The 126,960-nt window shown below is 39.2% G+C and overlaps 3 protein-coding genes across 6 annotated transcripts; 1 reads left to right on the forward strand and 2 right to left on the reverse strand.

Moving 5' to 3' along the window:
* Positions 1-22,064: 22,064 nt before the first annotated feature.
* Positions 22,065-93,216, reverse strand: dennd4c (DENN/MADD domain containing 4C). Of its 4 annotated transcripts, none has more exons than XM_079599708.1 (34): positions 93,005-93,216; positions 73,244-73,554; positions 69,323-69,575; positions 64,269-64,338; positions 62,812-62,981; positions 62,286-62,527; positions 58,781-58,847; positions 58,616-58,674; positions 56,263-56,407; positions 55,743-55,918; positions 55,530-55,630; positions 51,932-52,150; positions 51,313-51,458; positions 50,652-50,690; positions 49,894-50,024; positions 46,100-46,232; positions 44,718-44,924; positions 41,792-41,920; positions 40,992-41,139; positions 39,116-39,265; positions 38,871-38,999; positions 38,314-38,463; positions 37,018-38,117; positions 35,893-36,088; positions 34,022-34,128; positions 33,761-33,936; positions 32,902-33,090; positions 31,559-31,739; positions 31,351-31,461; positions 30,924-31,061; positions 29,684-29,801; positions 29,320-29,473; positions 22,951-23,015; positions 22,065-22,350 (listed from the first exon to the last, which is right to left on the reverse strand). In XM_079599708.1, exons 2-34 carry the CDS (start codon positions 73,540-73,542, stop codon positions 22,214-22,216), a joined length of 5,835 nt encoding a protein of 1,944 aa, XP_079455834.1. In that variant the 5' UTR covers positions 73,543-73,554; positions 93,005-93,216; the 3' UTR covers positions 22,065-22,213. The 4 variants fall into 4 exon arrangements, with proteins under 4 accessions (XP_079455834.1, XP_079455833.1, XP_079455832.1 ...); XM_079599707.1 differs by having other exon boundaries at positions 37,018-38,114; positions 93,039-93,214; XM_079599706.1 differs by having other exon boundaries at positions 93,039-93,214.
* Positions 93,217-93,322: 106 nt separating this feature from the next.
* haus6 (HAUS augmin-like complex, subunit 6) lies at positions 93,323-108,563 on the reverse strand. Its single transcript, XM_079599752.1, has 16 exons — positions 107,961-108,563; positions 104,474-104,569; positions 104,299-104,377; positions 103,957-104,089; positions 100,743-100,887; positions 98,341-98,403; positions 98,195-98,249; positions 97,912-98,085; positions 97,572-97,765; positions 97,035-97,164; positions 96,734-96,836; positions 96,544-96,637; positions 96,288-96,441; positions 95,681-95,776; positions 94,499-94,625; positions 93,323-94,368 (listed from the first exon to the last, which is right to left on the reverse strand). Exons 1-16 carry the CDS (start codon positions 108,068-108,070, stop codon positions 93,740-93,742), a joined length of 2,382 nt encoding a protein of 793 aa, XP_079455878.1. The 5' UTR covers positions 108,071-108,563; the 3' UTR covers positions 93,323-93,739.
* Positions 108,564-111,491: 2,928 nt separating this feature from the next.
* On the forward strand, positions 111,492-118,568 carry ostc (oligosaccharyltransferase complex subunit). The gene is made up of 4 exons (XM_079599760.1): positions 111,492-111,716; positions 112,193-112,286; positions 115,933-116,130; positions 117,916-118,568. The coding sequence occupies exons 1-4, from the start codon at positions 111,578-111,580 to the stop codon at positions 117,932-117,934; spliced, it is 450 nt and encodes a 149-aa protein (XP_079455886.1). The 5' UTR covers positions 111,492-111,577; the 3' UTR covers positions 117,935-118,568.
* The last annotated feature ends 8,392 nt before the right edge of the window (positions 118,569-126,960 follow it).

Genomic DNA, 126,960 nt, shown 5'->3' on the forward strand with positions numbered 1-126,960 from the left:
ACCTCCTCTTAAACCTGTCACCATTCCTCGTATGGAGCTGACTGCTGCGGTAGTGGCTAGCAGGATGGACAAGTTGTGGAGGAAGGAGCTGCAAATGGACCTTGAAGAGTCCGTCTTTTGGACAGACAGCACTTTTGTTTTGAAATGCATAAAAAATGAGACATCTAGATTTAAGATCTTCATAGCAAACAGAGTGTCTGAAATATTGAAAACGTCTAACGTATCGCAGTGGAGGTATGTGAATACATCAAACAACCCTGCGGATCTAGCTTCCAGAGGTGTTAAAGTTCAGTCATTTTTAAAGACTGATGCATGGCTCTGTGGTCCTGACTTTCTTCGTGAGCCTGAGTACAGGTGGCCCGAAAATCCTGAGACTTTGGAAAGCTCTCTCTTTGGAGACCCAGAGGTCAAGGCTGTGGCGGTGAACGCTGCTCAAGTTGAGCAGGTTAGTCCGATGGAGAAGCTCATTGGTTACTTTTCCTCCTGGTTCTGTCTTAAGAGGGCAGTTGGTTGGCTTCTCAAGTTGAAGACCTTGCTCCTATCCTTGGTGCGACATCGAAAGCTGCTGAGAGAAAACCTTTCTAGTTTAGATCTAAGTACTGATCAGCTGGAGAAAAAGCTACAGGTTCAGATGGAAGGTGTTAAGGCTCAAGTGCCAAAGGATGTTTTATCCTTGGATGATATGGTCATGGCGGAGTTGAGTATTATCCGTTTCTGTCAAAAAATAAGGTTTCCGGAGGAACTGTCCTATTTGAAGAAAGGAGAGTGTGTGAGAAGGACAAGTCATCTCTACAAGCTCAACCCGATCCTGGATGGTGATCTCATTAGGGTTGGAGGACGGCTCAGTAGAGCAGCAATGCCACTTGAAGCGAAACATCCAGTTATACTGGCTAAAGATCAACACATTTCTAATCTTATCCTTGCTCATGTACATCAGGAAACAGGCCATGGTGGACGAAACCACATGCTTTCTCACTTGCGTCAAAAGTATTGGATTCCTGGTGCATGTGTTGCCATCAGAAAGGTTCTGACTAAATGTGTTATCTGTCGTAAACTGTCTGCTTCACCTGGACATCAGAAAATGGCTGATCTTCCTCACAACAGAATAACTCCTGATGAGCCTCCTTTCAGTCGAGATGGTTTGGACTGTTTTGGACCATTTTAAGTTAAACGTGGAAGAACTGTGATCAAGAGGTATGGGCTCATTTTTACATGTTTGGCAATACGAGCTATACACCTTGAAGTTCTTTCATCTTTAGACACGGACTCCTTCATTAATGGTTTTAGAATGTTTATAGCGAGACGTGGTCAAGTCCTGGAAATTCGTTCAGACAACGGTACTAACTTCGTGGGCGCTGAACGTGAATTGAGGCAGGCTATTGAGAATCTAAATCATAACCTCGTAAATTATGTACTGTTGCAAAAGGGTGTTAAATGGGTTTTCAATCCCCCAGCAGCATCACACCATTGAGGCGCATGAACTCGGTCTTTAAGACTCAGACCATTGACGAAGAAAGCTTGGCAACAGTATTTTGTGAGGCTGAAGCGATTGTTAACAGTTGTCCGATAACGAAAGCATCTACAGATCCTCTAGATTTGGAGGCATTGACTCCTAATCATCTGCTTCTGCTTAAATCACGGCCGTTATTGCCCCCAGGATTGTTCAAGGAAGAGGATGTTTATTCTCGTCGTCGCTGGAGACAGGTTCAGTACATGTCGGATTTGTTCTGGAAGCGCTGGGTAAAGGAGTACCTTCCTGGACTTCAGGAGCGCCAGAAGTCACCAACATCACCAACGTCAATTAACGCACTGTCTGAGGTATCTTTGCACGGTTTATGAAGTACATCAATCAACGTAAGTGTTTATGTTTTCTAAGCTTGTGAAAGAGAGCAATAAAGACATTCCATCATGTGCAATGATTTAGCGTGATGCGTCTTCAGTGTAAACCCTCATGTCTCATCCTGCTGCGGCGTTTGTTTGGACTTTGATATATTATACGCCGCAATAATTAATTCATCTTTGTCATTAGGATACATACCAAAAACTCTTTAGCTGGCTATGATTAAACCGCTTGTTAAAAAAAACTTAACTTGATCCTACAGAATTTGTCAATTACAGGCAATTCTCAAATCTACCTTTTCTGTCAAAGATACTAGAAAAGGCAGTATCTCCACAACTATGTTCCTTTTTTAGCAATAAATTATATCTGCAAGGATTTTCAATCAGGATTTAGACCCATAGTACTGAGACAGCTCTCATTAGAGTCACAAATGCTTTTATCATCCGATCATGGTTGTATCTCTCTATTAGTATTACCAGAGCCCGTCTACGGAGAGCCTGTTCACTCCCTATTAAGTCCTATTGTACCGAATTTTGGTTGTAGTTCCACCAGAGTTCCACTGGGGGCGATCGCCCATGAGTGCAAAATGAATGGGAGTCTATGGGGCTAGACGGCTAAATTTGTCCCTTTCAGCCGATTGCCGTTGAGAAATCTCAGATTTGATTGTAGGTTTGGCAAGTTCAACATGGGTTATAGGTCGAAAATTGAATGAACGAGTACTTATGTCCTTTTGATTTCTTACAGGTTGAGTTGTTGTTGCCCATAACACGCTAGCATTCTGCTAATGAACGCTGATTGGTCAGTGAAGGACTGGTTACGACCAGAGATACCGCTTGATGGCATCGTGGTATCTGAAGCGGGAACAGAATGTATTCTAGCAGAAACTCTTCTAGCCCGTGCATTTACCTGTGTCAGCTGTGCTGGCGATGCCTCGAGAGAAAAGAAAGTGCAGAGCGCGAAAACACCAAAGTGACTGAAGGATTGCCGTAAAGCAGTATCTCTGGTCGTACGATGTGTATGATGTCATTGACATTTTGAAAGACTTTTTAAAGCAAATAAGTGACTCTAAAAAATCTAACACCCAGCAATGTGCAATTTCTTTGCATCTCCTTTCGAATACAACATTCAAATTACTAGACAAAAAATTATATCTTGAGAAAAGTGGATTTTGAGGGGTATAGCTCCATAGACCTCCATTCATTCTGCACTCGTCCTGTGAGCGCCCTCATATGGAATCAGAGTGGAACTGCAACCAGTCAGAAGCCGGAAGTGTAGCGAGAGTGAACCTTCTCCCCTTATTAGACATTCTCTGGTATTACTCGATCTTAGTGCTACATTTGACACTATCGACCACAACATCCTTTTAAATAGACTCGAAAATGATGTTGGCATTAGTGGAATTGCACTAGGATGGTTTAAATCATACTTATCTGACCGTTATCAGTTTGTAGCAGAAAATGAAGAGATGTCTTATAGATCAAAAGTTCAGTATGGAGTACCACAAGGCTCAGTACTAGGACCGTTGCTGTTCACTCTGTACATGCTACCCTTAGGAGATATCATTAGGAATCATGCCATCAGTCTTCACTGTTATACTGATGATACTCAGCTCTATATTTCTTCACGCCCTGACGAATCCTACCATTTCACAAAATTAACGGAATGCATAGCTGATATAAAAAACTGGAAAAAAAATTGAGATTCTAATTATTGGACAAAAAACTTCCACACGTAATAACCTAGATACTGTCTAACACTTACACTTGATGGCTGCTCTGTTAAGTCCTCGTTGTCGGTTAGGAACCTGGGTGTGATCTTTGATACCAATCTTTCAATTGAAAGTCGGGTGTTTAGTATCTGTAAAACCGAATATTTTCATCTTAAAAATATATCTAAACTACGTCATATGCTCTCAATGAAAAATGCAGAACAATTAGTTCATGCGTTCATGACATCAAGGCTAGATTATTGTAATGCTATTATGGGTGGTTGCCCTGCACGCTTAATAAACAAAGTACAGCTGGTCCAAAATGCAGCAGCTAGAGATCTTACCAGAACCCGGAAGTATGACCATATTAGCCCTGTTCTGTCAACACTGCATTGAATATTAAATATCAAATATATTAGAAATATAATAATTATATTAAATATCGAATACATTTTAAAATATTGCTGATTACTTACAAAGCACTAAATGGTTTAGCTCCGCAGTCCTGGAGCAAGCTCTTAGAGCATTATAGTCATTCACGTCTATTGCGATCTCAAAATTCCGGCCAGTTGATAATACCTAGAATATCAAAATCGACCACTGGCGGTAGATCCTTTTCCTATTTAGCACCAAAACTTTAGAACAGTCTTCCTACCATTGTCCGGGAAGCAGACACACTCTGTCAGTTCAAAGCTAGATTAAAGACACATCTCTTTGACCTAGCATTCACATAATGCATTTATAGACTTCTATAACTCAATGTTAGGCTGCATAGATTAGGTCAGCTGGAACTGGGAATACTTCCCATAAATCCTGATGTACTCGTTACATCAAAAGAAGAATGGCATCTACGCTAATTTAAGTGTCTTTGTTTATCCCAAGGTTTTCCCGCAGCCTGCCGGATCCAGGCCGTATCCAGATCTGACGAAGGACCTTCGCCTGGACCCGATGACAACGCAGTGCTGAAGTGCCAACTAGCCTCTCCCTATGGAGGATCTCTTTAACACTCTACAGATAAAGCGTTGTAGGGATCATTTCAGTTTCGTGTATCTACCCTGAAGTGATAAAATTCTGTCTAAAAATGTTTAAGGCCAGACAAGTAGTTTGTTAAGGCTTGGTTTGTAGTGTAGGAAACTTTTCCTTCTTCTAAGCAAATACCAGGAGACGTTTGGATCACGTTCAAGCAGAAGTTCTTCTTTATTGCGCGTGGCTGCAATTCTTTCAAACAGTCTAGACCTAACGGTCTTCCAACATCAGTCTAACTCTAATACAGTATTGCATTGTAGTTATATACATTCCCAGGGGGAGGAGTCTTCTTATCCAGCAAAAACCGGTATGGCAGGTTCTCTAGATTGCTCTAGAGAACCCGAGCCAATCAGCTATTGTATTGCTAATCCAATCATCCTGACTTGATTGCTCAAACCTTAACATTATCATAGAGACAAAGGCACCGCTGTACCTTGAGCAAATGGCTCTGAAAGTAATTTGCAGAACTAAAGGTGAGAGAATTCAATGATTTGACTCATTTACAAGTTTGGCCGGAATCTACTGCTGGAAACTCAATAATCATCAGTTAAACCTAAAATGAAATAGATTCTTAAAATTTGTTATCCTTCAGTCCCCCGTTTGAGAGTTCTTTAAAACTCTCACATAATATACAAATTTAAACACTTAAAAGTTCATTCTTGTAACTGGTGTAAATTACAGGCACATATAACTTATTCTGTGTAGTTCTTCTGTAATTACATGCGGACACAGAAACAAACATGCAATTAGGTTTCGTGAAACTTCCAGTCATCTGGTGGAATTTTGCTGAAAAATCAAGAATGTCTTGTTGGATTTTGTTCAAGTTCTCTGTTGGATCCATTAAACCTGTGAGATGGGATTAAAGCTCCAAAAGTTCTTTCACCACCATGGTTGTGCACAAGTGAGTCCTGGAAAGCAGCCATGTTCTTTGTTTGTGGCAGAAGCTGAAGGTGCGTGTGCCATGCAACGTTCTTTCCAGCAAACAAGGCGTTCTTGACATATTCATTAGCTCTAAGAATATGTTGTTTCTGGAATCTACACTTTGCGCGATGTCCATGATGGTTAGTAGTGTGACAATCTTGATCATGTTCGATGGATGACTGAAGGTTCCACTGTTGACATACGGAACGTATGTGATTCTCTGCGTTGTGTATTTTTTTCTTTTTCTTTGTGATAGTTGGCTCAGCAGTGGATCGAGTCGTTTTCTGGAAGGTTGTGGCTTCATACACAGGTGAGGAGGTCATTCCACATGGGTCTCGGGACAGTCATCCAGTGGTATCTGCACAGAGGAAGAAAGAAAACAAAAGAGAAAACGGCAACAGAGCAGTATTCGTTGTAAAGACTGGTTGTATCCTCTGTTCCATCTGAGTCTGCTATTTGTTGTTCCTTCTTTCCCTAATACATAATTCATGAGACACCTAACGAAACAGTGAGGTGATGATGGACTAGTGGAGGGGGAGGGCCTATAAGGTAGTTTCTTCACCGCAAGGGTTGGCCCCCGAAAGCCTGTTGCTTCCGGTTCTTCCCTGGGCTCCTCACTGATCCATGTGTCCTATCCTGTCCCTGTAGCTGGAGGAACAAATTTACATTGTGACACATGAGTCCAAGTTTTCCTTCCCTGACACAACACTGTAGCTGCTGTAATCAACATCACTCGATGTGGTCTGTACCACTTAGGTTCTAACGGCTTGTTTCTTGAGCTGAACCATCAACAAAACAACAAAACTATTTTCAAACTAAATTTTCTATGGGAGTTTTTTTTACTTCCCTCGTAGGTGTGTATGTAAGCGTAACACAATTGTGAGTCATTTCTCCTTCATCCTCTAACACAACTTCAGTCATTGCAGACATCATACATGAGGATGGGTTCGTAACTGGTGCACGCTGTAATACAATATTCGGAGCTGTGAGGGTCGTTAACCAATTTATTTTGCTTGATTCATTAGTACCTGCATGAGGGCTTTTTAAATTTACAGTCTGACCTAACACCATTACTGATGAAGCCTGTGCTGTAACATAACATTTTAGGCTGTGAGTTTACTTAATCAGTGTCCCCCAAAGGAAAACTGAGACAGTCACTTTCCTTTTGTGATATTAAACAAAAACAAGTCTTTCATCTTTGTTGTAAGTTACTGGGGAAATTAAGCACTCACAGCCCAAATGGCTAACATCTCAACAAGTTGCCCCACGAGTTTAATGACGAGGGGAGCGGCTGCTTCAGAGTAGCAAGCAGACTGAGTAAAAGCTGAGCAATATTGGTTACGTCTCTAAAATTCTTTTTGTTTTTTCTACACTCTCTTCCAAAATGTCCGTGCTTGCCACAGTAAGAACAAGTGGCTTCTCTAGGACTTTTACGTTTCTTTGGCTTCTCTGAGTTGAACTTAACAGTAACTGCTGCAATTCTTACTCTCTCTCTGACATCAGAGTCTCTTTCCCAAGTGACTAAACTGTCCAGGTTGTCTTCCAGGGTTCTACTGGACCATGTTAATTCTAAGTAAGGCAATGCATTTTTGTGTTCTGACAGAAGACCCTGAAACCATGTGCGAACTAGGGGACCATTATCACCTAGCACCTTCTCTGGCGTGTCTGCAATTCCACTGTACCCTGCAGCAGTCTGACAGAAGCGTTCTGTGTACTCACAAACAGATTCACCCTTCTTCTGTACACAATTAGTGAGCTTTGACCAGTCCATGTGTGGTCCAACAATGTTCTTTAGAATTTTCAAGACACCTTCTCTCAACTCATCTTTACTGGCATGTAGCAGTTCAGAAGTAACAGCAGATTCAAAACTGTTGAATTCAGATTCAGTTAAAATTTGTGACATCAACTGTGTGACTTCTGTTACCGCCATGTCATATAGACGCATTTTGCTGATCAATGCCCTTCTAAATTCAGAAAAATTTGTGCGTGCTGGAGGTAAGCTCTGAGATATTCTCTCTATATCTTTAGGAGCTAACGTTGAAATGACTGCTTGTGACTGCAGTACGGAGGTTGCAGATGGAACTGTGTCAACCCCTTTTACCTGAGGCTTTTGTCTAGCTACGCACACTTCAACTGCATTTACATCTGCATTGACATTGTCCTCTATACTATCAAAAGACTGTAGATCAGGATAGCTTTCATCTGACTGTTGGTCTTCTGAGTCACATTTGGTTGAGGCCGTGTTATGGCCCACCTTGTCTGTGAGACAGGACATTCGAGTATGCAATTGTTTGTTCTGTTCTTTTAACTTATCAATACAACGAGCTTGTTCTTGTACAATGGATAAGCTAAACTCTCTGTGACATAATATAATACCTTTCACATTTTTCTTCCTGATACATGCACCCAACACTTTCTTGCAATCTTCAATAGACCATACTTTGTCTGCATCAATGCCAAATTTCTTTGTTAAATTCAATCTGACTGGCTCAGTCACGATGGAGTCCATGTGCTCTGATAACAAAGACTTGAATTCACTATCTGTCCATAAAGGGGTAGTCAGTCTAGTACTTTTCCTAAACATTGTGAATTTCTATGTTACCACACAAACAAACACTAAACTTCTCTCTACTGTCTTACAAACAGAGGGTACAATCTTATTAGCACATGACGCTAATCTTCTCTAGCTTACAAAGGACAGGCCTTCTCTAGCAAGAGGATACACACAAATCTTAACACATAATGCTAACCTTCTCTGTGAAACAAAGGATAAACAAACTAACTAGCACGTAATGCTAATCTTCCCTGCCTAACAAGAAAGCAGAGGATAAACCAAAATAAAAGAAATGAATCGTCTCTAGCAAACGTAGAGGGTAACAAAATATTAGCACGTAATGCTATTCTTCCCTGCCTGAGAACAGAGGATACCAACAAAAACAAAATATTAGCACGTAATGCTATTCTTCCCTGCCTGAGAACAGAGGATACCAAAATATTAGCGTAATGCTAAACTTCCCTGCCTAAAAACAGAGGATAACTTTCATCTCTAAAAGAAAAACTTTAGAGGATAACTTAGTTAACAAAACTTGCAGCTGTTTGTTTAACGCTTCTCTGTCGGCGCAGAGGATTACACTTTTGTACTGGTATTGTAGGTTCTTTTGGATAGTCGCACTCACCAGACCTTGCTTTGTTCAGCTGGAAGTTTTGCTCTGGATTCCAAAAGATGCAGCCTGGAAAGCAGATCTTTGTTTGAGATTCAGTCTGGAACTCAGTCAGTTGAGATCTTTGTTGAGGATTCAGGTTGGAGGAAGCTGGAACTCAGTCAGATCTTTGTGAGTAGCTCTATCCGGGTCACGGCACCAAAACTGTAGGAAACTTTTCCTTCTTCTAAGCAAATACCAGGAGACGTTTGGATCACGTTCAAGCAGAAGTTCTTCTTTATTGCGCGTGGCTGCAATTCTTTCAAACAGTCTAGACCTAACGGTCTTCCAACATCAGTCTAACTCTAATACAGTATTGCATTGTAGTTATATACATTCCCAGGGGGAGGAGTCTTCTTATCCAGCAAAAACCGGTATGGCAGGTTCTCTAGATTGCTCTAGAGAACCCGAGCCAATCAGCTATTGTATTGCTAATCCAATCATCCTGACTTGATTGCTCAAACCTTAACATTATCATAGAGACAAAGGCACCGCTGTACCTTGAGCAAATGGCTCTGAAAGTAATTTGCAGAACTAAAGGTGAGAGAATTCAATGATTTGACTCATTTACAAGTTTGGCCGGAATCTACTGCTGGAAACTCAATAATCATCAGTTAAACCTAAAATGAAATAGATTCTTAAAATTTGTTATCCTTCAGTAGGGAATTACAAACCTGCGCACATATATTCAAATGCGCATAACTATAGAATTAATTCTTAATGCACACGCGAGCGCCATCAGCGTTTCTCACAGGTTCGCGTTTAAAGTCTGTGTAGAGAGAACGGTGTCGTCTTAGCGGTCTCTAATTTAATAACTAATGATCGTTGCGACGGAAGTGAATCAATCAAAACTAACTTTAGCTGGAAAATATATTTATTCAAGAACCGCTATAAAGCCAAAACAATATCTGTTACCTTAAATTATCAGTTTATCACTGTTAAGCTGCTTTGAAACAATCTACATTAAAAACGTTAAAAGCGCTATATAAATGAAGATGACTTGACTATTTGATGTGGGAAATGGGTAAGGTTAGGGACAGGTTTGGTGGTATTGGGAATGTTTAAGGGTGGTTTAAGATAAGGGTCAACAGTATAATTATATATGCAATTACAGAAATGAATAACAGTTGTAATTACATGCAGGTATTTTTTAAGTATAATTTAAAAACATGGAAGTACACAATAAGTGCATTGTGTCAAATTGTTAATTTAAATGTTTGTACATAGTAGTCAAGGACACCTAATATAAAGTTGGACCGTTGAAAGCTAATGCCGTGCTAATTAGATTTTATTCAAAAGAATGGTCGATAGTATCAAATGCAGCACTAAGAACCAGTAACACTAATAGTTTGTGTATCATAGAGATACAACCATGATCAGAGCAAATAATTTGTAACTAATAAGAGCAGTCTAAGTACCATGATACTAGATCATGTCTGGGACTGTCTAAGACTGACTGAAAAATATTCACAGCTACAATTTATTTCTAAAAAGGAACAGGATAATGCCTTTTCTAGTATCTTTGACAAAAAAGTTAGATTAGAATTCTGTATGATCAAGTTAAATGTTTTTAATAAGTGGTTATTAAACTTTTAAGCTGACTATTATTAAATAGTCAGCTTAAAAGTGTTTGGTATGTATCCTAACGACAAAGACGAATTAATAATAAGAAGAGGATCTATGACCTCTGAAGCATCTCTTTCAGTCGATATAGGGCAGGGGTATCCAATTAAAGTTCCAAGAGTCTCTATAATTTCTTCCCAGTGAAGGTCTGAACAATACGTTTTTGGAACAGGTATACATTTCCATCAAAGCAGCTGTAGTACTTTGTAAAAAAATAAAAAATAATACACTACATTTAGTCATCAAGATTAGAATATTGGGCCCAGAGAGCTAAAACAGTATTGTCTAAGATTTTTGTTACCAAAAATTTACCCAAAAAAGTACATGTTTCTACCAACTGGATATGAATATAAAAAGGTTTGATCAGATGTTTTAACAGGTTATTTATTTATTTGACATTTAGACACCTTTGTGTAAGGCACATAGAAGGCCTTCGGACTGCGACAACATACTGGGGGTGCAGGGTTTACTTAACACCCCAAATGTCCACTTTGTAACGTTGCTATGTGACCATATAATAACCAATATGGAATGTCCCCCTAAAGTCATATCGGGAATGTTATTATATGACCAACAGAGGACCATGTGGGAACGTTCTGTTAACGTCCCAAATGTCCTCTTTGTAAGTGACCATAAAATGTGACAATAGAATAACCAAAATGGAGCGTCCCCCTATAAAGTTATATCAGGAACATTATTATATGACAAACAGAGGACCATGTGGGAATGTTCTGTTAATGTCCCAAATGTCTTCTTTGTAACGTTCTTATGTGACCATAAAACAACCAAAATAGAAACTCATATAAGGAACCTTGAACTGTAGCACTTTCATAACTATAAGAGGGCATTTTAGGAAGGTCCCTAATGTTCTGTAAAGGTTTTGGATTTTCGTCACCTTTAGAGAACTTTTAGGGAACGTTGCGCAAGTTCGTAAGAACGTCCTGTCCTACATGGGATCATCCAGGTAATTCAGATTGCATACTTTGCTCAATTGCTGAGGGGAGAGTTTTGTGAATGTGCAAAGAGCAAAAGGAAGGCTGAATGGAAGAACCATCAGCTGATAAGTGGTAACCTATTCCTTCGAAGGCAAATCTCCGAAAACGGCTCTGTTGAGCCTCTGTCTGGCATTTAGGACAGCTTTCTCCAAGTCCTTCATGTCATTAAGGGTGAGCAGATGTCTGTCCAGTATACAACGAGACTCCCCATTGTACAGCCAATCGACTGGGCCAATCGACATCTTTATATCCAGGTCCGTGGTGCTGTGGAGCTCTTTAAACAGATATGGGTCAAGGCCATTCTCATCCATGTGTTTCAGCATTTTCGTGCCAGAGGTTGACGCAGAGATAGGCTGTGGGCATGAGCTGTTTCTGTTTCAGCGGGGTTTCTTCGCCTTCACATATGGCTGCGGTAAAGTGGACAAAGACATTGTAGTAGAGGTATTGCTCTAACAAAATCCAAATTTTCTGCACTTTTTATGTTACCATTGTTTTTTTATGAACTGTTGAATTTGGCATGTAAAACAACACACAATGTGCCGTATTGCACCATCAGCCCATTTTACACCATCATTTCTTGTTCGCCAAGGACAATACATACTGAGCTGTATTGAGCCTTCAGCCCATTTTGCACCATCCTTTCAAAGAGTGTGCATTAAAATGGACATAAGGGTAAAATCATAAAAGTGGTCTCGTTTGATTCAGGGCATCATGCGGAGTCGACTAATATCCAATTTTCCCAGATCAGCCATTTTGAATTATGTGCTAAAATGCTGTATTTTATGAACGCATGAACGTATTGTTACGAAACTGAGTATGGGTCTTCAGTACAAGGCCCTCAAAAGATTATGAGACAGCGCCACCTTTTGGTCAAAAGTTTTAATAAAATTTCCAAAAATGCTAATAACTTTTTAATAAATTTGCCTATAGTAATGACACTGATCTTAATAGATTCCTTGGGTTATGCTGAAAACATAGATACCAATTTGGCCATAGTCAGTCAAACTTCCTGTCCGCCATCTTTATTTTCTTTTAAAACCTACTTTTTCGAACTCCTCCTGGACCGAACGTCCAATTTTCACCAAAATCGGATCGTGTCATCTCCAGACCGTGCCGAGTAAAAGTTATGGTTCTCTTACGTAGAGTTCTCTCGTACTGCGTCGAAAGAACGCTACGGGAAAGATATTTCTTTGTCGAGATTGAAGCCTAAAAATTAATCCTTAATTTTGTAAATATTGTAAAACGCTTTTCTGTAGCATACAACCCTAGGCGGAGCAATATCGCTCACCCATTGGCTGCTCCGCCAGAAAAGCACAGCCTATGCGAGGCCAGAGACGCTGACCAATGAGGGTGCTTCGCGCCCTTCTGCGTCATCTCCCGCCGAAACAGGCGTGGCCTAGGCCTATAAATACGAGCATAGCTGTCTAACACACTGATTTTCTAAAATTCACGAAGCTGCACGCATCGTTGGATTGGATTCGAGCCGCCACAGCCGTTTGGAACAAGCACTTCAGCAGGACGAGCCCTTCTCTGAAGCCGCGGCCTTCGCCGCCTTCAGCCGCCGTTCCCTGCTGCGCTTCTCCGGCGTGGAATATCCTTTTCGCTTGTGTGTGTTTTGTGTGTGTGTTTGCCTACCGCGTCACACATTTTTTCTCACAGAAAGAGCAACGAGTGTCTTTTTTAAGATGTCTCGTGTTTCCTGCGGCTCCTGCCGAGCCGCGCTCATCGACGGGGACCACCACGAGCTGTGTGTTTCCTGCTTGGGCGAGGAACATGCAGCTATCGCTCTCGGTCATGGCGGCTGCCATCACTGCGACATGATGCCCATCGCGACTCTGCGGACTCGCCTTGCATCATTCGCCGAAGCTGCTCACCCACCCCCTGTAGAGCCGCGCCGTAAGAAGCGCCGCGCTCAGCGGGTCCCGGAACCTCCCTCCACGAGGAGCTCGCCACCGCCACCGCCGCTAGCTCCTCTCAACACTTCGTTTGAGTCGCTCACCGACGGACAACAGCCGCAGCCCGCCGCTTTGTCCGTTATGGAGGACGACCAGCAAGCTGTATCTGAGGGGGATGACGACTGCTGCTCGCTTCTCGCTTCGGGGAGCGAGGGATGGGCGAGCTCCGTGGACCTCCCCTCCCCCGCTGTTCCGGAACGCAGAGGAGGGAAGATCAGCATTGAGACAGAACTGATGCGTCTGCTCACACAGGCCGTGTCGAGCCTCGGCCTCGAGTGGTCGACGCCCGAACAACCTGCTTTCAACCGGCTGGATGGCTGCTTCCTTTCTGGAGACCGCGCTGCGCCGCCCTCCAGACACGCCCCATTTCTTCCTGAGCTTCATGAAGAAGTAGCGAAATCGTGGAAGGCGCCTTTTTCAGCCAGAGTGCGTACTTCTGCCTCGCCAGCATTCTTCGTAGTGGACGGTGCTCGAGACAGAGGCTACCATGCTCTCCCTCCGGTCGAGGAGGCTGTAGCGACTCACCTTTGCCCACCCTCTGCTGGACGGCGGGCTAAGGGAGTCCTACCATCCAAAGCTTGCCGCACGTCATCAGCTTTGAACGGCCGCGTGTACTCCGCCGCCGGACAAGCTGCATCGGCACTGCACACCATGGCGGTGCTTCAGATCCACCAGGCCAACCTCCTCCGCAAGCTAGACGAGGAAGGCCCGGGCGCGATCAGTGTTCCGGACTTACGTAGCGCCACAGACCTAGCTCTTCGTGCTACAAAGTCCGCCGCACACGCCATCGGCAGGATTATGGCCTCAGCTACTGTTTCCGAGAGACATTTGTGGCTGACTCTCTCTGAAATGGCGGAGTCGGAGCGCTCGGCGTTCCTCGACGCTCCCGTTTCAGCGACTGGCCTCTTCGGATCTTCCGTGAAGGACTTCGCGGACCGATTCGCCGAGGTACAGAAGACTTCGCAGGCCATGAGACATTTCCTGCCAAAGCGCTCCAGTTCCGCAACAGGCCGCCCTAAACAGCCGCCTGCCCGAACTCAGCAGCGCCCCGCGACATAATGTGCTTTACATGTAGTGAGCGTGCCCACTGTCCAGTGCCCACAACCACTACACACTGCACGTTCCGCGGTTTCTGTAAAAACGAAACCAACGAACGGTCAGTCAGTTCACAAACACAGTGTCCCCGGTGTTATAAATGTGCCCGCCACCAAGCGCCCACGTTTATTCACAAATATAACGAGCCCTACGGGGCTCGCCCCGCGCGCTCTCTCTCAACTCAGAGAGCCGAGCGCGCGCGGGATGCATACTGTGTTAAACATGCCCCCCGCCTCAGACGCCACGGCGTCTATGTTACAGCACACGGTTGCTCTCGTGTCGCCGCCATTTCGCGACCAGGGCCCAGATTACATTCAACCCCTAGTCACACGTGCAGATGCATGGGAAAGACTTCCCGGGGTCTCAGAATGGGTGCTAGAGACTATAAAAAGAGGCTATTCGCTACAGTTTCATCGACGCCCTCCCCGTTTCACGGAGAAAGTCGAAACCACGGTAAAAACAGAAGTAGCACATCTACTTCGAGCCGAAATAGCGAAGCTATTGAGCAAAGGGGCCATAGAGCCTTTATCTCAAGCTCAGAGCGAAGGGGGTCTGTACAGCAGATATTTCCTGGTACCGAAGAAAGACGGGGGTCTCAGACCCATTTTAGATCTAAGGCGTCTGAACAAAGCGCTAACAAAGCGAAAGTTCAGAATGCTCACGACCAGAAAAATCCTCGCGCAGATTCGCCGAGGAGACTGGTTTATGGCGATAGATCTGAAAGACGCGTATTTTCACATACAAATTGCGTCACGTCACAGGCGATTTTTGAGATTCGCCTTCGAGGGCCGGGCATATCAGTACACAGTCCTGCCATTCGGCCTGTCTCTAGCACCTCGTACATTTACAGTGTGCATGGACGCGGCGCTGGCACCCCTGAGACTCCGAGGCGTTCGAATTCTGAACTATTTGGACGATTGGCTGATTCTGGCTCAATCGCCTTCAGAACTCGCTCACCACAAGACACTAATACTCGATCACCTCGAGTGCTTAGGTCTGAGAGTCAATTGGGAGAAAAGTTCACTGTTTCCCAGTCAAAGGATCTCCTTTTTAGGACTGGATCTGAACTCGCTATCTATGACAGCACAGCTGTCATCACAGCGCAGGCAAAACACCCTGCAAATGGCGAAATCCTTCCGCAGCGGCCATATAGTGCCGCTCAAGAGATTTCAGAAAATGCTAGGCCTCATGGCCTCAGCCTCAACGGTACTGCAGTTGGGCCTGCTGCGCATGCGCCCACTGCAGTTCTGGTTGAAAGCGCGCGTTCCGCGCCGAGCATGGTTGCACGGTCGCTATCGCCTCAAGGTCACTCAGGAATGCATTTCAGCCCTGACACCATGGAGAGCGTCAGACTGGTACCGGTCAGGTGTAAGCCTGGGGACTTCCTCGAGCCTGAAGGTGGTGTCCACGGACGCGTCCACCTCAGGCTGGGGAGCACTGCTCGACGGCAGACCGTTCTTTGGCCAGTGGGCAGAACGAGCCAAACTACCGCACATAAACTGCCTGGAAATGATGGCGGTGGACTTTGCGCTGAGGCGTTTTTGTCCCCGGATAAAAGGGCACCACGCCCTGGTCCGTTCGGACAACATGTCGGCAGTAGCCTACATAAACCGCCAGGGTGGCGTGAGATCCCGAAACCTATTCAGGTTAGCGGAACGCATACTGGTATGGGCCCAGCACAACCTGCGCTCGCTGAGAGCAATGCATATGCCAGGCCACTTGAATGTAGGCCCAGACAGACTCTCACGGAACAACATTCCTACAGGAGAGTGATCCCTACACACGCAGACAGTGCGTCTGCTGTGGAAAACGTTTGGCAGAGCGGAAATAGACCTGTTTGCAAACCAGGAAAACGCTCACTGCCCAGAATTCTTTTCGAAGAGCACGAACGCGCTGGCCAGTGTCTGGCCCCGCCGTCCGCTCTATGCTTTTCCTCCTGTCTCACTCCTGCCTCAAGTGCTGGAGCGTATCGAGGAAAGCGGATGCTCGGTGCTACTAGTCGCTCCATACTGGACGAATCAACCCTGGTTCCCAGTTTTGATGCGACTGAAGAGTACTGCCCCGTGGCCGATTCCAGTGAGGAGAGACCTCCTCTCGCAGGCCAAGGGCTCGATTTTGCATCCTCGCCCGGAGCTCTGGTCCCTACACGTATGGGCCATAAACGGGTACCCGCTAACCTCCCAAAGGGAGTGTTAGACTCGATCGAACAGGCTAGGGCTCCGTCTACTAGACAGCTCTACGCTTCCAAATGGTCGGTGTTCTCTGGTTGGTGTTCAGACCAAGGTCTGTCACCACTTCAGTGCGGGGAAACGGAGATTCTCTCCTTCCTCCAAGAACTATTGGATAAGGGAAGAACCCCATCCACGCTCAAAGTCTATGTGGCTGCCATATCAGCGTTCGTTAATCCAACGCTTGGCCATTCACTGGGCAGAAACGACCTGGTGGTCCGTTTCCTTAGAGGAGCCAGGAGGTTAAACCCTCCAAGGCCTCCTTCAGTCCCCGTTTGGGACCTTTCTACAGTGTTGAACGCTATGAAAGGGGCCCCTTTCGAGCCTATTCACTCAGTTGACATGAAACACCTGTCTTTCAAGACTGTGTTTCTTTTGGCTCTCGCTTCAGTGAAGCGTGTGGGGGATTTGCAAGCGCTCTCAGTTAGAGCTTCTTGTATAGAGTTCGGGCCAAACGACTCTGTAGTCGTGTTGAAACCGAAGCATGGGTACGTACCTAAGTCCCTCAACACACCGTTCAGGGCTCAGGTCATCTCCCTGTCGGCCCTGCCGGCCTCGGAGGACGGAAATAGCTCCCTTTGCCCGGTCAGGGCATTAAGAGCTTATGTGTCCCGCTCCGCTGTTTTTCGACAGACGGAGCAGCTCTTTGTTTCGTTCAGTGGGCGCTCTAAAGGGCGAGCCGCGACGAAACAGAGTCTATCTCGATGGGTAGTGGATACCATTGCGCTAGCCTACGCATCTACAGGTTTGGAATGCCCCCTGGGCATCAGAGCACATTCTACGAGAGGCATGGCCTCTTCGTGGGCTTGGTATAGCGGAATCTCGTTACAAGATATCTGTATGGCGGCAGGCTGGGCCTCCCCGTCTACATTTATACGGTTCTATAACCTAGAGGTTCCTGCGTTGCAGGCTAAACTGCTCTCGGTCTAGAAGACTATGTTTAGTGTTCCTGCCCCGCGTTGCGGCCCAGGTCACTTCAATGTTTAAGCATCACTCACTGACAATGTGTCCCATGAGCATGCTATTACCCCTCATCAGTGTTGGTCAAGTTACTTGGAAATAGTAATTAGTTACTGATTACTGATTACTTCTCCAAGAAAGTAATCCAGTTACTTTACTGATTACTTATTTTCAAAAGTAATTAGTTACTTTACCAGTTACTTTACTAGTTACTTTACTTCAAAAACATGATGCACGACCTGAATACGCTATAAAAGCAGACCTTTCAGCCTAATTCTATTCTTTCTGCATATTCCATCATCTAAAATTGAATCAAATTAAACATTCTATTTTTTAAAACTTGTTTAATTAGTTTCAATATTTTAACTTTATGCACATTGCATCAACCAAAAAAATTGAATTAAATGCAACTGTCTCATACTTGAAGAAAAATGTTGAACTTTTAACCAATTTCTGCAGAGTCCACCATATTTTAACGAAATACACAAAGTCCTTCTTCTGTTAACTTATATTTCTGCATATTCCAGCATATAAAATGCAAATATTTTTTTGTAAAATCATCTATTCGAATAGATTCAAATAAAATACAGCAATAAAATAATTAAAATGAAAGTCTCTCAGACGTAGAAAGCCTTTCTTTAAAGTGAATTTCGTTTTGTATAAATTGTATGTTAATTTTAATAAATATTGCATCAACCAATTGCATGTATTTAATAAATAAAAAGCAAATATAGCAGACAATATAATAACCGTGACATTGAGGCGGTAGCGCGCCGCGTCCACTTGCATTGCATTGTTAAAAGCCTTTCTTTAAAGTGAATTTCGTTTTGAATAAAATCAATTCTTTTTGTATCTTATTTTAATAAATGTTTCATCAACCATTTGCATGTATTTAACAAATACAAGGCAAATATAGCAGACAATAACCGTGACATGGAGGAGCCGGCGCGCCGCGTTCACTTTCACTTTCATTGTTAACTAAAGCGCGCACCTCATAAATGAATGAAACTCAGCGTAGGCCGATGTCTCATACATTAGCATTAAATATCTTTGCTGCATCCTTTCTAGGACAGACAAGGGCTTTCTCGCGGCTCGCATCAGCATTTACGGATGATGAGTTTTGTGATGCGGTTGCGGATTAAATAAATAATACCCCATTCGCGCAGCTCTATCGATAACAACATTGAACACTAGGCTACACAAATAGTATTTTTTTATTTTATTTAGGCGATTAATTTTCCATAGTGACATAGGAGGTGCCGGATCCAATAAAAAAGGTTCCGTATCCAACGTTGGGCGTGTTCCGGCTCAAATTAAGCCACGACTCACGACTCACGAGACAGTCTAACGAAACAAAATCACAGTAACGCAGTAACGCAGCCTCCTTACGGGGAAGTAACAGTAATCTAATTACTGTTTTTGCAATTGTAATCCCTTACTTTACTCGTTACTTGAAAAAAGTAATGGGATTACAGTAACGCGTTACTTCTAACGCGTTACTGCCCATCACTGCCTCTCATATATATATAATATTTCATATATATGTTATTATGCCCTTAGAGGCACTACTATAAAGGGATGATGCTATTTTTAGCCGCTCTCCCTATACTTCTTGGGGTAGGCACTTGTATGCCAGGGCGCGCGCGCCCTTAGGTGTCTGTGTCGGTCCAAGAGCACGCACGGCGGGTTACATGGGGTTCCCGTAGCGTTCTTTCGACGCAGTACGAGAGAACTCTACGTAAGAGAACGTACTCGGTTACTAACGTAACCTCGGTTCTCTCTAGGAGAGGGAACGAGTACTGCGTCTCATGCCGTGCGTGCCCACGCTGCGTCGCTTTCGTGACGAAAATCAGTGTGTTAGACAGCTATGCTCGTATTTATAGGCCTAGGCCACGCCTGTTTCGGCGGGAGATGACGCAGAAGACTATTCAGGCTTTATATCTGCAATGCCTTGACATATTGACACCAAACTTTGTATGTGTCATTGTCACTTCACTCTGACCACATCACATACATTTTGTAACTACGCCACCTATTGGTCGAAAGTGATAATCCATTAAATCATATTTTTAGTTAATGTATGTGATTTTTTTTTAGCCATTTCGCCTAAATTCATCTTTTAAATGTCTTAAATTGCTTCTTGCTGCAGATGGTCTGACACTCCCAGCCATGTTGGCATGTCTTGTCGTCTTCTTTGCGCTTGGCCCCGGTGATTTCTGCTTGTATATTTTCCTATTATCACTGTAAATATGCTTTGAAACAATCTATATTGTTAAAAGCGCTATATAAACGAAGATAACTTGACTTTAAGTAGACTAAATTATTGGAGAAACCCTTTTTTTAACTGAACATATATGGATTCACAGCTGGTGTGTGGTGGGCATTCTGGCGCAATATGGCTGCCGTCACATCATCCAAGTGGATGCTGCACATTGGTGGTGGTTGAGGAGATTCCCCCTTCTATGTAAAGTGCTTTGAGGTCTCAGACAAAGCACTATATAAATGTAACAAATTATTTTTATTATTATAATTATTTAGAAAATAGATAGGGTGAAATTTCATTTAATGTCGACAATAAAGCTTGTCATAAGCTATGTTTCATTTACCCTATTTTTATGTGCATTTTGAAGTATCGCATCAGAAATGAGTGATGGAAATACAACATTTTGAGAGAAAAAAAAGCAAACTTTGAAAAGATTCGCTTCACGTTTGGATGGAAAACCAGCTATTGTTGTTTAATTTGGGATTTTCCGGGTGGCCAAATCAAGTCCATGCGTTAGTCTGTACATAACATAAGACTTGATGCAGAATCAGACTGCTCTTCTTGGAGAAACTTCAGCTGAGTAGATAAAATGATACAGTTACAGGTGATTATAATTCAGTAATTATTCAATAATTCATAAAACAGTTTGGTGCATCAGAGTTTTCCTTATTTTATGTGGCCATTCGAGGCAAGCATACAAGACTAATAATGAGATAATAAGCCTGCCCAATATATCCGCCTAGTAAAAAAACAACTCCTATATTATCATATGCCAAACTTTCTTTTCTCACAAAGAGAAGAGAACTTTCTCTTCTCTTCTCCATATACCGGTACTATTAATAGGGGTATTACTATTATGTTACTATTATGGATGTGTATGCTCTGTTGTTCTACGGGTCCCGTAAGAGTCCCGTTATGGATCACATACAATAACATTCCTTGACAATGATAAGGCAATAGTAATTTAACATACTTCGTTTGCACCTGGCTTGTTTCACAAACAACGGGATGATGTTTAATTTACACTTAAAAAATACATACATATTCAATGAAAGAAAAGAGTCAGGATATAAATTAAAATGATAAAGGCAGACCATTTGCTCATGTTAATTTATTAGTAGTAAATTAATCTTACATTTTTACAAATCCACAAGTCCTACTTTGACTTGATAACAAGGCACAATAACTATTTAGATTTCACTGAATAATTTGTTAATGGCAGTGACTTTTTACATCCTTTGGATTCGCTTGTACAATGGGACCAGAAAAAAAAGATTTCAATAAAATTAATGGATACTAATTTGCCATAACTAAAGTCATCTAGCAGATTAAAAAACAAGTTTCTTGGTGATTGAGCTGCTATGGACCTTTTCTATTCTGTGTTAAAGAATCATTTCCTAATACAGATGATGGAAATATCTTTTATGTCTTTTAATCAAAGCATGTGTATTAAACAAACCATGTGTATGTGTGAATGCATTAATAAAGAGTTACTTCATAAATCGTCTCCTCCATTCCGGATGTATTTCACGATATTTTCCACAATACATCATTATCCTACATTTAGGTCTAAAGTATGTATTTCTAAGAAACGAATCAACAGTTTATCACTTTTCCATCATTCATATTGATTCTAGGTTTTTAAGACATTAGAGATGCTTTCTGGAATGTTCTGGAATTCATCCGATTGTCCTCTCTCACATTATACCACTTTAAGATGTGGTCTATCTAATAAACATGCACATACACACTCTCACGCACACACAAACCTCTCACCTTGAACCGTGAACACTGAAAGCCTACATTAACGTTGAAGGGCTCTGTGTTTAAGACTCCACAGAAATCTAGACAAAGATCCCTCACTTTGAGAAAGACAACAGAGTTCAAATATCCCAATATAGAAATATATATATATATATATATATATATAAAAACACATGGCGACAATGGAGAATGATAAAGCAACTATCTCTGAAAGTGCACATCAAATAAGACAATTGTCACTGACACCTTTCCAGAATGCTCTCTCCATATCCACATAATCCTTCGGCAGGTCGGCTGAAGAGAAAAGCTAGAGTCAATGGCAGTGTAGAGACATCTTACAGTAAGAAGATTGCTCAGTCTTTCATTTACTTCCACTGCGGCTGGAAAAGGGCTCACACACAAGAGGCAGTTCAACATCTGAAGATCGACAGTAAAATGCAGTGTCTACCCGCTATACGGCTGGTGCCACGACACTCTCAGGAATTTCAGAGCAAAAAAGCCAAATTTGTTTTTATTCTGGTAGATGATAAAAAAAACTACCATTTCAGGTGATTTCAATGTTGCAAATGAAGGAAATGACTGTACAATCCTGTCCCTGACTTAGGGCTTTTACAGTCACTGTGGGTAGGAGCAGATCAGATGAACGGGGCTCCGAAGCACTTGAGGCACCACTGCACACCGGTGCTAGGTGGTCTGTCAATGGGGGATAGGACTTTAAGCTGTTCTTCGCTGAGCTCATTGTATGCAAGACGGTATTCACGATTAAAGGCTTCTGTGAGGGAAAAACAAAGATAAAGATAGTTCAGAAGTTAATCTCATATAATTCAAGGATACGAGTTCTATATGAAATTATATTTGCCAGAAGATTTGAAAAACATTAAGATTTTTGATTTTTTTTTAATTTTTTAATCTGACAGCTTTTTGACAATTAAGCACAATTCCCCTGAATATTCTCATTACTCTAATGCAGGAATAAATCTTATTTTCAGTAATGGAAATCAACTTGATTTAAAAAAAATCATAATCAGCTAAAATTTAATTTAGTCCAGTAACTAATAATAATGAGATATAAATACTAAATGCACTTTATAAAAAATATTTTATAAAAATATTTTTTTCACATTACATTAATGAGAATTAGATTTATTTGCAATGTCTTAAAAACAAATTCTGTTTCAATGTAAAATATTGCATATCATTGCATCTTAATGGTCCTAAACATATACTTAATTTTCGTTATGTAAATACAACTTTTATCTTTCTTTTGACATGTTCTTGACAGGTTTGTGAGATTCACCCTATAAGTACTTATTAAATTAATTTGATGACTAATGAAACTTTCATGTGAAATTAAAGAACAGCATTTACTTACCAATATCAATGTTCTCCTTTCCTAAGGCAACAAGTGACAGAAACACAATTTCCCTATAGATACTCCTGGACATGAAGAGAAGAATTCATTAGAACACAAGATACACGTATATATGACAAAATGGCTGCAAATGAGTTAGACCTTGGTGATCACAACAACAGGGTTCTTATTAAGCTGCACATTCAGCCGTGAAAACTCTTGGTATAGTTTTAGCATGTTATTGGATATGACAATGTTAATGTATTTGGTCTTGTTGGACTAGATCAACTATGCAAACTATTGCTGTTATTGCGGTTGCAGAAGAGTGATTATCAAAGAAATGCGTAAGACTTCCGCTCTTTGACTACTCTGACAACAAACTGATGGCAATGCTTGAAATGTGCTTACTTTTCACTGTACGTTGCTAGCCCGTTAATTAAGATTATGTATTCTTCATTGCATCAAGTCATACAGGGAACACAACACTGAACTCTATATGCAAATTTGCAATAATTAAGAAATATATCCTCAGCCTTCAATGAAAAACTTAAAATGTCTAATTTACACGGTAAAATGATACGAACGTACCATCTTTAAGTTAAATTGTGGCCACATTTTACTTTTTGATCCTTTGTTGTAGTCCTAGTTACATACATGAAATATTACAACATACTCAAAATTTAACTAAACAAATTGCCCCAGGATGAATAAAAAGTGCTCAATGACAGTATATATATATATATATTATTTTTGGCATGTCCTGTGCAGTTCCCTTTCGAGGGAACTCGAACTGCGTCGGTTGCGACACTAGGGGAACGCCCTTCAGCGTAGCGCGTCTGAATTTATGAATGAAACCGAATCCAATCCTATTGGCGTTGCGTGATGACGTAGAGTGTGACGGCATAAGCGGATGTACACAAAAGCACGCCGGCACACAGAAATGTCAGCTTTTTACTATTCAGCAAGCGCTCTGTGTGTGTGTTGAACTAGCGAATCCTTGAAAAGAGTATATATCCTATATTTCGTCTCATCATGGCAAGCGAACAGTTTTCTAAATGTGTGTTCCCATGCCCACGCTTTCTCACGAAATGTGTGTCTTGTCTGGGAAGGCAGCACGCTCAAGCAGCTCTCGAGGGGGCTGCTTGCGCTCACTGTGAGTTGATGTCAGTGAGAGTGCTGCGTTCTCGGTTGGCTTTGTTTTCCGAGGATGGCCAAATGCGTTCTCCCCGCGGTACGGGTCCCGCATCTGCCGAGGTAATGCGGCGCCTCGCATCGTGGGGATCGCAGAGAGATCTTTTAGACGACAGTGGGACTGCCGAGGCACTTTCCCACTCTTCGTCTGAGAGTTCAGGTTCCCCTATTCCCCGCTCGGGAGCCCGCCTCGCGGCTTCTCCCGCTCGGGATGATGCAGTTTTACACCTCTCTGATTCCGAGGAATTAGATGTGATTAATGTTGAGGAGGGGGATCTAAGTGAAAGACACAATACTGTTCAGCCTGCACCCAGCTATGGTGAGTTAGTGGAGGTTTTAACACGGGCTGTGGCCAAGCTTGATATTTCTTGGCCACAGGAAAGGCAGGAAGCGCGTCCTAAAAGCAAGCTTGATGAGCGCTTCCTGCAGCCCCGCACGCAACCTTCACGCCGGTCTCTCCCTTTCTTCCCGGATTTACACAATGAGTTGTGTAAATCTTGGAACAGGCCATTTTCTGCGCGCCTGTCTAACCAAGACAGGCGCGCAGAAAACCCTCCATTGGACGCAATCCATTGCGTCCAATTTTAGATCTGAGGCATCTGAATCGGTCTCTGAGGAGATTCAGGTTCAAGATGCTCACTATTCCCATCATCGTGAGTCAAATTCAATCCGAGGATTGGTTTGTCACGATAGATCTAAAGGACGCCTACTTCCACATCTCCATCCTTCCATCTCACAGGAAGTTCCTGAGGTTTGCTTTCGGGGGCGAAGCTTACCAATATCGGGTTCTTCCGTTCGGCCTAGCACTCTCCCCTCGCACATTTACCAAGTGTATGGATGCAGCTCTAGCCCCCCTAGGCTCGAGGGCATCAGGGTGCTCAATTACATCGACGACTGGTTGATATTGGCCCAGTCGCGAGAGCTGGCGATTCGGCATCGAGATGTCGTCCTCGCCCGCATCCAGAGCCTGGGGTTAAGACTCAACACGAAAAAGAGCGTGTTGACACCAGCCCAGAGAACAACGTTCCTGGGAGTGGTGTGGGACTCGGTCACGATGCGGGCTCAGTTGTCTCCTGCTCGGATCGAGTGTATCCTGACCACAGTGTCCAGGATAAAGCTAGGCCAGGCCGTCACTGTCAAACACTTTCAGAGAGTGTTGGGTCTCATGGCAGCAGCGTCCAGCGTGATACCTTCTGGCCTGCTACACATGAGAGCCTTACAGTGGTGGTTGAGAACCAAGGGGTTTTCCCCGAGGGGAAACCCATTCCGCTTGATAAGGGTTACGCGCAGATGCCTTCGTTCCCTGTCAATTTGGAAGAAGCCTTGGTTCCTGTCCCAGGGTCCCAAATTGGGAGCGTTATGTCGCCGAGTATCTATTTCGACAGACGCCTCCCTCACGGGCTGGGGCGCGGTCATGGACGGCCGTTTTACGAGAGGCCTCTGGCAGGACCATCATTCCTCTTGGCACATAAATTGCCTAGAAATGTTGGCGGTGTTCCGGGCTCTGAGGAGCTTCCTGCCAGACCTCCATGGTCGCCATGTCCTGGTGAGAACCGACAACACGTCGTTGGTGTCTTATTTGAACCGCCAGGGGGGTCTGAGGTCGCGCCCTCTGTGCAGATTGGCGCATCAGATCCTCCTGTGGTCCCAGCGGAGACTATCGTCTCTCAGGGCGATGTATGTCCCGGGGGACCAGAATCAGGGAGCAGACGTACTGTCGAGGCAGGGGCTGAGGCCCGGGGAATGGAGACTCCACCCCGAGACGGTGGAGTTGATATGCGAGAGGTTCGGCCCGGTGGAAGTGGACTTGTTTGCATCTCGAGAGACGACACACTGTCCACTGTGGTTCTCCTTCACGCACCCAGCCCCACTGGGGTTGGATGCCATGGTACAGACGTGGCCGAGGCTACGTCTGTATGCTTTTCCCCCGATCGCTCTGCTCCCAGCAGTTCTGGAAAGGGTCCGTCGAGACGGAGTCAGTCTACTCTTAGTAGCCCCGTTTTGGCCGGCCCGAGTATGGTTCTCGGACATCATTTCACTCCTGGCAGGCCCGCCATGGCAGATCCCTCTGAGGAGGGACTTGCTGTCCCAGGCGGAGGGCTTAGTTCTCCACCCTCGACCCGAGCTGTGGAAACTGTGGGTCTGGCCCCTGAGGGGGCACAGTACCTAGAAGCCGGCCTGTCAGCTGGAGTGGTCGAAACCATATTAACTTCCAGAGCTCCCTCCACGAGGAAGTTATACGGCCTTAAGTGGAATGTATTTTCCATTTGGTGCAGAGAGCGTGATTTGGACCCAGTTAACTGCCCAGTGGCTTCAGTACTGGAGTTTCTCCAAGACCGCTTTTCTGCCGGGCTTACCCCATCCACACTCAAGGTTTATGTGACTGCCATTGCGGCTTTCCACGCTCCTCTGAGTGATGGTCCTCTGGGGAGGCATCACCTGGTCGTACGCTTCCTCCGTGGAGCCTGGAGGATGAGACCTGCGACTCGCACCAGGGTTCCCTCTTGGGACCTGGCAGTGGTTCTCGAAGGGCTGGCCGAGGCCCCCTTCGAACCACTGGAGTCGGCTGAGGCCAAGAACCTTTCATTTAAGGTGGTCTTTTTGTTGGCCATTACTTCTCTGAGGAGGGTAGGAGATCTCCAGGCGCTCTCTATTTCCAATGGGTGCTTGGAGTTTGCTCCAGGCAACGTTAAGGCCATCTTACATCCCATCAGCAACTGGATCGTTCAGACTATTTCCCTGGCCATCAGGTGCGCAATTTGCCTTCACCTATGGCCGTGAGGGCTCACTCCACCAGAGGCATGGCGTCCTCTAGAGCCCTCCTTTCAGGGGTTTCTATCCATGACATATGTGAGGCGGCTGGCTGGGCCACTCCGCACACATTCATGAGGTTTTACAGTCTGGACCTTCCCTCTACACCCGGTGCACGAGTGCTTTCGTCCTAAGTTGTGCCTGAAGACAGCTTCACACTAGGATGAGCGGGGTTTGTTGTGGTATAGTGGGTATCTCGTTCCCCTAGTGTCGTAACCGACGCTGTTCGAGTTCCCTCGAAAGGGAACGTCTCGGGTTACGTATGTAACCCTTGTTCCCTGAGAAAGGGAACGAGACACTGCGTCGGTTCGCCACACCTCACCCCGCCTGGAGCACTTGCTTCATAGCAAAAGCTGACATTTCTGTGTGCCGGCGTGCTTTTGTATACATCCGCTTATGCCGTCACACTCTACGTCATCACGCAACGCCAATAGGATTGGATTCGGTTTCATTCATAAATTCAGACGCGCTACGCTGAAGGGCGTTCCCCTAGTGTCGTAACCGACGCAGTGTCTCGTTCCCTTTCTCAGGGAACAAGGGTTACATACGTAACCCGAGACGTTTTCAGTATAAGGCAGGGTTGTAACACACATAGGGTGCTTCTCAAAAGGAAGGCTGCATCCTAGTGAGGCTGCGTCTAGTCATTCGGAGGTTTATAGGCTAGAGCTTTCCTCCAAATTAAATACTATAGAACGAGGCACCCATGTTGTCACGGCACGAAAATACTATTACAATTATATTTTGAAAAAAACTTTGTATTAAAAAGCTTTATATTAACTGCCTTTCAATTAATAACCTGTGGTCTCTCAGTGGTTTGCATTATGCATAGTTTAGCATTATGTGATTCATTTACAACAAAACAAAAGAAAACATGCAAAACATTATCTCCAAAATATTTATTTGTTTTGCATTATGTAGTGAAATTGGACAAGCTCAGTGTCATATTTATTTTTTGTAAATTGGAATGTTTGGGTGATGGGAAGACAATTGATGCATCCTTCAAAATAAGCCAAATGATAATTCTTCAAATTGAGACATCCTTCGATGGAGCTTGATGGCGTGGACAGCTGAGATATACAGCCTTACCATCCTTACGATAGAGAAGCACCATTTTTTGAGGATTGGAGTCTTTACTAACGGGCTGTTGAGTTGAATCAGGTATGTTTGATAAGGAGACTTCTAAATTGTGCAGTGCTGGGGTTACTCCAGAACCAGGATTGGGAAACACTGGTGTAGGGGAATAGATGTGTTAAAAAGGAAACATAACAAATAAAATGTGTGTTACCTATTGAAATGAATAGCATTTGTGACAAATATGTTATGTGGGTCACAACAATATTGACGTAAATCACACTAATGCATGTATTAGAAAACTAGGGTACCACTCTTAATGCTCCTATGCAAAGTAATAACCTTTATAATTTTTATTTTATGGGAAGGGTAATAAATTCAATTATATAAATAATAATGCACACCTGTTTTAATGTGTAATAACCTAAAATACGTGCTAGTCCTGTATACAGTAAAAAGTAAGCACAGGTTCACATTCTTGACATTTAGTATATTATTTGAATTCATTCTAAACATCAAAAGCATACATTTAAGTACTAAATTTATTCTTGCGAATACTGTATTATTTATTTTTTACAGTGTTTTTCTTGCAACCAAAAAATATAGCCCATTGGCAGATACATTTAATAAGGAAGTCACATAAATTGCCCTTATTAAGGTAAACCGCCTCTGGAAATCAACTCAATGCAGGACCAGCTCACAGCAAACACTGAATAAGACTATTGACTAGCGGTGAAATTGTGTATGACTACCAACTGAATATTACTTTGTAGCCCCTCCCATTCCGAGGGCGTTTTAACTCCTACAGTGGGCGTATTATTTCAAATCTGCCGGCAGTCGCAAGTAATCTCCCCCCGCATTCGCCGCGGTGCCACTGAGTGTAAAAACGCGAAAGGCGAAGCTCGAATTTCCAGGTATGTCCCTATTTGGTTAATGTATTTTCAAGATGGAGGCGAAACATGGCTTCTGCCATTCGTTCGACTCACTCGTATGTATTATAAATGGCAGATTGTACACTTACGAGAATACTTGATTAGTTGGTAGAAGTAAATATACATTAATGAGCACATATAATTTTGAAAGAACAAAGTGTTTTTTGCTAAGAATCAACTTAAAAAATGACACAGTGTAGCTTTAAGCAAGCAAACTCCGGCTGCAGAAGCAACAGAGGTCAGTCAGTCTTGTGCCATGTAGTAAACAATGTGATTGCTAGGAGATTGTGTGTAAATGACATATCAGTCTGAGCTATCTACAGTTTCATGTCTGTTTCACGTAAAGTTTTAGTCATTTATACAAAATATAGCATGCATGTCCAACCTCTGGCGTTTCACTTCTGGGTGTTTCTTGATCTCCCTAAGGAGCATGTTGATGGGGCTATACACATCGTTCGTCTGAATGCTGCGGACAATGCTGTTCAGTAGAGTTCGAGACTCCTGGTGGTCAGTGGGGCTTAGAGTTCCCTTTCTTTGCACTGCACAACAAAGACACTCACAATTAGTGCCATACATGAAGTAGCTTAATAGCAATCCATTCATGAGGTTTCTCTACAATATGTATTACGTTTATTTAGATGTGCACATTAATGTAGTTGATCCTAAAAAAAAACGTGTCAATGAACATTAATGTGTTAATGCTAATACTAAACAAATAAATCGTCTCAAATAACCCCTGCTGTACTCACAGAAGGTCCTCCAAAGCTGATAGAGGGGCTCGGTGGGATCCTGATGTAAGTTGACATTGTCCCACAGCAGCTGCACATACACCTGCTTACTGTCCTGGGACAGAGATGTCTGCGGCAGCTACAGGAGGAAAACAGAGAGGGGAGCTTGATCATGTAGTTCAGTTCATCAAACAAGCAATTATGGGTTGAAATACACAAAATGATTCAACAAATATGAGGTATATTTTCATAAAGAGCTGGATGAGAAAGACATGGGGCCCTATTTTAACGATCTGAAATGCAAAGGCGAAACGTAAGTAACATTGTGGGCGGATCTCGGGCGCTGTTGCTATTATACCAGCGGGATAAATGACTCTTGCGCCCGATGCAAATCTAAAATGGGTTGGTCTGAAGTAGCTTCATTATTCATAGGTGTGGTTTGGGCATAACGTGAAATAAACCAATCAGAGCGTTCTCTCACATTCCTTTTAAGAGCAGGCGCGCTTGTTCCATGGCGGATTGCTATTATAACGGTGAATTTGCCAGCGCACGCCAGGAGCGGTTCACAGCCGAGGAGACCGACGTTCTCGTCAGGGCCGTAAAAGACAGAGAAGTGACAATGTATGGGTACAAGGGTAAATGTGTAAGCTAGATTTATGCCTATTTTTTCACATCTTCATGGACACAACAATGATTTCCCTCGTGTGTTAATATTTTTCCTTATAATGTATGATTTGCAAAAATGAAAACTGCTGTTTAGATTAGAGAATCAAAGTGTATGCGCGTTGTTCACACGCTACATAATGGCCAAGCATGCGGCCATTTTGGGATGCTCACAACTTGTGTGCTTTTTCTCGGCGAGTCGGAGTAAACTGCCGTGCTAATAGAGCCTCATGAATACCAATGGTCAAGGTCAGGAATTTTTTTTTACCAAACCCTATTGTATACCCCCAGAAAATATGAGATATGAAACGTGTACTGTGACACTTTTGCATATTTTTTTAAAGATTGATGCTGGTCACTATTCACTGCTATGTCTTAAATGTCTAATTTTTTGGTCCGAAAAAACAACAACGAACAGCATACTGCATTAGAACAACACCAGGGTGAGTAAATTATGACTTAATTTTTATATTGAGCATCAGGCATGCAACAATATAAAGTAATAATGAATAAGTAAATAAAAAAGATATAAAGAAGCAGGGCCACAGTATTTATTTTTGTCAGTAAGACGACGGCAATGTGAATGAAGGTCAAGTACCTGTACTCCATTGTTGCAGTGTTCAGAGGTGAGGATGAGTCCAGGCAGAATGCTGGGCAGGTCTAAACGCCGGAAATACCACACCAGGTTCCAGAAGATAATGGGGTGCTGACTGAGGAACTTATGGGTATAGATTACCTGAGAGATAATGGAAATGGATGAATCAAAGACAATACATACATCAAGCCAAGCACATTAAAAGACAGCAGGCTGTTATTTGAAGACTTGCTTTCTTGCTCTCTGTCTTGTTGGTACACACAACACAACTAGAGACTTACAGAGGGTTCAACAGTGTAAGTTTGCTACGATCTGGGGCTTCTTACCACAGACTTAAAATGACAACGGGAAACATTTTATGAATGTAACATCCACGGGGGACATGTTTACTGAACCATCAAAAGGTTGTTGTAAAGTCATGCTTGAATACCTGATCCCCCTCATTCTCTAACAGCGACTCCAACTCTTTGCGCAGGACCAGTGGACTGAGATATGGCACAGACACCGGTTTTGGGTTGGGCAACTTTTGACCCAAAGTGTCCTTGAACAACAAAATACAGAATTAATAAAACAACTGTTAGCAATAAATATGATTCTTGAAAAACTAAGAATATTGAAACTGGAAGATGCTCACTCACCGCCACTTCTTGAAGGCTATTGGGCAGACTTGTGGTGGATATGCCATGATTTGGTTTTTGGATCAAGTCCAGACTCTGCAGTGGGCCTCCCACACTGTTGCTCCGGGTTAAAGTGTTGCGTTTCTCAGCTTGTCTCTCAATGAGACCCAGGGGGTCTGAATGTACTGGCTCTGGTACAAAGCTACAGTGCAAAGTCATTAATCATAATGTGATCAGAGATTTATAAAAAAATAAATAAACATAATTTTAGCCAATAACATTACCATTTGACCTACTCATTGGAAAATAATTCTAAATTCCAGCAAAAAAATATTTAAGTTGTGGTTAAACAACACATTCATATCTCCAATATCTTTAATAATCTTTATGTTAACTATCAATATCTAAGGCATATTGTAGTTGTAAGTGTTTAAGTTTGAAAATAAATGACCTATTAAGTCTTTAAGTTTTTGGTGCTGTGATAAACAGCATTGCGAATACAAAAACCTGAATGGCTGTTTAAAACATTTCAATACTTTTCATTCAGCGCGTCTTCTCCACTCATTCCTGCATGCTGTACATGCGTATCAGGAGTGTGCGCGTCTCTTTGATGCAATACATGCAGTGTGGTACATTTTAACCGGTTGATGGACAAGTATTCCTAAAATGCATTTTTTTAAATCGGAATAATTCATAATAATTGACGGTATTTTAAAGTGCCCACGATAACAATACCGTGAACGTTCATTATCGTGACATATATTACCGTACAGTATATCAGCATGTCTACTCAACACAAATCTCACTTAGGTATGTTTACGTGCACTCATGTTCATCAATCGGAATAATTCCAATCCGATTTCAGATTCTGAAAGTTCTGTTCATATGAACCCTAAGTGTTGCAATCTGATTCACATTTGTTTACATGTGCATTACATATATTCTGAAGAGAATTTTAGCACATGCGCAGTGCTCAGTTGCCACGCTTAGAACTAGAGAAAGTCACTGGAGTAGTTGGAAGTTTTTTTGTTTTATAAAATATTTATTAAACATCCAGTCAGACTTAAATCAACATATGCATGTTCATATGAAGAAAAACATATGTAAACATACACATGGCACTGCACATATGTGCAAGCTATTTTTGAATCAGATTGTTGATTAAATTATTTCAGGTCTACACCGCCCCTTTTCAATCTGATCAATATTTCTTTAAGATGTATTTGGGTGCATGTAATGTAGCTACTGTGACTGGTGTTTGGCACTTTTGGTTTCAAAATCAAGTTTTCAATATTTACTCATGCACCAACAAACACAAAAATTAGTTATGGCCCATGTTACATTTCAGGATTGTGTTTACATACATCTTTGGGGTTCCACTTTGAACGTCGGGCATCTCGACAGGACCTTTGCTGTCCTCCGGAGATTCTGGGAAGCTCACGAGGTCTGAAGGCTCACTAGGACAACCCACTTTCACTTCAGAGGAGCTAGAGGTGGCCGGTTGCGTGCTGGAGCTGTGGATACTGTCTCCTGATGTGCTCGTCAAGTAGAAGCTGTAAACCAAAACCATACAGCAGTTAATATTACTTTATGTTAATCAAAATAGCATAGATGTTTATCTGTTATTAAGCACAACTGTCAAACATAAATCTAAAGACATGAATTGATCCCATAAACAGTAAAATGTGTTGTTGTACTTGTGGTGCAAAACACTGAACATATACAGTGAGACATGATGCAATGGTCTAACAATTATGTAAACTAGGGTTCAGCTAACTTTTTGCCCACAAAACATTATCAGCTGAAAACATTTTGTTTTAGGTTTTTAGAGTAAACAAATAAATAATTGTAAACAAGGTTAAAATGCATTATAATATTTGCAGTATTCCCCCGTTACATCTGAAATTGGTGGTTTTTCATGTGTTGTAATGCATTATACTTTTTTAATGGTGTGTTCAATGAATAGATAATTATTATAATGTATCAAAACTGTGGTTACAGATATTCATGACATGAGACCATACAATGTATTATAAGGTGCATTGCGAGGCTTTACGTAAATTGTTGCCAAAATATTTCTTTACATAAATTTATTTTTATTTTTGAATATAATTTTTTTTCTAATTTACAAATATTTTTCCACATTTGAACGGAGTAAAATCAAGTAAAATGTTTGTGCTGTATAGTTAAGCATTAAACTGACCTAAATCTTTAATAACTCACCCTGGTGTAGCACGCAAGTCATGGAACTCAACATGGAGCAGAGGGAGAAAGGAGACTTGACAGAAAGGACAGGTGCAGTTGAGATTGGAGTCGTCAGCCGTCCAGCCCACCATGATCTCCTCATCATACACCAGAGCCTCACAAGACCGACACTGAGAGCAGCTGGACATTAGAACCTGCGAAAAATAAACATGAAGTACTACTTCTACTAATTCTGAAGTGATCTTGTATTTGACCATCAGCAGAGGGTGCTGCTCTCACCTCTAAAGCACAATTCTGGTAAATGCTGGAGGTGCTGGCATGATGAGAGGAACTATGTTCAGACCTCTCCGAGTCTGCACCTCTCATTGAGCGACCTGGAGTCAAAGCTGTTGAAGAACAAATGCAAAGAGAGAATTACTTTCAAATACAACAACAGTGTGTACAGACTGTTAACCTGTTGTTTTTAAAGGGGCGGTTCAGTATGATTTCACTTTTCTATCTTTAGTTAGTGTGAAATGTTGCTGTTTGAGCATAAACAACATCTGCAAAGTCACAACGCTCAAAGTTCAAAGCAAAGGAAGATACAACAAACGGCTGGTATGGACTACACGACATTCCTCCCGGGTTAGTGACATCACCAAGCCTAAAATGTACATAAACTACTTTATAGCTCATCGATACACCAACATATGAATAGTCCATTTAATATTTGTAAAGATGGTTTGTAACAAAATTTGAGCCGTTAATGTATGTTTTTTCACCTTTACTAACCTTTAGCTAACGTTAGCCTTTAACCTTGGACTTTTTGTAGAAAAGCCATTGTAAAAATTTTATTAAAATTAGTTGACATTAAAGTAGACCATATATGCAATGTTTTATATATTTATTAATTTATTTATATTGACAGGCCATCTTTCATGGCCTATGTGAGATGCAGGCATTATCCTGGCAGGAGGCTGAGGAGGTGTTCCTCCGTGGCCCTACTTATCACCCTAGGTATGCTTGTAATTTGCATTTGCAAAAAAAATATTTTTTATTATTACACAATTTTTTTCTTGTGTATTCATCTTTTATTTTAGTGCGGTCGAAGAATTTGACAGAGCGATTGCAAAATGAAAGAAAAAATAAGGAGCATTCACCTACCAGAAAGTAATTATTTTACCTTATGCATTTACATTACATTTTTTATTTATTCATTTAGCAGACGCTTTTATCCAAAGCGACTTATGGAGCCGAGGAGTTTTTTTTTAATGCAATTGAAGACGAAAAGTAAAGTCACTAACAATTCTTTCTTCCTTTTTTCTTTGCTTTGTCCTGTTTACAGCAAGATGATGTTTAGGCGATCGTTAAATAAAGGACAGAATTGTTTATTATTGGTGTTTTGTCTATTCTTATTTGAGTTTTGCTTCGCATTCAAAATATCAAAAAACAGGTTTTGTAATGTTAGCATGGAATAATGTTAATTAGACCATTATAGGTTGAACTGAAAGAAAAATTGGAATTTGAATTTAAAAAAAAAACATTGTAGCAATATAATATCACATAATATTTTCTTTCAATTACAACCAGGCTCAAAAAATAACTACTGGGTAATTTGTTAGTCAGAAAACACAATGAGTTTTTTTGGCACATGCATTGAGCAGGGAACGCAAATATTTATTTGGATAACTTTAAATAAAACGAGACCGTAATATTGCATCCTATTGTTTTCAATGGCATTTGGATAAGGGTGTCTACGAGGGGTCTGAGAACGCGGACTCTGTGTGCGAATGTTATACGATCTTCCGAACAGCAGGAGGCGCTGTCTCAGAAAACGAGGGGTCTGATAATGCGGGACTCTGGGTGCGGGACTGTAGCTGCAGGCTCCGAGTCTGCAGCTTCATAATATTGAACACTTAAAAAGTGACAACTTTAACATGCTATATAAAAACATCTGTGGGGTATTTTGTGCTAAAACTTCACACACACACACTCTGGGGACATCAGAGATTTATTTTACATCTTGTAAAAAGGGCATTTTACCAGCCCTTTAAATTGGAAATAAAATGATTGATGATATGAATTTTATTTATGAAGCCTCATGCTGATATATGTTTTTTGGAGTGGACATACAGTATAGCATGATGTATGTGTACTGTGATGAGCCTTACGTGTCGACAGCTTTGCACGGCCGGTATCACTGCTATCACTGCTGCTGCCCAGGCTGGTATTGCTGTGCGTGAGCCCATTTGAGGCCAGGCTGGGCATCAGGCCTCTGGGTAAAGTGTTCTCTGTTGCTCCCTCTGCAGATAGCAACTGCTCTTCTAGCCTAGACGGGAAACTGTCTCGGGGCTGGGAGTTATCCTCCTGAATCACAGACATACAAAATATAGTACAGACTAAACGCATGTTTAACATTTACAATGAGGAAACACTGGGAAGCTTAAGAGTTCAGCTTTGGTACTAAAAACACACACACACACAGTGAGTTTTGATGCTGATGGCTACGTTAAATCCACACATATTGTTTATGAGAGGAACTTTTAGTTGTCCTAAACCAAAATGGGGGCCAAAAGGATTGTTAGGGCGTCTGCAGATTAGATTTTTAACAAATACATTTAGTTTTTTTTTGTTTGTTTTTTTACAAAATAAGTCAAAGTTACCTTATATTTATTAAATGTTTAATTATGATTGGTTTCTATTGATGACCCTATTTTAACAATCTAAGCGCATGGTCTAAAGTGCATGGCACAAGTGGACTTAGGGTATGTCTGAATCCACTTTTGCTAGTTTAACGATGAGAAAAATGGTCGGCGTATGGTCTAAAAGGGTTGTCCCTATTTCTCTTAAATCAGAGGGCTAATCAGGGTATAAAATGGTTTTGATTTAAAAAAAAGTTACTTACATGAGTGCACCTTAGGAAACATCATAAAAAAATTAAATAAAATTCATGAACCCTTTAAAAGCCACTGCCCTCAACAAACAGCAGGAAGGTAGGACTGTTGTATTGGCTTTGTTTTATTTATCTTCCATCTATCCCTAGCTTTCATTTATAACATCAGTGAACACCCTTGGAATGTATGTTAAGCAGTCACAATCAAGAATTCAAAAAACAGTAAAAGAATGTTAATAAAGCATAAAAGAGGAACTTTGTTCACCTTTTTCCTCCTGAGATAAGTTTTTCTGTCTAATGTGGTCGGTATGACTCAGATTATGATACGTCTGTAGTGTACCATGATCTCTGATTAAGAAAACCTCTTTATTTTCTAACAAATTGTTTTCTTTTGGTCTCTCACCTCATCATCGGAGTAGGAGTAAGCTGAGGCCACTGCATCCCACATCTTACTGGCCACGTTGGCTGCCTGCTTCATGCCTGACTTAAGCATATCTACTTTTGGCCCTACCAGGAGAGAGTCCATCTTGATGCCTGATATGGAGTTGATAACAGATCCCAGTGAGCTGCTCTGTGATGACTTTACCAGAGCGGTCAGCGATGATGACCTTTGACCTGCAGAGCCTGGTGTCTTGGGGGACTTGAATGCGAATGTCTTAGAGCGTTTGACGGCAGGGCTACGGTTTGGTGTTTCGGTTGAACTAGCCATTTTGACCGGGCCAATCGGAAGGCTCGATCTTCTTTCTAAAGACTGCTTAACTGCAGGAGAGTCTGGACAGTTAATTGATTCATGATTTGATCCCTGTTGCAACTCCACGCTGGGAGATCTACCACTAAGAGGTTTACCACTCATGTACATTTCAATCTCATCTGCCAGATTCCTTGACACCAAAAGTGGAAAGGGCTGTGTGGACTCCTGGCTCTGGATGGAGGTTACATCCTCAGTTTCTGAGGCAAAGAGTGACAGAGGATCTGCCCCGACCTCAACATCCTCCCTCTCCACAGCTTTAGAAGAGGAGGAACCAGTGCTAATGGTTCGCTCAAGTCCTTCACTAACCTGGGGTGTTGCTGCGTCTACTGAATCTTCCAGCTCTCTACTTTTCTCCACTTTCTCTTCTGCATCACTGAATGCATTGTGCTCCTCCTCCGGCTTATCTTCAAGTTCCTCTTCCTGGAGGGCAGTACTCAGTGTAGCCTCCATTTTAAAGGGAGCGATGGTTCCAAAAGGAGGAGGGGTCAGACTGCCGGAGAACACGGCTGCGAGGATTTTTGCATCCGCGCCCATGTGATCAGCGCTGAGCTCCAGACTGCCCTTCTTTTGTAGCATTCCGGCTTTGCTCTCCGCACTGAAACTGCAGCTGCGCTCCATGAAGGCTTTCACCCTCTGCTGCTGTCCAGACTGAGAGACCTGTGAATCTGGGATTGCAGAATCATCCTCCACAGGCAGGGTGACATCTTCACTCTTTTTACGGGGCATGAAGAGCTTACCTGTACAAACCCCTGCTGGAGACATGGAAGAAAATGAAAGCAATGGTACTAATTTCATGAAGCACTCAATACATTCCAGATTTAGCTTGTCCAGAAAGAAATATCAATACTTGGCAAGGCAACACAAGTTTTGTGTAAAATGAAATGCTGCATCAAAGAACTTGTACCTGGTCATTATTAATCATATGAGTATACATTTCCAGTAACTAACCAGTTTCTCCCCTGCATGCAGTGCTGTCAAAGTGGACAGGGATCTCAGTGGACAGTTTAACAATGCTGGCTACACAAGGTGCCATCTCAGCAGGGCTAGGGGGCTCCGTCACAGCTACAACACTGTCCACAGAACTAGCAATATCATCCCCTGTAAAGAGACAAAAGGAGGAAACTATCTTAGAGAAACTATCCTGATGTCAATGTACATTACAATAGACAATCTAGTGCTGTAAAAGGAACTGCATTAATGCATGTGATTAAAGATAATGAACAGTTCATTTTGAATGCTGTTAATGCAATCATTCAATTTGACATCTACAGTATTTCATTCTGTTTCAGTGATATAATTATCATAGTACCTCAACCAGAATAAAATATCACCCACACAAACAAATTGGAGTAATTTGTATAAACATAAATGACAATGGTATTATAGTACTTCTTTTTGTTAAATATTAAGTGTAGGACAATTGCAGTATTTAATTATTTCAATTATTTTTTACTTCCTGTGCATTTTAATTAGCTATATAAAAGTACAACAATCCAGTGCAGTACCAATTTGGGAGTTGGTTGCTTTGCTATTGCTGGTGTGCCTGGTGGACAGAGGAGCAGAGGTCATAGGTCCATCTGCAAGGTCCTGGGGCAGCTCATCCTTAGATCCATAACCCTGATCCGACTGACCAGCTTATGAAATCACAAACACAAAACATACTCAGTCAACAAAACAAAACATGGAAATGTTAATACAATTATATTTAATTTCACATACATTATATTTGAATCACACAAGGCAACAATACCTGTACTATATTGACTGTTAATAGCGCCCTCAACTATAAGGCCGTGGGAGAAGAGTATGTGTTCCTCTACAATAGGTTCATTTGAGCTGTCTACACTGCCATGACTCAGTCTGTCTCCATCAGCACCTGCTGCTTTACCTGCTGAAAGCTCTGTATGAAAATACACACAATTTCACACAGTCATTTCATAATGATAAGAACAGAAGATCAAACTAAATATGATGTTTAATGTTGACAATCAAACTTCACAACTTTACATTTAAAATGCTTGTTGTATTTCTTATTTGTCTCTGTCAGTTTAAATCTGGACTAAAAACACATCTCTTTAACCTGGCATACACATAGAAAATTATACATTCCTATTATTCAAATCAGTAAAATTATCATTAGGCTGCATAAATTAGGTCAGCCGGAACCGGGACACTTCCTATAACACCTGATGTACTCGTTACATCATAAGAAGAATGGCATCTACGCTAATGTTAGTCTTTCGGTTTATTCCGGGGTTTACTGTAATCAGCCGGATCCGGGCTATCCAGATCAGATGGTGGACCCGCGCGTAGACATGACCACAACGCATGATGTAAGTTAGCAGGATCCGGGCCGTATACAGACCAGATGGAGGACCTGCACCTAGACACGACCACGCATCCCTGAAGTGTCAGAAGACATTGTGTCAACTAGACTTTCCCTGTGAAGGCCTCATCGACACGGCAGCCATTGGCACTGATCCTCAACAAACTCGTCTCCATACCTGTGATGACTCCGATCTTCAACCAGATGGAACTGGATAATATTTTGATTGTTTCAAACCAATCTGACTTCTGACCTATAATGCTGCATGAATCATAATCATACACTGTTTGTAGCATGGTTTCTCTCAAGGTTTTTTTCACCATTCTGTCACCTGATGGAGTTTCGGTTCCTTACCACTGTCGCCTTTGTCGCCATTTTTCACCTTTGTTGTCATTGGCTTTTGGTTTGCTTAGTTGGGGACAGTTAATTTAATATTCAACAATATTATTGATTTGCCTGCATTAAAACCATTATATGAGAACTGAACTGAGCTGGACGATGACATTACGTTTTTCTCCAGGACGGCTATATATACTGTATATATAAATTAATTAAATGAATAACTTGTTTACAACAAAAATGAAACATCACTGAACTTACTTAAACTGGACTGTGACGCTATTTTCTTCTGGAAACAAACTTTGTTGCATTATTTTCCTGTTATCTCTGTAAAGCTGCTTTTAAACAATCTGTATTGTAAAAAGCGCTATATAAATAAATGTGACTTGTCATGTAAGTTGCGGCGGCTAAATAAATCATTTAAAATGAAACGGCCTGCAAAAGATTCTAATGTCCACAAGTCTGTCAAAATGGCTGCTGGTCTGTGGTGATTAAATGTAAAACGCATGGCAGTTCAGTGGATTTAGCTTGGATTTTTACCTACATGACATTTTCAACATTTTGGCAATGTATGGGTGATGACTAGAGATAATCGTGTCTGATGTCGAGGATGGCAGTTGCTAGTAAAAGTGTTAACCTGGCATTTACGAACATTAGACCTAAAATTATAATACAACATTAATCCAGTTACTTGCAATAACCTGTAACACATTTTAATATAAGGAAAACTTACATCATCATCTATTATTGGTAAATGGAAATGCATTACGTCTGAAGTGGGGCTTTAGCCCTTAGTATACCCTCCGGGGTTGAAAAATTAAATAGACCAGAAGGGGCATATTAAAATTAGAAGTAGAGGGAGGGGCAGGGAACCCCACCCCCCACACAAACCTGTTTCTAACTACACAACTATAGGGCCACAATGTATAAACATTAAGCATAGGAAGGAAGGTACTCGAACCTGTGGTTATCAGAGAAGGACCTCTATGAAGAGCTGTCCCACGCAATGCATGTTTAAACTGCACCACTCCTCGCACCAGGTTCCGCATTTTGGTCCACATGAAGAGTCCGCTACGGTTGCGGCTTGGCCAATGACTTTCCAGGACAGCCTGGACAAAACGCAGCAATTGACAGGTCAGGAGTGACCATGACAAATTGTTTCAACATGGTAACACATTGACATTTGTAATGCTCCCCTTGACTGGAGCATTAGGACCAGATGATTTCATGATGCAAAATATTCAAGATGTTAGATGGAAGATTAAAAGGCATATTCTTTTGTGTGACATCTAAAATATTAGAATTTATAAAGTCTCGAGTGGAATAACCTCATCTGGCAATGAACATATGTAAAATAGTTTGAAACGTTTTTTAAATGAATGTATCTTTTAACAAATCTTGAGTTTTGGATGAACATGCCTTCAGGCTCAGAGGCACCAGAGGGAATCACCACAATGAACTCTGTAATTTGACTTTCAATCACATGTAAAACAATCTCTCACATTATTGAGGCATCTGAGCCTAGAGAAAAAATAAAAACAAAAATGACAAATGTTTGACATCTACAAATCAACCGGGTTTTATTTTTAGTAAACTCATAATTTTGCTAGCTAAAAAAAGCTAATTATGTGTAACAGAAAGACACTATTACAAAATAATACCATATTGCTTTGCAGTTTCAGTATGTAAGGGCGGAGTGGTCTTCACTGTGCTCTGTGGTGTAGTGCTATAGTGCATGTTAAGTAAGTGAGCATTCCTCACCTTGTTGTAGTATCCATAAGTAATAGCATTGGGTTCAACTCCAGCCTTCTTCATCTCCATTAAGACACGCACAGCCATCACGGGCATCCCCCACAGACCACACAACTGCATCACCACACGGTAACACACCTGTTAAACACACAGTTTTTGCTGTAGGGTCACACCAAGGTCTACAGACACAAGTCATTCTTTTTAGAAATACATGAGTCAATTTAAATGTTATCGAGCCAGCAGCCATATCACTCTGTAGCCCAATACTGGTTGCCCTCCTTCGGATGAGACGTTAAACCGAGGTCCTGACTCTTTGTGGTCATTAAGAAAAAGAGTAAGGGTGTAACCCCGGCATCCTGACCAAATTTGCCCATTGACCTCTGTCCACCATGGCCTCCTAATCATCCCCATATATACCTATTGGCTTCATCACTCTGCCTCCTCTCCACCAGTAAGCTGGTGTGTGGTGGGCTTTCTGGCGCAATATGGCTGCCGTCGCATCATCCAGGTGGATGCTGCACATTAGTGGTGGTGAGGAGATCCCCCTTCCATATTTGAAGCGCTTTGAATACCCAGAAAAGCGCTATATAAATGTAACAAATTATTATTATTTCCTGAAGGATGTGTGCAAGGAAAGCACTCAACATTAGTTTTAGATCTTAATGACCCCATTTAAGATTTGTATTAACAACTGTCTTAAGATCTAAAAAAAAAAAAAAAAAAAAAACGGACATATTGTAATCCGATTACTCAAACCACCTTCGGTGGTGGTCAGGGTTGCATATGATGTGTCGAGTTAATCTAACTGTGAATGAATGTTTTAATTAATCATAACTAATCTTTCTTTTTCTTGCAGGATTAACATTTATATGCTTTTGAAAACTGAATGTCCCTTGCACTTGAGCCAAAGTTAGTGTGTCTGAATATAACAAAAGGGAAACAAGACAATATTTATAAAGAATATATAACCTCATGACTTGAGTAACAAGGTGAAGTAATCAAGAAACCCAGATTAGCTTTTACCTAGTAACAGAAGGGTTTGCTGAATTATACATATGAAGAACCAATCATATTGAAGAAAAATTATTCGAATGAAACATGTCACAGCAGGCTAGACACAAGAGATCTTACGTCTATTCTCAAGTGATAGTGTTTAAAGGAGGAGCACTACAGATCTTATTTCTATTCTCAAGTGATAGTGTTTAGTGGAGGAGCACTACAGATCTTATTTCTATTCTCAAGTGATAGTGCTGATACTGAAGGGGAACACTTGAGACCTTATTCTCAAGTGATAGTGTTTATAAGGGATGAGATGTCGTCCAACTCGAACAGGTGTTGAAGTGGAGATGCCCAGTAGAGTATAAATTTGTAGGTGTCGGGGAAACCTGGTTTAACTTAAGTCATGTTCGTAGGGAAATTTCTACCACACTAACATACTCTGTTTTTCTTTAAAGAAACGGCCTTAACCAACCAACTCAGATCCAGGCCGCAGATAACTTAAAACATGCAAAGAAAATGAAAAGGCATCTCAGATATTATCTAATTATTTTTTACTGACATTTGCTATGTTCCAAATTATTTTAGCTTGTTATATTTTATAGCTTATATTTAGTAGCAGCCTACACTGGGTTATAAAAAGTAGTGGGAAAAGCGGATTGGGACCAACAATCAATGGGACCTGCAAAAAAGAAATGATAAAAAAAAAAAAACTTTAAAAACATTTATACACAGGCATTATCTTCTTAATATATACAGTAAATATAAACAAGGTATATAATAAAACTGGGGATGCACCATATTGCGCTTGTGAATTATACTCATTTACCGATACAAAAAACTGATACCACACAGCGTGTACAGTACAGTGTTCATATATCAAACACTGACACCAGACAAAGAAACACAGACAACAGAACAAACAGAGAAATGGATAAGAGATTAAAGATGTCTATGAAGTAAATGTATCTCATTAATAGAATATTAAACATATATTTAATATTTACGCCTGTATAGCTGCTGTGTGCGAGCTAATAAGGAGATTAAGAGGCACAGACATGCAAGCGTGTCATTCCTTTCTCACAGACTTCGCTGAAATGTTTGTAGTCTGATCAGATATGTCAAAAATAAAGAAAGTAAAAAGATGCTATTGCTAACATTACCTGATGGTAAGGAGAGGGATAGTGAGAGTGAGTGAGTGAATGAGTGAGTGAGTGAGTGAGTGAGTGAGTGAGTGAGTGAGTGAGTGAGTGAGTGAGTGAGTGAGTGAGTGAGTGAGTGAGTGAGTGAGTGAGAGAGAGAGAGAGAGAGAGAGAGAGAGAGAGAGCGAGAGAGCACACACACCTTTGTTGAATACGCTTGATTGCTGATCGCTCACTCAGCAAACATGCAACAGGAGTGTTAAAACTAAATTGTATATTGTATATGCCCTAGTAAAAACATGAACGGTTACGTGATTTATGTATAACATGGTTCCCTACATTATTACAGGAAAACGTCATGTGATTACTGTGCCACTGCACACTCTAAATGTGCGCCGTAGATGAAATACGATGAACAGTGAACAGTGAATAAAACAGAACAATAACAGAAGCTCGTACGATACATTTTAACAGGCATAATTAAGCATGAAAACAGCTGAATCTATTTTTAGATCTATTTATCTTTATAGTCAACTAATATGATTTATTCTTTTGGTTTCTCTACCCAATATTTTTTTTTAATTACCGTACTATATTTAAATTATTTTAATAATATAATTATTTATTTAAATTTTTATATTTAAATTAGAAAATATAAATGCAATGAAAATACAGGTATCAGTACTCAGGGAGTACCAAAAATGAAAGTATCAGTATCGGACTCATTCTGGTAAAAGTGGTATCGGCATCCCTCAAATAAAACAGATGTATTTTTGTCAAATATTGTGTCCACGCACCTCATCGTGCACCTCCACCTCAGAGCTCCTCATCTTGAGCAGGACATTGAAGGCCTGCTGCATGGCGCGGGGTTTGGACGGGGCTGTACGCATGCTGGCAGGAAGACAGATGAACCACAGACTGTAGCAGTGACTAAACAGACACTTTGCCCACTGGGGTGGATTGGAATAGAAACGCTTTGCCAACTTGTAGGCCAATTTGATTTCCTGTGTGGAAAAAGGTGTTTGAGTTTCAGAGATGGCTATTAAAGGGCATTCTCTTGTTCAATAACTTTCAGCTGCAAGAAAGAAATGTAACTAACAACTCGACAAATAAAACCCGTTTTTTTGCACTTATGCAGCATTTTTCAAAATAATAATAATAATTCCTTTAGTATTGCATGGTTGGGAAAAAAATTAAGCATCAAAGTTGTGCAGCTTAGTCAAACCATTTTAAAAAAATGGTTACTACATAACCTCAAATTTTGGGGAAACTGTCCCTTTTAATACCATGTTTATTCCAGACTGGAACAAATTCATATAATTTCATTCTAAATGTAGTCACAACTGACTTACTAAAGTTTAGACGTAGGGTTCAATTCAAATATCCTTTAAGATACTGTTTACTAAGAGTCCTTATATGATCTAACGTTTACCTCGTGTGAATGTGCACGCTTTTATAAAATGCCTATAGCATAACCCCTTGGCCATGTCCTTTTTTTTTACAAGCCAAGTTTGTATTCTTTTATATATATCATATATCACTTTTCTGGTCCCGGACGAGCCCCCAATTGTCATGGGGCAAGAGTCTTGACAGAATAAAATATTACAAAACAATTATTCTTTTAGGGACAATTGGTGCAGAAGTATTAGTCTCCTATACACCCATTCTTACTGAAAACCCACTAGGGTATCTCCAAAGAGCACACAAACAGAGAAGTAGCAACAGCTGTGTATGGGGAAGTAATTCTGTGACTGGTTAAGATCAGCTGATTTTGGTTTACATTTTAATCTCTGCACCTAGAGCAGAGTCACTAATAACAAAGTGCTACTCGACTTGAGTAAAGAAATAACTCTGTTGACATGGAGACACTGACCCACCGGCCAATTCACATAGTATCCATCCCTAAATAGTATGCAAGATAAAAATTATTGCCAAAACTACTCTTTGATAAACAGTTTGATGAATTCATGACCTCAAATTGATGAATATCATGATTCTGATAAAGGTCATGAATTTAGCTAGATATGAAGGCTTACATGCAAACTTTTTAAGACTCCTGTGTAAATGTAATGAAAATCTGTAGTGCCCAGTATAAGCTGGAAAAGTCTGAGTTTGGACCATAAGCGATTTCAGAATTTCCAGTAGTCTGGTACTATAACACCCTGTAAAGAATCTTCACCTGTTTGGTTCTTTTGGCCAGCAGGGCAGGGCTGCTGGACACACTGGCCCCTGCGGTCCTTGTACTAAGCGCTGGCCTCAGCTCTCGCGGACGATCAAACAACTCCAACCGTAAACAAGGGAAATTCTGATAACTGTGGAAACACAGGAGCACAAAATAAAATCAGAGTGCAAACATAATCACAAAATCTTAAATAAAAAAGTCTAGTCAATACAATACAGACAGAAACACAATACCACAGACAGTATTCATTACCTATAGGTCATTCCCTCTACATTGTATTTGCTTGTTGTCATATATCAGATTTTTTTTTTACAGATTAAAGTCATATTGTATGAAAGTACCACTCTGTTTAATCCATAGTTTTAGTTTATATCTTGAGTTTTGCTGCTCGATATGTTCAATGCGTGAAACTTTGGTATTTATGGTCCTTTTGTTTTACTTTCTTGCACTGCAACCTTCCCATTTTACTGTTCAGTTTTGCATTTGCATTCTGTAGACATTTCACAAACCCAGTTAAAATATGAATGTTTTTGTGTCATCCTGCTACACCTATAATTGCAACACAAAATAAAAAATTTAAAACAACCTTGGGATACAGAATGGTCATCATTACTCTAAAAGACGGTATAAAAACAAGGTTTTCTATGGGCTAAATTTGGGGGGAGTGTGGGAGAATGACAGAGAAAACAAAAGAGAGAGAGGGGGGTTGGGGGGCAGAGGGGGGCTATTATATTGCAAACAGTGCCAGCGGAGAGCAAAGGGCTTGGCCAAGTCTCAAGGCTGTACTGTGAGTGGCAAACAGGCCCTCACTGAGCCAATAGATGCATGGAAATAGATTATGGGCTTGTGCTAATGGATAAAGGTGCTTTAGATGCGGGCTGAGGGAGGTGTAGGGGTGAGAGAATGGCAGCCACACAAAGTAGGTCTGGACAGAAATTTCCAACAAACAAGTTGCCTTGAAAAGGAGTAACCATTGAGTTGCAAATTAACTGTATTAAAACAGTTACGGTTTACTCAAAATGGTTATATGCAAAATATAAGGATCTGCTTAAATGCAAGTGATTTTCACAGAATGTTCATCATTTGAAATGTCTCAGTGTGACTGGTACAAGAGTCTCATCCCCACAGATGTAGACATAATCATAACAAAGACTTGAGAGTTTAGGGATACTTTCCTTACTGCAGAAGGTGTGCCTTTTCCCAGGCTCTTGCATACAAATTACCTCCTGTTCCCTAAGAGGATGTGAACTCCACAGGTCTAAGATCATATTGCATATTCTAACTGTTAGTTCAAGTCTCCATTTTGAGAATGTTTATATTAATGATAAATAAAAAAGTACTCAAGGGAAAGTTGCAAAAGGCTAATGGCTATTCTGTAGCCAGATGAGCCCATAGTATGAGGCATTTTCCATACATTCAGCACTATATATCTTTCTAATGTCATGTATGGATCTTTTATATTTATCTTTGAGCATTTGATGTTTTGCATTGATTATCTCCTAGTGGATTGACTTCTTTAGAGCTGCTTTATAGCCGAATCATATTAATTTTTATGAATAATGACACTATTGCCTTATGTAGAGCCGTTTAAAATTAACTGAATTTGTTTAATAACTGATACACTTTGCTACATTGACACTCTTATTAAACTAAATTTAATCAACATTGAACTAAATTGAGATGAATAATGACACTATTGTCTAACTTTAACACTTATTTTTCTGTTTACTGAGAAGCTGCTTTGAAACAATCTGTATTGTAGGGCTGGGCGATAAAACGATAACGATAATTATCGCGATATAATTTTTCTCGATAAAACGATATCAAGAGTTCGATAAATGTTCGATAATGTTTTTTGCGCCAAAAGCGGAACGAATCTCATTTGAACCGCGCGCGCCACACGGACCGTTTATCCGCTCGGCTCAAAGTCCAAACGGCAGCGCGAGCGCGAGCTCACTCGAGCAGACGCGTTTACTCTGATCGGTCTTGGTCACTAGATCCAGTGAGAAGCGCTTGAATTCAGCGAAGAACACAAATGTCTCAGTGATTTAAACCAGTTTCAAGGCAGATGAGACCGCGCTGACGAACAGGAGAAGCACTGTGCGCAACGATACAGTCAGAAGGCTTTTCCGTCTACACATTCCCATCATTTACCACGGATTTACTTTAACGTTAGCCTAGTAATATTAACTGCATCATGAAATGGGGGATATATATATATATATATATATATATTGAATTGTATAATATTATTAATGTATTAAAGGACTAATGGAATAATTACAGTTTTTAATAATGTATTTAGGCTACTGGTTTTCATAAATACCATAGAAACCATAAAGTTACATTTTATCTGTGGTTATCATGATCTAAATGCATGATGCTGGATGACCAATGGTTAATTTTAATAGAACTAAAGAATATTACATACACATTTTACCAAATAAAAATAATGTTGTTACTTTTTTTTAACAGATGTTACAGTTTTTGTTAATGAACATAAATTGTATATAGTAAATCTGCATCCTAACTCAAGCTAATACTACTGAAATAAAGATATTTATTTTGTTAAGGAAAAATGTCAAATGTTTGAATGTTCTACCTCGGATTTGTGAATGTTCACCTGTTTGGTAAGTGTTTGTCATGATATGTTCTGACAATAAAGAGTAGTTTAAAAACACGACGCTCTGGTTTCTACAGCTTTCACTTAGGAGTACAAATCTGTCTTTAAACTTGAAATAAATAAAGATTTGACATTTATCGATAATTATCGATATCGACTGATATAAAAAAAAATATCGTGATATTTTTTTTGGGCCATATCGCCCAGCCCTACTGTATTGTATAAAGTACTAGATAAATTCAGCAATTGCATTTTTTCAAGACTAGTTATCTTGAGAGCTCTGTCCTGAGATCTAGGTGGATATTTCTTGTCATATGTTGCATGGGTGGTCTCTAAATGCCTTTTGACATTGTAGTTAAGTACTGGGCATATGTAAAACCTACAGAGCAAACAGAAAGGTAGCACATCTCGCTCATTGTCAGCAAACTGATTCTTCTATTCTTCCAGCACTCTTCTACCTTTGCTGCTGATGCTACGACTATTCTTGTTTGCATGTTTCTTCAATTGGTATGTTCCTTATTTCATTTTTCTCATCTAATAACAAATTTGTCCATTTTGATCCCTTATTTTACAAAAAATAATGGCTGCTGATGACTGTTGGAATTCTGCCAAAACACTTTTAAGTGTTTAACTGCATAATTGCGTCAGTACATAATAGGTCTGGGCATGTCAGAAAATAATATATGATCACCAAAATGATTTATTATGACAAAAAACATTATAGTTCAAACTTAGATTTATTTATAATATAATATGGAGAGAGTAATGGAAAGTTCCAATAACTGTCAGCAGGCTGACGGATAACACAAGCCAGAGTGCTTTGTTAAAAGGAAAAGCTATATATATATATATATATATATATATAAATAATGGTTTGAAAACATTACGGGAGGTTTATGTATAACACCCTTTTGACAGTCTTAAAAAAGTTAAAGTGTATTTTGTAATACATATAAAAAATAAAAAAAGTAAAATTGGTATTTAGTTTTTAAACGTGGTAGACATATCATGGGTCGCATTTGCATTAGTGACGGGCCGCAGGTTGAGAACCACTAGTGTCAGGCATATTAATTTTTGCTCTGGTACTGAACCTGATATCATGACTCATGGGATTTCAGTGACATTGTAACTGAAATGTTGTTATTGTGACATCCCTATGTGTGTGTACCTGTATTTGGGAGGGGGGTCAGGACCATCGCCCAGAGGGGGTTCAGGAGGCATGACGAAGACAGTGTGCTCGCTCTTCTGCGACTCATCTAGTTCCATCAGCCTGGTGTCCTCAGATGACTCGCCTTCAACCTGTGCAATGCAGTTACACTTTTAACGTTTACAGGTATTGCCATCAAAAGGGTATTATACATGAACCTCCCGTCATGTTTTCAAACCCTCATGAGTTTTATTAAAATGCTGATCAACATCCTCAACATATACATATATATATATATATAAAATAGTTTTTTTGCTTTTCTTTTTAACAAAGCACTCTGGCTTGTGTTATCCGTCAGCCTGAAGACAGTTCTTGGAATTTTCCATTACTCTCTCCATATTATTCCCATGCTAAGATTGTTTAGATAAATGATGTGCCAATGCACCCAACAGCAGATGGCAGAGTCAATTATTTACTCCACTAAACCAGTTGCTCAGTGTAGGAAGAGTAACAGCCATCTGTTTCTACATTTCCCTTAACTGTAGAACTAAGACTAATGTCCTTTATTAAAGTCTTTAAAACTGCCGTTCCAAAACAGCGCTGAGGTCAGTAAAACAGAGGCCACATTAATCATCAGCTCCATCTGCTGCCATCATGGTTTATACTCTAAACATATCCTGGGCAGTTTGTGTTTTCCTTTGCTTTGCCTTATATTGGGCGTAACACTAATCTGATATCAAGCATGACACACTAACACCTTACTGAAAGGAGCGGCTCACCTTTGTACCCTTGTCCGGTCCTTTGTCGGAAGGAAAAAGCTGAAAGAGAGATGTGGGAAACAAATTCAATCATAGGAAATTCTATATCCTCTGTTCTTACCATTGGACGATAAGCTTCCTATTAGTGCTTCAAAAACTAAAATACTTCTACACATTTTCTATAGCTAGATTTTTTATTTATTTTTACATTTACTAAAGAAAATGTGAGTGCTGCCTAGTGGTGTCTTATAAGCTGCTGTATGATGGTGGATGCTCAAGGTTGTAGCCATGTTGTTATGTGGTTGCTCAGGTATTTTAAGAATTTGTTAACACTTTAACAAACTCATAAATGTTGTTGCAAGGGGTTCTAGGTAGTTTCCAGTGCATTGCTATACAGTTGCCAAGGTGTTCTGAGCCATTGTTAACAAATTGCTTGGTGTCCACCCCTAAAGTCTCCATTATATTCTGATCCCTAGGGAAGACTCAGGTTCTTTCTTCACTGAAAATCTATGGAATTTTTCAGGTTGTTTTATTATCCAACTTTTAGTATAAGCAAGTATGAGCAACAGTTATAATACCCAAGCATGCACCACTAATAACAAAAATATATTTTATTCTATTGTTTTATATTATATTACAGAATAAGATTCTGCATATGTGCACTGTTTTTTGCACATCTTACTTTTCCAATGCAGTCATCGAAGAAAGCCAGGCCGGTGTCTTTGTCGCTGACAAAAGTACATTCCTCGATGAAGCGGATGAAGATCTGAGTCTTGGTGAGCTGAGAGTAGAACTTCTGATGAGCACGATCTCTGCTCTTCAAGAATCCTAAAGGAAGAGACATCAGCATTAGTCAATGACTAATCAGTTACAGTAGCTCATTACCTTGGCAATAATTATACTTTACATAGGCACATATAGAGACATGTCTTGCTATGCATTTTAGTCCATGTCTGTTAGCTTTGAGAGCATCTGTATGCAAATGTAGTCCTAAAAGGTAGTTCTTGAACAGCGGAAACAAACGGACCAAGCATGTTGGACAACATGATTGCAAGAGAAGTCACCAATCAAATGTGCTCTATAATAAAAATGTCCCTCTCCCTGATACCACTTGACTAGCAATTGAAAGTAGCAAATCTTGTTCATGGCTGAGATGTAAACTAAAAGCTATTGGCTATTACAAAAAGGGGAGGAGCAATGGGACATCCTACAGGACATCCACACTAATGTGGAGCTTATTCAGACACAAAAACAAGATCTCATGTCACTACACAGGTCCACTACTCAGCCGTAGGAGTTACCTTGTAGGTCATAGAGTGAGTCTGCAGCAGTAGCTTTATCAGAAGGTGCCTGTGTGATGGGTTTGAGGTAGGTTCGGTAGCCCTTCAGTATGGAGGCCATAAAGCGCAGGAACACCTCTTGGATCTCCATCTCCAACTCTGTCTTTTTTTTATGCCAGGTGAAGTCTGCCTCGATAGGGGTCATCTCCACTGCCAAGCCTTCAAGTGCTTCACGCCGAACTGTATGGAAACAAATGCTCATTTATAATTAGGGTAGGGTACCGAAACCGGGCACCAATATGGAACCGGTACCTTAGTAACCGGTATGTAACCGGACTGAATCAAAACAGAGATTTCGGTACCTCATTTCAGTGCCACTTATAATGCCTCAGATGTTGGTTAAAATATTTTTTGTTTTCCAAACAAAACAAAACCTCCAAACCTCTTGTTCTCCAAAACGGACATAAGAAGCATCATCAGCGCATGTGATCGATAGTTAACCATTTGACGCGTACGATCATTCACACCGGTGTGATTAGAACGTTCAGATCGTGTGATCATCAACTTCTAAATTCGCGCATTGGCTGGCGCTGAGCCAGAGAGACATCTCAGAGTCAGAGAGACGCTGAGCTCAGCATCTACTTGGAACTATTCAGTGTTTTTTTAACCACACAAGCTTTATTTTAGGTTTCATAAAATCGGTTTCATCTTAGATAGACATTTAAATACACAAGTACTAGCAAAACAACATTTATAGTTTGTAAAATACACACTGATGTCTATGGAAGCGGCAATAACAATCCTTTCAATTAAAAAATGATGACGTGTTTAGATACACATTGTATAGGTAATGTTGTATTACAAATTTAAAAAAAATGTTACATCTAGGTTCCAATACAATAGTATATAAACTGAGAAAGTTCTGTACATTGTGTTTTACATTTTGAGGTATAGGTGATGAGATTCAAAGAAGATTAAGTCAAGCAACCCAGGTGTCTGATATTAACCTTTTGTCTTTATGCACCTCCTGAAAAGTGTCATTGTCCCAAGTTAAGCTATAATAATGTGAAGGTAAGGGTGAAACTGTCAGGCTGATTGGATTAGCATCTATGCATTTGAATGGCACTGTTATGGTTCGCTGATGAGATCAGGTAACGAGTTGACTTGTGTACTTCATTTACATGCCACATTGCCACCTATATGTACATCCCTCCCCCTTGAAAGGTATATAAACTACAATGTAAAGTTCCCTTAGTTAGACTTGATGACTGCAGCTACCGACAGCTCGTGTTCTCAATAAAGAATCCTGCTGAAGATACAACCAAGTCTCCTGGTCTTCGCTTGTGAGTTTCCAACAGCAACTATAAAATGTACTCTATTCTTCTCACACTTCACCAGCCACATACTTTAATGTATTTCGGGAGAAGTGGATGAATTGACATGTTGTAGCCTGACAGATACAATTCTCTGAACTGCAGTGCGTAGGCTAACTAAACATGGTGCTCATTGTGCGTTAAAGATCAACTAACATGAATCATGATCATTATAAAGGTTTCTTAAATGACTAAATGCATTCACTTAATAAAAATATCAGCCAAGGACTGACATGTAACGCAACCAATCACAGTTTGTTTTGTTCCACGTCATGTTTAGCGTGAAAATGTAAAGTTGATGTCCCTACAATAATAGACTGGCGTACATCTAATAAATTATTAATTCAAGAACGTTGTGCAAGTTTACTGCAACAATGGAGCCGCAAACTTCACATAATTTTGAAAATCCAGCTTTCAGTTGATCCTGAGTGCTCATTGTCACAGTTGTAAACATGAAGGCTTTCTTCTTCCATGAGGGATTTCGCGTCAGTGCATTTAAGGTGATGCATTCTAAAATAACGATATTTTATTGCTCTCCTGCAATAAGTCAGGAGAGGTGTAGTATTTTGCCAGAGAAGGCAAAAAATGTGAAGAAAATTGCTGAAATTTAAAGCTGGTTTGTAGCATACCAAGAACAGACTACTTTGCTGTTTTTAGTACTGTAGTGTTATTTAGAGTTAAATTATTTTATTTTAATTAGGTGGCTTAGGTTTTTATTGTGAATTGTTAAAGTTTAATATAAATCAATTTGAAGAATTTATTTAATTTTTTTCAATAAAAAAAGCTGTTCTTTAATGTCATTCACCATCGTTTTGACACCGTGTCCTAACCAGATGTGATGTGATAAGATTCCAGCGACAAATAATTTGTCTGTCCACACTAGACGCGACTGCGAGATGAGTAAAAATCAATCAAAAGCCAATCAGAACAGCGTGTGGGCGGAGTCTCACGGCAAGTGCACAGCACCAGAGAGCAATCTTGACACAATCGCAAGAAAATGGATAAGTAGGCAACATAATCAAATTCACAAATATTACACCATTTAAACATTATTCAAATACATAGGCTACTGAGTTACTAAAACAATCTTTGTCAAATAATACACTTGTTTGTTCACAGTTTCAACGTTCTTGTTTCCATTTGTTTAATTTCAAGATCTGAGGTGAATTATCCATTGTTGCTTTTACAGCTACAAAGCTGGGAGCACTAAATGATATTCAAAGTCACATTACACGCTTAACATTAAATAAAGCACATATACAGTACCTGAGATTATCATTGTCACACTTTGTGTTTGTTGTACAATCTATAAAGTAGAATATATGGAAGTAAAATAATGGCAAATGTTTTTGAAATAAAAAAGCCTGTTGAATTGCACTACTTGAAAAAAAATATGCATTGCATTAACCATGCTTGCATTTTAATACATTTTATTTTTAGGGCTTGCATTTTCATGGGCTGAAATCCAACATGGTTGTATATTTAAGCTGTGAATATTTCAATTTCAAACACATTTTTATTAATAAAAATTCAATAATCCATATTCATATTTCACTTCCAAAATATTAAAACTGTTTAAAAATACAACCTATAATATTCAACAGGCAATTTTCGGTCCATTTTATTTCGCTTTATAAATTCGCTTCCACAAATTCAGTGGTTCAAATTCGACAGTAAATTCAACATTGACATCCAGGATCTGCAGGAAAAGCAGTAGATTACCGAGCATAATCTCCATCTGCTGTTAATCAACCTCACCAGCAGGGGGTGTAAGCGCGTGTTGTTGACGAAGACCAGAGCAACAGTTAGAGCAAGCCATTCATTCATAAATTCAGATTTATAGAAATGTACGTGTATTTGTGATTATTATGAGGGCTGCTTTTATGTTTAATCCAGTGTCTTCACAGTCCCTGTGTAGCCTACATGCATCTTTTCTCTACGTGAACGAGATTATAATGTTATTTCCCCGATCCATAAGAATCATCGCGTGTCGTGGCTGGTTAGGACAAAAACGCTGATTAACATGGAAAAGATACCTTTTATCGCGTGTAGTTAGGACACGGTGTGAGGCTCTTTTTTTGCTGTTGAAGTATCGGTTCAGGCACCGGTACTGGTTTAAAAATATTGATTTGGCACCAGTATAAAAACAAAACAAAACAAAAACGATACCCAACGCTATTCATAATACGGCCAAATCATAATAATGCCTTAAAAAAAAAAGCTATAAAGGTGAAAGGAGAACTTACCAATGGCAAGCTGCTGGTGCAGGTTTCCTAGAGAGTTGATAAGACTTTTGCAGGGCTTCTTTGGGAGATTCTTCCAGTTACTGTGTTTTTTTTCATCAAACCTAAAACAAAACACATTGCAAATATGAAGGGGGGAAAAAGGCAGAAAAAATAAAAACACAAATAGAGCAGTAAATTCTCAAATGTAAATTCTTATAGATTGAGGGTGCTCACAAGTATATAGTGTTGGTGTCCAAGTCCACACAGACCACGTCGGGTGGGGGATCGTAGAGGTCAAAGTATCTAGAGTCAACACCCACAATGAAGGGACATGGTGCGTTGAGTACCCCCGCCAGAGACAGAGGGCAAAGAGGGATATATGGACACTGCCACTGGAATGGGAAGATCATCTGGAAGGAGTATGATAATGATGATGATGTCCTATTTATTCCATAATATAACAAATAATAAAACACACACAAAACACACACACACGTCTAATATATATATAATTGACTTTCCAACGTCATTTCCAATCCTGATAATGTAGGATGCAGCAGACTACCATAATTTGACATGCTTAACTAGGATTATACAGCATCACTCCACCACTGTGATCAGGGTACCTGAATCTTTAGAAAGCTTTATAAGAATAAATGCAAACGGTTTTTCAGTGAAATGATGTAAAAGTGTAACAGTGGCACAACTGTTCAGTGAATTTACCCCCAAGTATTTTATTTTACCAAACACTCACCGCCACAACAGCCTCAGCCACTCCAGTCAGTACAGCTGGTCTCAGAGAGTGCAACAGGATCTTACTTTCCAGCAGGACAAAGTGTAACAGTGTGGCACAGTTTTCTGGGCCCAGATTCATGAGCAGTGTACCGTAGTCTGCTCCACTGAGAATGGAGAAGAGGAAGAGAAAAAATGTCAACCAAAAAATCAGATGCTAATTTTCCAGAAGTGGTTTTAATTGGTGGAAGAAAGACAAAGACATTTTAATATACACATACTTTTATAAAGTTTAGATTGTCATTCTTGAGGAGTGACCCCGACATTGTAAAGCACTTTGGGTGTACAGTAGCACATATGAAAGCGCTATATAAATGCCTCATTCTAGTCTTCTGAAAGGAGAACATTCAACAGTACTATTTAAAATATATTATTATATATTCATTCACTCCTACTTCACTCCAGAGGGTTTAAAAATATAAATGGTTATTTAGATGGTATTTTTGTTATACATTTTTATGTTATTTGAGTTGTAATGTTAAATAATAATCTTTTTTACTAGACCGTTCACATCAAAGACAATAATTATAACAATATCTATATTATTTAGAACTAACCAATGCACAATAACATATATTGCAGTTATGTCGCTTGTCGCTTTAAATGCTGAATCTCTTTAAAAGGATTCTAATTAGGCTGTTCATCAGCTGTAAAACTCTTTCTGAAAGTGATTCCATTGATAGCGTTCCTGTGTGTCATTATCGTTACAGTTGTGATATGGAATTTCCTATTTCCATGGAATTAAAACGATTATTTAAAACTTTATAGTTATAGTTTTCATTATAGTTCCTTAACAGTGGAACTACTGTTCTAGGAAGAACTTCTGATTATGTGCTGCCAGTGTAATTTCAGTGTTTGGAGTTCGCTCCATGTAATCAGTCATTTGTGGATAGTTATGTATTGTGTGAAAGCTAGATTACTGGCTATGACTTTGCACTGACAAGGTTAATAAGCAATTTTATCACACTAGTCTCATGTTGACATGCATAATGTTTCATTCATGAGACAATTTTTAAAACGTTTTAAAGTCTATCTTGATGCAATGCTTTCCCCATAGACTTCCACTGTAACACTTACAGTAGTTATGAATACAAAACATTTGTTAAAGCAATGATGTCGATATAATTTAAAGGTGCCTTACAGGAACTTCAGTGGTGGAGCCAGATGGATGTCCGGGATGGCACTGACATCTGATTGGCTAATAGCTACCACCACAAAATTTAATTTGCTACAGACAGTTTGATGCTAATTGACATTTCTTTTCACCTCTTGTTTTGATGTGCGTTGGTGCGACACATTGTTAATGTATATTAACACTGAATATTAAAAGAATATTAACAGTTACAGTGTCACAATTTATGGTATAGGAATGTTTAGCTAATGTGGACCACACTATCTACCACATTAAAAAACTGGTTATGTGAATTATCACCTCTACCTCTAATCAGCAATCATAGGATTCATCCATACTTTTTTGATGCTAAGTTAGGGTTACACACTAATTTTCTTTCATGGTCTATGAAGTAGCCTAAGCCACCCCATGGAAAACTCCAGTTTAGCCACTGAGCACAATCACCTTAATATTAAAAAATATTGTGTGATGTAATATGCAACTCTCTCAAAACTGTGGGTTTCATGACCATTGTCACTTACTTAGAACACTCATTTAAGTGGTCAGAGAAGTTCATGGTAAAAGTCATGTTTTTTTTAGTTTTTTAGTTTTTTGTCCATACAATGCAAGTCAATGGGAACTGAAACTGGTTACCAACATTCTTCAAAATATCTTCTATAATGTTCCACAGAAGAAGAAAAAATGGCATATGTTTAGAACAACAAGGGAGAGTAAACTAAATTACAGAATTTGCACTTTTGGGTGGTCAATCCTTCTCTGATCTTTAGATAGTAAAACTACCACCACTCCAACTTGAAGAGAAAACTAATGTGTCCTGCCATAGTTTTATAATAAACTGAAAATACTGTTTACACTTCTAATAATGACATAAAAGGTATCATTGTGTTCTGTGCATGGCTTTAGCAGAGCATCTGTCAATCAATCTAAAAGCAAAATCGTGGAATGGATTAATGCACTTTTCAAAACCCCAAAGGCTGTGCTTTATTTAAATAAGTATATAGTCAGTTGTGCAATGTGATGTCAAAACGGGACCCCATAATCTTATAAAATTCAGTGGGAAGCAGCCCATAAAAGTGTCCAAACAAAAATGAATCAATTAAATTCAAGTAAATGCTACTTGTTTCATATTTCATTATCTAAAGCAACAGTATGTCTATTTCTCAATCACACAGAAATAATTTACCTTAATGGTAAAGGTGTACAAACAGGTTGGGACAGGATTAAGGTGTCATGTGCTGACAGCTTGTCGGAAGGAAAAACAAAACAAATATATGATTACAGAAGACAGAACCAATAACTAAATTAATATATATATATCCATATCTATAACAAAATAGACAGTCCTCACCTGAACCAGAATTCTTGGCCTCTGAGGTGAAGGGAAAGAGACATTGTGCATGAAGTGGGATATGTGTCTGAAAAAAAAAAAAAAAGTAGTAAATGTTAACCCAACTCGTATCTCAATATCACAGTCAAACAATTAACAGTTTTGTTAAAAAAACATGAATAGGTGATTTACTGCTAATACAGATATACTGATATCCCAGCTGCAAAACTGATCCCTAACAACATTGATTATGTCTTGGTCAACATTAATTATGTCTGGTCAGTTATAAACAGCAATAGTTACTGTGAACTCTGATGTTCACTTTTCACACAAAAAAAAAATCAAAAAAAAAATCAAACCGTAGTGAGCTATGTAGGCTGCATTTTAAGGCCTTATAGACACACTCCTGATTCAAAGGCTTTTACAAAAGGTAGGAATTGCGACAAGCTAAGTAAATATAAATCCAATAAAAATAAATCCAGTATATATAAATCTAAATCTAAGATGGTTGACAGAGAAAGATAAATTTTGATTATAAATATTTCATTAAAGGGATACTTCACTGATTAGCATTAAGGTTTGTATCAGTAGAAACCCGGTATTTCCAAATGACCGTGCTTTACCATAGCCTTCTCTGTCGGCAATATAGGATTTATATGTGATAAATGCAAGGAGACAGTTAGGCTGACGAAGAAGATTTCAGAACTAGAGACACGCATCCAAACTTAGGATAGTAAGAAGAGTAGTAAGAAGAGAATAGTAGAGAATAGTAAGAAGAGTGCTAGAGCTTTAGATACTATTTTGGATGCGCCTAGCCTAGTGAACTCTTTACATGAGTCGGTTCAGAAGTAGCCCGTGCAGAAGGGCAGATGGGTGACAGTGAGGGATCGCTCTAGTCGCGGATCAAAAAAACACTTTTCCGTTCCGATTACAAATCGATTTGCCCCGCTCAGTGAAACACCCACTGATAATTATGCTGATTGTGCCCTGGTAATTGGTGATTCGATCACACGGAACGTGAAAATAGAGACACCAGCCACCATAGTCACATGTTTGCCGGGAGCCAGAGCGCCTGACATAAAAGCAAATTTAAAAGTGCTGGCTAATGCTAAACGTAAATTCTCTAAGATTATTATTCACGTCGGCACTAATGATGTTCGACTCCGCCAGTCGGAGATCACCAAAATTAATATTGAAGAGGTGTGTGAACTCGCAAGTACGATTGTCAAGCACTGTAATTTGCATTGATGAGATGCATTGACAGTGATGAGATAGTTAGCAGATTGTCATCACTCAATGACTGGTTGTCTAAGTGGTGTCCGCTAAATAATATAGAATTCATAGACAATTGGAAAAGTTTTTGGGGCAGACCTGACCTGTTGAAAAGAGATGATATTCATCCCTCCTGGGATGGTGCTGCTCTTCTCTCTAGTTATTTGGCACATAGTCTTAGAGATAAAACATGACAATCTGGGGCTCAGGTCAGGAAGCAGACAGACTGGCTTAACCGCCTCACGTCACTGAGGTCAGATAAATACCATCACATAGAGACTATTTCACCTAGATATCATCATATAGAGACTGTGTCTGTTCCCCCGAACTAGTAAATACAAAAAACTCCCAAATCCATTTAAGGGTAAAAATTTGATTGATGTTCAACAAATAAAAAACAAATATAATACAGATAAACAAATTATAAAGCTCGGGTTGCTGAATATTCGATCCCTTTCTTCAAAAGCACTTTTTGTTAATGATATGATTACAGACCATAACCAAGATGTGCTGTGTTTGACAGAAACTTGGGTAAAACCAGACAATTACATTAATTTAAATAAGCCCACCCTACAAGATTACTACTATTACACAAGGCTTGTTTAAAAGGGGGGTGGGGGTATATATTAATTGCAATATTATCTGGTTATATTATAACAATGGTTATAAATGGTTAATGGTTATAAATATAATATGGTTTTTACTAGGCTATAATAACAACGTTATAATATTTTAATGACATAAGTAAAAATATAATAAACATTTCATATAGTGCCCATATTTAGCAAAATACTCCTCTCTCTCTATATAATTTGTCTATCCATCTAAAGTGCTATCAAATGGCTTTCCTGAGATAACATTATGTGACATTGTTCTCCATCTGTTTTATTGACCTCTTTCCGCGGTTGAAAAAAACACTGATTGATTGATATTATGTATGAGGCATAAACATTTCTGTAAGTTGTACAGTATCTTTCAACACACCAATTGTTGATTCGTGTTTATTTACTATTAACTAGTAAAGAGTAAGAGAGCTCGGTTCACGACCACGATCAGTCACGTCACATTTGCAAGCGCCAAAACACTATTGTTTGAATTTCGTGATAAAATTGACAGAATCTGAGTGCTGAGAATTTGTTTCCTATCAAAAGTAACCTGCTCTGTCTAGTCTGTGGGTGTCAGTGTCCTCTGTACTTCACAATTTTTCTCTGCGTGAGAAAATGGATGTGTGGCGTGAGAGCGTGTATAAAGTGTCAATTGTGTGAGTCTCACGCTGAATGAGTGAGAGTTGGCAGCCCTGCTCTCTCTGCTCAGTGTCGGTTATCTTATAGCCAAAATATCGCCATATAACAGAGGTAGAATTTTTTTCTGGCCACCAGTTCAGCATCCATCTTCACCTGTTCTCCGCGCTGCACACCTGAAAAAGTCACGACGTGACCATACGCGCCACTGCCTAAACTGAAACTGACTGGTCTTCTTTTTATTAGCGGTGTAGAAAATGGGCAAAGAGCTCTCGGAGAGAATGGGTTATTTATTTCCTAAAATCGCAGTCATATGCATCATCGCATAGGCTTGACATTGCGATTGCAATATGATTAATCGTACAGCACTAGTCCAAATTCAGAGGCTGCATCCTTCGAAGGCTACATCACAGTGGCGTGTTATTCGAATGAGGCCTACCTTTGTTTCCCAAGCAATGAATGATATAACAGATGGATCCTTCGTAGCCTAGCCTATCCCAAGATTCATTGCGCGCCGGTGAGGACAATATTTTTTGAGAGAAAATGCTGGATTACATTTATATAAGGTTTGGGTTTCAACTTTCTCGAATATAAACCGATACAAATGTAAAATAAAAACTTTTAAGCTTCAAATTAAAGGTTCAAATGTTGACTTACATCTCAATAAGATGCAACTTTATATACCGTAGTTTATACTCTTTATTATGTACAAAAAATGGACCTTGGTGAATATATTTAAACAGGTTGTGAACCCTATTTTGTTTTTTAGACAGTTGAATATAACTTTCAAAAAACGTTATTGCCGATTATCAATGGCAGCTGTCACAGTTGCTAGACAAGACGATAAGATCAATCCTCCATAAGGTAGACCGTTGCATTTAACAACGCACAGTTTCGACCTTCGCAGACTTCAAAGGCTCAGACTTTCCTCCTTCGAAAGATGCAGCCTCTAAATTGGGACACAGTTAAAGTGACAATATTTAACTACAGTTGAAGTAAGAATCTGTTTGTACTTCTCAATGGGCAGAGGGTTGACTCCATTGGCTGACAGCTTGTAAAGGAACATGAGGAATTTCTTGAAGGACTCAAAGAAAGGCCAGCGGGACAGTAGGCAGATGCACTTGTTGGTGTTGACAATGCGGTTGGGTATGACCTTTTTTTCCACAGTGGAGACCAGACCCAGCTGGATCTTCTGTTTCTCACTGAGGCCGTCCACAGGATACGGCTCATAGAACTGTATTCCAGCTCCATACACCTGCAGATGAAAGAAGAAATAGGACCTGATGAAGGACAGAAACTTTTTATAAAACTAATTTTGTAATCCAAACCCATGTCATCAATTAATCCTGAACAGATTTAGGTAGAATTGAATGTCTTCCAGCGAACTAAGGTGCTGTTAAGGAATGTAATACATGTCACCACAATTAAGCAAGAGCACATTTGACCATTTTGAAAGAAAGCACATTTGACCATTTTGCACTTCACACATATAGCTAAATGATAACAGGATCATACTGACATCAAGAAATTTTACTCTACCTTTTCCCCATTGGAGTTGGTGAGGACAAATGTGGAGAAGATGGGTAAAGGGTAGCGTGTGCTAGGAGCCCAGCACTCAATATTGGCCCCCATAGGCAGGCAAAAGAGGGGTACAGACTCAGAGAGGGGAAATGACTCGTAGTCCTCCTCAGGATAACGAAAGATCAGACCTTTAAATACAAAGTTTTATTAGAAACATTGTGTTTGAATGTGTGCCTAAAATTAGGAAGTATCATTAGTATCCTGGCTAATGGTATCAGCATTTGAATTAGTTTTTTGTTAAAAAAAAAAAAAAGTGTAAATTTAATAATTATGTTGTAAAAATCATCATAGACAGGAAGTTTTGTTTCTCAGTGATTAACACAATGGCATGTGACAGGAAGTGATGTAACATGGAGATAAAGAAATCAGCTGTTTGCAGACAAAGTAAACTGTGACAAACTAGGATGAAAGGTCATGACTACTAGCCTGGCTAACGCCAGACCCAATTCTCGTTGAGACTTGGGTCTAGGAACCACATGTGCATTTTCTCGTATTTGAGGTGTGGTTTACGAATGCCCGGCGCCGTTTATTGGGTGCTAAGATTGTCTATCAAATGCGCCTGTACGTAGCTCATAGCCAATCGTTTCCATTATACCAGATGACGTATGTAGAGACGCCAAAAGCTGCTCTTTTTTCAAAATAAACTTGCGTTCTAAACTACTTAGAACAATATCTAAGGCTCCATCAAAAGGTAGCTTCGCGTCTGCTGCCATGTTGAATCCATAGATATAAACAAACTGCTTAGTTGTGTCGCATAGATGTCGTAATCATCTTGCTGCTCCCTCCCCGTTCTGTGATTGGTTCCCTAAACGAGGCGAAAATCTGGTCCATGGTCTCCAGACTGCCTTTCAGCGTGAATAAAATCGCGCTGCGCAAAGGCAGTATGGGGAAACCCAGGCTACATGACTACCATACTGAAGCATGAAAGCATTCAGCCCCTTAACTAACACATCAAACAAACATCATTTATGAGCACAGCGACCAACGTATTGAATATATGAACTGTGAAGAGTGTGTAACATTTTTAAAGGAGGACTTTCAGGCACTGTTTCTCAGAGACCTGGAAACGTTTCACAGAATTGTATTAGCAAGACAGACAGCTTTTTACAAATAAAACCACTGCACATACATCTTTTCTATAAAATTAAGGCTGCTGTATGCTTAATCAATTGTTTTTTTTTTGCAGAGTTAGTGTTCATTTTCAGGAAATCTGAGTGGAGTGCCGTTTACTGTGAAATAGCAGTGGTGACATTTACAAGTAGGCCTATCTTTTTAAAGCACTGTCAGAAAGATTCTGACAGCAAAAATCAAACACCTGAGATCAAAGAAATGGAAATAAACAAAATAATGGAGGGAAAGAGACAGAGAGAGAGAAAGAGGCAGAATCAGAAATAGAGGCAGAGATGGAGACTTACCAGCCTTATAAGGGATGGAGTTGGAGGCGGAAACGGACTTCTTGTAGCACAAAAACACACTCGATCCCCACTGAGAATGGAAAAAAAAAAAAACAGAGAAAGAACAAGTTAACTGAATTACATTAATTTAATGTTATGTATATAATACTGTGAGCAAATGTTATACAGTACAAGGACAGTATAGTTTGTTTGTACAAAGGCTGAACAGCTAGCAGGCTAGCAGCACATGAAACTGAAGAAACCAATAATAATTAAAGCTGTCATTGCCTTCAGAATAACTTGAGTTGCTCTTGGGAGTACGATCCTACATCTTTGAGCCATGTATTGAGGGATCTTGGATCATAAGTTGAGAAGAAAATGATCTAGCTCTTTAGAGTGTGAAGTGCTGGACTGCTGTTTATTGCCCAAAGATTTGTAATTATTATGCTGACTAATATTATATTTAAACTTATTAGTTGTGCTTGCATAGAAAAGCATCACTATTGTTATCTCACACATACTTATAATTATTATTGGTGGTCCCTGCAAAGCAAAGGCTTTATATCTTTGAATCACAGTGTCCTGAATAATCTAAGAGACTTCAGAAAACCCTAACAACTGCTTAGCAACCATATAGCAACATCCTAGCAACTTACCAAACCACTGAGAATACTCTAGCAACTGCCTATCAACCATCCAAACACCCTAGCAACTGCTTAGCAACCACCTCATACACCTTAGCAACTGCCTAGCAAAACATGCTAGCACCATCTTAAAATAACATAGAAACATGCTAAAACATGCTAGCAACATAATAGCAATGTTAAAACATGCTAGCAAAGAGGTAGATGCTAGAAAATGCTAGAAACATCCTAACAACATGCTAGAAACATGTTAACCATGTGTCTCTCCCATGTGAAGGATCCCTTTACCACTCTACAGATAAAGCGTTGTCGGGATAATTTCGGTTTCGCGCATCTACCCCGAAGTGATAAAATTCTGTATCAAAATGTTAAAGGGGTGGTTTACTGCTTTTTTTCTTTGCATGATTGTGTTTATGGGGTGCAATATAACATGTCTTCGTCTTTTTTTTTTTTTTAAAGCCTTATTTTTCATACATTTGACCTTTATTGTAAGACGCTTTCTCCTCGGTCATTTGAACGACCGGTTGACTTCCTGATTCTATGAAACCACTCCCTCAGAAACAGGCAATGGGCTCAGATTGGTTAGTTGGGCCGGTGTGTTGTAATTGGCTAAACTGCGTAGTGCACGTTGTCCGGAAACTTCACGCCCATCACCTTTACGGGCGAAAGTCGCATGTGCTCCGGTCAAATGTAAATAATGGTGTTAATACTGCCGTCAGTTTGAGCCAGAATCAGACCCAGAAAGCGGCAATGAAGAGAGTCAAGCAGAACCTCCAAACACGGCTCTTACAAAACGTTTCTGAATGGTAAAATTTTTTTATATTATTATTCTATTCTATTCTATAATAATTTCAATACTTGAAAATCGAAAATGCCACTGCTGTTCTTTAGCTTTTGGGATACGGTTTTCTCCTGATTAAACATTTGATATAACTGAATAAATGACCGAGTAATACCGCAGCTGAAGTTTGCTGTTGCGCTTACATATCATTTTTTTAACTTTATACACGTGTGTCTTATACACACAAAATAGCATCGAACTAACTGGCTACTATAAACAAACTAGCGTTGGCATTGGTTTACGTTCTTGATCAAATGGAAAAATTACGTCATAAAGTATACATGGAAAATACATTTACAAAATTAGTACATAATTACAAATTCAGGTCCAAAATGTTTGATGTAAATGTATGGGTTAGTTACGTATAAAACCCGGGAAGTATCTCGTTGTAGTCCCATTCGAGTCGTTTTTGTAGGCATTAAACTTCCTGATTTTTAAAAGACGATAACTCTGCTTACGTTGAACTTTCAGCGCAGCAACTTTGCAGATACTGTGCATGCACCAACAGCAACATTACACACTATTTAAAATGAAAAAAGTGAAATCGCAATCAACCACCCCTTTAAGGCCAGACAAGTAGTTTAAGGCTTGGTTTGTAGGGAATTACAAACCTGCGCACATATATTCAAATGCGCATAACTATAGAATGAATTATTAATGCACACGTGAGCGCCATCAGCGTTTCTCAAAGGATCGCGTTTAAAGTCTGTGTAGAGAGAACGGGGTCGTCTTAGCAGCCTCTAATTTAATAACTAATGATCCTTGCGATGGAAGTAAATCAATCAAAACTAACTTTAGCTGGAAAATATCTTTATTCAAGAACCGCTATAAAGCCAAAACAATCTCTGTTACCATAAATTATACGTTTATCACTCTAAAGCCGCTTTCAATCTACAATTGTTAAAATCGCTATATAAATGAAGATGACTTGACTTGATAAAACATGCTAAATGTGGTTAACAACATGTTAAAACATGTTAGCAGCGTACTAAAACATGCTAGCAATGTGCTAAAACATTTGTAGTAACATGCTGATACATGTGTAAAAATAAAATAAAAAAAATCTCATCAAATGAGCCAAGACTATTAAGGCAGGTCTTGAACGCATTAGTTCCATATCACCTCACAAATGATTTCAGATATAAGGTCTTCACAGCCTACAGAACCAAAACCCACAACAACACAAATAAATAAATATAGTAAACAATAGATTACAAAACAAAAGTTTTTTTGCAACACAAAATTAAGTTTTATTATGTATTATGCATTATGCATTAGTTATTATGGAAAAGCAGAAGCACATATATGTTTCTCACGCTCTCTCTCACTCAAACACACACACATACAGTACAGACACACACTCGCATGTTGTCAGCAATGCTCTGAAGATTTTATCAGTAAAATAGTTTAGCAACTTAAAAGCTACATGACGTTTCTCACTAGCGAGGTGCAGATAGACGTAGTTTCGCTATTAGTAGATGCTAGTAATTCACACACGCTTAATCTCTCTCTCTCTCTCTCTCTCTCTCTCTCTCTCTCTCTCTAATAACTGCATTAGTCTGCTATCAGTGCATTAATAGCAGACTAATGCAGTTATTAATTACTACTAGCTCTAAAATGACGTTTTGGAATTAGCAACGGAGGATTGGGTTAAGATCACATTTATGACAGTTTTGTGTTGTGAACCTCTTGAATTCAAAGAGAATAAAATAATGTTAACAATAAGAAAAGAACAAATGTGCATCTTGTCATGGCATTAGAGTTTACATACAGTTCTGTTGTGTCTAATATGGTTATGAATAGACCCAAGCTATTAATAATAATAATAATAATTCATTACATTTATATAGAGCTTTTCTGGACACTCAAAGCGCTTTACATAGAAGGTGGAAATCTCCTCAACCACCACCAATGTGCAGCATCCACTTGGATGATGCGACGGCAGCCATATTGCGCCAGAACGCCCACCACACACCAGCTTACTGGTGGAGAGGAGACAGTAATGAAGCTAATTAGTATATATAGGAGGATGATTAGGAGGCCATGATGGACAGAGGCCACTGGGCAAATTTGGCCAGGATGCCGGGGTTACAGCCCTACTCTTTCGAAAGACATCCTGGGATTTTTAATGAGCACAGAGAGAGTCAGGACCTCGGTTTAACGTCTCATCCAAAGGACGGCACTCTTTGTCAGTATAGTGTCCCCGTCACTACACTGGGGCGTTAGGACCTGCACAGACCACAGGGTGAGCGCCCCCTGCTGGCCACACTAACACCTCTTCCAGCAGCAACCTGGTTTTCTCAGGAGGTCTCCCATCCAAGTACTAACCAGGCTCAGCCCCGCTTAGCTTCAGTGGGAAACCAGTCTTGGGCTACAGGGTGATATGGCTGCTGGCTGTTCCCAGATATTGCCAAATAATCACTTTACCTCTACCATACTTTTAACAGATCGTTTGTGATTCTTTCTGTCATCCTTCCTTGCATTGTCTTGAGCCTTCACTTTGCCAATTATATGCTATATTGTTAGTAGCCTGGATAACCCACAGTCATTATGCTACATCATATCGCCTTCTACTGGATGTAAAATGCTCTGTAGTACATTTAGTCATTTTGAAATGTTAAGTCCTACTTTTGTACTTATTTTGGTAAAAGTAATACAGGAGTAATGTAACGCATTACAATTCTGAGACAGTAATATTGTAAGGTAAAGAATTACTTTTAAATAACAGTAACAAGTCATCTATAATGTATTTGGAAGTAACTTGCACAACACTGCATTTCAAGTATTCTAATTCTGTTTTAAGCTTGATGAAGATATTACACTTAACTATGGTTGCTTTAAAATTAACATTTAGTTATGTGTTTGTTTTTTGGCAAAATTATATCTCCTTTAGCCTAAACACAGGCTTACTCCCTTCAAACATAAATTGTCACTGTTAAATTGTCACACGTACCTGCAACTTCCCGAACACACATACAAGAAATGAATCAGTTTTCCCTGAAGAGATGTACCAGTATGTTGTTTTTGAAAATGAAAGTAAAAGAGTGACGCACTTTCCTTTAAAAGTGAAATGAGAGTTCCGTGTCTTTCTTTATTAAAATCAACACATTAATGATTTACCTCTCATCGACCCGCGACCCACCCGCCTCAATTGTAATGTTATATTTTTACCGCCAGACCCGCGGAATATCCGCAGTCTCCACGGATATAACCATGATCCATGCATCACTGCAGTCAATATAGCGTTATGTCAAAATACTAATTTATTTAGTTTTAAGTGAAACCATTGTAAACCTGACAGTAGGCTATTCTATTTTTTTTTACAAAAAACAACTGTAATCTGATTACTTTTTGACATAACTGTAATTGTTTTTTTTCCTGATTACGTAATGCCGTTATATGTATTCCGTTACTCCCCAACCCTGAATAAGGTGTACACTGAACTTGATAATTTAATATCACTCACTGTCTTAATATATTAAAGCCATGTAAGCTAAGCATTTAATTTTATCGACTCTACGACTCTATGGTGGAGAATTGCACAATGGACTATTTTGTTTTATATTATTTTGATCTCCAAGCCAACTCACCATGCCACAGTTGAGGTTCTTGTTCACCTTGCAGAAAGTATGAGGAGGAGTCTCGCCCTTGTTTGTGATGATGACGCAGATGTCAGTCACAGCCAGTGAGTTCTGGGGCTGGACGGGGTGCGCTCGGCGGTATGTGATGAATATGCGCTGAGATGTGGCAGAGCTGTTGTTGACGTTTGCACAGCGGCCAAATGGTGTGGCCTCAATGACTTCACAACCCTGAATGACACGCTCTTTACCCTCGTACAGGACCCTACAGCAAAGAAGAAACACTTATCAGCAATTTAAAGGGTTAGTTCACCCAAAAATGTAAATTCTGTGAAAATCAAGTTTTTAATGTTATATGTCTATATGGTGTTTTTAATATGCTTTAAGACAAACCATGTGTATATGCATAAGTCAACGCCATTGCTGAGTATTTTATCTTTAAAACTGCACAGAAAAAAACGAGGTTTGAAATCACTGGTGTTTCTGACATCACAAACTACCTTGTAACCAATCACGTCAACATGCCAGCTGGCTTTAGCATATCATTAACAGCAAACTAGCAGGGGAGTCTCTAGAGATGCCAGGTTATTCTGGTAACTGGGTATAGTGGGTGTATAATGTGTATTACTATGTTATTATGAATATGATGAACTATATGCCTTTCTCCACTGATGTTCTAATTTGTTCAAAGTGTTTCTGATTATTTTAAAAGGCTGAGAAGGCGAATGTGAACATAGTTTGTGTAGCATTAGCAACACATTATTAGCTGTTTGATAACATAGTCAAGCAAAAGGCTAATCATATTAACTACTATTACGTGTCTGACATTGTAAAGAGCGATACCATTGTGCAGCGTTTACTTCAGTAAGTTGGCCGAGTGAATCAGTGAGCTGGTGTGAGTGGACTGGAAGCGGGGATAATTAATTAGCATATTCATGAGCCGCGTATACTAAATGAAGCAAGGGTGTAAAATTGCATTCAAGCTATTTTAAGGTATGAATATATTTTTTTCACAGGAAAAAAACATTTAAATATGTAATTTTGGTGATCAAAGATGAGTTTTAAGGGATAAAAAATGGACGTTGAGTTGTTCTAAACCTGTATGAGTTTTTCTTCTGTTGAACACAAAAGAAGATATAAAAAAAAAAACTGTTGGTGAATAAACAGTTGACAGTAGCCATTGACTTCCATAGTAGAAAAAAAATACTACGGAAGCCAATGGCTACCGTCCACTGTATGGTTCCCAACATTCTTTAAAAGATCTTCTTTTGTGTTCAACAGAAGAAAGAAACTCATACAGGTTTGGAACAACTTGAAAAGATGATGACAAAATTTTAAATTGTGGGTGAACTATAACTTTAACCCACATAAATGCACATCTAAAGAGACAAGAAATGGAAAGGCCCATTCACAGCAAGAACGATAACTATAAAGATAACCATAACAATATTAGCATCCACACCACCGAAAAGTAACACAGTTTTGTTGCCTGCTGCTTTAAATGCTCGAGCTCTTTAAAGCAGAATGGATTCTGATTGGCTGTCAATGTTTTTATCATTCATCAGCTGGAAAAAATAATTCTGAAAGTGATCCCAACTATATAATTTTTTTTGTGCCAGTGTGCCGTTATCGTTATAGTTGTGATGTGGACTCTGCTATTCTTTCATATCTAGAAAGATTTTTTGAACTAAATCTTTATCATTATAGTTATCGTACTTGGTGTTAAACGGCCTTTAGGTTGTATAGCATAACTTTTATTGTGATGTGCCAATCTTTTGTCTGACTTAATTTTCTGTTCTTACTAGAGTTGAACCACAAAAAAACTTTTCTTTTTACTGAATAGCAACATCTAGCAGTGTACAATAATGACACTCCAACCTTATGTTTAATTTGTCCTTGAGATCTTTTTTTTTGTAGTGACTCACTAACAAAAAAAAAAAGAGGGCAGACAATTGTTGATCACTCCATAGTCACTCCATTAATCCATTTCCCCAAAACGGTTCCAAAAAGTTCATAGACAGATTAGCTTTATGTAACTGCATTGATCAATGTTTATATGTGAATAAAAGCCCAAATTAAATCTGTCCGTTGCATAAAAACCTGCTGCTAAAATATAGCAAATAGCTAGAAAAAACATGCTATATTTTCGTTGAATAAAAATATTTACTTTGAAAGATTGAAAATGACTCAAAGCTAAAATAATAAGTCCTTTTTATATTCAGAAACTTTAAGCCGTGATAATTGACCTGTCCTTTAAAAAAATATGGTAATCTGCCATAGTTCTGTATAATAGGTGGTGTACTGTTCAGGCACCCAATTATGCAGAGACACTCTCTCTGGACTCCAGAGAGCCCAAATGGGATATGGAGTATAGATTGAAGAGCTTTAACACAGTAAGTGCCATAACATGCCATACCAGTGAGTGCATGACATCATATTGATATTTAATAGTGTGGCATGGTGAGTGAAGACAAGATACATACAATGGGTGTTGAGTCAAGCTTTGGAGTGTGTTTATTTGAAATCACAATAAACATATACTAAAAATGGGGATTTTAGTGATACCTAAAAGGGGAAATGGTGTCCTTGCTGTGATTTGGTCATGGTGAGGATCAGGGAGGGTAATGATTCAGGTCAGGGGTGGGACTTACGGTGCTGACACAGTAAGCTATATCCATGAAAGAGTGAAGACCTTGAGCTGAATTTTAAAACTCACTGTCAGCTGATGCTGAATGGAGACCACAAATAGATTTTAAATGCATGTGCCCCACTTCTGTTATTCAGCTATGGATATGGGATAGGTTTATCATGACAGTAACTAGAAAAAGGGTGCGGATTGTAAAAAACAACAACAACAAAACAGAAGGGAGAATATTTGATTGAGAATATGTAATTCATATACAATGAGTAAAGATACAGAAAGTAATTGTTTACACTGAATTAACTAAATTAAATACATTTTTAAAAATTAACCTAAATTAGTGTTGTAGTACTTGAGACTGGTTTTAGTCTCGAGACCATTTCTTAAGGTCTTGATCTTGTCTCGATCTCAACCGCATTGGACATGTCTCTTGTCTCAGACTTAGAGAATGGGATTTTATTTCAGGACTGTTTAACACCATAACTGTGGGGATAAATTTAAACTAAATTGCCAGTGCACTGTATCATTTTTGTTAACATAATTGGATCATCATTGTAATTTGATGTAAAACTTTCTGCTTCAAATGCAACCCATTACTTATTTCTAATTTTATTTATTTTATTGTTGTATCAAGTCTGTTGTATTATTATTATTGTATCGGTAATAAATCACCCAATAAATCAGTGAGGTATTCAGCCATCTACCCCAACAAATTTGTATTATCTTCATTCCATCTTAGTCCAGAATAAGTCGTAGTGGCGCACACGTTTTACTAGGCTGCTTGCAACACTGAACGCTAAAAATCTGTGTGGGTCTCATGAAAGTGTTGGCAGCAACAGTGCTTTGCAGTTTGCACTGACTACAGATAAACTTGATTCATGTCAAGGATGGCAATAGCTAGTAAACTGCTGATCTTCCAACTCAAAACATTAGATCTAAAATTATTACATAATATTATTCCAATTAGCGTTCCACTCTGAAGAATATGGCCACTATTTTATTAAGCTTGTCCGTTTTGATAAATTACCTTTGCATTTTTTTGTCATTAACTTAAAAAGTCCTGCAATAGGGTTGCATGATTATGACAAGAATTTCCAATGACCCTGGATGGTCTTGATTCAAACGGATCATGCAGACACTCCCAATGCTCTTGCAATAATGAGAATTAATGTTATGGCATTCACACTAAACAAAGTCATAAAAACCTGATTTGACTTCATGTTTACTTAATAATCTGTTCAAGGGTACAGAACAGATACACATAGGAACAGTCATTCACCCTAAAAACTCACCCGACGTCAATGAGTGGGGGCTTTCCATGACCCCTCTTGTAACACAAGAAGAGTTCTGGGCTCTTGAGGCTGCCATGGTTGAGATTGGCCGGCTGGCCGCTGTATGTGCTCTCAATGCATGTGAAACCTTCAGGCACAGTTTCTCCTGCAGACTTGTTGATGACAGCCAGGTCTGTGATAGATGCCTTGGGTCCACTGGACTTGGTTTCAGATAAATCCTGCTCTAGTGGTGTGGACTTGTCTGTGAGGCCAGCTACAACGAAGTAGTCCGTCACGCGGTGACCCTTATCCTCAAACATGGCTGGGCAGACCTGTTTGGAGAGAAGCAACTGTTGATTTTTTGCATTTACAGGTTTTGGAACTTTTAGGCACTTGTGAACATGTAGCTAGGTATGTTGTCATGGGAAGGAGGCGGGAACCGGCGGACGTTTCACAAACTTTAATCCAAAATAAACACAAAACGAAAGTAAAAGCGGCAGCCCCTCACGGGCGAACGTAGAGGCCTGGTCCTCTCTCTTACTTCCCTGCCATCGCTCACCCTTTTATGCTTCCGAAGCTACGAGACAGGTGCAGCGGGCAGGTGACCCTCATTAGTAATCACACCACTGTCAGTACTGTGCAAAAGTCTTAGGCACGTTAGTATGTGTATACAGCACCGTTCAAAAAGTCTCTTATGCTCATCAAGCCTGCATTTATTTGATAAAAAAATTATGATTATGAAATATTATTACAATTGAAAATAGGCCTAATGGTTTTCTATTTTAATATACTTTGAAATAAATTTCTATGATGCAAAGCTGAATTTTATCAGCCATTACTCCAGTCTTCAGTATGACATGATCCTTCAGAAATCAATACAATACAATATTTACCCTTTCCCTCATGTGTTGCCAGTTCGTTAAATGTTGTGCTACTGTGTACTTCTGTGCTACATAGTTTGTTTCTTGTTACTAGTCTATAGTGTTTTTTTTTCTAGAAGTTTTTTAGTGCATTAGTTCTGCCATCGGTTCTGTCTGTCTTGTCTCCTCTGTCTCTAGTTCCAGTACTGTCCTGCTAGCAGAGCGTCCCTGGATGCTTTCACTCTTTGCTTTGGAGCAAGCCTGGTGCTGAGCCTGAGATCCCTGAGTGCCTTTCTGTTGTACTTGAAGTTCCTGTCTGGCTATTGCTGGTATTTTCAGGTCTCATTCTGCTCTGCCATTACTACTCTCCAGCCTACAGTCATCTTGTGCTAGTTACAACTGCTGCTCGGCTAGTTACAACGGCTGTCATTGTGTCTCACCCCTGCCTATTGTCTGGACTGTTCACCTCTCCCACCACATCTTGTCATCTGTCTTCTTTGTTAACACTCGTTCTGCATTTGAGTCCTGCTTTATAGACCCATGACACAAAAAACGCTATAAAGCCAAAACAATCTGTTACCTTAAATTACCGTTTATTATTGTAAAGCCTCTTTGAAACAATCTACATTGTTAAAAGCGCAATATAAATGAAGATGACTTGACTCAAATATAATTTTTTCAAGGTCTTTGTTTCATGTGCACTTTTTTTATCCATCTTTCGCAAATAATGGAGGCTGCGTTGGACTGTTTTGATAGTATTTTGGGTGCTGGTTTATATATCGTACCATACACCATACATACAATTTGCAGAAAGAGAAAGCTGAAAACCATCAGAAGAATTATTAAAATAATGATAAAAGAATGCTTAGATGGAGATGAATGACATGTATAGCAGAATGCGGTAAGGAACATTCTTCCGTTTATGATATATCATACAGCTAGACCTATAATAACAAGACATTTTCAAGCAATAGCCTATATTGACATCATATCCAGGAGTTAAGTCAGTCATTTCGAGTGAAATCACCGGCTTCGGTTATCCCGTGGGGGGGTCATTTCTAAATCACACGAGGTCCCCAGATAATACTAATCCAGTGTGAATACTAATAGGGCTAAATGTGACAGTGGAAAGGAACCAAAACTCCATCAGGTGACAGAATGGAGAAAAAACCTTGGGAGAAAACAAGGCTCAGCCAGTGTATGATTATGATTCAGGCAGCATTACAGGACAGAAGTCAGGTTGGATTGGAACATTCAGAAAAAAAATTGATGATTACAGCATAATATTTAGATCTTCTTCCACTCAATAGAAGGTAGCAGCAGTGAGCACAGCCACAGATCCCAGTCTGTTGAGCACATGCTATGACTTTTCCATTTCCATCTGCACTCTCACAAATGCATCATCATAACTAACTCAGTCAGTGCACACATTATGTAAATAAGATATTCATTGAGCAGCGCAGACATCATCATTGATTAGGAGTTTTGGTGAAAGTGCAGAACTCAAGTTGCTGACCTGCACTAAACCTAAAGTGATTTAGGTCCAGCGATTATAAAGGGTGAATCATTTGATCAAAACCATTTAGACACTGGCTTCATCTACTGATGCAAAAAACCTCACAGAGTCCTCCTCACATATGAAAACAATCACTGATCACAGATTAGACATTAGAATTAACACGGTTACTTACATATTGCAGCATTACTACCGGGTCCATATCTTTCCTGAAAAGTCTGTTTGCAAAGTATATAAAGAATTGCAGCTTGTTCGAATGAACGAAACAAACAAATAAAGCCCTACTAAGACAGTTGAAAATAAACAGGGAATTGCCTAGCAATAGGATCCTTATGTTTAGTCCAGTGATCCTGTTCTAGTAGTTTTTTTGTTTTCAATATAACTTGAAATTAGTTTGGCAACTTGGTTTCAATAAAAAAAAGTTTTTGGACTAACAAGTTAGTTTTGAGATCTGAAAGTTATGGTATGTTTTTTGTTTTTTTTTTGTAAAATGACTTCTTTTATGTAAAAGATCAAGGGAAACTTCATCAGTTCATGACTCCTTTAAGTCTGCCTCTTTTGGAAAAAAAGAGGGTTTATTTTTAAGTAAACCTGAACCCAAGACCCGCAAAACAAAATACACAACCTTGTACCAACAAGCAGCCCTCCCACAAAGTGAGTTGCTTTGTTCTGGGATATGCATAGAAAAAAAACTGAGTGCATGGCACAGTAGGCACTGCCATCTGCCAAGCATAAGTTCAGTCCTGCTGTGACTGGCATCATACACAAAGTCTAGAGAGAGTAACGCCAACCTGCACTGCTGCCAATGAGGCTGAGACTATGTAAAAAATAATGTGAACTCTTAGCCATACCAAACTGTTGTGGGCACAAAATTATGTATTATAATGTTCTTGTAATGGCTGTATACAAGCCACTGTTTTACCGTATTAGCGCTTACTGTACTAAGGCTCACCCCTAAAACCCCAAACCTTGTGAACCAGAACATCCAATCTAACCTAACTCCAACCAGCAACCGATCAAAACACCATAGCAGCCATCTAGAATACCCTAGCAACTGCAAGTAAAACTGAACAACACAACTGCAAGTATTTTTTTCTTTTCTTCATTTTTTAAAATGTTATGAACCTCATTTAAGCACTCCAAAATATCACTAAAAAGATCAGTATATTTATAAAGAAAATGTGTATATTTTCCAACTACCGGTATTTAAAAATGTGTGAAATTCTTACCTTGAAAAAGATGCACAGTTTCGGAAGTTTAGGAAGCACGTCTCAAGAGGGTTTACTAAATTTATAATCTCCAATCCAAGAGAAACTCAAGTCACCTCACTAATGAGATGTTACATGGACCTGCCATGTAGAAGTAGCTTACAGGACACTAATTACAGGTACAGCCTACCCTAAGCATCCTGAGGTTAAACGCAATGCTTCAGGGCACAGCCATAATAAAACTAGATTTAAAAAAGTCCTGTGGTGCTCCTATCCGATACTGAATTTGTAAACTTCGCATCAGGGCTACACAATTTTGGCATTTTTTTTGTGACAAATAGTGTGATTGCTGTATACTGTGATTTGAACTTTGATATGGTAATCATTCATCATGAATTGTTGAATAGCAGCCGGTTAGATATAATAGTACCAAACAATATGGCAAGCAATGTAGGCTATTGTCTCCAAACTAGGGATGGCCATTTGTCAAAAATATTGCATTCTAATATTCGGGCTCATAAAAATCGAATATTCGTTTATTTAAATGACGTTTAACGAAAAAAACTTTATTTTTTAAGTTACATTTTTTGGGGGGTTTTGTCACCATTTCTGAACAAGTTATTCCGGAGTGAATCTGAATGTAGTGAAAAGAAAACAAACAAAACAAGTGATCGGTTGATGTGCGTTTTAGCATTGCTAAGAAAATTCCTGTGTTTTCGTCTCGGTCGGGATCCGCGTGAAGCAGAATGCATGACCTGCAAAGCTGGCACGTACGTGTCAGTATCAAATAATGTAATGTAGTGAATGGCGACTGTGGAAAGCAGGAGCCGAGTCCCATACATTGTGGGCGATCTCGAGGTCTGGTCTGGTGCGCGGGTCTGATGCTCGTGGAGATGATGAGCAAGACCTGCTTGGCGGTCGGGAGGAAGAGCCCAGGCAGTCCCGGCCGGACATGTCCAGGAAAAAGAGGACGTATGGTCACCCCCACTACTCAGCTTTCTCCACAGAGCAAGAGCCTGTTAGCTTAGCTAAAAAAAAAAGATGGCTGACACTATTTGTACGTTCTGTGAGTGAAATCCCACCCACTATGGGCAGGTTGAAAACATGTGGAACTAGATCCTACTACTGGCTGTCGTTTTTTGCCTCTGGCCAGGAAAGCCTCCGTCTAGAGAAAAAAAAATTTGTTTTAATAAAATCCTCTGATGACGCAAAAATCTTCATTTTCTAGATTAAAAAAACCATAAATCTCTCGTCTCAGGAGGACCTGAGGGACGGAAGCATGGTTGTTCGAAAATACTACTGGGTTTCTACCAGGGGGGCAGTGTTTCGGAAGACACTGAAGCATCCCCGGGCGCCGCCATTGGCTAGCGGACCCCCACCTGCTGTTAGCATTCCATTGACTCCCATTCATTTTGGCGTCACTTTGACAGTGAATAACTTTACATCTGAGGCGTTTAAAGACACCGTTTGTCCATTGTTTATTTCTAAAGAAACACGAAAATGTATAAAAGGCTCCATTACCTTGTATCTTACGTTATGGCCCCGTAGAAGCAGTTTTTGTAAAATTAGGCTAACGATTGCGTCATACCCGCGTGACTCTGTCGCACAAGTCGAGAAATTACCGTATGGACAGGCAGAGAAGCTCGCAAGCAATCGGGAGGACGTGGAGGCATAAAGTCAAGGGAAGAAGCCCATAGAGAGTGATAAAGTTGCTCCCGCTGCTAGCTCATGGACAGCTAATGCTCACGCTCTCCGTCTCTGCGAGATTCGGAAGGGAATGATTCAGATTTCTCTCGGCACAGCTACTAGAAGACCTACAGGTTGCTCACGTCACATCTACGTCGTCAAGCTCAGTTTGAGCCTGCGCAGTTCGCCTGGCGATCAGGAAGTGAGTGCTTCTAATTGACTTCACTTCTCTCCGTTGAAACCTATGGGGTCGCTGTGTCCAGTTTATATACTGACTATGGTTTCTACTGATACAAAGCTTAATGCTTAATTGCTGACGTATCCCTTTAAAGGATTAGTTCACTTTAAAAAAAAAAAATTCCTGGTAATTTACTCACCCCCAAGTCATCCAAGATATCCATGTCTTTCTTTCTTCAGTCGAAAAGAAATTAAGGTTTTTGAGGAAAACATTCTTTGAAAAGAATTCAAAGCCAACAAAGCTTAAATTTATGGGCTCACGCAAAACTCTCTCATTCGTCATGAATTCAAACGTTTCCATGGCTGCGATGTAACATTTAATTGCTAACCTTTTATTTCTTTTGTGAACAAAGCTGTGCTTCACTCGTGTCATAATATACATGTAAAACAGCATTCACATACAAAAAATGTGTTTTGGCGGACCACCGCCGGTGCTAATCAGCCACCGCGGTGGCGCTTTACAACGCGGTGGTGCGGTTGTCAAATTTACCGGCACAGCCCTACCAACTATCTCTCCCTCACCTTCCACACAATTCACCAAGTACTCTTATTTTGTAGTGTTGTTCTTCTCAGAGTCTCTCAATCTGTTACACCCTAATTGTTGCCAACAAAGCAAATGTATTTGTCAGAGCACATGTCACAAACCATCTTTTAAAAAAACTGCAATGAAAACATCTGAATTGTTATTCCGTTCAGGAGGACACAAAATCCTCTTTCACACAAAGGATATGTAAACACTACTGTTGCCATAGCAATAAACTCTAAAGGTTAATGTACAAATCACTTCAATGTTTTGGAAATTAAACATTTAAATGTGCAATGTAGGCCTATACCCAAAATGAAATCTCTGCTAGTACGAAAGTGACTCCTATATTTTATACACACAATGACTGAAAAAGTGTTTGTTTTTTGGGGGATCTTGTGGCTGTAAGCAAGGTACATGGATGCCACAGCTGTTTTGGTTTGGTTTTAAACCAGTGATATTCTTGACCAAAGTAAAACGAACAAATGCAGGCACTTCTTGTGATTCATAAAGTTTTGTCCACCACTTTGCCTTTGAAAGAAACCATGCAGAGTTTACCCCGATACCTACTGCCAGAAAGCGGCACTAAAAATTTCCCCAACAATAATTTAAGCTACTTTTTTTCCCCAGACTTGTTGTCTAAATGCACTAGGGGTATTGATAATGCGCCCTTGCAGACAGGAAAAGAAAAAAATCAGTGCAAAAGGCATCCTCAAATGAAAACTCCCCAAGACATCCCAAAAAAAAAGTACCTTGAATTGTATTGTCGAGACATAGGCTAACTGCCGTAAATCGTTTGGTTTAATAGGTTGCTATAGGGAGATTACATATTTCTCTTGTCCAACACTGAAATTAATTAGAACCAGACCATAGCATATTAGACTAAAAAGTCAAGTCGTGGTAACATAAAACATACTTCAGCCTACAGTAATACAATAAAACGTTACAAAACAAGGCTGTGTATTACAACCCCCTTTTGTTCCTTTCTTTAAAACTGTAATTCAATGTCATGTGAATTCTCTAGGAAAAAAGCCCCTCCTAATTTCACAACTGGTTTCTCTGAGATTCACAGACCAGTAGAATCAGGTGACGGCACCTTTGTTAGATATCTCTGAATGCACTCAATGCAGTATGAATGCAGTATTATTAAATACTGCAAAAGAAAAACCTGTAAATGTATATGCATTTTTTTCTGTACCCTCAAACTATTTAGTAGCAAAGCTGATTTTGCTGTACAAAAGTCTCCCAAGATGGCAACATGCATGCATTTCTCAGTAAAAATAAATAAATAATAGGGGTGTAACAATATATCGTGCCACAATATATCGCAATACAAAAATGCAACAATACGTACGTATCGTGGATAGTGACAATATGTATCGTGGATAGTTCACCCAAAATAGAAATTACTGTATAAGAAAAAAATCATGTTTTCAGAGTTTTAGTGTCAGTACTACATTAAACTACTATATAATGTTGATTATAATGTATAATAATGCAATGGTCAGCTTCAGAATCATGAATATTTTTATTCTGGTGTCACCATTGTCCTTGAATTACAAGCACCAAGTCCAAACCTGTTGATTTAAACCCACAATGTAATATCAAAGTTAGGATTTTAATCAACAGTACATTTTTTGTTAACCTTTTATCATATGTCTTGGGAGTATCGCAATAATATCGTATCGTGAGTTCAGTATCGTGATATATATCGAATCGTGAAATGAAGGTATCGTTACACCCCTAATAAATAATAATAAATAATATGCCATGACTAAAAATGGTCAAAGAAAATATTAAAAAAACGAGTGAAAAAATAATATTGTGACAAATATATAACAAAATTACCCCATATTCACACATTTTTCATTGGCTGGGATGTTTGTATTGGCAGTTGGGAAACATGAAGTGCTTTCTGCCTTATTTGTTACACATTGCTTAATATTTTCCACTAAGTCTTCCTTCTTCACAGTGGACAGCCAAGCCCCCTTTTGTTTCTGAAAATAAAAACAAGGTCACATTTCCTGGCGATGGCACCGGCCACAACTTGATTCAAGAACTTTTGATACAAGTCCAGAGACTTGTAAAACTTGTAATGACAGAAGTGAAGAGTAGACCCCATTTTAAAATCCAGTACTTCACCATTTCAAGCAACCGTTCTCGTTTGTCTAGCTCCACCTCTAAATCTACAGTGCTGGTCACATTATTAAATATTGAAGATAACGGCTCTGAGTCTTCTATAATGAGTTTGGAGAACACCTGACAAGAGATCAGAGAGCATTCCTCCATACAGAATCTCTCCAGATCCTTCAGATTCCCAGATCCATGTTGGTGCTTCTTCTCTTCAGTTCAGCACACTCATTTTCTATAAGGTTTATGTCTGGGTCTACACCTAACCCATATTAAGTATTTGCTGGCAAAAAGCTCTTTTTTTTCATAATTTTTGTCCATAGAACATTTGAAAAGTAACTGACACTATGGGATGGTTTTGGTGCACACAGGGATAAAGAAGTACTCCATGTGTAAAATGAAAATGAGGTCCTGGACATCTTGTTCAGATACATGGCATCATGGACTCGATCAAATACAAAGCATCTGCAATGGCCAACCCAGTCCCCAGACCTGAACCCGACAATTAATGACAATTAATTAACTAGTTGCTTATTAAATGATATTGCCATACTAGGACACTGTCTGTTTATTAGTACTTATAAAGCACATATATTAACGCCGTATTCTGACCATATTCTACATCCCTTAATCCTACCCAAAATTTAACAACTACCTTACTACCTATTAATAATCAGTAATTAGGAGTTTATTTATGCAAAAGTCATAGTTAATAGCTAGTTGATAGTGAGAATTGGACCCTAAACTAAAGTGTGACCAAAAGTTGTTTACAAAAAACTACATACTGTGTACCCTGTTACAGGTCCCCATGATCACCCCCACAGTTCCCCTGAGCGTTTTGTGCAGGAGGGAAACTTCTCTGGATGAAGGACAAAGGAGGAGGGGTGGACAGACGCCCGGTAGCCTTGTGTCTTGCACAGCCTTTCTCAATTCACTTGGCTAATCCCAGAATAGGCCCAAGAATAAAGCAGTTTGATTCACTACGGCTAGGCCTGAGGGGAATGACACAAAAAACAACAACGCACAATGCAGAAACACTACCACCATTAGCAGCGGTAATGAGAATGCGTCATAGACTAAACTGAACATGCAAATTTGTATGAGAAAGGAATCACAAGACAAAGGAAGACATTCGGAAAAGTGCTTCAATAAACTAAGTGTCTGATCAATGAGATTAAAATATATTAATTTAAGCCAAAAAACATTTAAAAAATTTTTATAAAGCACTGTAGAGATACAGCCACAGATTATTTTTGACATCTTGCAATCAAAATGTGAGCCATGTTTCTCAAGAAACAAATGTCATCATGGACTATAATAGCAAAGACACTGCATGCCAATTGGTGCTGTGATGAAACTGTGCAAGTACTCTCAGGTCATGCTTGTGATGATAAGTAGTACCAAGTTTCGTATCATTACGCCAAAGTGTTATGGTGATACAGCCTCACAACCATTTTGGCTTGATCTTCATCAAATTTGCTGATGCCTTATATGAGAATGGTCTGATCTGTCAAAAAAGTTAGCTTTTTTGCCCGCATGCTTTACAATGATCAAAAAAAAATTATTCAAAATGGCAGAAAATATCGTTTTTGATTAGAATTTAGATTTTTGTCTAGAACTGTGTCCGAAACCGCTCACTCATTCACTAATCCTATAGTGTATGGCATTTGAGTGTATATCTGCAAGGAGTGAAGGAAATTAGTGAATTCGGACACTGACGTGCATCGGACACTGAATAGGCCTACACTGTTCATCGGAGAAACGACTTTGTCACACGTAGTAATAAAACTACTTTTATCTTACATGTTAAAATAATATTAATAACAATAATAATCATAATGACTTTGTTTTGTAATATACCTCTGTGCCAGCTGAGCTTTGTAGTTTCATCAATTGTATAATTGGTTTATCATGGTGCTTAATGTGTATAATCATTAAATACTATAAAAAATTGCAAACAAAAATAAACATTAACAATGGTAAATTATTTAATGTATTTGTTGCTTTAAGTAAAGTTTTTTTTTAGTTTGTTAGAAACTCTCACGCTCACAGATGACGTGATCGTTGAGCGCCCTCAGACGACCGTTATGATTACATTCGAATGAATACGCTACCTACAGATAATTAACGAATATTTGTATTTAATGAGTTAACAACAATGCCAAATTATTAAAACACCAGGCTGTTAGTAAAACACATTAAATTGAGTTAATCCCTAAATAATATATTTTAATAATAAAAATAATATACCTAAATAATTTACCTTATTAATATAATTTCATTTAATTTTAAAATTCATCTTTATAATATTGTCTCTATATTTTAATATGTTTTATTCAAGTAATGATTAATAAAAAAGGTAGAAAAACTAGCATGAAATAAAAGTTAAAGCAGAAATAAGAAAGCTGTAAAGTAATCTCTGGTTTAAACTCACTCGCTCCCACACTTTCACGCGCACTCAGTCCTCTCCGCATTGGATTTTGGGACATATAGTGCTTCAGCAAGTGATCATCGAATGTACACTCGAATTCAGAGAGGATTGTGGGTATAAAGTAGTGAATGAATGTAGGGAATGATGTCGTTCCCTCAGAAATCGGACACTTCAAAATGGCACCTGACAACCCGACACCTGATATATTACACTATATAGTGGATAGGGAGAGGTTTGGACACAGCTTAGGCCTCATGATTAAAAAATGTGTAGCACAAACATGAGTGAAACTTTGAACTGTTGGTGGCACAAGAGGGTGATGTAGAAAACCTATGGTTCATACAGTGTTTTATAGGCAACCTTGGTCATGCTAATTCAGATTATCACTGTTGGGTTTTAAATTAATCTAGTTTGTTTTAGTTCAGGAATTCATAGTCCAGGTGTTAGTAATCTGAACGTAATCTGTGTTTCAGAAAGCCATTTTTTAAACCATGATTAACTATTCCAGACTTAAGGTCTACTTCTGGCTTAAACCCTGTTGGGAAACCACCCCTGTGAGTACAGTTTATAAACTGATGGGACGAATTGCAAAACTGTGGCCACGGGTTTGCAGGTCTTTTTTTCCGAGACTTCCTGGGCTCTGTATTGAAAAAAAAAAAAAAATCCACTGTACATACATTGTGAATTATGAAAAAAAAAAACTTGAAAACTATGTTCTGGAATGTTTTCAATGTGTGCTGCAACTGTCAGGTCAGGTGTCTACTTTTAAATGAGATTAGGAGTATGCCTGTAGAACAAAGGGTTGAAGAGCCAAAGCCATTTCAATTTGGGCAGGGTTAGGGTTGGGCGATGTCTACCAATTTGGCATCAGACGATGTCTACAGTGAAACATCGCGATGGGCGATGACATCGGGAAGGATGGGGGGGGCGGGTAATGTAACTCATTTTCCACTAGATATTTTCCTCTACATCTCATCAGCTATTTCGATTGTGGTACGCTCTGCAGCAGCTGACCACTAAGGAGCGAATGTACAGTGACGTGACATAACTGCCAGATTCAAACTGGGCTTTCGTGCTATGGCTGGCGCCGAGCCAAAGTCAGACGCGCTCAGTGCTTGTCATATATCGCAACTATTCAGTGTTTTTAACCACATAATGTTTATTTTAGGTTTCAGACATTTAAATACATATAATTTAAAGCAAAACAAAGCATTTATAGTTTGTAAAATACACAAAGCTGTCTATGGAAGCAGCAATAACAATCCATTCAAATATATTTGCAGACGTGTTTTATTCATATCAGATACACAGTAAGTAACCATAAAGTTTACTCTATTCTTCTCCCAGTTCACTGGCCACTTACTTTCATGTATTTCGGGAGAAACTGATGAATTCACGTGCTGTAATAAATCCAACAGACCGGAATCTCTAAACTGAGGCCCAAACAAACATGGCGGCGCCCATCTCACGTTACAGATCAAGATCATTTCAAAAGGTTTTTAAACGACAAAACAAACTCAATATTGGTAGCTTCGCGTTGAATCTGATAGTTTTGATTAGAATATCACATCCGGTCGACCAGCCGCATACGGTCGACTAGCCACAGAAGTTCAGATATTTCAACGGATCCAAAACTCAAATCGGATGCGAATTTTCCGCATACGATCGGAACTCCCCGCAGCTCCCATACGACTCTCCATTGGAAATGAATGATTTCTGGTCCGATGGCTGTCGTTTGTCATGTGCAGTGGAAAGGCGGCTTTACACGAATTTGAGAATCGGAATAGAAGATAGTTAATGACATGGTAAGCAAGTTTGTTAATAGCCTATTTAGAAATAAAAGCAGTACATATGTCATAAGGGGTACATAAGGGGTTATAATAATGTTATTGCTTTTATCATAGTAATACAGTATCCTTTTTAATATTCAGTAAGAATATTTTCCCCATCAATGGGAACTTAAGTGGTCTCTTAACAAACCCTCAAATGTCTGTTGACTAATGTAAGTGCAGTGATCTCACCCCACTTGAAATGACACAAGGAGAGCCTCATGACAAGCTAGATATGTCTGTCAGGCACCGGTCAATGTTGGAACTGTTCACAGTTCACACCATCTCTCTTAGAAGAGTAAAACAATAACAAACTCCAGACGCTACCAAGTACACTAAACCATGTTAAGGTCTGCAGAAAATCCCCCCAACAATAAAAGCAGAAGTCAGGGTAAAGTCAGGTTACACATGACACCCTTACTTACTAATAAATGTGTGCAACCGGTTTTTCAGGAATGTTTTGACCATGTTGATAATTTAGAGGCCTTAGAAATTAAAGGTTTAGTTCACTTTCAAATAAAATGTTCCTGATAATTTACTCATCCCCAAGTCATCCAAGATGTCCATGTCTTTCTTTCTTCAGTCGAAAAGAAATTAAGGTTTTAGAGGAAAACATTCCAGGATTTTTCAGGTTATGAAAAAAGTTGTAAAAAAATTATAATAAATGAAAACAAAGATGTCGGACTCCAAAATGAAATGGAGTTTTTCGCCCTTCCCTACCTTTGAACCGTACACAGACAAAGAACTTAGACAGATGGCGCAACACGTGACCTTTCCAACGTAATGACGCAATGTGTGGCGCATCTCAGAGATGGTACACAACGGGCATTTGTGGTTAAAAAGTATATAATTTTTTTTTTTTTTTTTAAATGACCGATCGTTTCGCTAGATAAGACTCTTATTTGAAGCTGCAAAAACATTAATTTCTAATTAATAAGTAGGTTAGAATGTGGTTATTTCTTTTTGTATGCAAGAAAAAAAAACTATCAATAACCAATGTTTGGTAAAAAAAGCTAAAATGCATTAAAATGTGTGATGATAGTATAATTTATTAAAACAGAGTGACTTCATCAAAGAAGCATAGGAAAACATGATAGGCGTACACTATCATGATATAGGCAAAGATAGGCAAGCACTTATTCAGTGTGATGGTCTAGTTTAAATTCAGAACGAATTGATATTCCTACAAAACTAGAGATCAGGGTTTTTTTTAAAGAGAAAACTTTCTTCAATTTAAATGTAATTGTATTACCTAAATCTAACTCAACAAGCCTTTCCATGAGATCCACTAACACACTCCTGCAGAGACAGGAACATGAGAAGTAGTATAAAGTTCCACACTGTCTGACTAAGAGACACCACCCTTCTATCATAAGACCGATGAATGACATCTGAGCTCCATGCTCTGGACAGAAAAGAGTACAACCCACAACAATGAGCTGGTAAAGTGCAGTTAAAGGGGTCCTGAATTGAGAAATTCTTTTTTTTTCTTGATCTTTTGACATATAAGAGGTAATTGGCCCACAACCACACACTGACGAATGTTAGTGAAGGGAGTGATACTAAAATAGGATCACTTGGAATAAAAATAGATTTAGATGTCTGCAAAGTCAAACTTTATCAAATGTTGTGGAAGAACAGTGGGTCTAATTCACCAAGCACGCGTATGCACGAATCATGATTCATCAAAAACGTTTGTGCTAAAATTTATTTTAAATGTCTGAAAAAAAACTGAAACCACACATACGCAAAATAGCACGTTCTCTATGCAGTCTTATAATAGTGTTGTTATATTTAATCTTAACAACTATAATTATATTATATTATTATTTTTAATATAAGATTATATAAATTATACAATTAAATTAATAAATAATACAATTTAATTTAATCTTAAATATACTTCATCATATAAAATGAAAGATTAAAAAAAACTGACTGCGTTATAGTTTCAGCTGCAAGGTTTCTTTGAATAATGCAGATTTACACATACAGCTCCCTAATGAGAGATCTATAATCGGGGTCTGTATAAAAGGTGTTTATAGTGTTTGAACTGGTTTTGAGAATGACAGACTTGGCATTGCTTGAGGATCTGCCGAGAGCACATCTGCAGAGATCGGGATATGTTTGACAAGAGTGACGAAAGCCTGTAAAGGAAAGGTTGTGCAGAAATCACTTACAGTATGGAGATGGTTTGGCCATGATTTATGCAAATGCAATAATGCAAAAACTCACAAAAATCGAACGTTTCATTGAAGTGAAACAATTTAAAATCTAGTCAGGAAACTGGCTAAGCCGACCATCTGATATCTGTCTCACGTCACTGAATTCAGATAAATCCCATCACATAGAGACTCTTTCACCTAGATATCATCATATAGAGACTGTGTCTGTTCCCCGAATTAGGAAATACAAAAAACTTCCAAACCCATCTAAGGGTAAAAAATGTAATTGATGTTCAACAAATAAAAACGGATATAATACAAATGAACAAATGATAAAGCTTGGGTTGCTGAATATTCAATCCCTTACTTCAAAGGCACTTATTGTTAATGATATGATTTCAGATTATAACCTAGATGTGCTGTGTTTGACAGAAACCTGCTAAAACCAAACGATTACATTACTTTAAATGAAAATGAACCTCGTCTGAAAGGCAAAGATGGGAGGTGTTGCTGTAATTTATAGTAACATTTTCAGAAGTCTAGTTTCAAATAAAATTATTTTGAAGTGTTGCTTAATATAACAATATCTAGTCTAAATGATAAACCACGTTTGAAATGACTGAAATACTGTATACAGGCCACCAGTGGCACGGCCAACAGCACGACAGGGTCGGCAAATCCTGCTCAAAACGTGATGTTCCTCACCAAATGAATGAGAATGGTTTTTAATCTAAATAAAGGGCTAGTAGGATTGTAAAATGTTTCGATGTGATTGATAATTTAATTAAATTAATTATTTAATAATCAAATATAATGACTACTACTAATTCAACGCGTCACCACCGCCGCCTCAGATGCGTGCAGAATGTGTGACTGTGGACGTGCTCTCCCTGAACACCGCACTGAAGACGGCAACTAAACCCAATGCATTCACAACGATTTAATACAATAGTGTTCTCATGTTATGTAATATGTCAGTCCCAAATTATTCATCGTTATTATTAGTCGTGCATTTCTGCTTGCGCTGCATCCTATATGAGATTAATCAGATATATTCAAAATAAACATAATATTACAAATTATTTCTGCACAAAATGACGCGAATTGCACAAGTGAACTTGAACTAAGTTACGTGCCCTTCATTCAGGATGACTCATGTTGTGGCCGCGCTCTTCCTGGAGCAACGCGACACGGCAACTAAACTCAATTAATGCACAATGTTTTATTACAATATTGTTCTCTAATGTTATGTAATATGACAGTCCTCCCAATAGTCATTATTAGTCGTGCAGTGCCGTTTGAGCAGCGCGCGCTGAAGGTGATCATGTGCACTACAGCGTTAATTCAAGGGATGCATCCAATATAAGATAAATCAGATATAGATAGGCATACACAAAATAAACACAATATTACGACTTACATTTGCACAAAACAAAAGGCTGCGAATGAACACGCAAACTTATAGTCATAATGAAGGTGTAAAATGGTCCCATTTTAAAAACGAGCTCGCTTTGTTTCGCGGTTGAGCAGCACGCATGAACCTGCTTATCGGTGATCGAGAAGTTGTATCGATTAAATGTATTATCGACAATTAATCGATCGTCGATTAATCGTTGACATCCCTACTGTACAGCTATGATCAGCTGTTCGGCTGAGCTTTCGACGTTGTTACGGAAAGGCCGAAGGTGATCGTTTTTTGCTAATGCCTTTCTTACCAGTAATCAATAAAAAAAGAAATCTGATTATGTAACTCATGTTACTTGTAATGCAATGCAACACAAATTGCCATCGTTAAAATAGTCCAAGTGACTAGTGTCTAAACCTTAAATTTATCAAGCGACGAGAATACTTTTTGTGCGCAAAAAAAAACTTTATTCAACAATTAATTTTCTTCCGTGTGGGCCTCTGACGTGAGTTCACGAGAGCTCCACGACACATAAACTGAGAAGATGAACTGGATGGGTCAATGTAGTGTTTAAAATGGTTCTAAAGTGTGCATTTCCTGTATGTCCGAATCGTGAGAAACCAACGAGAAAACGTAAATGTGCCTTACCAATGCTGCAAAATTAATGGACTACCTTTCACACTTTCCCATCAAATGATCGTGTGAACGCCATCTTCTCAGTTCTCGCGCATGCGTCGTGGCGCTCTCGTGAACTCACGTCAAAGGCCCACACGGAAGAAAATTAATACTTGAATAAAGTCGTTGTTTTTGTTTTGTTATTCTCGTCGCTTGATAAACTTAAGGTTGAGCCACTTGGACTATTTTAACGATGTCTTAACTAACTTTTCTGGGCCGGCAGATTAAATGACCTTGCAGCCAATGAAGGAGTGAACCAGCTCTCAGATTTCATCAAAAATATCTTAATTTGTGTTCCGAAGATGAATGAAAGTCTTACGGGGTTGGAACAACATGAGGGGAGCAACATTTTTGGGTGAACTAACCCTTTAAGTGAGCTACATAAAACTTTTTGTCTATTTGCATTAAATATGGGCCCAAAAAAAAATATTGGCCCAAAAAAAAAAGAAAAAAAAAGGGGAGTGTCTTGCAAAACATAAGTGTCTTCAGGATGGTTTCTGTTTGGCAACCTTACCCCATAGCCCTGACATATAGCCTATAGAAAACAGGATTATTGTCACGTGCAGCACATGACCAGTAGCCTACTTGCCAGACATTCTTGCAGCTCATTTAATGCTACAGTCACTCTCTTACCAGCCTCCTTGATAAGATTTAGATTTGTTTTGTTTGTTTTTACATTTGAGGTACCCCCTGCCCTGTTCTTGGAATGTCATTGTGGTGCATCATTTGTGCAATTTAATTCCAAACAGAGTAACAAGTCCTATTATAAAACTGTTTATTGGTTAGTTGAAAGAATTTGGTTGGTTTCAATATTACATTAAAAGTGGAAAAAGAGTTAATTTAGCTTGGATTGCATTTTATTTAATATTCAACAATATTATTGATCTGCATGCTTTGACACCATTATATGACAACTGAGCTGGACGATGATGACATCACGGTCATGACATTCTCCAGAGAGGCTGTGTATATAAATGAACTAAATTAATAACTTTTTTTACAACAAAAATTAACCATCACTAAACTTACTTAAGCTGGTCTATGACGTTATTTTTTTCTAGACACAAACTTTGCTGCATTATTTTCCTGTTATCATTGTAAAGCTGCTTTGAGACAATCTGTACTGTAAAAAGCGATTTTTTTATGTGTCAAAAAATGTTTGCCATTTGTATACTCACTGTGAGTATGTCAGAACAGGACCATTTTAATTGTACATTTATAAATCTGCATTACAGTAAAGATAATTTAGTGGGAATTGTCCTTAAGTGCCATGATAACAATGTCACGACTCACAATACAAAAAAGGCTTTGTTACCATGATCCAAACATTTCTTCTGTGTCAAGCATCGTTTAGTATCGCTATCATGACCCAACAAAAAGCATGCTTTTATTGACCGAAGTGCCTTTGGCACGTAAAACATAACAACTCACGTGACATAATTGATTTCACTTCTAAAAGCCTTTTCAAGCTAAAAGGAGAGCGAGCACAGCACAGTGACAGTATTATCGTGTGGTTTTGTGTTTCCCTTTCATTTGAGCAGCCCTGCCCTCTTGCCACATGGCCTGTCTTATGTCATACCCACAATGCCTCACGGTTACCTGTAACCGCTCCTGAGGACAGCAAGGTCAGCACACATGCACACAAACATGGAGGCACACGCAAAAACTTTAACCTAGTGATCCTAATTCAGTTTAATGAACAGAGACCCGCTGCACAGACAATGGGTAAATACAGACAGTCAAGGTCACTCACTACAGCTATTGATCAATCACTGAATCACTCAGTGACATCTGGCCTTCACAAGCTTCTTATACAAGCATCTCCCTCTAAACACAATAAACGTTTGAAAACAACAAACTCGTATCCTTGAATTAGCATATTGTCAGTTGGCAAATAACACTTTTCTTTAAAAAAAATACACCAAATACATGGTGTATATAGAAGACAATGCTGTAACTAGTTTTCATTGTTATCATTTCTGCACAGCATGTAGGCCTATTATTTATAACTGTAAAAATAAAAAAATTGTGTTTTGATGTTTAACAGTTTTGTCACATTGTGTCACTGCCTGACATGTCAACCACCCATATGCATAGAGTACAAATATGAATATAGCTGTGGCACTAAAATTTTGATCTGTAAACATACCAAATACAAATTTCCATCTCTGTTATAGAGGACTCACGTGTAATACAATGTCTCCTTTAAATCCAAGCATAATAAAAAAAAAATGGCATGTTCGTACACCTTAACCAGGTCTCGAGGCCAAACTGAGATGGTTTCAATGGCAGGACTTAGACTAAGCTAGGAATGGGCCTTAGTTCATTAAGGGCATTTAAATAGTTTTTATAAACGTGCCTTAGAAAAGTAGCTACATTAGCCTACTGGTGTTATCTTATGTCAGTGCAAGTTGCTTTCAGTTAAAACACTTCAAACATGCATTTTAGTCTGGAACTTTCCGTGAAACAAGGGGGTGTCATAAATGTCCCAAAAATCTTCCTGCCTACATTATACTATATTTTATGATTTAAAAAAAATGTAGACAGGTTGAATGTAGCCTAGATCTAATGCGTATTTTTGTATCATTTTCACTCTCTCACACTCACACACACACGTGAATTGGCTTATTCATCTTAAACAGGCGGATGTAAGTGCAGTATACCTGCACGCTGACCTGACACACCCTACAGCACCTAACGTTACACGCTTTATTTCAGACAACACAGCCATCTAAAAAAAATAGGGAACTGTCTTTCAGACATCATGTGCGTGTAATTTCAGCCCGAAAAATGTTATCTAGATAGACAGTACACTAGATTTTGATACAGCCAGCCAGTATCTCTCCTAACGAGGCCTGTGAACGAGCTCCGGTGTCCAACTGTTGCATCTTCACGAGATCGAACAACTTCACAGACACCATAAAAAGGCAATAAAAGACAAACGAAAGTCTGTGTTTTAACAAGAAATGTCGACCGACTCGTGGAAATAAACAAGCCTAAAAAAGAACGACAGCGAAAATAACACATACATGTCATTCCGAAACTACCAGCCGGAGAATATGAAACAACTTAATGCGATTGTCTTCATGCAGCAACTTCAAACGCAACAGTACGTACCAGCCGTTCAGAGCACTGTAGGAAAACACTTTACCATGTAGGCAAGTTGCAACTTTCAGGCCGTCCACTCCGTCTCGAGCGAGAATAAAACGTCCACCCAGTGAGCGCGTTGTTTATTCCTTGGAACTTTGTTTCTGTACAATCCTAGCCTGTACGGCAGCAAGTAGGCGCCATGTTTGTGTTTGTTACTTTGGTGCGCTCTCGGGTTTCTCGGACTGACTGCTGGAGGCGGGTGAACCCGCCCATGAGTGACTCGCTGCTACACATTTCTGTCTTCCGCCCTGCAGACTCATTAATGCCACAGCTCTAGAGTAGTGCGCACCATGATAAACAGGTAGCTGGGTGTTTATTTTCAGTATACTAATGTTTGTAGTTTGTTATTGTACAGTTGCACAAATTAAAATCAGTCAAAGAAAAATAAATAAAATTTAAATGGACCACAGAGTTAAATGAGGGTTTGCAAAATATATAGTCTTTATTACAAAACATGAACACCAACATTTTTAACCAATATTCACCTTTTACAATTAGTTTGTACATATTAAAGTTTAGTATTGATCTCATAAGAATTCACATGGTTCAGACAAATGAGTTAGTTGATAGTAGCTTTAAGGGTTCAAAGTCCTTGTGATTAGATCAAGTGACAGCACATCAAGCAGTAATTTCATTTCATTTGGCAGACACATTTTGCATCATACTAGTATGTAAACAATTATAGTTGTTTATTAAGATATGTTAATATTCATCAAGAGTCAAATTCACTAAACTGGGCAGGGTAAATTTCTCTGCAGGTGAAGGAGGGGAAAGACTCTCAAGCTTGTCTAGATCAAGAGAGAAAAGCCTCTCGTCAGCAGTCCAGTGGCTCATACCTGGGCTCTTTGACTGTACTGGGGAGTCTTTGAAAGCGGATTTATCTAAAGAGGAATCCAAGCACATTCGTGTCATCAGTTCAACAGGTGGCAGTATAAGTTCTTCCTCTCGCTCCTTATCACTGTGGATCTCCTCTGAACAGTCACTGTTAAATGACACCTCATCCTCAAAAAGATTTGGGAGCTCCTCCTGAGCAATGTTGAATTTAATAACATCACTTGAGCTATGGCTGTTAAAAGTCTCCAGCTGCGAGGAGTCCCATGACACAGTTGAGTGAAGGAGTGACCCCTGCTGGACAGGAGGGGGAGTGCAATGGGCAAGAGTAGTTGAAAATAAGAGGGAAGGCTCTGAACTTGGTCTTGTGCAAGGGCTGTTCACCTCAACCATTGGCATTTTGAGCCAAGAAAGACTGTCATGCTGATTCCAAGACGCTGGTTTCTTCTCAGCCATGCCTTCCTCCACAGCTTTTCTCCACGAACTTCTCACGTCCTTAACTAGGGAGAGTTTATAAAAAAAGACAAATAAATAAAGCTAGGCTACATGTGAAAACTATTTCTAATGAAGAGTGAGCTAAGTATTTACAACTCAAAATACTAGCTGGAGAAGAAATCAAAAGACTTGTACTTAGACTCTCAGGGGTCCGGCATAGTTGTTTCCTAGCTGAAAAAGGGTCAGATATGGCATTTAGTAACTGCCCAAGGTCCGAATCACTCCTTCCATTGACTGGACTCATGATCACTGCCTCTGCAAACTGAGAACCAAACAGCAAATTAACATTTTCACACAGTACATTTGCATAAACTCAAGCAGAGGATTGTCTGCTCCGTATCTGTCCGTGGCGATTTCTCTCAGTTCGCACCGGTCATCAGAGAGCAGGTTTGATATAGGGAAAACTTGTGATGGGTAGAGCACTGCTCAGGACTGCCCATGTATCAGTTTCCCAGAGCAAAATCTACAAGGCACTAAACTGCAAACAGCCATTTTAATCTGTTGTACAGTTGTGCTAAAAAAAAAAAAAAAATCAAAAGATCTAAAATTACCTGCAAGTACCGTTACAGTCAGAAGACGTTTGATCGAAGCTAAGCTACAAGCAAGAAGCCCCTGAAAAATGGTGGATGGAATTCTGTGAACTGATGAGAGTAAAATTGTTATTTTCGGGACTAGTGTTCATCGACAGTACGTCAGGCGCGTAATGAATTCAAGCCACAGTACACTGTGAAGACGGAAGCATGGTGGTGCAAAAATGTTGGTATTGGGATGTTTTTCATACTACAGTGTTGTGCCTATTTTATTGTACAACAGGGATAGGTCAGTTTGAATACATTAAAATACTTGAAGAGATTGGTGCCCTATGCTGAAGAGGAAATGCCCCTCAAATGGGTCTTTCAACTAGACAACGACCCCCAAGCATACAAGTGCTCACTCGTGTGCTTGGGGGTCGTTGTCTAATTGAAGACAAGCAACATCTTGGTTCCGGACAAAAATGACTGAGGTAATGGAGTGGCCAGCTCAATCCCCTGACTTCAACCCTATTCAAAACTTGTGGAGTGACATTAAGAATGCAGCTTCTGAGGCAAAACCCCAAAATTCACAGGAACTGTGGCATGCATTTTATTCATACTGGGCTGAAATACCCGTTTCTAGGTGCCAGACGTTGGTTGACTCAAAGCAACGCAGTTATCAAAAACAATGGTTATGCAACTAAATATTAGTTCAGTAATTTAAAGGGAAGTTAAATCTTCAATTTATTCAGTAGTTGTATTAAATTATCTCAGTGCATTTAAATAAATAAATAAAATCACATACTTGACTTGCTAAGTTGTCATACTCCAAATCTAAAATTTGAGCCTTGTTCTTTAGGACAGAGGCCTTTGTTGAGTGCAGACTTCTCCTGTGGCTAGGCTGCAAGAAAGGGGGGAGGGGGAGAGAATCCAAATTATGTTGAAAACAACAAACAAGGTGGAACTTACAAATCTCCAGGGGGTAAACAAGGCAGAAATACATGTAACACCAGTTTTCAAACATGCTCACAGATCAAGTATAATGCAAGCAAACATTCCATTATTTGCGTGAACTTCTGGGGGTATTCCAGAAAGCACGAATTGTAAAATTAACCTTTTCACACAGTACATTTACATAAACAAGCAGAGGATTGTCTGCTCCGTATCTGTCCGTGGCGATTTCTCTCAGTTCGCACCGGTCATCAGAGAGCAGGTTTGATATAGGGAAAACTTGTGATGGGTAGAGCACTGCTCAGGACTGCCCATGTATCAGTTTCCCAGAGCAAAATCTACAAGGCACTAAACTGCAAACACAGCAACTGAGAAAGAGTATGTATTTGTGCCAGCATGCATGGGGCTAAAATTAAGAGATACAAGCAGAAAAAGCATAGAGCTTAGCAATACAAAACTACCTGTACTGGACTGGCTGTCTGGGTCACAGACTGAATTTTAACTGGGTAAAGCAAAGGAGATTGACATGGTGGTGTGTCAAAAGTCATAATTCTTTTGGAAAAGCTGCTTTCAGAAGACAGCAGGATCCCCTCATCTTCAGCTGCCATTGAAGTGCTGTTGAAAAATTGGGGAGGAAGTTAGACTATTTCCATGAAAATAGAACAAAATATATATTTTCCCAACATTCACTATTTAGAAAGACAAATTGTGCTGTACGTTTTGAGCTCTGGCTCCAGTTGGACTTCTGGCTCAAAATGGACATCCGTCACTATTACCTCTGGTTTTCTTTTTGACGGCTGCCCTAGCAGTTCTTAAAAGTGAGGGAGAAGAAAAGAAAAAGGATAATTACACCATTTCTACAGAAGAAAGATATCACATAATGCACTTATCTAAGCCGTTAACTTACCAGGTAGTTTATATGGATATTGTGAGAGGACACTAGCCTCAAAGCTAGCCTCAGAAGCCGGCTCAAATGAGAGAGGAGCCATTGGAGAGACAAAGTCAAGAGCCTATTAATGTTACAGAAAGCAGATAATCCTCATTCAAACAAAGTCAGAACATTGATAAAGATGCACCAAACTAAACGTGTGACTTTTGTATGCATACTGCTTTGTATAATCTGGACAGCAAAGTTTCAGAGAAGACAAAGTGAACCTAAATAGCTAAACAGGCAGCATAGATTTAAAAGCAGCTATGGCGTCACTTACAGGATCCTCTATAAGAAAAGAGGTCAGGGGTGTGTTTTTCAAACACACTGCCCACTTGTTCTCCCAGTCCTCCTCCATTCTTCTGATAGAGACCTTGATCTCGGTTTTATCCTCTTTAATCAGTTTCCGCCTGGAAAGATTCAAATACATTTTAAAGAAGAAGAAAGAAGAAAACTAAACATGACTTTTTTAAGTGTTAAACACTATAATATGTTCAAAAGCTGAACAACCAGTAAAAGGAACCCACAAATTCATTGTGTTCCTGACTGTGAAACCACAAGGTATGGCCACAGATTTAAATTGTCCACACATGAATCAAATTAGACATTGATCAATCAGAGATTAACCCACTGGTGACAATGATTTTCAAAATGAATTGAAACCAGGTGTTTTTGTTTTTCATGTTGTCTTTTAATGTAACATTTAACAAACAACTTTAAACCTAATCCAGACACATGATCAGTCATTTAAATAACATTCTCAGTGTAAAGGACACATAACTTGATTATTAATGTTCAAGAGTATGTTTAATTGTACCTGATAAGCTTGAGGTTTTCTTTTGAGCGGCTGAAAAGCAAGGCATTCTCCTGAAAGTCTTTGTGTTGAAGCTGTACACTCGAGCCTCCAATTTTCTCTCTCTCCTCACTAAGGACGTGTAATCCCTCATTTAGAAGCTTCAGCAAAGGCACGATGACAGGCTGCCCTCCCTCATACAAGCTACCAACACTGGACTATGGACACAAATAAAACTTACTGTCAGATTTTTCAACACCTAAATAGAAATGCTGATCTATTGAGATTTTAGGAAATGCATCATGTCTTCATAAACACAAACATTTTCACAAGTTAGTTTTCCTTTTCTGCCTGTAGATTTCACCTGGTGGGATAGTTGCTCCATGCTTTCACGAAGAACTGCAGGCAACTTCACACTCAGGTTCTGTCCACCCAAGATGTACTGGTCCACCTGTCCATGGATCACACTCTCCATAACTTTTCGCTCTCCTTCAAGGGTGGATAAGACTCTGTCTGTCTCATTCCAAAGGCCTCGCACCTGAGAACGTAATTTACACAAAACATTAGAAATATTAGTACTGAAATTTCAAGAAACATCTTGTTACTTTATTAGAAAAGAAACTGAAAAGTGAACATGTGGTGCAAACCTTTCGATTTTTTGCAATAATGTTTTCCTTTAAATCTGCGTTACGGTTATGTTCTCTATAAACAAGAAACATTGTTTTTAGTGAAGTGAAAATGATCTGTGCAATTTACTTCAACAAAGCTGTGAAAAAATATTTTAGAAATTTACTTAAGCATATTATCATATTTGGCATCCTCTGCATCAAGGTCCCTCAAAGACTTTTCCAAACCTCTGAAAAAACAAAACAAAAAAACATATTGGTAACCCTGGTTTCTTGAATAGGGAATGAGACCCTACAACAGTAGCTGACGCTATGAGAACTGCCTCAGCTGTGACGATTGTCTGAAGCCCATAAAGAAATGTTGTGTCATCGACATCATATAAGGACACACCCATGGCATCAATCCTCAGATTTTGATGAAGGACACAGCAGAAAAGGACAAGTATGGTAAGCTATGAAAAGAAAACGAAACACCACATGGCAAGCCTTATCTTACCCATATATTTATGGTGTTGGAGTCTCTACTAACGAGCTGATAAATTGAATCAGGTGTGTTTGATTAGGAAGAGTTTGAAAATGTGTTGGTTTGACTCCAGGGCTGCATCCGAAATCGCATAATCACTATATAGTAGGTGACAAAAGTAGTATGTCCACCGAATTCACAAGTACTCATAAAAGAGTAGGCAAAAAGTACCCAGATGACCAACTTCTTCCAGCGAGATTCTGAAGTATGCACACTTTACAATCCCATGAGAACACAGGAGAGGATTTATGAATGGCAGTGAAGCAATTATGTAACTGACGCTGGTAGGTCACATCACATGATAATGACAACATGCCAAATGTAGTACGTCCAGATTACATTCATACTATATAGAACATACTTTTTTAGCAGTCGTGAAGTAATTACTTATTACTTATTTTGAATATAAAATGTATGCAAAAACTGAAAGCCCAGGAATTTGTTCTTTGTACCTCTCTTAATACATCTGAGATTATTTGACAGATGCCAGATCTTCTAATCATGATAACTGATCTCCAACTAATTTGGTTCTTCAAACTAATTTGTGGATTTGATTAAAATACCTGGATTAAGTTGTCTGGATTATTGCGCGTTCTTGTGTTCATTGGAAAGGGCAGATATAACAATACTTGAAACCATAATCAGCAATTTGCTGGTGTGAAGACAGCAACGTAATGACATCATATTAAAAGACTCCAATAAAATGATTCCCTTACGAATACATTTCTCAATAAGTAAAACTGGCTGTGTCTATATCATGATACACTACACAACATTATTTGCAAATTTATTTTTAAATCATTATTGTTCCTGGTTCAATAAGGTACTCTTGCAAGAAAGTAGCTGTGGCTGGGACAGACTTTAAGGATCACCTTCACTTAAACAGATGCAATCTAATCCAGTTTACATGAAATAAGCCTGCTACCGAGAAGGTTTGAGCTCACGGGCCTGTTGCTATGACAGCAACTCCAGGATGAGCTTTGAAGAACCTAACAAACCTGGATCATGTCAAATCGTCAACAATGAAATCCAGCTAATTGAGTTATCCATGTACAAAGAAGAACGGACCCCTGGGCTTAAGTACAATTTCGTATGCCCTTTCCTCACCAACTTCCCTCTGTCTCGTTCACTCGGATGTACGTAATTGCGAGTGCCATGTTACGAATGGCAGCCATTTAGCAAGCCCATCCCACAGCTTTTTAAGATTTTTTGTTTTTAAAAGAAGTCTCTTCTGCTCACCAAGGCTGCATTTATTTGATCCAAAATACAGCAAAAACAGTAATGTTGTGAAATATTTGTATAATTTTAAATAACATTTCTATTTGAATATTTTAAAATGCATTTGAATTTTCAGCATCATTAATCAGCCTCATTATTATTAGCATTATTAAATTAAAACAAAATTACTAAAAGCAAAGTAATTTCATTATAAAAATTGAGAAGGAAAATTTTTATAATACTATTCATTTTATTTTACATTATATAAAATAACAATACTAATATTTATGGCTGTCTTAATTTCCTCATTTTCAAATGTTAAAAAAAGTTTCTCATACAAGTATGGAAAAAGCATGTTAGAGCGACCAAAACTCAGATGATAGGCTATGCAGAGATAGAGTTTGTCTAGAGCAGCATTTATTGATAACTGACCGATTAATTGCGCCGTCCAGGCTGCTTGACCATACAAAACTTCTCAATGATATGATTGACCACGTCAAAGAAAAACCCTGACAGAGAGACATAAATCTCTTCCTAAAGAATATGAAATCTGAGGATTGATGCAATGGGCACGTCCTTATAATAAGAGGCACCCTCAGTGCCATCAGCCAATGTATTGGTGAACTTCAGACAATGGCCACACCTGGAGGCGTTTCCATAGTGTCAGCTTATGCAGCTTTGAGTGAACCTATGAAAGGCAACTAATGAGTGAGTAAATGGTCTAAATATAAGATGCATTATCTAACAAAATAAGACTTCCTGTAATGTAGCCAATTCAACTGATGTGCAGTGCCTCCAACCAGTGAGTGGAGGAATGTGGCCACTCACTTAGCTCTTTTCTGATAGTCTTGAATAAGACAGTCCTGCTCTACAGTCACTCTCTGGAATTGTCTCTTCACCAGCTGAAATCTTTTCATCTCCAGCTCCTTTGAACTCGCTGGTACAGCTGCAGCCTCAGGGACCCACTTGTCATCTAATTGTTGATGTGACAAATATAGAACACAATTATATCAATTTGAAAACATACCCTGAACCATGATCATTTGATCCCTGGATAATAGAAAATAATGACAATTTTTTTAGAACCCAACTGGACCCGAATGTAAAAAGCAGAGATGCAGCCCTAAACACTAGTGGCGAGTGGGACATTTTTCAACCAGGTATGACACAGACCAAAATAAGAGACGACAAATAAGAAACACCAGGGCAGGCATAGATTTAAAAGTATGCCCATCTTCCTACCTTATTTGAATGATGACATTTGTTCTCTAATCCTTTGTAATGTAGCTGCGTTTTTAACCCATGTTGCCAAAAAATGTAGCCTATAACCTTCTTTGTGTAAAATATAAGACAAAAATGTTTTTTTTGTGGATTTTCACAAATGGTTTTGTTTGAGAAAAAACATGAAAATATATAGTTATTTTTTATTAATAATTTTTTTGTTAATTTGATTAGTTTGGCCTGCATTAGATGGTTTTCTGTAATCAATCTGGCAACAGTAAATCATTTTTCTGCTTGGGCGAGCACCTTCAAGTAGATAAACCGCTCATAAGCGTTGTTTCACCTCAAATTAAATGTATGTTTATGTTAATATTAAAGGTCCCATAAGTAATATTGACAGCTAGTGGTTGAAATTGGTACTGAAATCCATCCAAAATCAAATATTGTAGAGGGTTGTTTCTCCTGACCCCTCCTCAGATTAGACACTCACGCTGGTTGCCAGTTGACGACACACAACAGGAACTAGCGCAATTGACAATCGAAGGCAACAAGCCTTACACTAAGTTGATGAGTTGATTTATCTGCATTTTAATATGCCTCTGAACATAGAGCTATTCAGATGGATGCAGAGGCTTTTTAGGTCAGGTAGAATCTACAATCTCTAACCTAGTTTGTTTGCTGGCTTCTGTGGCTACAATACACTGCGTTTTCTGCCAAATGACAACCTGGGGAGTCAAAATATTATTGAGTAAATTGGCAGTCTGCAGGATAACACAGACCAAAACAAAAACAGACATTCCGACATTTCAAAGTAGAATAACTGGCTGTAGCATTGTTTTTCGGAGAAACAAGTATGTGAGCTTAGCAAATTTCCTAAATATCTGCAAACATATTCACAGACTCTTCGAAACTGCATGAATCACAAAAATTGCATTTTTCCATGTCAGAATAACGAATTTGATGAAAGGTGACGAGTTTGCAGATATGCTATAATCAATCACCATAAATAAACATTGACATAATACATTAACAGTAGATCAGAGGGATATCCAATCAACCACAATTCATTTAAAATTTTGGCTTCAAACAATTATGAAAACATAATTTAGATAATACGAGTATTGTTCCACATTCTGTTCTTTTCCTTTAACGTGGTGCGCATTTGGCCGTCCTGTCCAGAGCACTCAAATCATTTAACATGACTGTTGGAAAATGCAGCCTACAGCAGGACTTGCTTGATAATAAAAAGTGTTATTAGTAAACTAGGCGAGATACATGCCTAAACGGTAAAATACACACAAAAAGTATCCTCAAACACAGTTGTTTGTATCTTAAGTACACAGAAACCGAAATCAGATGAGTGTCGGTATGTTATATCAGTGCATTAAGTGCCTTAAAGTAACAGCAGCCTATTTTACCTGCTGCACTCGGTCATTAATGTTAATTAAACAACAAAAGCTCATCCCTTTGTAATATGTAATTGCAATGTAATTAGGAAGCTACTGCATGTATTTAAGCTGTGAACTAGTGAGTTAATTCAAACTAAGGTGCATATGGATAAGGTAAGTAGATACACATGAAGTACACTTAAATACAATCTTGATACACTTTATTTTACATAGTTTATACCTGTGTAATATTATGTCATTTTAATGTAATTAAGAAGCTAATGCATGTATTTAAGCTGTTAACTAGTGGGTTAATTAAGATGTATAAGGTATGTAGATATGAAGTGCACTTAAGTACAATCTCGATACACTTTATTTTGTTACATTATGTAATGCTACAGAACGCTAGCCTAACATATTTAAGTATTTGTTGTTACATTGTGCAGTACTAAGTACTTTCTTATATAATTACACTGTACCAAGTCTGTAACACGTATGTAACCGACTCGGCTTGTTACATATGTGTAACAGTAGCTGCCTATTACATGTGCATAACTACAATCTGGAAGTACAGGCTGTTCCATAACTTAGTTACATGTTATTTACATTTTGTTACATGTTATTACAACATCCACTACTAAGTAATTAATTAAGTAATTACTCTGTACGGACACAGTAAAATAAAGTGTAACCGCGTTTTATTTTACATTTGATTACTTTATAAGTGTATATAGCAGGCTATTAACTTAACACTATACTATTAGAAAGACTTACATGAAAAAAAAAATATATTTTTATATTTTGTCCAATTGTTTGGAGATATCGGTTTTAATTGCTAAAAAATGATCTTGCGTTAGCCTAGTATTTGGTATCAAGAATTGTTAAATTTCACTAGTATCTAAATTTTTATATCATACCAACCTAATTTCTAGCAAAATATGCCAGATATTTATATCGCTATGGTGCAAAAACAACTCATTAGATTGGTCATCTCATTAAATAAGTTAAATAATCGTGGTTACAATACTGACCCAAATACGTGTGATTATGATTTTTGGCATAATCAAGCAGCCCTAGTAGATCATAAGCTATCGCTTGGCATAAATGTGGACTATTCAATGACTGTGAACTGCTCTAAAACCACAAGCATGTTGAAGCGTGCAGCCAGCGCTCACATTTAATTAAATCACATTAATCCATAATTACAATTCCTTGAATACCTCTTGACAATAAAATAACATGATGGGGACTTTTCTTACACCATTTAAGACTTCTAAGACTTTTTATGGCCTTAAATTTGATAAAACTGAATTTAGGGCTTTTTAAGGATCCACAGGGACCCAGGTTTTTGTGGAAATTGCTTTACAGAACTTTGGGGAAACAATAGGGCCCTGAACACTTTCAGTGCTTGGGCCCTAATAATAATGGCATACCTGTGGTCAGTGTCTTCAGTGTTTTCAGCATGACATATTTGGATAAGTGGAGCATCAAGTTGATAAATCTTGGTCCAAAAGCAGAGAGCAAATGTGATGCAGCTACCTTAGGAAAAGCGCTACCTTCCTCGTTCTAAATATTAAATACACATTAAAAAAAACAATAACATTAAAAAACAGTAAAAGTGCATAAAGAGTACAATAAAGTCTTTAGTAAAATACATTAATATGTAACTCGACACATAGCCTATTACTCTACATTTTTTGCCCTTGAACATTCTCTAGGAACACAAAATGCACAATATTAACAAAGTTTTATGTAAAACACAAAATTGCACATACCGCTATCTCTTGGAGCCATGCAAAAGCCACCTTGCGAAACTCAGCATCACCTTTATGATCCCAAATTGGCCAGCAATGTCTATACAAACAATAACATTTTTGAATCAGCAATTCAAATCACAACAGACGAGGATTGTAAAATTTAAAAAGTACTGTATACTGTAGCTATTGTTACCTGAAGACGTCTTGGGCACGAGTGGGATTCAGTTTATCAAATAAAAAGTGTATGACAATGTAGAATGCCTCTTTGTTCGGCTTATCAAACATGTTCCTGTAAAAAATTAAATAAATTAAAGCAAGCAAGCAGCATTGATCAGGGGCCTCATTTATAACCGTTGCGTACGCACAAAACAGGCCCTGAAAGAGGCGTACGCCATTTCCGACGCATAACTTGTGATTTATAAAAACAAACTTGACGGGAAAATGTGCGCACCTGCACGCAAACTAAATGTAAATGTAAATCTTCATTATGAGTCCTAATCATAAATAGGCTACAGTGCATGTTCACAATAACAGTTTAAATAAAAGAATGATTTAAACTATGTTTTATTTCTGATATAAACATTTAGATTAAATATGCCATTCTAATTTTCTAATTAATAGAGTTAAACACTTAAACTACATGACATTTACTGAAAAGTAAAATATATATATATATATTCAATAAATAGCCTATAAATATTTGTTGTTGTGCAATGCTTTTGAACACTTTTCCTTTGGCATGCTGTGTTTTAATGTTTTAACTACAGAGATAATTGCTTATCATGATGATAGCAGATTGTGCAAACATAATGCACAACAAGGTCGATCTGTTTCCATAAAAAAATATAAATCAATTAAAAAGACTATTTGGCCAGTGGAAAAGATTGAGAAAAACTTTCTCTGAAATGTATTTAACACTGGCTATTTGATTTATTTATTCAAAAACAAGGCATAGGCTACTAAATTATTTTTATTAATGTAATGTGACGGCACATCCGTATTTCATATTTTCCTAATGTCTTGTACCGTTAAACATGTTATCACGTGGATGAATAATCATATGCAAATGATATGCAGATGAGGATATGCATAGTAAAACTAGGCGTTGTAAGCTCCATATATGGTTATTTCGGGGAGGAGACGCATGTGCGCACAATCTTCCGCTGAGTGGGATTTATAAAGTGAATCCTGCGCAGGTTCTGGCGTACGCACGGTTTTATAAGTCTGAATATTTTTTTGCGCACGCCATTTATGGCTTTTGGGCGCACGTACACTTTTAGTAAGGATCCTACGCACAGTTTTATAAATGAGGCCCCTGGCCCTCACACCTTGGTGTGTTCGAGCATCCCTAGCCTTTCAAGTACTTCCTGTTTTATGGCCAAATTCATCATGCAACCAGGGTAACCCTCTACAATGCAAAATCACTTGCATATCGTATAATAGCGGAGTCAGTCTACTACACAACACACTTAATGATTGGTGAGTAAAAAACCTGCCGACGTTACTTGTGGTTTTATTTATAAAACATTAAACATAACGTTACGTTGGGTGTTGCTAATAATTTCCACCGTGTTCTTATCGAATTTATGTTTGAAATTGATTTTGTGAGAACAACTGTTGAAGAAAATGTAATCGAACCCACATTTTAGGTTCATGGTGAAGGTAGACATTCTTATGGTGATTGATTGTAAGAATGATGTGATGCCACAGCATGTTGATGCCACAGCAATGTGTCTTGAATAAAATATTTTTTCATTAAGTCCTGTTTCTCTTTCTCTCTCTCTCTCTCTTATGTGTTATTGCCCGAGTAGACATTTCATAATGTCTTTCCAGATTAATTTAATTAACCCTAAAAGGAGCCTGCAGCTACAGTCCCGCACCCAGAGTCCCGTATTCTCAGACCCCTCGTTTTTCGAGACAGCGCCTCCTATCAAATTGGATCGGATAAACATGTGAAGAACTTAAGCCGAAACGGGAGTATCGTCAATTTTATTTAGCGAATCATTCGATTTCTTTTTTAATCAAGCTACTTTATAGCTCATCGATACACCAACATATGAATAGTCCATTTAATATTTGTAAAGATAGTTTGTAACAAAATTTGAGCCGTTAATGTATGTTTTTCGCCTTTTTTCCCCGAAAATATTTTGATCGCTAACGTTAGCCTTTAACTTTGGACTTTTTGTAGACAAGCCATTGTAAAAATTTTATTAAAATTAGTTGACATTAAAAGTAAACCAATTATTAAATACATTAAGTGTGTTAATAATATCAAAGAATGTCATCATTAATTATTTAATCAGATTTACCGTTTGACCTTTTTTTGATTATCGGACCTTTTCTCCTAAAACTATAAATTTAATGACTTAATGCCGGATTAATTATTTTACTTTATATAATTTATGTAGACTACCTAATTTGACAAAGCGATTGCAAAAAGAATGAAAAAATAAGGAGTATTCGCCTACCAGAAAGTAATTATTTTACCTTATGCATTTACATTACATTTTTTATTGATTCATTTAGCAGACGTTTCATATCCAAAGCGACTTATAAATGAGCCAAGGAGTTTTTTTAATGCAATTGAAGACAAAAAGTAAAGTCACTAACACAATTCTTTCTTCCTTTTTTCTTTGCTTTGTCCTGTTTACAGCAAGATGATGTTTAGGTGGTCATTAAATAAAGTACAGAATTGTTTATTATTGTTGTTTTGCTTCGCATTCAAAATATCAAAAAACAGGTTTTGTAATGTTAGCGTGGTATAATGTTAATTAGACCTTTATAGGTTGAACTGAAAGAAAAATTGAAATTTGAATTAAAAAAAACATTGTAGCAATATAATATCACATAATATTTTTCAGAAGATAGTTCAATCTGTAATTGTATCCCTTCCATCAGTAATTTTCTTTCAATTACACCCACGCTAAAAAAAAGTCAGAGAACAAAATTAGTTTTTTGGCACATGCATTAAGCAGGGAACGCAAATATTTATTTGGATAACTTTAAGTAAAACGAGACTGTAATATCTGAGAACTCGTAACTCTGTGTGCGGGTGTTATACGATCTTCTGAACAGCAGGAGGCGCTGTCTCGAAAAACAAGGGGTCTGAGAATGCGGGACTCTGTGTGCGGGTGTTATACGATCTTCCGAACAGCAGGAGGCGCTGTCTCGAAAAACGAGGGGTCAGAGAATGCGGGACTCTGGGTGCGGGACTGTAGCTGAAGGCTACTAGGTTTATATACTGTCTATGGAAGGCTCCGAGTCTGCAGCTTCATAATATTGCTCTATGCTGTAAACAAAGAGTTCTGCCAGACATGTCTATATGCAGCCAGAGCCCGTTCTGCTTTCTGCCGCCTATTTGCGCGCGCATCTCGGTGATGACGTTGCACAGACAGCCCCTAAAATGGCCGACTCAGTGACCAGTGCCCTAACAACGCTGACAACAGAACAAGGGTAGCTTATTGAGACACCCTATGTACTGATTTGTATACATGTAACGTTAACGTTACGGTATGAGTGGCTGCATTTCAAAGATGTACATCTAGGACCAGTGTAATTAAAAGACAAATTATAACGTCAAAAAAGTATGACATTCATATAAGAACTAACATTGTAAAACCCAGACAATTACGAGTTAATGACGATATTTAGTTATGAGGAAAAGAGATAGCATGACTTACATTCCCAGATTCAGATGTTTGTTGTTTTTGGTAACGGTCTCCGGTCTGAATTCGAGGCACAGGAGGCACCACCATAAATATTTACCGTTTGTTTTCTGTAGTTTAGACATCTCGCATAATAGAGCAGCGCTTCAGGACAAATAACTCCGCGATCAACTGGACAAACACTTTGCAAGCTATCAATGATAACCCGTTCACACCATAGTAATCGTATACCGCTTGGACTGAGTGAGACCTAACTTACTCGAAAGATAAACTGAATAAAACTTATATTCAATATCACCGCAACTTCCTGCTAACCGCCAAATTATTTGAGCGTATTTACAGCGTCCGTGGCTTCGTCTCAAATCTCTGTAAAGACAGACCAGTGTCGTTGTTTAGTGCTGATTTATATCTACAAATAATAGGCTAAAGCAAAATGACGGAGGCGTCACTCAGGCGAAAGACTATTCAGTGTGTTTATACATCAGCATTTAAGTACGCGATAATACGAGAGCGCGAGACCGTTTAATGTATTGGAGCACGACCACGAAATGGGCCGGACCTGAATTACGTTGCAGTTCCTACTACGGCAAGCAAAAAAGACCAAATACGTCAACGAGAAAACAGAACGCGTCACGCGCTCTTTTTGTTCAGAAGCTGGGGCCTGTTTTCAGTAAGGAGTTAAAACCATACTGTCTGTCTATGGATAAAACTTGATTATTATGTTATGACAATGATGATTATTTTTGTTAATGTTTTTTTTTTTTTTTTTTTTTCTTTTCTTTTCTTCAAGCATTTAATAATAACAAAACAAAAAGAGAGCACTGAATGAGGTCAATGAAAACATAAGCTGCATATTATGGTGGAGTACGTTTTAATATGCTAACACCGTGAGGAATCTAAGTGATTCTAAATATATATATATATATATATATATATATATATATATATATATATATATATATATATATATATATATATATATATATATATATATATATATATGGATTAAGGGAACATTACCGAGCTGGGAAGAAGCTGTGGGCTAATAATTAAAGGAAACCATGAATCCGAGCAATCCTTTGAATTATAGCTCTGACTGCTCGTTAATGAAAATAAATGTAAAAGTAAATGTAAATACATCGACAAATGTATTATTTGGAGAAAGGATTTTTTTCACTGATTATTGAAAATTTTAGAAGTGGTGAGGGAACACTGGACTTTTGTAAATGGATTACAAATATGATATAGTATTGAATGGTATTCCCTAGGCAAGTGTTTTGTTATAATCATGATTAATGGTCAGTGGGAAATTAGGAAAGTCATTGTTTGCAGATGATGGCTGTCTATGGTGTAAACAGCTCTTGATCAAGTTGAGAAATTGTCAGGGGGGTTTTAAGTTCTCAGTCGAAAAGACTTAAACTATATGCACTAAAAAGAAATTAAGAAATGGCTTGTATTTGAAGTTAATAATAATTAAAATCAAGTTCCAGTAATGAAAGATTATGTGTTATGGTTTGATAATGGACTAATGGAGATTGATAATATAATTGGGAAATGAAAAAAAAAGTCATTAACTGCAACCAAAAGAACTGAAAAGCTGAAAATTATAATATCTGCACTGCTCGACACTTGGGCATTCCTAAAATTCCAGTAGAACAGATTCGGGAAGTCAAAGAAGTAAAATGAAAATACTCCAATGGAATCCCCGAAGTCATGCGATTGGCAGAGAATTTTAAAGATTTGTGCATGCAGTCAACAGTGTTACCAGACATTATTTGTATTTATGAGACTTGGCTTCGTCAGCAATTAAATTTGATCATTCCTGGGTACAAGTTGGCTAAAGGATGGAATTGGATCGATTAGTGGGGGATGTGGAACCTATGTTAAAGACGAGAAGGTTTTTTTAGAGAAATCATTTTAGATGCTCATAGTGAATGTGTTGTTGTAGAGGTGTGGACACATGGAAGGGGAAAAAAGGTTGTCAACTTTTATAAACGATGCAATTTTAACATTATGAATTGATTATAATAAGAACCAAGGCTGGGGATCATTTAATATGGTGTGGGGATTCATTAACTTTGGGGAAGTTATATGCACAGATTGGATGGGTTGTATGGAAGGATTTATGGAGGAACAAGCTTTAGTGTTTAGGCCTAAATGATGAGAAGCGAACCAGATTCAATACAAGGGATTCGTCAACTTCTTGTCTATATCTAACAATAGTTCCGTTTTAGCTTTAGAATGTAAGTGAAGTTCTAGATCTCAACATTAGGAAGTTATCATTACCCAATATGTGTGGTGAGAATGGAAATTTAACAACAAAATAAAACAAAGCAAACTAGGTGGAGGTTTGATAAAGCTGACTGGGATCCATTTCACAAGTTGCATTGATGAAATGGTGAATATAGTACTGAAGTTGAATAGACTTATGTTCTGACTAAATTAAATTAATATAAATGCAGCTGAAGAATCCTAATCAGAAGGTAAAGGATAAAGATTGTTCCTTGGTGGAATGAAGAATGCAGTAAAGCAGTTAAAGTAATAAGTAATTCAGGGAGCTAAGGAAAACATTAATATCTACTGTACAACTTTAATAATACATCGGAGGAAACGGGCACAGGCTAGGAAAATAATTAAGAAAGCTAAAAGGAAATATTTCCTATCATTTGGCTCCACAATAGGAAGGGAAACTCAGTTGGGAGAAGTATGGAGTGTCCTAAAAAAGATGGTTGGAGTTTATAGAACTCAGAATATTCCAGTTTTAGCATCATTTAGCATTTCCTTCCATCAGGTCATTTTGACCCAAAACTCATCAGAGGGGTCCAAGACCATAGGACTTTTGTCACACTTGAAATACACACACAAAAACAAATGTAACGGATTTGAGGAGTTTTGTGGTTGAAATAAAAAGTAATAAATCCTTCCCTCGCGGGTCAAATTGACCCCCCTAGGAAATAATGGAATGCGAGGAATGCTTCAGTATACACAGAAAAACCTAAAATTACTCAGAATTCTAAATAAAAATGCTAAAACTTTACAAAAAAATATATATTTTATAATGTCTACATGTGTATCTGAATGCACACTGAAAATAAATAACTTTGCAATGCATATTGACTAGACTAGAGCTATAAGGCCATCTAGTGGCAAGAGTCATGAAATATCATGTTGTATTATTTTTTAAGAGGTCGGCAAAGACACCCAATGTAAGATATTTTGAGCTAAATTAAAAGGGTTATGCATGAAATTGTAAGTTATTTTGAATTTGAGTTGAACATATTTGAGGAATATGCTTAAATTACTATTTATTTATTATTTATTGATCAAATCTAGTAATTTAAAGGTAAAAAAAGGGGGAGGGAAATGTGTTACAAAGTGCGAGGGAAGGATGAAGGTTTAAAAGTGGATCTTTATCCGTTTTTGGGATTAAATAAATAAGACCCTGCTTCATTGTGAGAGTCATTTCTAATTTTTTTAAAATACATTCTTTAAACAAACTAGAAAAGTGTAGAGGTTGCTTTAAGACGTCCCAAAAATGAAGATGTTCCTCTCTTCCTGTACACGTCGCTCTACGGCCAGTGTGACGTATGCATTAGCCAGGCAGCCACAGTAACACAGCATTGAATTAAACCATGGAGACTCTCTTTAGCCTACCGTTTGCTGTACTGGAATGCCCGAATGTCAAACTTAAAAAACCATCATGGCTACATATGCCTTCTGCAATGACCGTATATGCCGTCGTGATTGTTTCATATTTTCTCATCACCGGTGGTAAGAGTCTCAAAGCAATCTGAGGCTAAACTAGCCTTAAGCTAACTTACTAACCCTTATCCTGTTGTCTGTGCACACATCAGCACAACCGTTTATTTACAAGTTATATTTTGAGAGACTTTGTATTACAGTTTATTTGAATATGAAGATGCATGCTTTCGTGCTTTGTGAAATAATCTTGCGAGTTAACTTAAGTTGACTGTTAACTTAGTCTGATTTCTCTGACAATGGTGTTAGCATTCCTTAATTTCAAATTATATTGTAACGTTACACAGACAGAATGACTAACGTTACTCTCTGCTTCTTACTACATATTACCTTACATGAACAAGAATGAAACGGAAGTTTTGTATTATTTTGCTAGATATTAAAAATAGCTAAATAAATAATTTTAAGTGCGACATTACTCTGTCTTCGTCTAAATGACTGCTTAAAACTGTGATCACACTGCTATCATACTCTTCTGATCTCTTCAGGCATCATATACGATGTGATCGTTGAACCTCCGAGTGTCGGATCAATGACAGATGAACACGGACATCAGCGGCCAGTGGCCTTTCTGGCGTACAGGTAATGTTAATGGTTTTCATTTTATACAGCCTGTCATCATAACATCAGTACAAAACAAAAACGAGTTGCTCTTCAGTCACTTCATTTTTGCCAGAGACCTTTCACTTTATGACACAGCCTAGGCCTATATATCACTTTTTAAAAGTTACCCCCAAAAATTTAAATCGTCATCTTAAACATCTGTATCGTCATCTGTACTGTGGGTACAGCAGGTATATACGGGATTAGTCGGTAGTTTTATTGCTGTCCAAATCTAGAATTTCTGTGATGTTCTCCAACCACCGGCATACAAATCTCGACCAAATTACCAGAGCTAACCAAAATACCTGACTGCAATGTAATCTAATGACCAAACTTTCGTTGTGGACCGTGGCAACATAACTTTGTCCAAGTATAGGCTAGATCTTTTAAAATTCCCAAATTCGTTGCCAGTTGCATGCAGTATGATGATACTGTTTTACAAACAATTTATTGAATCTGTCCATTCCTTTTGAATTGTTGCATGGTATGCCCTAGTGAAAAAAAGTATACGTTGGTTATTATATTTGAAATATATTCCCTTTTTCAATAGTAGGCTACATTCCAAAACAAACATTACTAACAAAACTTGTACTATCTTTAAATATATTAAAAGCATATTATCATCATGCTTTTACCTATTTTCACAATACAACTTTTAACACACTTTAAAATAATTGTACTTTAGTATAATTTCTAAAAATATATTTTAGAAAAATATACTTGAAGTGAAAATTTATCTGTACTTTTAAAGGGGTCATGACATGTTTTTTTATTTTTTATTATTATGTTCCCTTAGGTGCAATTATAGTATTACTATAGTTTTTTTTACAAAAAACTTTTAAAATGTAGTGATTTATGATCTTTTCCCACCCTGTTTCTCATCCTCTGATTCAAACAGTCTGTTTTGGGGGTGTTTCCCCTTTAAGAGTTCAGTGTTAACGCCCACTGTTATGATTGGCTAACGTCAGTGCCTATGCATCAATTATTAACGCCCCCAGCCAGAACATTTGCGGATTCGGCGCAACTGTTGTTTAGTAGCGGGTGATGCATGCGAAGCAATGGCGCTTGCAATGATAAAACCTTATATGTTTGAGCCGGAATCAGATGAGGAATCAGAGGAAAATGAACCATCACCACAACAACGAAGACTGGATCAGCCCGTGGCCACATGGAAAGTGAAACTATTTTGAATTAATAAAAAAATTGTAACCCGAGACACTTGAAACCGGATTATTGTTGCATAATTATCCTATAGCTTAATTTGCTAACAGTTTAACATTTATTTAACTAATTTCAATGAAATGATAGGGTGTACCACGGACAAAAATGCATGCACAGGCCATCTTTGAAGATGCAGAATTGATAAAGGCAACATTTTAAATTTTCTATCACATGTAGGCCTACTAGAAAGGCGACATATTTTCAAGATTCTCTTATACAAATGTGTTTATATTAGCCATGATAAAAAGTAAGTTTGCGTCGTCGTTGTTGAGCCCAGAATAGTCGGCACGGACTTATCTTTGAGCAACAGTTTTCTGGCAAAGCCAGCATCATATTGGGAGTTTTCCCTCAAAACAGTCATCCTTAAAATGTATAGAACAAACGCTTACATTAACACTGCCGTGACTGGGACGTCCGCAAAAAATAAAGTGCATCCATTTTTCCCTGACGTCTGGATCTTTCGGCAGCGTATTCAAAGATGTTGTTTGTCCACAGCCAGGAACAGCACATCTGTGGCATCGTAATTTTACTGTACACAGAGTAGACCCACTCGCTGTCCGTCGACTGAACACTTGTGAGGCGCGCTGCGCGACAACGATATAAAATGAGCGTAGTTGCCTTGCGCTTAAAGCGTAGTTGTCTTGTGCTGGAGGTGGTCATATGCAAACGCTGGTACGTCACTTCGCACCGTGACGTCACTTCTTACCATGGATCCAGAACGAGCTGTATTTAGAGCTTGATTAAATAAATTATTCGTTTATAATGGGGAGGACGTCTTAAGCTATGAAACTTGCAGGACGTTTTAATGGTACAAAGACCTCTTATATACCAAAAGATCAAGGCAAATTTGGTTTCTCATGTCATGACCCCTTTAAGTATCTTGAGGTTTTGTTCACGAGTGAGGGAAGGATGGAACAGGAGATTGACAGACAGATCGGTGCAGCTTCTGCAATAATGCGGTCGATGTACCGGTCTGTCATGGTGAAGGTGTTGGTGGTGATCCTCAGCTCTCCATCAAGGTGGCTCTTCACTAAAATAATCCACCTCTTCTTGATATGGCCGCTTTTCGGAAATTTAAATAAGGACACCGATCTGTTTTGTAAGTAGTGATCGCATCCAGGTAATATGCATTTCCGTGACGAAGGCATTGCTAGCTAGCAAACTGTAGGTTGTAGTAACTAATAGTATTGACAGTAACTCAAGCGGCGAACTGATGCGAATGTGCTCTATTGTTCTATATCTATATTGTTCACGATTCCTTAATCTCGATAGCTGTAATGGTAAAAACGTACTAAAAGTTTTAGAGAGAGTTCCACATGTAATACTAGCTATTTCGTATGCAAACATGTCAGCCTATCACAGCAGCGGGCGTTTACACTGAAGTCTCACACATACACGCCCCTTAAAACAGAGCGTTCAAATCAGAGGCTAAAATCAGGCTTGGAAAATGCCTTTTATTTCTAAATTTTAAAAATAAAAACAATTTTTTTATGTTAAAATCATACTAACATTATAAGGGCACCCCAGTAAACATTATAAAATAGGAAAATAATCCAGTCTATGACCCCTTTAAATTGTATAAAATAATCTAGAAAAAAGCACAAACACGGCAGAGATGGCAAAGTTCAGCAGCTGGAATTAGCTGAGGTGACTTGATGCTAGCAGACAAACGGCTAGTAGTGATAGCAGCAATAATCCACCTGTCACTCAAGTGGCCACGCACGCCCTAATTATGCAGAACTTTGAAAATTAATATAATTTAAACGGATGAGTTATAAAAATTCACCCCCCTCACAGTTGTCATGAAGGGCAACATTAGCTATATAGACCAAAACCCATTTTTGTACCGGGCTGTAAATATATATTTTTTTTCTGCTGTGAAGTTGGGCAGTTTAACATGGGGGATATATGGAATTGACTCCCTTTTGGAGCCTGTCTCTAGCGGCCAGTCGATGAATTGCAGTTTAAATCACTTCCGTATTGGCTTCACGAGAGAGACTGGAAGTTTGCCGCTTGGTTTTAATGTACCCAAGTGTACCTAAAATAAAAAGTTTAATATACAGGTTTGTTTAATTTCTTTTTATTAATTAACCACTAGTAAACTTATGTTCACTGTTCTTTTTTTTAATATATAATAAATATAGGACTTAATATAGGTATTAAATCTATAGAAAATCTAATTAAGAGCTTGCGAATTGAAATCGAATTGGAACATCTGAATCGATACCCAGCCCTTCAGTCAGTACATAACATTGTAAGGAAGATTCCTTATGTTTTTGGAAACCTTGTTTTAATATACGTTGATTTTTAACGTGTGCAGAACAGCACAACAGTGTTTCTGTGATCTCTGTTAGTGTTCCAAGTTAGCTAGTCTTTATCTGAATGATTGTGTTCTCTCTTTAAGGGTGAATGGGCAGTACATCATGGAGGGGTTGGCATCCAGTTTTCTCTTCACCATGGGAGGCCTTGGCTTCATAATTCTGGATCGCTCTAATGCACCCAACATTCCCAAGCTCAACCGTTTCCTCCTGCTCTTCATCGGCTTTGTTAGCGTGCTACTGAGCTTTTTCATGGCCAGAGTCTTCATGAGAATGAAACTGCCGTAAGTCAATACACTTAACATTAGCTTTTTAAACATGTATGTTTATATTGTATTACACTATTACTGTGTACAGTATTACCTACTGATTATTTCATATTATTAGGGGCCAAGCACCGAAGGTGCATATAGTTGTCGTCTTCCACATTTGAGTCTATGGCAACCCATAGAACTGTAACTTTTTAACTCTTAGGGCTAGAAATAATATCCTCTGATTCCTTGGCTCAAGACAACTCATAGAACATTGCTCCGATCATCTTCAGACCATGCTGACAAAAGAAAGTGAATTAGTCAAGTCAAGTGGTTCTCGAATGACGTACAAACAAATTTTACGAAGAGCATGTCAAAGTCTCTGCAATGCTTTAGTGTATTGAGTCCAAACTTGGTTATGACAACAATGACCTGAGGAGCAGTTTTGGCAAAGTGCCACCTCCGGAGATATGAAAAATAGATATTTTTGCAATAACCTCTGTAAGATTTGGCCAAAAATCACGTCTCTAGGGCTCCAGACTAACTTTTCCACTAGTTGCACTGGTGCTACCAACTTTCCTTTTTTTTTTTCGTGTTTTTTTTTCTCTATAACATAAATGAATCAATGCATGCTGATGAATAGTTGTCTCAATCTTTTCAATTTAATATGACTTATAGTCCATTAGAAATTCAGGAAATTTAGGAATTATGAAGTTACTTCCTGGTTTTCCGCTACCAGCTCGAGCATTTCCGGTGAACATTGTTCACTGTACATCCACACAAAACCATCAATTATGGTTGACTTTTTAATGTTGTATTTATATCTTAATGCCATTATCACACTTACCTAATTTGCCAATAAAGCAGTTTTATTGATTGCAATAACGACTTGAAGCTAATGTGAACGTTGGAATAAGAAACGCGTTGCCTGTAATTGGACACGCAAAAAAATTTCAGCACTTCAAATGTTATTTTTAACGTGAAGACCAAAAACGATAAAAGTACCAATAAATACCAATTTATGGTTATACCAATAAATATAAAAAAATCACTAGGTTTAAAAATAAACTGTCAAAGTGAAGTATCAGGTATTCACAAAAGTCTCATGAAAAACAATAACTGTCAGTCAGTGCAGCGCTGCCAGCACAAGCTCACTGATTTCAGCACACTTGTGAAAACTCTAATTTTGTTCAATAAATTTAACTAAAGTACTCACTAATCTTTTTCGTTTTCAAACGAAAGTGCGAATGATGATCGAATTTAGCTAAGGAACACGTCCGTCTTTTTTTTATGTCGCCTTACATTTGAATTACTAAATGAATGCTAGGTCTGACTATTTAAGTGACTATATTCTGATTATAAACTAAGTATTAATATATTTATGCTGTTAAATCTACCTCAGGACATTGAAGATACCGACACACCAGCAAGTGACATTTCACCGGAGGTTTTCCAGCTGGCTAATATGGAAGTTGTAAAGAATGCTCTGTGCATATAGTCCATTGACGCGTTTCGTCATCAGTGTGCAATCAATACGTTTGCTCTCTAGCAGTTAATAAACAAGTTTTGCGGAAGAACACAGTAGCCGGAGCTCAAATAATCTTAAACTGTCTTTAATTGCTTATTGTAGTAGTTGTTTTGCTTGGGTCCATTAATTGCTGCTTGCAGTTATATGTTGTTGTTGTTCTCAGTGTATAGCAGGGAGATAGCAGCAATGTTTTAGAAGTTTCTTAAAAACTGTATACATGCATCATAGTTTGGTTTAAGATTAATCTGTTATCTTGCTTTTATGATTAACATAATTTTTTTGTCTTGCAGTGGTTACCTTATGGGTTAAAGCTGCAATATGGCATAATCCGCTGGAGAGATTAAAGAGAACGAACAGAAAACCATTTCAGTGCCAAGGACTCAATCAAACGCTGATACTGGCAGAAATCTCCTCCCTTATTTTTTTATTTTTTTTGACACATGCAACTTGTCTAGTAGGACTTCTTATTGTGCTAAATTTACTTCTCGACATTGCCGATAAAAACATCTTATCACATTTCTACAAAGTCCAAAGGGTGGTCAGTATTATATTGAGGCCCTTGAAATTCACTGTTATGGTCAGGCCAATTTGGAATATCTTATTTTACTGTTATTTTGTAGACAGCCTGCTCTGTGAAAACCCTTGAATGTGGCTGTTTTGATGTGCATTTTTTTTTTCTATAATAAACAAATGTACTTTCCACAAAACTTTTCAAAGTTTGAACTATTTTATGTTTAAAGTTTGGGGAAATAAAAGATTTAAAATGGAAGGCTCTTTTAAAGGTTACATTTTTATTAATTTATTTATAGATTTAAAATGTAATAAGGCTTATATTGTCACCTTAGAAATTTTGATAACTTTCAAACACTAGAGAGCAGCACTGAATAGACTGAACTTTCTTTTTTTATTGCAAGAAAAGAAACAGCACTGCATTGACTACACCAGGGGTGGGGAACGTTGGTCCTGGAGGGCCACTCTCCTGCAGTTCTAACCCTAATCAAACACACCTGAACAAGCTAATCAATGTCTTTAGGATCACTAAGAGGGCTTTTACACTGGGCTCGTTTGCTGCGGTCCAAGCCCGAGTGCGATTGTTCCCGGCGCCCCTCGCAGCGTTGGTCTGGTTTCACACTCAACTTAATTCTATCGAACCCTGGTGTGTTTGCGTGCATATTACGTCATCGCAAACATGCACACCGCATGATAGAAACCAAACGCGAGTCAATATATTGTGTTTTTTAAATAATTATGTGCTATTGTGCGCAGCTGAGTGAACAACACGTTTACTGTGCGTGTCGCATAAGGGTGGCCTTCTGCTGCTTGCAAATGTGCTTGACTCTTTTGAGGAGACAGTGGATTTCCACATTTGTTTCCCTGATTCCACACGCTATGCGCAAATACACTGCAGGCTCACTCTTGCTCGTCTTATCCAAGGTAAATCGTCAACACTATCATCCCTTACTTGCGTTTTATTTAACTAAATACACACAGGATGTGTGTGTGTGTGTGAGATTTTGGTTGGGTGACAGTTGTAGGTTACAGTTTGACGAGTTTATAGTTTAACAAAAGCACAATGTTGTGTTTCATTGCGAGTGTACACAAATATAAGGAAACACTTTGCATTTTGAATGATGTTCTGTATGAACAAAATGACGGAGTATGTTTTTATGTCTCCATTGTTCGATCGAGCCTCACACACACACACACACACACACACACACACACACACACACACAGCATTCCAGCATTGCAATCTTGACATCGCAGCATGTTCATTATAGCCTTAATAAAATATAATAATAAAATAGTCAACCTTACATATAAAAATTACACTGCTCTATTTAAATAGTCAGTTGTACAGTTTGTGCCGTTCATAGTAAGCACCGCTCCACTGTGATGTTTCCAAGCACATTTTTGCGCATTTGAAGAGGATAATTTTTCTATATTGGAACGTGAGTGTGCAAAGTACAAAGCCTATAATAAAGAATAGTTTAGCATCCAAAAATGTTAATAATATATATATATTTTATTATTATATATATAATAATATATGTTAAAAATAGGGGGGAAAAAGAATTTACATAATATATATATATATATATATATATATATATATTTTTTTTTTATATATATATATATATATATATATATATATATATATATATAATTTAAGCTGCAAGCAGCGATGGAGGGCCCAAGCTTTAGTGGAACTAAAGGCACCAGGGTGGCGGTGCCACCGGCTTGGGCCCGCAATCGCTGCTTGCAGCTTTAATTCTTATTGTTATCAATGAGTTTAAGAGATTTTACAATAAGGGAGATCTCAGCAATAAAGACATCAAATCTAGGCAATGTATTGAGAAATTTGTTTTTGTGAATGTGTATCTTTCAAGATGTATATCTTTCAATGAAACGTTTAAATCATATTTTATAAAAGGAGAAAGATAACAAAAGTTCTCCCAAAGAGATTTAACCTGATTGCATTGAATCAATGAAGCAAAGTTTCTTCCTCAACTTTGTAAAATACACATGTTAGAAAGATTAACACAAGTAAAAATCTGGGAGTTGGTTGGATAGACATTATGTAGAAGTGTACCTCTCTTATCTTATTGACAATTTCTTCAGGGAGTAAACATGCTCTCTTCCACTGAATACTGTAAAAAAAAAAAAATTTACGATTACATTTATCAAGAAAAACTCCATCCAATAAAAGTTTGGGCATAATTGTTTTTCTCTCATTAAAGCAAAGGTGTTTTAAATAAATGCACATAACTTGGAGACAAAGCTTTGATGACAGAATTGAAGTCCTAGCAGGCAGAGGAAAATTATACAAAGTCATAAATTGTTCATACTCCAGTATACTGCCATTTTTAAAGAAATCTAAAACAATACATCGATCATACCAATTGTTCTAAAAAAAAACGTTTATTTCTTTGTGAGGAGAACAGTTTTGCATGTAGCACAATTTCCAACCAAGTAAAACTTGTTGGTGAAATTTAGAGAGAAATCGGTAATTTAGAAGGGGTGAAATTACATTTTAAAAGAAACTAAGCCACCTAATCTACGAAATATGGTATTGGGGATATAGTAACAAATTAAGTCATATCTACAAAGACATTTTTTAACCAATTAATTCTAAAGGAGCTGATTAATTCCTTAAAATGTAAAACCTTCAGTCCACCCTCAGAACGTCTATTAGACAAAACAGATTTCCTAACTTTGTGAGATCTGTTCTTGCCAATAAACGTCAAGAACATTGTCAATATCATCACATTTGTCACTAACAAATAAGGATTAAGAGGGATAAACAACAGACATATCATCTGCTTTGGATATAAGAACTCTTTCATAGATTGACAGGTCTCATTGTAGCCAACAATTAAAGATTGTTCTAATTTTCAATATTTTAGATTTTTTTTTTTTAAATAAGTTGTTGGTGGAGCAATCTCTTTAGTAAGGAAAATCCCCAGGTACTTGATACAGTCTTTTACGGGTATATGGTGTATCAATGGTTGTTGAGTATCATAAAGACAAAAAAAAGTTCACACTTTGATCAATTTAAACCTGAGGCTAAGAAAGATACTTAAGGGAATTTGACTTTGGCCGATAATACTTATTAAAGACCAGTTGAGATATTTTAAATTCTTTACCAAACATAGAAATACCTTTTAAACTGGGATTTTGTTACATATTAATTGAAAATTCAACAGCTAGAAGAAAAAGAAATGGGGCAACCTTGGCGCACTCCTCTATCACAATTACAGCATTTAATAGTTTGAAAGCCAACCAAAACCGAGAAATTAATGTCATATAAAGCATTCTCACCATGTGGATAAAAGTACATCCAAAACCAAAAACGCTGTGTTACGGATCTATGAGGGTGGACTCAAATGCAGAAATTAGTGATCAGGGGGTTATTTGAAAGACATCAGACGAGACAGGATATTGTGAGGGAGAGGAGGTGAACAGTCCAAGCAGTAGGCAGGAATGAGGCACAAAGACAGGCAGGCTGAGAGAGCAGCCGCTGAATCCAACCCAGGATGACAGTGGGAGGGAGGTAAGACAGAATGGCAGCAAGAGACGGTCTTGCTGCTTGGCTGATGGTGTAAGCGGCCAGGGAAGCTCAGCTTGGTGGACAAACTAGGGAAGACAAGAGACTGAAAGCACAAAACACGACAAGACTAGACAAGGTGAGACTAAAATAAGCTCTGACTAAAACTAGTGATGGCAATTTCAAAACACTGATTTATGAAGCTTCGAAGCCTTTAATGGAATGGTTCAGAGCGTGTATCAAACAGCCAGAGTCGTTTCAGTAAACGAGGCTTCATTACGTCATAACTGCTTCGAAACACTTAGAAATTTCAATGGTTCACGGTCACCACTGGGGGGGGGGATGATCTCTGTCAACCCATGAATCATGAGGAGTCACTGAGAACCAATGAACAAGTGTATGTGGGTTTTACCTGATCTCTGATCAGTTTTATACATTTGTAGACGTTTTAATTAGACATTAGTATAAATAAAATGAATAATGCTAGTTAGAGTCTTTTTGGCCTGTTTAGCTGAGCCATTCAAAGAACAAACAAAACAAATCCTGACATTGATAAGCTAACATATATACACTTGATAATCTTATATCTTATAATCGTATAAGATGATTAGATAATTCCAATTGAAAGATTTTACTGTCAATAATTTTTTGCCAATAGATTTGTAAAAATTTGTTTTTGTGCATGTTTGGGTAGGGTTCCCTTTCGAAGGGAACTCAACAATACGTCATCGACGCTATGGGGAACGCCTCAGGCGTGACAGGTGTCTGAAATCACAATCAAATCACGGCAATCACATTGACCGGCGACAGCCCGTGAATCATTAACGTGAATGATTAACGTGCGACCTGGAAGTATATAAGGGCGCCTTGCAAACATGACAAATCATCCTTTCGTCTTCAGGGACTGTTTTGTCTGTAACCGCTTTTGAAAATCAGGTATTTATGAAATGCACTGAGAAGGCTGAGTGTTTTCAACTGTGCTTTTTCTGTCTGGGAAGGAAGAGCGCGCACAGGCAGTTCTTGATGGAACTGCCTGTACAATTGCGAGCGTTTTTCTTTGAGAACGCTCCGATCTCGTCTGGCCCTCTCCTTGAGAGAAGAGGGCTCAGCGTCTGGGTGTAAAAAAAAAAAAAAAAAAAGGGAATCCCAGATGAAGCCCGCCGATCGCCTTGAGAGGGGTATAATCCTCTCAGGCGATGCGGCGGCTGACGAGATTAAGCAGTGAGTGCTTTTCCGGACAAACAGGAGATGGCTGATGAGGGTGGTGATAATCAATCTTCTCAGCCACCCTGCCCCGTGTATGCTGAACTGGTGGTTTTATGGTAACGTTGGGGGGAAAATCGCTCACTATGAGAGCGTTTTTTCCCCAGTCATAAAACCACTAGCTCAGGTGAGCCTTTCATTTCTTCCCGATCTCATACTGAGATCGAGAGGACATGGAAGAACCCATACTCTGCCCGTGTCCACCGACATCAGCGGGCTAGTCTCACTGATGTTGAGGTGATAGGAGAGCATGGGTATGTGTCGATGCCGCCCATTGACGAGACGTTTGCAACTATCTCGTGTCTGGACAGGCGTCTACACTGAGAGCTCAAACCCTGCCAGTTGAATGGCAGAGCATACACGCCAGCGGGTCAGGCCGGTGCTACCCTGCACATCATGGCGGTGTTGCAGGTACACCAGGCCAATCTGCTGGGGGATCTCGTCCAGGGGGGTGGGGCCCCTGAGGCGGTTACTGAGCTGCGCCACGGAGTGAACCTGGCCGACATCGGGGAGAAGAGAGAAAGTCTTTCTCCTCGATTCGCTGCTTTCGCCCTCTGAGCTTTTTGGCACCTCCGTGTAGGCGGTGGCTGGAAAGTTCAGAGAGGCGAGGGCGCGCTCAGCTGTATTAGGACAAATACATACCGCTGAGATCCGTATCTACACCCAGACAGACGGGAGGGCCTGGCCCATCCCGGTCTGAGGACCAGAGGCCTGGGGCGGGGCCTATGATGAGAACGATGTTCTGATGGCCCGCCTAGGCTTGGCCTGTAAGAGCGCCTCTTTCAGGCATGTAAAGTGATGGACCCCAGGTTCATAAGAAACTACCTGGCGAGTCCTCACTCCGCACGCCGCAGGTGAGCTGTCTGGTCTTCTTAAGAGTAATTTCTGAAGAATGTATACTAATATGTATCTCTCTACAGACCTCGTTCCCTGTATAGAGTCATGGGCATGTCAATGCAGGAAGAATAAGGTAAGGAGGAAAAATCTGGATTATTGGGGCCCTGAAGTTCCCCTGTAGGTGGCTTTAACGATAGGAAGAAGCACCATCTGTTGGGGCTTCTTTTGTGAAATGTGCTGGCCCTCGGGCTCTTAGCCACCTTAGGGTAGAGTAGTTGGTCTCTCTCAATTAGGATTTTTTGATCTGAGTTTGACTGACGCTTGAGCTTCAGATAGATCTATATGTCCGGCCCACGGGCCGTTTGACTTCTTCCCTGAGTACATCGCCCCCTTGAGCTCTGTCTTGGTTTTCATTGGGCTGAGCGATTCTGCAGCCTGTTGTGTGAAATAATAATAACTATTTTTCTGTTAGGCTGTGGCTCCTCCGAGCCCTCAGGTAGATCTATGCTTGCAGGTTGGCCCTCACCAGGGCCGCCTCTGTAGCTGGCCTAGGCTGTGCCAGGGATAGTAGAGGTGCTCTGCTTTAGCATTTCTGCCTCTGAACCTTCATAGGTTCCTAGCATCCCTGTATGACAGCCTCCTCCAATGGAGTCGTTAGGCCAAGGCCCGCCCCCTTCTCTGCATTCTGGGGCGACAAGAGTAATGCAGCGTGGTGCAGAGGTAGGGTTTATAAAGATCCTGGGTTAGGCCTCAAATAGGCCTCCCCGGTACAATGTGTCTTTATTGAGCAGGGTGAGGCCGCCTTTCGCCTCACGAGGAGGCTGGGTCTGTCTGCCCGACCCTGCCGTGCAGAACTAGCATACGGAGTACTCCCCTGTGATACAGGGCAGGTCTGAGTCCTTCACTTTCAGTTCTGTATTATCCTACCTCGCACCACTATGGCTCGGGTTGAGCGGAAAGTTCTAGCTTTCACTTCTTTTTTGGTCGAAGTACGCTCCCCTGAAGCCAGAGCATTGCCATGAGCTGACGCCCATGCTTACAGTTGGTAGGCCCCTGATTTTGGGGCCTCCATTGAGGCAGGGTGGCGTATGTTGTACTCCCCTTGCTCAAAGGGTGCTAGCGCTCTTGCTGAGTACACTGCCATGGGCAATGTGATTAGGTACCAGAATGCTGTAGGCGCTGTCTAAACAGCTTATCTGCCAACGAAGGCTGCGCCATTAGGTAGTAGGCCTCAGCAGGCCTCCTGAATGGGCAGCTCCCAAGAGGGCGCTGTAGGCCAGCTCACCTCATGTGGCTGGCCTTGGTGGTTCGGGCAGTTGACTCACTGATGGGTAGTAGGCCCTAAACAGGCCTCCTCGGAAGTGAGTCCCAACATTGTGGGACATACTTGTTGGTGTGGTATGTTTCCCAACAGTGTACCTTTGGAGCAGATTGACTTGCTGTCAGCTAGTAGGCCCAACCAGGCCTCCCTGATAGGCGAGTCCCCAGTGGGCTGGCCTTAGCAGGCCACCTTCGAACTGTCACCCAGATTCAGGGCTCATAGCTACCAGTTGTTTAAGATTACTATCAGGTAGTAGGCCTCCTCAGGCCTCCCTGAAGGTGAATTCCCACTTTCGGTGGCTATCAGGTAGTAGGCCTTACCAGGCCTCCCTGTAGGCAAGCCCAAAGGGCAGGCAACTGGACAGCTAGCCTGACCTACTATCAGGTAGTAGGCCTCACCGGGCCTCCCTGAAGGCATGTTCTCACATAATGTGATTATCAGGTGGTAGGCCGCTCCGGGCCTCCCTAAATGTGAGCTCCCAAGTATTGTGGCTGTCAGGTAGTAGGCCTCACCAGGCCTCCTTGAAGGTAGTTCCCACATACTGTGGTTATCAGGTTACAGGCCTCACCAGGCCTTCCTGGTCATGAGCTCCCACATGCTGGGGTTATCAGGTGATAGGCCTCACCAGGCCTCCCTGAAGGTGAGTTCCCACATACTGTGGTTATCAGGTTACAGGCCTCACCAGGCCTTCCTGGTTATGAGCTCCCACATACTGTGGTTATCAGGTTACAGGCCTCACCAGGCCTTCCTGGTCATGAGCTCCTACATGCTTGGGTTATCAGGTTACAGGCCTCACCAGGCCTTCCTGGTTATGAACTCCCACATACTGTGGTTATCAGGTTACAGGCCTCACCAGGCCTTCCTGGTTATGAGCTCCCACATACTGTGGTTATCAGGTTACAGGCCTCACCAGGCCTTCCTGGTCATGAGCTCCCACATGCTTGGGTTATCAGGTTACAGGCCTCACCAGGCCTTCCTGGTTATGAGCTCCCACATACTGTGGTTATCAGGTTACAGGCCTCACTAGGCCTTCCTGGTCATGAGAGCTCCCACATACTGGGGTTATCAGGTTACAGGCCTCACCAGGCCTTCCTGAATATGAGCTCCCACATACTGTGGTTATCAGGTAGTAGGCCTCGCCAGGCCTCCCTGTGAGTGGTTCCCCAACGATGCTGGGTTCTGGAAGCTAGTGGCCGCCTGCTATCAGTTCAGCTGGCCTTATTAGGCTGTTGCTAAAAGCGAGCTCGTGCCCTGGCTCAACTAAAGTGTTCATCCTCTGCTCCTGGTTCCCTCCCGGAACTTCTTACTCTGCCTACAGCCTGGTTTCCTACCAGTCGGTCCATTGCTCCCCTCACTGAGGGTCACTATGAGTGTTGGACTCTTGAGTCTGGTCAGACGGTTGTAGGCCTCTCGTGAGGCCTCCCAGTTAGATCAGCCCCTAAGCCTTCACAGGCCTCCTCAGTGTTTCAAACACAAACACTGGGTAGATCCGTGGATCGAGTAGAGAAACTCCCCTCTCTAGCAAGGGTTTAAAGCACTATGCTGAGTCATACTCTCCGGGATATCCCGTCTCTGAGATCCGGCCTGAGGTTCACTGCCAGCTTCGCAGTCCCTCCGGTTGGATGCTTTACCTAAGGCAAATGTCCAGAGGCTCTGTCTCCGGACAGACAGGAATTTGGCCAGACTGAAGTGTCCGACGTAGTGACACCAGGTCAGGCCGTCCTGGTGGCATTTCGGGTGGTATATTCCCCCGTATAGTGACTGGCTGGGGTTCCCTCGGGTTCCCTAGCCACATTCCCTAGAAGGGATCCCTTCTAAATTGAAGTTGTGGTCCTAGGCCTTTGAGCAGGCCCAGGTAGGCCTTCG

Source organism: Phoxinus phoxinus (genome assembly GCF_949152265.1).
Source record: "Phoxinus phoxinus genome assembly, chromosome: 2".
Lineage (NCBI taxonomy): Eukaryota > Metazoa > Chordata > Actinopteri > Cypriniformes > Leuciscidae > Phoxinus > Phoxinus phoxinus.

Coding starts and splice junctions, on each gene's coding strand:
- dennd4c (XM_079599706.1), bottom strand. Junction 69,576..73,243: donor CCCCCACTCATTGACGTCGG/GTGAGTTTTTAG, acceptor TCTTTGCTGTAG/GGTCCTGTACGAGGGTAAAG. Junction 50,691..51,312: donor TCGATGACTGCATTGGAAAA/GTAAGATGTGCA, acceptor TCTCTCTTTCAG/CTTTTTCCTTCCGACAAAGG.
- haus6 (XM_079599752.1), bottom strand. CDS start 108,070: ATGTCTAAACTACAGAAAACAAACGGTAAATATTTATGGTGGTGCCTC. Junction 100,888..103,956: donor ACTGAAGACACTGACCACAG/GTATGCCATTAT, acceptor ATCAACAATTAG/ATGACAAGTGGGTCCCTGAG. Junction 96,442..96,543: donor CTGGAGCCAGAGCTCAAAAC/GTACAGCACAAT, acceptor ATTTTTCAACAG/CACTTCAATGGCAGCTGAAG.
- ostc (XM_079599760.1), top strand. CDS start 111,578: ATGGAGACTCTCTTTAGCCTACCGTTTGCTGTACTGGAATGCCCGAAT. Junction 111,717..112,192: donor ATATTTTCTCATCACCGGTG/GTAAGAGTCTCA, acceptor TGATCTCTTCAG/GCATCATATACGATGTGATC. Junction 112,287..115,932: donor GTGGCCTTTCTGGCGTACAG/GTAATGTTAATG, acceptor TCTCTCTTTAAG/GGTGAATGGGCAGTACATCA.